The sequence below is a fragment of the Oncorhynchus gorbuscha genome, linkage group LG02 (assembly GCF_021184085.1).
Source record: "Oncorhynchus gorbuscha isolate QuinsamMale2020 ecotype Even-year linkage group LG02, OgorEven_v1.0, whole genome shotgun sequence".
Taxonomy (NCBI): domain Eukaryota; kingdom Metazoa; phylum Chordata; class Actinopteri; order Salmoniformes; family Salmonidae; genus Oncorhynchus; species Oncorhynchus gorbuscha.
In genome coordinates this window covers 66,450,939-66,595,117 of record NC_060174.1, presented here as the reverse complement: position 1 = coordinate 66,595,117, position 144,179 = coordinate 66,450,939, and the positions used below count along the sequence as shown (strand labels likewise).

At 41.7% G+C, this 144,179-nt stretch overlaps 7 protein-coding genes across 9 annotated transcripts in view; 1 reads left to right on the top strand and 6 right to left on the bottom strand.

Annotated features, from left to right (window-relative positions):
- The window catches only part of LOC124007823 (lys-63-specific deubiquitinase BRCC36-like), a 7,245-nt gene extending 5,221 nt beyond the window's left edge, over positions 1-2,024 (bottom strand). Inside the window, exon 1 of the mRNA XM_046318607.1 lies at positions 1,017-2,024. Within this exon, the coding sequence (XP_046174563.1) occupies positions 1,017-1,121 (105 nt within the window). The 5' untranslated portion in view covers positions 1,122-2,024. The remainder of the gene's footprint in view (positions 1-1,016) is intronic.
- Positions 2,025-2,712: 688 nt separating this feature from the next.
- On the bottom strand, positions 2,713-12,652 carry LOC124007833 (FUN14 domain-containing protein 1A-like). 2 transcript variants are annotated; one of them, XM_046318617.1, is made up of 5 exons: positions 12,535-12,652; positions 8,788-8,938; positions 8,589-8,664; positions 4,461-4,589; positions 2,713-4,254 (listed from the first exon to the last, which is right to left on the bottom strand). In XM_046318617.1, the coding sequence occupies exons 1-5, from the start codon at positions 12,635-12,637 to the stop codon at positions 4,177-4,179; spliced, it is 537 nt and encodes a 178-aa protein (XP_046174573.1). In that variant the 5' UTR covers positions 12,638-12,652; the 3' UTR covers positions 2,713-4,176. The 2 variants fall into 2 exon arrangements, with proteins under 2 accessions (XP_046174573.1, XP_046174578.1); XM_046318622.1 differs by having other exon boundaries at positions 12,408-12,541.
- A 10,574-nt stretch (positions 12,653-23,226) lies between these two features.
- On the top strand, positions 23,227-67,913 carry LOC124007818 (transmembrane protein 164-like). The gene is made up of 6 exons (XM_046318599.1): positions 23,227-24,388; positions 43,616-43,665; positions 46,152-46,218; positions 58,275-58,353; positions 62,064-62,164; positions 66,398-67,913. The coding sequence occupies exons 1-6, from the start codon at positions 23,951-23,953 to the stop codon at positions 66,599-66,601; spliced, it is 939 nt and encodes a 312-aa protein (XP_046174555.1). The 5' UTR covers positions 23,227-23,950; the 3' UTR covers positions 66,602-67,913.
- Positions 67,914-71,466: 3,553 nt separating this feature from the next.
- On the bottom strand, positions 71,467-107,843 carry LOC124007808 (AMME syndrome candidate gene 1 protein-like). The gene is made up of 6 exons (XM_046318586.1): positions 107,054-107,843; positions 95,147-95,257; positions 79,225-79,339; positions 78,167-78,257; positions 77,944-78,040; positions 71,467-76,298 (listed from the first exon to the last, which is right to left on the bottom strand). Exons 1-6 carry the CDS (start codon positions 107,506-107,508, stop codon positions 76,184-76,186), a joined length of 984 nt encoding a protein of 327 aa, XP_046174542.1. The 5' UTR covers positions 107,509-107,843; the 3' UTR covers positions 71,467-76,183.
- A 9,436-nt stretch (positions 107,844-117,279) lies between these two features.
- LOC124007796 (chromosome-associated kinesin KIF4-like) lies at positions 117,280-133,057 on the bottom strand. Of its 2 annotated transcripts, none has more exons than XM_046318568.1 (30): positions 132,772-133,057; positions 131,998-132,121; positions 131,264-131,378; positions 130,944-131,134; positions 130,604-130,702; positions 128,538-128,704; positions 128,216-128,310; positions 127,592-127,711; positions 126,781-126,956; positions 126,622-126,683; positions 124,604-124,736; positions 124,402-124,460; positions 124,195-124,300; positions 123,478-123,600; positions 123,075-123,248; positions 122,798-122,901; positions 122,434-122,578; positions 122,150-122,260; positions 121,947-122,030; positions 121,688-121,801; positions 121,284-121,439; positions 121,019-121,116; positions 120,180-120,309; positions 119,527-119,811; positions 119,237-119,314; positions 118,931-119,029; positions 118,602-118,775; positions 118,358-118,483; positions 118,123-118,245; positions 117,280-117,864 (listed from the first exon to the last, which is right to left on the bottom strand). In XM_046318568.1, exons 2-30 carry the CDS (start codon positions 132,118-132,120, stop codon positions 117,685-117,687), a joined length of 3,750 nt encoding a protein of 1,249 aa, XP_046174524.1. In that variant the 5' UTR covers position 132,121; positions 132,772-133,057; the 3' UTR covers positions 117,280-117,684. The 2 variants fall into 2 exon arrangements, with proteins under 2 accessions (XP_046174524.1, XP_046174529.1); XM_046318573.1 differs by having other exon boundaries at positions 118,123-118,242.
- A 345-nt stretch (positions 133,058-133,402) lies between these two features.
- On the bottom strand, positions 133,403-134,784 carry LOC123993949 (28S ribosomal protein S12, mitochondrial-like). Its single transcript, XM_046296431.1, has 3 exons — positions 134,644-134,784; positions 134,477-134,527; positions 133,403-133,846 (listed from the first exon to the last, which is right to left on the bottom strand). The coding sequence occupies exons 2-3, from the start codon at positions 134,523-134,525 to the stop codon at positions 133,461-133,463; spliced, it is 435 nt and encodes a 144-aa protein (XP_046152387.1). The 5' UTR covers positions 134,526-134,527; positions 134,644-134,784; the 3' UTR covers positions 133,403-133,460.
- A 2,010-nt stretch (positions 134,785-136,794) lies between these two features.
- On the bottom strand, positions 136,795-141,967 carry LOC123993937 (neuronal PAS domain-containing protein 4A-like). Its single transcript, XM_046296421.1, has 8 exons — positions 141,616-141,967; positions 141,045-141,196; positions 140,813-140,921; positions 140,421-140,712; positions 140,215-140,324; positions 139,752-139,881; positions 137,628-139,225; positions 136,795-137,424 (listed from the first exon to the last, which is right to left on the bottom strand). Exons 1-8 carry the CDS (start codon positions 141,788-141,790, stop codon positions 137,396-137,398), a joined length of 2,595 nt encoding a protein of 864 aa, XP_046152377.1. The 5' UTR covers positions 141,791-141,967; the 3' UTR covers positions 136,795-137,395.
- Positions 141,968-144,179: the final 2,212 nt, after the last annotated feature.

Sequence of the window (144,179 nt, the reverse complement as noted above, 5' to 3'; positions counted from 1 at the left end):
CACACACGAATTACTATCACGTTCAACACAACAAAGGCAATATATTTGGGCTACACTGCACATTATTACATTATACACTTTCTGCCTGTGGACATCTGTTCTACAATGTGCCGGCAGAGCATGCCAACAAAGGCTCTCTTTCAGGCAGAGAGTACACCTGGCATACCCCTTTTTATCCACACTATATTTAAGAGTGAGAGAGGGAAAGTGTGTGGTGTTCCTTTCAACTCTATAGTGGCATCCAGCTTAAACCAGGCCCAGCTCCAGCTCATCCCTGAATCCACTTGTTTAACAAGCAGCGCCTAATTTTCACCTAATTCTCTCATTCTGAAAATGTACCAGATACGTTAGAGGGAAAACATTAGTTCACAGATAGACAGGCTCCAGTAAGCAACACGTTATAACGTGAGAAACAGCAAGGAGTCGCATACCAGTTAATACTATAGCGAATTGGTTAGGTTACTAACGTTCTCATCTAAGTTAGCCGTCTGACTTTATTAGCCAGCTCATTTTCACAACATGAATTCAATGATTTGATCAGTTAAATTGGCTAATGTTACTCAACCTTACTCTGGCTAACTGAGAATAAGATCCAACTAGCAAGAAACATAACAATGCTAACAATACTTGTTCCACCACACCTTCTCCCCCACATCAAACTTTCCAAATGCTAGTTTTTCGGAAAAAGCTTTATCCACTTCCCCAGAGTCAGGTGAACGCGTGGATACCATTTGTATGTGTCCAGTATGAAGGAAGTTAAGAGGTAGTTTCGCGGGTCAATGCTAACTTACGTTAGCGCGAGTATATGGGCATATTATACCTGTAATGTCGAACCATCATAATTACATTGAAAAAAATACACCTTGCATTAAAATATGATGCCCTGCCCTCCTAAACTGGGTCTATGCCCCACTTTGGCCACCCAATTTCAAATGTTCTGGACACACCACTGGTAGCAGGCTAGTTATTGCTTGCTATCAAATGATTTGGCTAAATAGCTAGCTTGCAAACGTTACCTCCCCGATGCAGAGTCCCATTACTTCCTCCTTCTCGGTACTTAATGCATGATTCATGCAAACCAAAAAAGCATCTGATTCGAGGTGAACTGCGCTCACTGCCATGTTATAGTACTATAACGGTCTTGTTCTCTAAAAAAAGAGGATCAATTACTACAAGCTATCTCTCAAACTTCACAAGCTAAAGCTAGCTTGTCAGCGACTTTTCTATCAAAACTTGTTACAGAAACAATATTCCGTTGTTGCCAAGAGGCTGGTAAAGTCCGTGGTCCTACCTACATTAGTGTAACAAACTATTACCACTTAGCGCTCAAAAGCGTACACTTTTTTACAGTCGTGCGTTATCCACAAAAACAATACATTTATAGACAAACAAAACAATAGAATTATTATTGTGCAATTTAATCAGCAAAGTCCGTAGCGCAGCCAATCCAGTCGGACGACATTTGAGTAAACACCCGGGACTCCGGAGACGTTTGCAGCAATTATTGTGTAAGTCTTGAAGAACAGGTATAACATCGAGTTTAACATCTATAATTGTAATATCTACTGGTGGTTAATGGGTCATAATATTTGTCCACGTAATTAATTGTGTCCAAAAATGGCCCTTATCGGACACTGCACTCTATTCTGCTCTGTGTACCCGTCGCAAGACCTTCTGGTTGATGCTTATTTATAAAACCCTCGTAGGCCCCCCTCCACAGCATAACCTACCTATTTATATGTGAATAAATGTTTTGATATCTGATTGGGTTTCATGTATTATATTAACTTGGCCCACTGTGTTTTTCTTCCAGGCAAACAAGTACAGAGAGAGCAGGTGCGGTGATGTGATAAGAGTTATGCATATGTACTGTGAGCATGCAGGTGAGAAGTCTGCTGCTCAGGGTTTGCATATGAACAAGTCTCAAATGTATATTCTTTCTACAGCTTATTAGCGTACACCTAATATGTTCCCACTGTTGATGATGCTTATTATGCATTAAGGTTGAACCAAAAGACTACATGTAACATATCAAATACAAAACAATGTATGTTGATGCTAATATTATGCACAATATTAAAGTATGTTTCTATATAATAGCCTAATATTTAATATGCCATAAACTGTTGAATAGTTTCACTAATTAACTTAATCATTATGACACACCCCTCACTATTGTCATTGGTTACATTAATTGCACTGTCTACATAACCTGGTTCAAGTATTCATGACATTAGCCTAACAAAAGCACAGTGATGCCAAAATGTTGGTAAATACCCAATAATTTACTGGGAGTTTATATATGGAGTGTGCCACTCTATTTTGGTAGTTTAGGGTTTGTGAGGGAACAGAAGTCAACAGAGCCTAAAAGCCCTACTGCATCCTGACATGATTGCGGACACTTGAAACTGTAGAATATAATGACAATGCTTCTAATGCAGGGATTGGCAACACCCGTCTTTGGAGGCCAGAGTGCTGACACACTTAACCCATTCCTAGCAAACACAGCTGATTAAACTAATTACATTTTTAACTGAAGATCATGATTAGTTGATTGGTGTCACAGTTGTGTAAGCCGGGGTAAATGTGTGACACCACTCAGGCCCCGAGGACTGGAGTTACCCATCCGTGTTGTAATGTAATAGAGTTGTTTATATTGACAGTCAATTATCCTAGGAGGACACAGTCAGTAAAACTCAAACAAAATAATTCTAAAAGACAAGTCACTTGATTAATTCTCCCAGAATGATACATTTTGCTTGTAACAAAATATTGCATTTTAACAATGAAAAATACTATTAAAGCTTTTGACAGCACATTTTACACTTTCCTAATGCTAAGTACTTAGGCATGGGTTGCATTGAGGAGAATAACAAACATTGGAGAAATAATTAGAGGAAACTAATTTCTATCAGTGTTTTTGTCATCCCATATGTTCCATACAAATGGCTATTGATATCTTCCATGTATTACATTCATAATTGTCCATAGTTGTTTGTGAAACAGAAGCCTTGTATGCTGTTAGGCAAGGGTGTATTCATTAGCCTGATTGTAGTAAAATGTTGTCTATTGCAAAAAGCTCTGCAACAAAAAACATTTACGAGGAAGCAAACAGAACCTACCTGAATTTTTTCAGAAAGAACACTTGTTTTCACTGCAAAACATTTTCCGTTTGGAGTAAACAGGTTACGTTGCACTACATTTTACAACAGAATACAAATAATGAATACACCCTAGCTTTTGATGATGCGCACAGCCTGTACTTACACACATGAAAGCCAAATCATATGTCCAGTCTTGCCGTCTCACTCCTTGGTCTCAAATAAATACTTCACACGCAAACCTCCTGCACTGCATAAGTCAATACTATTGGGGGCGGTTAATATGCACCCATGATTTTCTTTGAGTTATACTTTGAAATGTCACTGATTTTCAGGTAAGAATATAACTTCAAATACCATTCAAACTTGCGTTACTGTGGCCTAGTCCTGTCATACAATATTTACTCATACATGTACATGCTTTTAACTCAAACCCTTCGGTTTGAAGTAACATTTAAACACATAACAACCTTGTTGATCTTAACTTAGAAAATGAAGGATGTTACAAAACACGTTAAAGGGCTTTGCTCCAGTTCTAGGGTTCTCCCCAAAGAATGTTAAAGGCGCTGCTCCACTATGTATCATAGGCCATTTTTTCTCTAGATTGCAGGAAATGGCAGTTAGAGGTGCGTCATAAATAAATAAATAAACAGAGTCCAAAGGGGGGCACTACACCCCTCCGGGCCACCCCCCAGCCATACTCAGCAGAAACACCTTGTTTAAAAAAATTCCTGGGGAGAACCCTGAGTTCCATCTGAATGCATACAGATAAAACTATTGAAGTGGATCTGAACAATCTCTCAAATAAGTATCATACCAAAACAACCCATAGAAAAATTAAAGACAATGCTCCTGCCATATGTGCATAGACCATGCATAAACTTTAACCACAGACATAGTATCTAAAAGGCTGTTTTCAAATTGACACATGCCCAAAAACCCACCAAGCCTATGAATTTGCTTGACATATGATATCATTGGAGTCTACTTACATATCTAGATAGCTGCTTAGGTTTAAGCTGTTTTCAGCCTTGTATGAGACAAAATATTAAGTAAAGACCAAAATGAGAGGCTCTTAAGAGGCCAAGCCCAGCAGAAATCCCCCAGCAAAACCTCCTGTGAGGATAATATTCTTCTTCACAAATGTCTGCACCTGGTAAGACAAAAAAGAAAAAGCACCTTTAAATCGAAGATAAAGTTTTGCAGAGTATTGTTCTTTAACATTGTTCTCTTTTATACTCTGGAGTAAAAAAAAGAAGGTGTGGATGACTTCAAAATAATTTTAGTACTGAGCATATTAAAACATGAATCAGAGAAGAAACATCCACCATTTTGTAATAGACCATGATAACCCCTTACCTCATCCACTTTTGTCCTGACTTCCTTCGTGGGCTTTTCTGCATTCAACTTCAGCTGCTTCTTGGCATTGTTTACATCACGCTCCACCCTCTTCCAGTCCACTTTGATGTATCCTGTGTGATTGGCAATCTAGAAGGAAATGAATCACACCCACCAATAATGGCAATGTGACTTGGTCATCATAACCATAGAGATACAGTGCCTATATGAAGTATGCACCCCCGTTAACTTTTTTCCAATTTTGTTGCATTACAAAGTGGGATTGAAAGATTTCATTGTATTTGTTTTTGTCATTGATCTACACAAAATATGCCATAATGTCAAAGTGAAAAGAAAATTCTACAAATGTTTACAAATTAAATAATGAATTTGTTCCATCAGTATTCACCCCTTTGTTTAGGCAAGCCTAAATTAGTTCAGAAGTCACATTTGGCTTAACTAATCACAAAAGTTATATGGACTCTGAGAAATAATAGGGGATGACATGATGTTTGTCTCTGTCCCCAATACATACATAAATACATCTGTGAGGTCCCTCAGTCAAGTATTGAATTTCAAGCACAGATTCAACTACAAAGACCAGGGAGCTTTCAACAGCCTCAGTGATTGGTATATCGGTTACAATATTAAATCAAACATTTACTATATCTTTAAGCATGGTCAAGTTAATCATTATGATGTGAATGATGTATTAAAACCACCCAGACACAAAGATGCAGTCGTCCTTCTGAACTGAGCTGCAGGACAGTAAGGAAACTGATTAACGATTTTAAATGGTTGTGATGGGAGAAAACTGAGGATGGATTAACAACATTGTAGTGACTCCACAATAATGACAATGAAAATAACAAGAAAAAAAATATACAGATAACAAATATTCCAAAACATGTATATGATACAAGGCATAAATGCAATGTTGACTAGACCAGGTGTGTCCGCGTGCATGTTCATTTTGTCCTTCCACACCAGACGCAATGAGGACACGCAGTTTGAAATATCAAAACAAACCTCATATATTAATTTGGGGACAGGTCGAAACACATGAAACATTCTTGGCCATTTAGCTAGCAAGCTAGATCATTTCTTCAGGGATATAAACATTGGGCTGTTATTTTATCTGAAATGCACCAGGTCCTCTACTCCTGCAATTAAGCCACAGATTCTTGTAATCTTTCCTCCTTCAGTCTTCTTTTGTCTTCATCTTCTTTGAACTGTATATGTCGGTTGAAAACCAACTTTAAGGTGCATTACCATCACCAACTGGACTGGAGTGTGGACCTCAGTTCAGCATCCAATCACCCACCTGGGTATATGCTGGAGGTCGACCGATTAATCGGCATGGCAGATCAATTGGGGCCGGTTCAAGTTTTCATAACACTCGGTAACCGATTATGGCCGATTGCATTGCACTCCACAAGGAGACTGCGTGGCAGGCTGACCACCTGTTACACGAGTGCAGCAATGAGCCAAGGTAAGTTGCTAGCTAGCATTAAACTTATAAAAAACAATCAATCCTAACATAATCACTAGTTAAACTAGTAATATCATCAACCATGTGTAGTTAACTAGCTTTATCATCAAATCACAGCCTACTTCGCCAAACGGGTGATGATTTAACAAGCACATTTGTGAAAAAAGCACTGTCGTTGCACAAATGAACCTAACCATAAACAATGCCTTTCTTAAAATCAATACACAAGTATATATTTTTTAAAACCTGCATATTTAGTTCAAATAAATTCATGTTAGCAGGTAATATTAACTAGGGAAATTGTCACTTCTCTTGCGTTCTGTGCAAGCAGAGTCAGGGTATATGCAGCAGTTTGGGCCGCCTGGCTCGTTGCGAACTGTGTGAAAACCATTTCTTCCTAACAAAGACCGTAATTAATTTGCCTGAATTTGATGTAATGATGACAACATTGAAGGTTGTGCAATGTAACAGCAGTATTTAGACTTATGTAATGCCAGCCATTTGATAAAATACGGAACGGTTCCGTATTTCACTGAAAGAATAAACTTGTTTTCGAAATGATAGTTTCCGGATTTTACCATATTAATGACCTAAGACTCATATTTCTGTGTGTTTATTATATTATATTTAAGTCTATGATTTGATATTTGATAGAGCAGTCTGAGCGGTAGTAGGCAGCAGCAGGCTCATAAGCGTTCATTCAAACAGCACTTTCCTGTGTTTGCCAGCAGCTCTTAGCAATGCTTGAAGCACAGCGCTGTTTATGACTTCAAGCCTATCAACTCCTGAGATTAGGCTGGCAATACTATAGTGCCTATAAAAACATCCAATAGTCAAAAGGTATATAGAGCTAGAAATAGTCCTATAATTCCTCTAACTACAACCTAAAATTTCTGGGAATATTGAAGATTCATGTTAAAAAGGTACCACCAGCTTTCATATGTTCTCATGTTCTGAGCAAGGAACTTAAACGTTAGCTTTTTTACATGGCACATATTGCACTTTTAATTTCTTCTCCAACAGTGTATTTGCATTATTAATTTGAGGCTAAATTGATTTAATTGATGTATTATATTAAGTTAAAATAAGTGTTCATTCAGTATTGTTGTAATTGTTATTACAAATATATATATATTTTAAATCGGCCGATTAATCGGTATTGGCTTTTGTTGGTCCTCCAATAATCAGTATCGCCGTTGAAAAATCATAATCGGTTGACCTCTAGTATATGGTCCTAAAAACCAATGAGGAGATTGGAGAGGCGGGACTTGCAGCGTTTCAAGCATCAAAAATAGAACCAAGTTCTGTTTTAGTGCCTGGCTACGCAGATGCTCGTTGACGCGCGCAAGCAGTTTGGATGAAATTATTGGCATGTGTAGATTTATTTTGCAATGCTCACGCACACAAAGCCCTTACAAACAAAATCATTCTAAAAGACAATTCACTTGATTACTTCTCCCAGAATGATACATTTAGCTTGCAACAACATATTGCATTTTAACAGTGAAAAATACTATTAAAGCTTTTGACAGCACATTTTACACTTTCCTAATGCTAAGTACTTAGGCAAAGGTTGCATTGAGAAATAATTAGGGCAAACTCATTTCTATCAGTGTATTTGTCATCCCATATGTTCCATACAAAGGGCTATTGATATCCTCCATGTATTACATTCCATAAATGTCCATAGTCGTTTGTGACATTCTAAAATGTTGGATGCTTTAAATGCCAGGATGTCATACTCATTTTGTATTTTCATCTAGTAGAATTCACTGTACACTTGAGGAAGAGAATAGTATTTTTGTTATTCTGTTTCTTGTACTCTTACTCTTACCTCCCCCTTTTCAGTGATATCCAAATTGGTAGTTACAGGCTTGTCCCATCGCTGCAACTCCCCTACGGACTCGGGGGAGGCAAATGTCGAGAGCCATGTGTCCTCTGAAACACGATCCTGCCAAAGCCGCACTGCTTCTTGACACACTGCTCGCTTAACCCAGAAGCCAGCCGCACCAATGTGTCGGAGTAAACACTGTACAGCTGGCGACCCAAGGGTGCTTGCAGGCGCCCGGCCGACACAAGGAGTAGCTAGAGCCCGATGGGACAAGGAAATCCCAGCCGGTCAAATCCTCCCCTAACCCGGACGACGCTGGGCCAATTGTGCGCCACCTCATGGGTATCCCGGTCATGGCCGGCTGTTACACAGCCTGGGATTGCGATGCAGTGCTTTAGAATGCTGTGCCCCTCAGGAGGCCAGAGATTCATCTTTGAGTGTGTTGTCAAACCTGTGTGTGAGTTTGACAACAGCTGATAAACAGCTACGGGGACACGCTGTACCAAAATTAACGAATGGTAGGAATCACCGCAACTGTGCATTAGATGTTGCATTCTCAGTAAGTTGAGCCTAGTGTGCTAATATTAGCTACTTACTGCTTTTTATTTTTCTAAACAGTACATTCTAAATAGTATGTAGTATGATTAGTACACAGTATGCAGTTTAAATAAGTAGTAGGCAAGCCAGATTTCGGACATAGTCTATGGTCATAACACAGTGTCAGAATCTGTGTTAAATGTGGCTCAATAAAATTGGTCAGGTGTCATTTAGAACTAAGGATTATCAAAACAAGAAAATAAATTGACGTAAAGAAGTCGAACCCTACCTGAAGGAAAAAGAAGCCTCCACCCACTGCCGAAGCTGCCAGCTTCCCAACTTTCTGGAATAAATACCCTGCACACCTAAGAAGAAACACAGCAGTCAAACAGAGAACTGCCAAGTAATTTAACTGGTTAAATTGCACCACCAGATTCTCATGGCTTAGTTCTGTTTAATATTAACACATTCAGGACTGATCGACTCACCAGCCAGACACTCCACCAATGGCAAGCTGGGTGGCAACATTATACTTCTCTGCTACGGGCCCAGAGTTCTCGCCAAATATTTTGTTCCACCATCTCCGTTTCTTGGCATACTCTACTACGTCCATGACTTCAAAGGTCTCCTCACTCTTATCTAGAAGAGCAAGTCATAATTAAAAATGTGTCATACGCTTAATCGTCCTTGGCTCACATGACCTTGCAAGACACTGAAATGCATGTTGGATGGCCTCAACAGTAGAAATAATGTGTGCATTGTGTATCTTACGCCACGTCGGATGCCAGACAGTTAAGTTAGGTGGTTGTTTTAGGGGGTAGATCTGCATAATTTCCAATCCCCACATATACTCCCAGTTTATACATACATTTTACAGACATTTTACATGAGTTATCTTTTGTTATTTTTAGTCCCACCATCCAGTTTCGATTTCTATTTGCTATATACATTTAACTGTGCTATTTCACCAAAGTTCTGAACCTTTCTATTGACATAGTCTACAGATTGCAAATTAAAGAAGCAAATGTTTGCTAAGAGTATTATACTATTTTTCGATTTACTGACTTTTCAAATCACCCAGCAGTGCTATTTACAGAGTTAGCTCCAGGTAAATGTTGCAATTATTCAAAAACAAGCTACATACCTGCAGTACCAAAACAAGTGATGTAATGATTCTGTCTAGTTGCAGCAAAATCTGCTGAGCATTCTATTGGTTGCAAGAATTTTGTATAATAATTTTAAATGAAAAACTAAGTTTTGAATCCAGCGTTGTTTTGTGTATCAGTTCATGAACCATGTGCCATGGAATTGGTATATTTTTGGTTTTGGTTTTTGACCTAGCTGATTCAAATGATCGACTACTCGTCAAACTTTGATCATTTGGGGCCTCCCGGGTGGCGCAGTGGTTAAGGGCGCTGTACCGCAGCGACCGGGAGGTCCGTGGGGCAATGCACCACAATTGGCCTAGCGTCGTCCGGGTTAGAGAGGGTTTGGCCGGTAGGGAAATCATTGTCTCATCGCGCACCAGCGACTCCTGTGGCGGGCCGGGTGCGCTAACCAAGGTTGCCAGGTGCACGGTGTTTCCTCCGACACATTGGTGCGGCTGGCTTCCGGTTGGATGGCGCTGTGTGGCTTGGTTGGGTTGTGTATCAGAGGACGCATGACTTTCAACCTTTGTCTCTCCCGAGCCCATACGGGAGTTGTAGCGATGAGACAAGATAGTAGCTACTAAAACAATTGGATACCACGTAATTGGGGAGAAAAAGGGGTAAAATAAATGTAAAAAATAAACAAATTTGATCATTTGAAGCCGCTATGTTAAGTTTTAAAAAATTATACATGCACCTCTTGGAGCCTAGAGGACCAAGAATGGGAAAAGCTGCATTAAGTACAAGCCTAAAACAGACCAGCCCAAAGACATCTAATGGGTGTCGATTTCTCATTCAGTCAGACAGACTTGTGATTAGCTCAGTAGAGCTAATGCTTGACCCAGCTTTGTCTGGGTCAAGAACACACACACTGGCCTGGCGGACAGCAAATCTTTGACATATCCTGCAAAACAGTGTAACCCTTTCATTCAGTTTTATGGAATTGTCCTGTTAATAGTTTCAAATAGTATCCCTTTCCCCCCCTCCTTGGCATTATCAGTGATACTAGAAGATTCAAAACAAAATATATTAAAAAATGCAACATGTAAAGTGTTGGTCCCATGTTTCATGAGCTGAAATAAAAGATCCACAAGCTGTTCCATATGCACAGAAAGCTTATTTCTCTCAAATTTTGTGCACAAAATTTGTTTACATCCCTGTTAGTGAGCATGTCTCCTTTGCCCAGATAATCCATCCCCCTGACAGGTGTGGCATGTCAAGAAGCTGATTAAACATGATTACCTTGTGCTGGGGACAATAAAAAGGCACTAAAATGTGCAGGTGTCGTCAGAACACCACAGATGTCTCAAGTTTTGATGGAGCATGCAATTGGCATGCTGACAGCAGGAATGTCCACCAGCGCTGTTGCCAGAGAATTTAACATTCATTTCTATACCATAAGCCACCTCCAACATAATTTTAAAAATGTTGCAGTACGTCCAACCAGCCTCACAACTGCAGACCACTTGCAACCACACCAGCCCAGGGCCTAAACATCGGGCTTCTTCACCTACGGGATGGTCTGAGACCAGCCACCTGGACAGCTAATGAAACTGGGTTTGCACAACCAAAGAACTTCTGCACAAACCATCTCAGTGAAGCACATATTCTCACCTTCGATGACCACTATCACGCTGAGAAGTGTGTTCTTCACAAATTAATCCCAGTTTCAACTATACCGGGCAGATGTTTTCTGTTATGTGGGTGAGTGGTTTGTGGTTTGTGAACAGAGTACCCAATGGCAGCAGTGGGGTCATGGTATTGGCAGGCATAAATGACTGACAACGAACACAAATTGCATTTAAAACCAATGGCAATTTGAATGCAGAAATACAGTGACGAGATCCTGAGGCCTATTGTCGTGCCATTCATCCACCGCCATCACCTCATGTTTCAGCGTGATAATGCACAACCTCATGTCGCAAGGATCTGTACACAATTCCTGGAAGCTGGAAATGACAGGTTTTAATGGACTGCATACATGTCACCCATTGAGCATGTTTGAGATGCTCTGGTTAGACGCGTACCACAGCGTGTTCCTGTTCCCCCCAATATCCAGCAACCTCGCTCAGCCATTGAAGGGGAGTGGGACACCATTCCACAGGCCACAATTAACAGCCTGATCATCTCTAAGCGAAGGAGATGTCACCCTGCATGAGGCAAATTGTGATCACACCAGATACTGACTGGTTTTCTGATCGATGACCCTACCTTAATTTTTTTTAATTATCTGTGACCAACATTTGCATATCTGTATTCCCAGTAATATGAAATCCATAGATCAGGGCCAAATGTATTTATTTCAATTGACTGATTTCTTATTAACTGTAACTCAGTCAAATCTTTTAAATTGTTGCATGTTTCGTTAATATTTTGGTTCAGTGTAAAACAAGTAGGTGGGGTCCTATAACATGGCCTTCCTTCACACTAGCCCCCCATGAGACCTCCGCAGTTGTCAGTAAACAGTCAGACATACTGTAATGTCATAACAGCTAAGGGGTAATACATTTTCGAAGTGATTGAACTAGCCCAATGTTTGTCGTAGTATGTAAAATGTTGTAGCTAGCTAGTTCAGTAGTTAGCCTACCAAAGCTAGCTACCAACCAACACACCCAGGCCACTGGAACCTAGCTAGCAACATGGAGTTAGTAAAAATCTCATTTGACAAAATACGTAGCACTCCCACTCTGAATAGCAGGCGTGGGGACTAGCAAACGAAGGACGCTGGTCCGCATTTCGACTATCCGTTTGCTAGCTAACTGCGATTGTTAGCATAAAACGTTACACATTCTACCTCAGCTAGCTAACCTTCCGAAGGACAACCGTGTTCATGTGCATTAGCGTAACTGCATTTGTTTGATGGTATTTGACCTCTTTACTCAGATTAATGACTACATTTTGTGATATAGGTAGCGATGGCAATAAATTTAAAATATTGATATTGCTAACTTGTTTCTCACCTTTATTCTTCTCTGCCATGTTTCTCAATACATTTGGTTGTAACCCAGCCCATCCGACATGTCACGTGTTACATCACAAAATTGTCCCGTACCATTTCGATGAATAGGGCCTTTACACACATCCTACCTTTCTGGTGTTCATTAGACCATAGCTCAATTGAAGGTTTCCCAAACTCGGTCGTGGGACCCTGGGTGTACGTTTTTTTTTTTTTTGACCTAGCACTACACATATTGACTTTCTTCACACGCCCACCTCTTATATCTCACTACACACATCCTACCTTTCTGGTGTTCATTAGACCATAGCTCAATTGAAGGTTTCCCAAACTCGGTCGTGGGACCCTGGGTGTACGTTTTTTTTTTTTTGACCTAGCACTACACATATTGACTTTCTTCACACGCCCACCTCTTATATCTCACGCATGGTAAAGTACGGATTTTATTTTTCTAATCAATCCATTGTATTTAGTATGTTAACTTTTCAACTGTGCTCCAAATCATTTTGAAATAGGAGCAACTGAGACTGCAATTTAACATCAAGCACGGAATCTCTATCATTGTCCTATCTTGCAGTCTAGCAATGTAAGGATTTGCATTTTAAAGTAACGCCCCTCAAGATTAGAGTGGAGCTGAATGGAGAGCAAGGTTCTCTGCTGAGTTTATTTGCTGAGAGGACAGTGCACCGTCTAGCCATACTCCCAAGTACTTGTATGAGGTGACTACCTCAAGCTCTAAACCCTCAGAGGTAGTAATATCACCTGTGGGAAGAGGGGCATTATTCTTACCAAACCACATTACCTTTGTTTTGGAGTTAATAACCCACCTTGCTACTCCGGGCAGCCCACTGAGTGGCTCCTTTCCAGTGTGAGATTGTGTTCTCTCCAACCCCACACCTAGAGAGAGAGCTCGGGTTGCTTACGTCATTTCACTCCTTACTGGCCGGGCTTGGGGGCACAGCTATCTGGGAGGTGAATGTTCAGAACAAGGTTAAGGGTAGAGAAAGCTTGTTGGACACTAAGAAAGCTTTGTTGTAGAGCATTTAACACAATCCGGGAGGGGCCAGCTGAGTATAAGACTGTGTCGTCTGGATATAAATGGATGAGGGAGCTTCCTACTGCCTGAGCTATGTTGTTGATGTAAATTGAGAAGAGCGTGGGGCCAAGGATTGAGCCTTGGGATACTCCCTTGGTGACAGGCAGTGGCTGAGACAGCAGATTTTCTGACTTTATACACTGCACTCTTTGAGAGAGGTAGTTAGCAAACCAGGCCAAAGACCTCGAATAGGCACCAATACTCCTTAGCCGGCCCACAAGAATGGAATGGTCTACCGTATCAAACGCTTTGGCCAAGTCAATAAAAATAGCAGCACAATCTTACTTAGAATCAAGGGCAATGGTGACATCATTGAGGACCTTTAAGGTTGCATTTGGTTTATTGTAGTGGAATCTTGTCTTCAGGATATTTTATTATCAATTTACTTTATTTAGTCTGATCAGTTGAACAATTCTCATTCTTAACATTGGGCTAAAATAAAGGGTAGTTAATGTGCTTGTCAGCAAGAACACTACTGTTATTCCCCACACGAACAGTATTTTATTATCCCTCTTCTTCCCAATTTTGGCAGTGTTATCGTAGATTTGGAATCTGATATTTGAAAATGAATTATTTGAGGCTATGTAGTTTTGCAGTTTTGAATAATTCCTACAAATAAGCATTGGATATTAAATGCTCCAGGCCTAGAATATATTTTTTTACATTTTAGCTCTGTGCACATGCTAGGCAGGGGATGTTAGGGTGACTCACAACGCATCATATTTTTTCTATGTAAAGTAAGATGATGGCAAGGATCTTCAACGAGTAAGCATAAACCACTAGAATATTGATTAGATTGAGTGATAGAAGGTTGAGTGATTTGTTTTTGAGAAATGTATTGTTTTTACAAGAACATTTTCAAATACCCATCACTTGAGAAATAGCTCAGGGGTGGCCAACCCTCCTGGAGAGCCAGCGGGATTTTCTTCCAGGCCTATTTTTAAAAAGATAGTTCACCAAAATTACAAAAGACAAAATGTTTGTGTCATTACCTTGAAAGCAGTCTATGGACAAGGAGACTGCAATCTATGATTGGTTAACCCCTGCCATCAACCATTAATGAGTATGTCCTGTGCAGAGCATTCCCACTGACCATCCCACTGTTTCTCCCATTTGCCTGTCTCCCCATCGAATTTCATTACTGTCTGAGTAAAGTGTCAAACCACCTAAAAAGTATGTTTGCAAAAATATTAGTATATCATAAATTTAATTCCCCCAAAATCCAGATGCCATCTGGGTAAAATCTCACTCCAAGCTTTCTTCCAAGTTGGACACCCTGGTTTGAAAACTTGATTAAAGTGTTAAGACAACTAATATACTTTTGTGTTTTTGTTATTTTGAATGTATCCAAGTGAGAAAGAATGGAAATGTTCCAAGTGAAAGTAGAGCAGAGGAGACAGTGTTTTTTGGCTAAGAAAGGCTGCATCTCAATAGTCTAAAGTGGCTTCCTCTTCTCATCTCTGTCCCTTCATCACACAAGTCTAGCAGACCCCAATAAATAATAACCAACACTGTACTTAGTCAAATGTGTGTTTTATTAAACAAGAATACAGTTGGCATAATGGTCCCCATACCTATTGATGTGCTCAGTTTGGGCACATGCAGCTTATAATGTCATTACTAACCCAGTAATCAGATGTAGCTGTACTTTGATCACACAGACCTTACACTGAGTACTGGGTGAGCCATGGACATCTTGTTGTTAGTGACCCATGTTGAGAGTTCAGATCCGTCTTGAAGGCGCCTGCAGCTCAATGGCAATTGAAATATTTCCAATCTTTGAGCTGTGAAAATCTAACCATTCTCTTTAATAAAAATAGATGGCAATGCATATATTTTAACCATGCTAACCTGGCAATTTAAAGGCAAACGTTTGCCTTATTGATTACAAACAACCAATTATTGAGCCCAATAAACACTTGGAAAAGATACAATAATATATTCTTTATTAAAATGTAATCCAGTTGTACATCTCCATTAACTTTGAGTTACAGTACATATCATTGCAGCAAGGTTTGTCAGAAGCCCAATCTCACATGCTGTGTTTTACATGCTGTTTTAAAGTGAAAGTGTCTATATATTTGTAGGACGGAGAAAGGAGCGCCATGCCCCAGTTATCATTCACAGAGTTGACATATTTATTTCCAAAGAGTGTCCACACTACCTTTACAACATTCATTCACACATTCATTTCTCACAAGGAAATGTCCTGTTCATTAAAGATGGGTGATGTCTATGTTCATTAAGGATGGGTGATGTCTATGTTCATTGGATGGTTAATGTTAACATGTCACATTTACCAAATCTGACTTTTAATGTTAATGGCACAACCTTTACTTCCATATTTAATGAATGTAGGGTCAGAATCTTATCTTTTCATCTTTATACAAATTAGCTACATTTTATTCCAACTATATAGAATCTAAAATCTACTTTCATGATGATTCCTTTTCAACCGCTAGATATGTGAAACAGCCAATAGTTGCTTTTTAAAGACTTAAACTATACAAGAGGCTGCAATACATGTATTCTCCTGCAGCTTGTTATTTTATGAATATTATTTCACCATTAAAACTGTATGAACATTCAAGATGAAACTATTTCTTCATAGACCTACCCGCTGGTTTGTGTGGACCTGTCTCCACCTGAATCTCTCGTTTGGTGCCTCTCTGCAGCACTGCCTATTGCTCCACATCCTTCCTGCTTCAGTAGACCCCGAATTCTAAGAAGAAAAAGGTTACTTCCTCGGTTGCAGAAGAGAGTCGTTTAAACATTGAGTTGCCCTATGTTTGTGTTGTCTGAGAGGACAGGTTCCTCTGGGTTGCCTTGAAAAGTTGTGTGACAGTGGAGGGGACAGTGACTATGGTTTAGTAATGTCACACTCGATCAAATTTCCCCTGGGTCTCTCCCGGCACCTGGATGGGAATTATGAATTCGTCAGCTTTTAGGGTATGTCCCCACAGCCAATTCTTGTAGCTCTTTGACGCACTTACGCTCAATATTTACATAACTTGTGTGTCATTATGAACTTTATTAGCAGGGAGTTTAATAACCACATTTTCTTTTAAACAGTAGCAGTTGGATTAGTACTTGCTTCATCATATTGCTTCATAATACTTACTGGGTTAATATTTAGTGTCAAGATAAGAGAGAACAGTGTTTCATTTGACATTGTCAATGGATTGTGTATTATGACTTCAGATTTTTGTGCTTTTTGCAAATGTTCTGTTGTCTTTTTTTCCCATAAGAACAGAATACAACAGTAGTGACTATGTTCTTTGTTACAGACAATAGATCATGTTAGTGAAAGTTTTAGTTGTGTTGTTTTTCGTCCTCTCTCTTGCTACTGGCCATGAAAATAATAAACAAGGATTAGGCCATATGACCAGGGTGATGTACATTCCTCTAAGAACAAAAGACAGTAAAGGAGCATTTTTATTTCATGAATACATTTCATATTCACATTTACATTTTTACAGACTTTCAGAAGAATCTGTTAAAAAACAAAACAATTAAGGTTATTAAGATCACAACTTTTTCTGAAAGGTTCAGAGAATTATCAGACTTGTTACGACTTTATTCTTGAAAGTTCAGTACAGGTGTTGTGTGATGACCACAAGATAACAGGCTCGTAACACATTTGCCAGACAGTCATAGAACTGGCCCTAACGGTTGATGCTGGGACAGTATTGATGGGAAGGATATCTTAACATAAACTTTTTACCAATGTAAGAATAGCAGGAAATGAGCTTAAACTGTTTTTTTTTCTCTCTCCAATGCCAAGAGCTGAACCTTTAAATTGTTCCTTCCAAGAAACCGAGATTTGTTACTTCCGGCCTTGTACACGAAGTCATGGTAAAACTCCTTGTATGCAATTTATTATCTCACTCGCGCTGTGTTCTGATTACTGATCAATTTGCTATCACAAAAGGGGTCCGTGGCCCAAAGAGTTTCAGAACCCTAGGGCTAAGGGTTAGGGAAAGGGTTAGCTAACATGCTAAGTAGTTGCAAAGTAGCTACAAAGTAGTAAGTAGATAAAGTTTAATAATACAAAATAAAATTAAAGACACTTATTACAAATGTTTATGCCTTTGATATTACTGGACATTTCCAAGTATGGATTGTATGTGTTGACATAAAAAAAAAACTTTTTACAACAGCGAGAGTGTGATGGGTGGGGGCGAAGTTGACCTCCTGTGATCTCATAATCTTTTCAAGAAATCAGAACTTCATTATTTTCTCTGTGCACTCCATTAGAAGTTTTTAATTTGCATAAACATTTTGGTGAATCATACTGACACCAGCATCCATAGAGGGGAAACTTTTTAGTGTTTTGAAGCCCAAAGTACAGCAAGTAACTGCACATCACTACCGCCCACCCCAGAGTGTGGGTGGGGCTTTTTTCTGTCTGTATATACATTGTCTTTTATGTTCACTGGGAGGGAGCCAGTATTAGATCAGACTAAAACATCAGGCTTTTGTTGGTAAAACCAAAGCACAGATTAGGTCAAGACAGGGTGGCACATTTACCTTTACATCTTGGTTGCATTCTCTAATCCTAGCTACTTAATGTTCAGTGCAAATGATATGCAAGTTCTTAGCCAAAAAGTATATTCTTGTAAAAAATAAAAGCCATTGCTGCATGAACCCTACAAGTCCATTGGATGGATTATCCATCTCCTGTAGGTTCTCTTCGTGGACAGGTGGGAAAGCACAAGCTTCAGGGAGGGGAGTGCAGACATGGAGTGATATCAGATGATATGTCCTCCTATGAAATTTCCTGGGTCACTTCAACTGTGAAGAAAAATTAAAACCACTAGAGGGCGTGCACGCACTAATAATGAGGGGGTTTGATTAATCTCGCCTGGGTTTGTGGGTAAAAAAATGGCCGTAATTGATTGAAAAAAAAGCAGACTTGTTGGGGAAGACTTTAGCTAGGGTACAAAGTGGGGTTATTTGGACAAAGTATATAAGGCAATGCAAGTGAGATTTTACATGCTCATGTTAATGTGTACATCAAGTTCATTGGTGTCCACATCACCAACAAACTATCATGGTCCAAACACACCAAGACAGTGTTCAAAAGGGCACGACAACACCTTTTCTCCCACAGGATACTGAAAAGATTTGGCCTAGGTCCTCAGATCCTCAAAAAGTTCTACAGCTCCACCATCGAGAGCATCCTGACCGGTTGCATTACCGCCTGGTATGGTAACTGCTCGGCATCTAACCACAAGGCGCTACAGAGGGTAGTGAGTACGGCCCAATACATCACTGGGGCCAAGCTTTCTGACATCCAGGACCTATAAACAAAAAAAATCAGACTCCAGTCACCCAAGTCATAGACTGTTCTCTCTGCTACCGCACGGCAAGCGTTACCGGAGCACCAGGTCTAGGTCCAAACCCTCCCTTTTTTACACTGCTGCTACTTGCTGTTTATTATCTATGCATAGTCCCTTTACAAATTAACATGACTAACCTTTACCCCCGCACAGTGACTCGGTACCGGTACCCCCTGTATATAGCCTCATTATTGTTATGTACATTTTCTTGTTACTTTATGATTGATTCGATTTTTTAAAACTTTTGTTTATTTAGTAAATATTTTTTAAACTCTATTTCTTGAACTGCATTGTTGGTTAATAGTTTGTAAGTAAGCATTTCACGGTAAGTTCTACACCTGTTGTATTCGGCGCATGTGACCAATAACATTTGATTTGATGAAAATGGATACTGTCGATATACAGCCCAAGATCATAATCAGTTGTGTTATGTAATGTTTAACCATATACCTGATGAGGTTATGTATGTTCTCCTGGGATTATTTAATACCATTTGAAGTGAGGGGGTTATATCTATCCAGGCTGTATCACAACCGAACGTGATTGGGAGTCCCATAGGGTGGCGCACAATTGGCTCAGCATTGTCCGTGTTTGGCCGAAGTAGACCGGCATTGTAAATAAGAATTTGTTCTTAACTGAATGACCTAGTTAATTAAAAGTTCAATCAAAAATTAAATAATAATTACCTTCTGGTTGGAAACGTGCAGTAATACTACCATTCGAAAAGCCTGGTAAGGACCCTTCATGTGCTGATAGTTACAGACCAAAAGCACTAACTTCTAACTTGTGTAAACTGATGGAAAAGATGATAGTTAACAGATTGTCCTATTTCCTGGAACATAGAGGTTTATTGAGTCAATGTCGAAGTGGATTCTGTAAAGGTAGATAGATCTACTTTGGATGCATTAGTAAAGGTGAGCAATGAAGTTGAAAAAACTCTGGTCATGAAAGAAGTAATGGTTAATATCTTTTTTGTCATTGAAAAGGCATATGACACTATATGGAGAGAGCCTACTGATTAAGATAAAAAGACTTGGTATTGGTGGGAGATTATATAACTGGATTTTGGACTTCTTATTTAATCAATCTTTTCAAGTTAAAATGGGTATCTATGCCATTTTTCTATATATCTGATGCCTACGGAGTTGACAATGGTATTCCTCAAGGCAGTGCTATCAGTCCTATTTTCTCCAATATTATGATTAACAATGCATTTTCGAATGTAGGTAGGGGCATTGGGGCTTCTCTATATGCTGAAGAAGTAGCTATTTGGAAGAGGGGAAGGAAAGTCTCTCGTGACCAAATATATTCAACAAGCTATAGAGGATGTTGAAAGATGGTCGATTGACTGGGGTTTTAAATGGTCAGGTCTTGCTGTATGTTCTTCTCAAAGAAGAAAGTTGCTGAAAATATACAGTTGTTTCATTATGGACAGTCTATGAGGAGGGCTTTTAAGTACAAATATTTGGGTCTTTGGTTCAATGAGCGATATACATGGAAAGATCATGCCATAAATGTTGAAACAAAGTGTAAGAAGGTGGTGAATATTATGCACTCTCTGGTGCTGACAGACAATCATTGATGGATATTTATAGAGCTCGGATCAGGACGCCAATTGATGATGGGTGTATAGTTTTTGGAACAGCGAGGAAGACTTGGCTTCAGAGGCTGGACAGAATTGAGTATATAGCTTTAAGGATATGTATTGGTTCATTTAAATCAACATCTGTATCAAATCAAATTGTATTTGTCACATGCGCCAAATACAACAGGTAGTAGACCTTACCGTGAAATGACTACTTATAAGCCCTTACCCAACAGTGCATTTCAAGAAAGTTTTAGCAAATACTTAAGTAAAAATTTGTTAAAAGTAACACAGTAAAATAACAATATCAAGGCTATATACAGGGGGTACCGGTACCGAGTCACTGTGCGGGGGTACAGGTTAGTCGAGAGAATTTGTACATGTAGGTAGGGGTAAAGTGACTATGCATAGATAATAAACAGCAGGTAGCAGCAGTGTAAAAACAATGGGGGGGGGTCGTCAATACAAATAGTCCTGGTAGCCATTTGATTAATTGTACAGCAGACTTATGGTTTGGAGGTAGAAGCTGTTAAGGGGCCTTTTGGACCTAGACTTGGCGCTCCGGTACCGCTTGCCATGCGGTAACAGAGAAAACAGTCTATAACTTAGGTGACTGGAGTCTTTGACAATTTTTTGGGGCCTTCCTCTGACATCGCCTAGTATAGAGGTCCTAGATGGCAGGAAGCTTGGCCACGGTGATGTACTTGGCCTTACGCACTACCCTCTGTAGTGCCTTACGGTCGGATGCCGAGCAGTTGCCTTATTAGTAGAGGTACTGTAGGTGAGATTCCTTTGGATATACAGCGAAATAAACTGTCATTAGCTTATTGGGTTAGGCTGAAAGGCTGTGAGGTTGATCATCCCACTGCTATTGTTCTAGATGACTGTAGGGAATATACTATTAGACTAGGCAGTGGTTTTGGTTGGACAGTTGGAAAGCTTGCTGATGAGAGTAGTTTGAGGGAATTGGAGGTTGGCCCCTCTGTGGTGATAAGGGATGTTCCTCCATAGTTAGTCCCAGATCCTGTTGTTGATCTAACCTTGGTAAAGAAAGTAAAAGATTTGTCAGAAGTCAGTGATATAGGGAAACTGGTTTACAATTACATTGGAAGAAGTTTTAAAGCATTTTTACAGTTTTTCACACCAGAGCAAGGATTTACATTCCTGAATTTGATGTGGAGATATATAGAAGACTAACAAATTAACTGTCAGTATACTCAGTTGAACTGTTGGAGATAATTATTTGATTTTGATTTGAGAGCAACTACTAAGGAGCAACAATAGAATAACAGTAGTGGGGCTGTATACAGGGGGTACCGGTACAGAGTCAATGTGTGTGGGTACAGGTTAGTCGAGGTAATTGAGGTAATATGTACATGTAGGTAGAGGTAAAGTGACTGGATTGAGGATGTTCAACCTGTCAGAATTATAACATGCTCAGATTCCCTGTCTGTATTGAATATTGTATCAGCTGGCAAATCTAATAGGAGTGACCTACTATTGGAGGAATTCATGTTATTATGGAGAATTGAGAGAATGGGTGTAGTAGTAAGATTCTACTGGGTCCCAGTCCATTTGTGTGTGGAAGTGAATTAAATTGTAGACCGGATGGCCAAAAAAGCTTTAAACAAGATAAAAATTGATATTAATGTTCCACTGGGTAGAGGTGAGGACAAATGTAAGATCAGGGCCATTTTGATAGATGTGTGGCAGGCTGTTTCACAACTGGCCATTATTGGGAGTCCCATAAGGTGTGCACAATTGGCCCAGGTTTTGGTCGGTCCAGGTATGCCCGGTGTAGGCCGTCATTGTAAATAATAATTTGTTCTTAACTGACTTGCCTAGTGAAATAAAGTTTAAATAAAATACAAATAAATTATTATAATAATAAAAAGAGATGTGACTCTGAGCCCAAGGGCCCTCCAAATGTTTGTGGATCAAGATTCAAAATTCGGATTTGCCCGGGAGGCAACCCGGTTCCAAATCGAAAGCATTCAACTTTCAGCCGATTCTGAACAAGGCTACGCATGTGCCCGGGCGAGATGATTATGATTATTCTTCAATGTACAATGTCATATGAGCAATCTTGCAAACACCACCTCTTACTTCCTCTCTTATCTTGTTTGTAAGATTGTTCCTAGGACATTGTACATTGAAGAATAATCATAATCATCTCGCCCGGGCATGAGCCAGCTGCTCCGTTTTCAAAGCCTATGGCGAAATCGGCTCAAAACAAAAGTGACGTTATTAAGCACGTGAAGTAATTACTAGGATTCTGTCTTCCCCATGCAAAAGTGATTGATGTTGATTTAAAAAATGTATGGAAAAGACATGTATGTTTCTGGACAATGCACAATGCTGCCTTGTCCGCAACAAGATTTAAACAGCACAGATTACCGAATACGCCGATTGCTGAGGATACTGCGAAAGACACACCCTATGGCTACACCCAACATAGGTCCACTAAATTAAAGTGTCTCTAATTGTCAACTGAAATAATAATTCTAAACTTTATTTATTTGAACATACATTGGTTTCTATCTCAAATTACATTTTTAAAACCTCAAGGGTGTTTGCCTCTCTCTTACTTGACAGGGGAAACTGTTCCATAAAATCTGGAACACTTTTGTAAATTCTTATTGAATGTATTTGTATATTTTTTACGCATCAGATAAAGAATATTGTATGTTTATAGGCATACAGTATGTGTACACATTAGGGTCTAGCATCAAGGGGTTAACTGAACGTTACTTGGAAAGAAGGCGGGGTTAAATACAGCTATCCAATCCAGGAAGTAATTTAGTGTAGAGACAAATTGAACTGGTTCACGACTAACTGGATGTAAAGAGCTATACTGGTTTTGTGACCAAAGCTATAACATTATTTTATATAAAATATCGCTGCAGCAAGAACTGTATCTTGTGATGCACGTTAAATCACATATAGTTGTAATATAACCATTTAGTTAGATACAGTAGCTAGCTAACAGTCAGTAGCTACTTCCACACTTGTGCTGGATCGATGTAAAATAGTTCTGCTGGTTTGTGACACATCGTGCAACTGGGTGCTGAAAATTACCTCTCTTGATGAGATATAGCATCGGAAGAACTACAGCTGGACGTTTTAGAAATTGTTTGACTTTTTTTCCCCTACCGGTTAGCCAATATATTTGGCAAACGGATGTGGCTGCCACCTGCTAGCTAACGTTAGCAATTGCTTCCAGTTAGCTATTTTCCACTGCAAATTGGTGACATGGCCATGACATGCTGTTAGCTACTGTAATCACAGCTGTCATTTGAATGTCCACGTTTCCATGTCAATGAGAAGTAGCTATAGTTTGCTAGAGACCCCCCACTCTGGAATTTGGTCTGGCACTGTTCGCCACCGAGTTCCCGTCCACGCAAGCTAGCTGATTTGTTGCTACTATTACTACTTGTCAAGAATAGGAGGCGGTGGCAGCTTTGGTGGATACATTTCTGCCTCAGCTTTATAGAGATCACTGCCGAGGTGAAATACTGCAGTTCATGTTTCGACAAGAAGTCAGTGTACTGTCTTTTATTCCGTCTTGTTCCTACCTTTTCCAACACGAGAAGAGGAATATGTCTAGATATAACATTTACAGTCTTTTAGACTGGTTGTATGGCGGCGTGGACCCAAAGTTTGAAGGCAACGGGGGCCCAGAATGTGCCGCCTTTCTTGCACCGCAACAACGTATCAGCGAGAGTTTTGTCATGGTTCTGATTTCCATCGTGGAAGTTGTCGTCGCATTGAGAAAAATCAACATTTGTAAAGAACTCAAAGAGATTTCGAAAGATGGGCCAAGGACGAAACAGGACAGTTTCGGCAAGAACCTGTTGCTGGTTGCTCTGTGTATGACGTTTGGAGTAGAGGTCGGATTCAAATTCGCCACCAAGACAGTAATATACCTACTGAATCCATGTCATGTTATGACCATGGTGCAGGTAAGATATCGCTCAAGTTTAAATTGTGACTTACATTTAAGTCCTTTAGCAGACGTTGAATTTAAGATTGGCCTACCAGCACTACTTTTTTAGTGTTGAATGTGCATTGTGAATTTCTGTGTAGAGACCAATGCTATGTACAAAGATTATGCCCATTGTGTCCGTTTCAGCACAGGATCCCCTAAGTAAACATTTTATCTGCCTCTCGGGTAAAACAGTTTTGCTTTTCCATCGTGTCTAACATTAAGTAGAAATGTTCTACCATGTTTTCACTCAACTTCTAGGTTTAGCATACATAGCTCACAATCTGGACTGGAGAACACTCACCCACTAGCTAATTGTATGCAGATTTATGAATATCTTTCATGTGGATATGGCAATACACTATGTAGTTTAATTACAACCGACCCTGTGTTTTACTTGCGTCATCACTAATGCTGATTGAGGAAATAGTCAAATCAAAGGAATGCCTTACTAGGATGAAATATTCCTTAACCGATGAAAACTTCAAGCACAATCTGACATGGTAAACCGATTCACTAGCCTCACTCCCTATTTCTTGAGTTATATTGATGTTGCCTAAACTTGAAGGGAGTCTTGATGGCAAAGAGGGGACAAAACTAGAGCCGCATGGTGAAGAAAAGTAATAGAAATTATTTGAGGATATCATGACTAGTGGTTTGTTCAGTCAGCCTCAGTCTGACAATAAGGTGTGTGTGTATATTGAACCACAGCCAACAACATTTGGAGAGCACTCAACACAGAGGGCAGGGCTCGTCTTGTAATGTCTTGCATAAGTATCCCTCTTTCCAAAGGGGTGCGCTGCACTGTCATTGTCTGATTTAATCCCACTGAAATTAACTGAAAGGATCATGTTGAATCATGTAATATGCAATGTTACCAGTTTCAGATCATTGATCAGAAAAAGGGCATGTTAGGACAATACTGCAGTCATAAAGAAAGTCTGTTTATTGGGCACTGAAGCCCAAGTCTAAACTTAAACACCCTTGTCTCATAGACTAGACGTAACCTAGTAAATGTTAGTATGATATTTTGTTTGGTATGGTTACTTAAAGTAAAAAATGAAAGGAGGATAAATGGGTGGGTGTATAATGCGAACATCTAGCAACCCAACAGTTGCGTGTTTGAATCTCATAACGGACAACTTTAGAAATGTTGCTACTTTGCAACTACTTAGCATGTTAGCTAACCCTTCCCCTAACTCTAACCATAACCCCTTATTGATGTTCCTTCAAAAAAAATGCATCACTGCGCAAATGTCAGGTCTGGTGAGTGCAAACTGGAACATTGTGGAAGTTCTGTGCAACTTCTGGTGCACGTATACTGTGAACACTGAGGCTGCACCTGCTTTAAGTTAGTTATAGTGACCAACTAGGCTACTGTGGCTATTTGATCTAAATGTAGCCTGAGTTGCCTTCCATAAAAAAACAATGGGGAAAAAGCATCCCATAACATTTTTACACGGCTGTTCTATCATTCAGCCTACAGTAGCAGCTGATATGTGGTGTACAATGTAGGCCTACATTCTATGAGACTTTTGGAGAAAAAAACATGTCTGGATTGGCATTAGACTGTTTATCCACTTGTCACAGAGAATCAGACAAACTATGCTACCATCTGCCTATTGGCTACTTAGCTTATTCAAGCATGTCTCCAATACAACACTTCCCCTTTAAGACAGGAAAAAAAGCTCTTTACCTGACTTGCTTTTCAAAGATGGCTAGAAATATACATATTTTGTGCTCTTGTAGGAAGCAACCACTCCCCCATTGCTGACTAGAAATTAGCTATAACTGGGCTAATAACTCACTTACTAGCAACGAATATGAACAAATGTACACACGTGACTATATGCAGCTCTTGCTTTGAGCTCAAAACAATTACGTCTACTCGCAACATGCTGTAAATGCAGTCCAGTTCAAAGGAAACGATACAGATCCATATATGGCAATGGTCTATTTGCATGTAGGGATACTGCAGCGCTGATTGGTTATGGCGCACCGATATGTGAAAAGTATGGGCCTTAGTTTTGCCTATCAATGCATTAGAATCTCCAATGCGCTCAGCCTACAAGAAAATCTGTTGCATAGTTCATTTTGATTCGGTATGCTGCATTGAAAGTGGCTAATATTGCATTGATTCGATCACAATTCGCACACTAGAAAGTTCAGTGAAGTTCAATCTCGTGCTTCTCTGCACAGGCTGCTATTTCTTCTGCGTGGCAGGCCCTTAGAGTGAAGGGAACATTGCCTCTAACCCTAGCTAACGTTATCCACCTAGCTAACGTTAGCCACAACAAATTGGAATTCGCAACATATTATACGTTTTACAAATTCATAACATATTGTACGAATTGTAATTTGTACATATCATATGAAATGGATGCTGGATATCCACAAATTAATTACCATGCAAAATGTAACATATCATACTAAATGGAGGAGGACAGATTTATATTTACTATGTTACGTCTACCCCTGAGTCCAGGTTGACGGAAAGTGTGGTACGAACTTACTTGTTGCATGTACACATTTCTTTCATATGTTTTTTTAATAGTTGTTGTACCTCCTCCAGTGTTTATAAAAATAAAAATAAAAAATGTAAAAATGTTGTTACGTCGGTGCAGTCTAATCTTTTACATTAACACATCTGATTAAATGCCATCACCAACAGTCATATCTCTGCAATCAGTCACTCTGTTGACTGCTGTATATGCAAACACCTTTTCACAGGCTGCCAAGTTTTTGACCGTTTATCTAGCTTGTTTGCACTTACTCCTTATTTACCAGACAAATATTGGTTAAGACCCAGTTCTCCCCAGCTCCTTTAAATCTGCTTGCTCGATTTCTTTATCTTTGATGCTTTTATCAATAGTAACTTCATAATATTCATCATCTAACTTATGATATATGGCTGGCTTTTGTATTTGGTGTAAGGCTGGGTGATATGGCCAAAATATCATATCACAATATTTTAGATTTAAAAAAAAATGTTTTTGATTAAAAAAAGTTCGAAATATCCTTTACGAGTAGGTCATGACCCTAGGGTGGCAACCAATGTTTCCTCTAAGCTGCATGTGTGTGTGTGCAGTAGCCCCGAGACTGCCGTGCAGTAGACTGCCGTGCAGTAGAGACTGCCGTGCAGTAGCCCCGAGACTGCCGTGCATAAGAAATATCAGCCCACGGAGAGAAGCACAAGGTTGAACTTCGCTAAACTTTCTAGAGTTTTCCCTGTTATCAACATTTCTCTTTATTGTGGCAATTGTGATTGAATCAATGCCATATTAGCCACTTTAAATGCAGCATACCGAAACAAAACAAACTATGCAAGAGATTTTGTTGTAGATAAAACGCCTCCGATTTAGGATTGTATTGCCTATATGCAAATAGACCATTGCCGTATATGGATCTGTGCCATTTTACGTTGAACTGGACTGTGTTTACAGCATGAGTAGTCGTGAGTAGATGCGCTTGTTATGAGATCAAAGAGAGAGCTGCATGTAGCCACGCGTGTACATTTGTGAGTTGTTAGCTCAGTTATAGATCATTTGTAGTCAGCAATAGGGGAGTGATTGCTTCCTGCAAACGCACTAACGTATACATTTCCAGACATCTTAGAAAAGCAAGCCAAGCTTTTTTTTGTCTTAAAGGGGCAGTGTTATGTTTTGAGACGGGCTTGAACAAGCTAAGTAGCCAATAGGCAAAGGGTAGCATAATTTGTCTGATTCTCTGTAATAATGGTATGGGAATAATAATGCAGTTTATTTTGAAAAGTGGTTTCTTGCATCAAACACAACATTTTCAGTCACCTCCTTGTCTGAAGGACAAGTGGATAAACAGGTTAATGTCAAGCCCTGCATGTTTTTTTTCTTCAAGTGTCATGGAGTGTAGGCCTACATTGAACACCACACATTGGCTGCTTCTGTAGGCTGAATGATGTAACAGCTATTTCCATGTTAAAATGCTACGGGCCGCATTTTCTCCATTGTTTTTGATGGTAGGCTACTCTTGTATGATCAAATAGCCAAAGTACCGTACTTGGTCACTGTTAACTGGAACTTAAAGTGGGTAAAGCCTGTGTTCAGATTAAACATGCTGGAAGTTACACAGAATTTTCACAATGTCTAAGTTTGCACTCGGCAGACTAGAAATTTGCTCAATGCTGAAAAAAGGCCTTGTTAATTAGTGAACTGTTTGAATCGTGAAAATATAATTATTCTATAGCAGAATGTGACCGACCGGCTCGTTTTGATCTTAGGAGCAAAATTGGAAATGGTGTTTTTTACATTGGATAGAAGTAGAGACTTCTAGTAGAGCTAGACAGTTGAGGAACAATGGGAAAGTAATTCTGCTTTGAAAGTTGATAAACTTGTAACCTCACTTGAGAAAAGGGTTGATTCCAGCTTTCTTTCCTAACAGCTGTCAAGCTGTTAGGACATTGACTAGCTTACAAGCTACTTCCAGACACAAATGAGAGAACTCACTCTGACCATTATACCTGCCCTAGCAGAGCTGGTTAGACTATTTTTATGCTCTCCACAGTGTTTGTGTCAGCAACTGTGCTGCTGGCAACAATTTGTTTTTTTGGCAAGTTTATTGACACTGTCCGTAATCAACGGGTGTTGAGCGTTTGTAAATTCCAGAGTTATTCTGTGCCCTGGCACACTCTGGTAAGTGCTCTGAAATCGGAGTAGATAGATGTAGCTGGTAAATTCACTCTGGCTATCAACAGTTTTCGCAGTGACATCATTAACATTCTATTGAAATGGTTACTTGCATAGTGTAGTCTTTTGTTAAGACATGTAGCTAGCTAGCTAAACAATGAACCATAATCCCAACTCATGACATTACTACCCTGCTTGAGCTAACCAACCCGGTTCAATGTTAGCTAGCTAACATTAGGCTTTAACTAGCAAAGCAAATGGCTCAGATTTGTTTTTTCATTTATTTCACCTTTTGAGAACAAGTTCTCATTTACAACTGTGGCCTGTCCAAGATAAAGCAAAGCAGTGCGACTAAAACAACAACAGAGTTACACATAAACAAACGTACAGTCAATAACACATTAGGAAAGAAAAATAGAAAAATCTATGTACAGTGTGTGCAAATGTAGAAGAGTAAGGAGGTAGGCAATAAATAGGCCATAGAGGCAAAATAATTACAATTTAGCATTAATACTGGAGTGATTGATGTGCAAGTAGAGATACTGGTGTGCAAGATAAGTAATAATATGGGGATGAGGTAGTTGGGTGTGTACAGGTACAGTGATCGGTAAGCTGCTCTGACAGCTAATGTTTTAGCAACAAATAATATTACTACACAGATCATACACGTAACGTTAGCTAGCTAGCTAACAGTACACTAACTTGAAATAAAAATGACTTTCTGACAAAATTAGAAATGTGTAATATCTGATACTTTAGCTGGCTGAACTCTTACCTGTATACATGGGTGGATGCTTTCCCTCTTCATCACGGATGCCATGGTTGCCCTTAGTTTGAAGATGTAATCCAGAGACGGGTGTTTTTCTCCACCGTAGCTATCCAGAAAGTGGAGAGCAACACTTATACAGTTCTACTATAATATATATATTAAAATAAATACATTAGACAGGATTACCTACCTGACCAGCTGAATGGAGAGAAGCGTGCTACATGGCAGACCAATCTGAACTCATGGCATGTCCAGCCCACTTATTATTTCAGCCAATCATGGCTAGTGGGAAGGTTGCTTACTTTTCCTGTGGCTAAACCAACTAGGCTCATAATTATATTCATATTTACAGATGGCATACACATTTGTTATTTAGGCACATGAAAGTTCACATGTTCCAGAAGGCATTTCTGTCAAAGGTTTACTTTCAAATTGCTTTCCTGTGAAGTAGTGACACGCGACATACGCCTAGTTTCCTGAAACAAGTCACATATAGTGGGCATCACCTTGAATGCATTGTTGTTTGACATAACAAATCAATAAGCCAGGGAGGAATTATTGACAGGGTAAGAACCAAAGGGTTGGTTAATGTTTCCAGGGAAACCTAATTAGATGTTAGGTTCCATGTTTTCTTACCTCATGTAGCTAGCCAGCTAGCTAAACTATTCATGTTTCACCTATTCCTCTCTGATTTAAGATACCATTGCACAAACAATATGATTATCTAGGCCTACAGTAGTACGATCTAAGTTTGCTCTGACTCTTGGTACATTTAGCAAGCTGGCTAACTAGTGATTAGCATTAGTGGCTAAGGCAAACTATCAGAGAGTAAAGAACACAAACTAATAGTGTAATTGTAGAAGGCTTGTGGAAAGCAGTATCGTTTTCACCAACATCTTTTTGCATCCGTTTGACCATGCAGACTTCAGAGTGAATGGCAAGAAAATGTGTAAATCCATGGTTAAGCAACTGCTCTCTCCTTGAGGGGCAGGGCTTGGTGTGGTATGCAGCCTGAGTTACGCCTGAGTTGTGTATCACACTTAACAAACCAAACATTGAAAAAACGTTATAGACGGAAGTAAAAACCCAAACCGGTCCATGCATCAATACTGGTGTATAGTAAAATAGAGTATACTGCCCAGCTCTAATAAGGTGGTTAGCTAGACTACCTGTGTTGCTGCTTCCCTGACACATGTGCAACTTCAGACTGAAGATGGGATGGAGTTGGGTCGGAGGGTTGTTGATGTAGCCGCTCCTCACTGTCTTTCTGCCTCTCTGCTGTGGGTATCAGCCAACCAGACCGAATATTGACGATGAAGGCTCAATCAAGTGTTAATCAAATCTTATACTGCTGTGGCAGTATTGTTAATATTTAAACTAGGTAGCTAGACACACACACACACACACTTGACTGGTGACCGGGCGTGCACAATATTCGACCAGGGCAGACTGGGAAACGGGCACAAACAGGAGCATGCTATCTCCGTATAGGGCAGATCAACAGGCGCAGCCAATGGACAGGGGTGTGAGTTTTTAACAACGTCATGATGACTTGCGGGCAGTGGGTTCCGAACAAGTGACAACAATGACAAAAAAATGTATTAAGTTGTTATTTTGGGGGACATTATACTACCACCCAAAAGGGCACTTTGGAGACGGGAAGGGAAAAGAGGCATGTGCTCTGCACAGGCAGAGCCCAAACTGTGTACGTGTGTGCCTTTATGGCTATATATTAATAATTTAAAACCCCCAAAAGGATGTACCAATCCCAGGTTGCCCCTTTTTAATGGATTTAATTGAATTAATTCAATCTGATGTCAACCAGATGTCATCTCACTTTAACAAAACTCTCCAATCCATTAATATGAAACAATCACCACACACGCTTTCTCGCTCGCTCACTCTCACGCACATGTATACAATGGGTGAGTGACTTTAGGATATACATAAGGTTATCCTTGAAAGTTTAGGGCCTGATGCAAAGTGCACATTGAATTCATGTGATACCGATTGCCTAAACCTGTCTCATAACTATGACTAGGGTTGCAAAATTACTGGAACTTTCAATAAATTCCCCCGGTGTCCGGAAATCCCGGTTAGAGGTAGGGAGGATTCAGGATGGGATAAGCAGGAAATCTGTAAACGTCAAACCAGGATTTTTGTAAAACCAGTGCATTTATTGAAAGTTCCTGGAATGTTGCAACTCTAATTCTACCTTCTTGCCCTTTGTGCTGTTGTCTGTGCCAATAATGTTTGTACCATGTTTTGTGCTGCTCCCATGTTGTGTTGCTGCCTTGCTATGTTGTTGTCTTATGTTATGTTGTCTCTCTTGTCGTGATGTGTGTGTTGTCCTACATTAGTTATTTTATTAATCCCAGCCCCCATCTCCGCATGAGGTCTTTTGCCTTTTGGTAGGCCGTCGTTGTAAATGAGAATTTGTTCTTACCTGACTTGCTTTTAGTAAGTAATTTTATTTATTTAACTATCTCATAACTCATAGTCAGATTCAATTTTATTGGTGGCGGGAACGGGCTTCTATACCCATTACAACCTATGGCTGAAAATATTATGGTTTATTCTAATGCTTACCCAATAAAAATGCACTAAATCATAGATTTGGAAAGTATACAGTGTATACCTGGGTATTTGGAAAAAGCCACAGGATTATTTTTCAATACAGTAAACTATTTTATTTTAAGTTTTTTAATAAATGTAAACATTAATAGCACTTTTTTTCTCAATACATTAGGAGATAAGGAAGATTGTGTTCTTCATTTAACCTGTAACATTTTTCATTATGAAATTTACTGGTAATCTCCAGTCAAGTGGTTTTTGTTTACAAGCACACAACAACGAGACCGGAGCCTTGTGAGTCACTCACTGTGATCTGATTACAATATGGAATTCACAACTAAGTGTTTGCCAGCTAGATTTCTTTGAACTATTAAGTTAACTGTGCATTTGGTTTTCTAATTTAGTAGTTAGTTGGTTGTTTAGCTACCCTGTTAGCTTCTTATAAAATACAGCATTGGCTTAGTTTCAGCAGACAATCCTCTCCTGGATCAAAAGGCTTGCTGTCTAATATTTATCTTGTGCATACAGCAAACTGTGAGTAGCATTTTTTAAAATTACTTGTATAGTTTAGGTCAGACACTATAATGTTTGCAATGTGCTTGTTAGCATTTAGTTAGCATTCTCTGTGGTTTTACATGTACTTGTTAGCATTGCTAACCTTCGAATTAGAGTATCAGTGGTGTTTGAAAACAGTGCCCTTTGTGTTCAGTGCCGGTATTACCGAATATCCCGGGATGACTATCTGGATACCTACAGATCGCCTACTAAATCACTGATTTGGCACATCATTGCACACATGTTAGGGTTACACATTCGGTAAATATATTGAGCCTACAAGTAGCAAAATAGAACTCGATTGATTGAACATGAAATGTATTTCAATATGATTGAAATACGCCTATAGCCTACTATTTTATATATCTTTTTCATTTAAGCATCTTTTTAGGCTATATGTTGCTTGTTCATATCAATTGCGAAGACATTGGAAACTTTTGCATTTGTAGTCGGAAGTTATCCGCGGTCACAGAGACAGAATCACATGGTTTATCTATGTTTCGAGGAGATCTATAAAGTAACGCAGAAGGGCAAAGCATCTAACGACACACTTAGCTGTTCTAGATGAGGTTTTCAAGTTAATGACTATGTTTTTGGGAACCTCTTGGAGACTAGACGATGATCCTACAAAGGTTCTAACATTATTTCTGTGGTGTAGTATGCTGTAGAATAAATGCAGCAACAACAAAATGTATGTTTTCTTTAAGGGTGGGGAGGTGGGCTCCATGGTTGAACTGTATATACTGTAGTTAGTGACTTGCCTAGTTAAATAAAGGTTAAATAAAAGCCGTCACTTATGAGCTATGCAGAGGTGAGTGCCAGAGAGGTCTATGGGGTTAGGTACTTACACCCAGAGTTCCAGTGTTGTCAGTATGAGAGTGGGACAGTGCCAGTCAAGAGGACTGATGACAAACTAATTTAGGCAATGGTTCTTCTATCAATTTGCGTTTGTGTCAAATGATTGCTAAATCACTCAGTGAATCAACCTACAATGTAAAAGCTGGTGGTAATATCAAACAGGAATACCTTGGTCAGTTGATCACTTTTCTGGCCGGCTCAAACAACTGAACCTTGTATGTAGCTTCAGCGTCCCTTGTAACCTAGAGGCTTCTAGATCTTGTAAGTGTGCCACCTGGACAGTGATTTGTTTGGATTATTTTTTTTTTACCTTTATTTAACCAGGCAAGTCAGTTAAGAACATATTCTTATTTTCAATGACGGCCTAGGAACAGTGGGTTAACTGCCTGTTCAGGGGCAGAACGGCAGATTTGTACCTTGTCAGCTCGGGGGTTTGAACTCGCAACCTTCCGGTTACTAGTCCAACACTCTAACCACTAGGCTACGCTGCATTTTCATCTCAGGCTTCCCTTTGTTACACACCGCCGTCTCACTGGAAGCACAGCGTGCAGCCGTGCACTCAAATAACTCATGCTTTGTCCTGTCATTATCACATTAAATAGCAGCCAAAATGATATCCCTGGAAAGAGAATTGTCCCATCATGTGTATGTCCCAGGATGTTGGATTGAATATGAGCTGAACCAGTCTCTGGAGATTGATTATCCTGGGTTAGAAGAATGTATTCTTCTTTAATTGGTGTTGGGGGAGAATGGGCCAGCTGTGGTAAGGGTCTATTGTACTGAACAACACAACTAAGCAGATGACAACATGGCTCACCATGCAATAGCACCCAGCAGAGAACAGGAAATATATGACCGCAGGGCTTAGCATGGGGCCTCTGGATTCCGGAATGGTTCCTTCGCTTGGTGCTGAACATTCAGTTAACTGCCTGGACATGCAAATAAGAATGCGCCAAGCCTTCCATGCCTTGGCCAAAACATGTTTTTGTTGTTAGATACCCAGTGGTGTGTGTTCATGGATGTCAAGGGAAGCCAGGCTTCCCCAAAAAATGTACAAAAAACAATATACATTCATTTGTATCATTCGTCTCTCTTTGTTTTCATACATTCAGCCTCTTGCAAATTGAAGGAAATGTATCTCACCAGAGAAAGCAACTGAGTGAGCTCAGCTGTGAATGGTCCTGGCGCACCAAAGAAAGTGTCAAGAAAGCATCAGACTGATCACATCAGAAGCCAAATGTCATTGACGAAAAACAACTTGGATTGTTGCATCTCATTGTGTTGTCTAGCTAGCTAAAATTGTCCTTTTCCTAAATTCGCCATGGATGAAGATAAGGATTTGGACTTGTGGTATTGCTTAATTCTTCGTACTGGCCAATGATTCTGATCCAACCATAAATTCATACATTGTGCCCCTGGCCTGAAAGGATAGAAGGTCAATATGTAGCTAGATGTCATTGGAAATAAAACTTTGTTCTTAATTAACTGACTTGCCTGCCTAAATGAGATTAAAATGTAGAAGTCTAATGTTAACTAGCTAGCCTGGTGCATCGGTGTCCATGAAAGTAAGTTAGGCAAGCGAGCAAGCATTTTAGCCAGGTAGACTAGGACAAGAAACTAAAAGTGTGTACTGTATGACAGTTTAGGCAACATGAAAGAGGATGGCATTACTCCTCTACAAGTAGGGTGAGTCCACATGTTTTTTTCTACTTGCACACAGAAATCATTACCATGGATAGCCACAATATATTTAGCTTGACTGAGCTAAATCGTTTTTGGTATCTTTTAGTTGTCACTGTATTAGACTTATCATAGGTGGGTAGATGTTGAAATGGTGCTGGAAGAGTGGAGGCCGCTCCTGTTTTCTTTGCGAATTGCGGTAATTCTCCGTGGTTCTAAATCAATCGTTTAGTAGTCCGAAATTGTCGGACACATTTACCTTGCTTCACCATGCTGTAGGCCATGTAACTGTTTGGACTTCACTGGACAGATGTTGCTCTACGGTTTTGTAATGAAACAAAGGTGTGGTTGAATTTATTTTGCCACTGATGACTTGTCTTGGCCAACAGCCCAGCCGCAAAGTGGTAGGTGAAGGGAAGTCTTAACGCAACAGCATGCAATGACATTCTAGACGATTCTGTGCTTCCAACTTTGTGGCAACAGTTTGGGAAATGTCCTTTCCTGTTTCAGCATAACAATGCCCCCGTGCACAAAGCAAAGTCCATACAGAAAAGGTTTGTTCATCAGTGTGGAAGAACTCGATTGCCCTGACCGCAACCCCATCAAACACCTTTGGGATGAATTGCAGCGCCAACTGCGAGCCAGATCTAATTGCCCAACATCAGTGCCCAACCTCACTCATGCTCTTGTGGCTGAATGGAAGCCGCAGCAATGTTCCAACATTAGTGGAAAGCCTTCCCAGAAGAGTGAAGGCTGTCATAGCAGCAGAGGGGGGACCAACTGTATTTTAATGCCCGTGATTTTGGAATGAGATGTTTGACGAGCAGGTGTCCACATACGTTTGGTCATGTAGTGCATCTTATAATGGCTTTCTGCCAGAAGTCCAATTGCCATTTTTTTCCCCCATGTACTTCCTACTAGTGTTTTAATTCCTCTTTTATTCTCCCCTGTGCTCAGTGTACACGTGTTGCTCTTTCTTCAGAAAAGCATGCATCACAACTTTGTATATTTGCACAATTTCTCTTGTTTACTTTCGCTTGTAAATATATACACTCACCAAAAATGACATTCATTAGCTGCTAGCTATGCTTGTATAACTTTGAGCTGAATGTGCCTGTCTTTGCAATTAGTTGATGTTCATTTTCGGTCATTAGCATTTAGCTAACAGCATCTGTGATTTTGTAATTAATTTGTGTCAGAATTCTAAAAGAATTTGCAGAGGTCCAATGGTCTTTTCTTGCATTTTTAGCACCCACTCGTGTGCTATGTTGGTAATACTGTCAGTCCAGGGATGAGGACACTATGATGATCTGGATACCGCCCAAGCCAAGCAAAATCCTAACTTACCCTCCCCTCTGTTTAAAAAAAAATAAAATGTGGCCCTATTCTCCAGCAATTTGGATTTGAGATCAAATGTTTCATGAGGCTACAGTACAGAATTTCACCTTTTAGAGGGTATTTGAGTGAGAATAGTAGAATACATTCTAGTACTAGAATGTATTCTAGTTTTTGTCTAGTGACTGATAGTCACTTAATCAGCTAACAATTTGTAGATTGGTAGTTAGCTGGCTAGGCTATCTAAACTTGTAGTAATCATGGCCGAATGCTGACTGGGCTCGCAGGGCACATGCCCAGGGCCCTGACCCCCAGAGGGTCGCCGTTGATTTTGTTAGTTATTCTCACTTGGATGTCATATTAACATGGCATACCTCGTAGTAAAAACTTTTAAAATAGCTGGAAATTAGCGTTTAAACTGCCACATTTTCTCTCTGTCCAGTGGCAAAATGTGTAGAATCGCAGGAAATTTACTTAAAAATGTGTATTTTATTTTTCTCTCCGACATCAAGAAAGGGGGTCATTCAAATGTTTTGCTGCAAATCTTGGTTACGGCTAGAGCGGGCACTATCTTCAAATGGGGGGGACTGGATATAAACTCAGCAAAAAAATAAATGTCCCTTTTTCAGGACCCTGTCTTTCAAAGATAATTTGTAAAAATCCAAATAACTTCACAGATCTTCATTGTAAAGGGTTTAAACAATGTTTCCCATGCTTGTTCAATGAACCATAAACAATTAATGAACATGCACATGTGGAATGGTCGTTAAGACACTAACAGCTTACAGACAGTAGGCAATTAAGGTCACAGTTATGAAAACATAGGACACTGAAGAGGCCTTTCTACTAACTTTGAAAAACACCAAAAGAAAGATGCACAGAGTTCCTGCTCATATGTGTGAACGTGCCTTAGGCATGCTGCAAGGAGGCTTGAGGACTGCAAATGTGCCCAGGGCAATGAATTGCAATGTCCGTACTGTGCGACGCCTAAGACAGCGCTACAAGGAGACAGGACGGACAGCTGATTTGGAGGTGGAGGGTTTGTCATGGTCTGTGGCGGTGTGTCACAGAATCATCGGACTGATCTCTCTCGCTCTCTCTCGCTCGCTCTCTCGCTCTCTCTCTCGCGCTCTCTCTCGCGCTCTCTCTCGCGCTCTCTCTCGCGCTCTCGCTCTCTCTCTCGCTCTCTCTCTCGCTCTCTCTCTCGCTCTCTCTCTCGCTCTCTCTCTCGCTCTCTCTCTCGCTCTCTCTCTCGCTCTCTCTCATATATATATTTCCTAGTCATTTCATGCATGTGTGTGATATATATATATCATATGCATGAAATGACTAGGAAATATAGTCAAGATGTTGACATGGTTGTAAATAATGTCCTTCAAACTTTCTTTTGTCATAGACTCCTCCATTTGCAGAACCTTGGCATTCTAGTTATCAATTTGTTGAGGTAATCTGAAGAGATTTCACCCCATGCTTCCTGAAGCACATCCCACAAATTGAATTAGCTTGATGGGCACTTCTTACGTACCATACGGTCAAGCTACTCCCACAACAGCTCAATAGGGTTGAGATCCGGTGACTGTGTTGGCCACTCCGTTATAGACAGAATACCAGCTTGACTGCTTCTTCCCTAAATAGTTCTTGCATAATTTGGAGCTGTGCTCTGGGTCATTGTCCTGTTGTAGGAGGAAATTGCTCCAATTAAGCGCCATCAACAGGGTATGGCATGGCGTTGCAAACTGTCCATTGTCTGTTATTTTTCCCATCTTAATTTTTAATATTTATTGGCCAGTCTGAGAGATGACTTTTTCTTTGCAACTGCCTAGAAGGCCCGCATCAGGAGTCTCCTCTTCAATGTTTGACTTTGAGACTGGGGTTTTGAGGGTACTATTTAATGAAGCTGCTAGTTGAGGACTTGTGAGGCGTCTGTTTCTCAAGCTAGACACTAACGTACTTGTCCTCTTGCTCAGTTGTGCACCGGGGCCTCCCACTCTTTCTATTCTGGTTAGAGCCAGTTTGCACTTCTGTAAAGGGAGTAGTATACAGCGTTGTTCGAGATCTTCAGTTTCTTGGCAATTTCTCGCCTGGAATAGCCTTCAGTTCTCAGAACAAGAATAGACTGAAAAGTTTCAGAAGAAAGATCTTTGTTTCAGGCCATTTTGAGCCTGTAATCAAACCCACAAATGCTGATGCTCCAGATACTCAACTAGTCTAAAGAAGGCCAGTTTTATTGCTTCTTTAATCAGACAACAGTTTTCAGCTGTACTAACATATTTTGCAAAAGGGTTTTCTAATGATCAATTAGCCTTTTAAAGTTAACTTGGATTAGCTAACACAACGTGACATTGGAACTCAGGAGTGTTGGTTGCTGATAATGGGCCTCTGTACGCCTACGTAGATATTCCATAAAAAATCTGCCATTTCCAGCTACAATAGTCATTTACAATATTAACCATGTCTACACTGTTTTTCTGATTGATTTGATGTTATTTTAATGGACAAAATTTTTATTTTATTTCAAAAACAAACATTTCTAAGTGACCCCAACCTTTTTGAACAGTAGTATGTCCTAGCATACCTCTTTCAGGTAATGCATTCAATGCAGTTTTAGTGTTTAGCTAATTAATGATTGGTTATGCATAATAAGCTTCTAACTTAAAGCCTTTTTCTCTTGCACAATACGCACTCGCCTTTGCTCTGCTGGCCTTTCCTTACAAACCGCTCCTTAGCTCTTGGAGTCCCAAGCCTGAAAAGATAGACTAGAATAGCTTGCTGGACATATATATATTTTTTTGCATTACTTATAGACTATTCAAAGAGACTCAAGCTTTTGTTTGCCTGAATGTTAAATACAGCAGCCGATAAAACTCACATGCAGTTTGAAAGCTCAAACGTGCGGTGGTGGTAGGCCATAGCGATTATTTATTCAGACCCGTAACCATTCAATCTTCGTGAAGAGAAGTGAAAGCCTTCTGAATCTAATTCTAGTCCTCTATTATTCAACGATGTCATGGGAATGATTAAGACGAGGACAACTAAACTTATTTAAAGTAACTGTTGAAAGGTAGGAAGGAATGAAGCAACTATAGAGAGAGCAAGAGGTACGCTAATAACATTGGGGGAAATATTATGAAAGGTGTGTCTATGCATCAGCCTACTAATTACACAAATAGGCCCTATTATATTTCAAAATTCAAATTCGTTAGCCTATACTTGTAACATCGTGGCTTGAATTTTCGATCAAAGGTCTAATCAAATCCAGACAGGCCTATTTATATGCTTTTGAATGACACTTCCGGTTTTTGCCTGAAATACAGGGTTATCTAGGAGGAAAATGATTTATTATCGGCATGGAACATTTGTAAAATACTGGGAAAATATTAAACCCTACTTTATATTAGTGAGTATTGTGCCAGACTGCTAGTAGTGTTTCTGTTTTGTAATGCTCAGAGGACATTGTGTCATTCAGGCAGATGTGTCATTCTCATGGTTATCTTGTTCTGTCAAGGCCAGAGCTCAACCCCTGAACCCTGTGCTCCCATGCTCCTCACTGCTCCACAGTCAGACAGGAAGAAGTTCTGTCCCTCAGGAAGGATAGGCCGCTTTACACACTCATCCTGCTCCAGCCACAGAGTTGCCTGCCCAGTGTCCACCTCTCTGCCACAGGAAGTGTTTGTCTGGATGTGTTTTGAAATGCTTCAGGGAGTGAAAAATATTTTAGAGGGCATCCACTTTGGGTTAGTAGCCTATGCAGTGAATTGCAGTTAAAGGGGTTTAAGTGTTCACTTTATCTATTCTCACTCTGAGGGGAAGCAATTAAAATCAATTCTGCAGACATTATACATGCAGAGTGATGGTCTACTGCACATGTGAGCTAGGGCTGGGCGATATGGTGCAAATATCACTGTATTTTAAAACATTTTGACTGTATTTGTTGGTATTTTATGCCACACGGGGCTGCACGATATCAGCCAGCAAACTAGGCCTTATTTTTTAACAACATTTTGCCATTTGGATTTGACTTGCGATTTAGAGCTAAACACTTGGGTGAACTGTTGGAATCATGTAAATATAATGATTATTCTAATTCTATAGTTAGGATATAGTTGTGGGCACTTTGAATAAGGTGTTATTTGACATGACTATGCATGAAAATGGCAACAGGTTTTGTTGTGACAGGGTAGGAACCAGTTTTTTAGCGGACCCTATAATCTTTGCCTACATTGAATGTCTTAGCTACTTCATAGCGAATATATTCATGCTTCACGTTTTCCTCTTTGATTTAGAAGATACTGTTGCACAAACAACCTAATGATTTAGGTCTACACCATCACTGGTATTATTATTCAAAATAACGTTATAGAATTTAACGTAAAAACCAGTATATTGTATACCAATACCAGTATATTGTAAAATACAGCGTACTGCCCAGCCCTAATGGGAGCTGGTGGATAGATGCTGTTTTTCTTGTGGTTCTCAGCCTACTTACAACACATTAGAATGGAGCCGAGTGGAAGGAGGTGCTGATGTCACCCCATTACTTAACATTCCAAATCAGATCCTGTTCCACTTTTGTGTCTCCCGTCACGTGGGATCTTACTCCTGCTGACAAACTGGCTCCTCCTCAGTCCACAGGCTGTCATTAGTCTGCTCCTTCGCTAGCTCTGTCAGCAGATGGTCCTCATCTGCACACTTCGATTCACTGGAGGAAAATCAAACAAAAACTAGGCTACACAATACGCAGCGTCTTTCCTCTCCATGTAGGACTAGTTCACTAGTGGCAGCCTGGCCTTCAATAGCCTCCTCGTCTTCCTCAGTCAACCTGCGATCAACAGATTGAGACAGGACAGTACTGCAGATCTCAGACAGATGGCGTATAAGTCAGTTCTACATGTAATTCTATCATCTCAGCTACCTCGGGTTACAGGTTAAATGACTCATGTTTGAGTGGGTGCAATAACAATCTTACTGCAGAGTTACTGTGACGTAAATGGTTGATAAGTATCTTTTTCTTGGAAGTCTGTGTTCTTGTTCTTTTGACCATAAGTCATGTATAAACTTCCCTGACTTAATTGATATTGTAATTTAGAGTTGGACAAAAAGCATCTCATGAAGGAAGCCAGTATACACACTACATGACCAAAGGTATGTGGACACCTGCTCCTCAAACATCTAATTTCAAAAGCATGGGCATTAATATGGAGTTGGTCTGCCCTTTGCTGCTATAACAGCCTCCACTCTTCTGGGAAGGCTTTCCTCTAGATGTTGGAACATTGCTGCGGGGATTTGCTTCCATTCAGCCACACGCATTAGAGGTCGGGCACTGATGTTGGGCGATTAGGCCTGGCTCGCAGTTGGCGTTCCAATTCATCCCAAAGGTGTTCGATGGGGTTGAGGTCAGGGCTCTGTGCAGGCCAGTCATGTTCTTCCATACTGATCTCGACAAACCATTTCTGTATGGACCTCACTTTGTGCATGGGGGCAGTTGGAAGCACAGAATCATCTAGAATGTCATTTTATGCTGTTGTGTTAAGGGGTCCAAATCAAATGTATTTATATAGCCCTTCAACATCAGCTGATATCTCAAAGTGCTATACAGCAAGCAATGCAGGTGTAGAAGCACGGTGGCTAGGAAAAACTCCCTAGAAAGGAAGTATGGTTTTTCATGGTTCGGGTCCAGCCGAACCATGAAAAACAGCCCCAGACAATTACTCCTCCTCCATCAAACATTACAGTTGGCACTATACATTGAGGCAGGTAGCATTCTCCTGGCATCCGCCAAACCCAGATTCATCCGTCGGGACTGCCAGATGGTGAAACGTGATTTATCACAATGGCGGCGAGCTTCACACCACTCCAGCCGACGCTTCACACTGCACATGGTGGTCTTAAGCTTGTGTGCGGCTGCTCGGCCATGGAAACCCATTTCATTAAGCTTCGAACTAATAGTTATTGTGCTGAAGTTGTTTCCAGAGGCAGTTTGGAACTCGAGAGTGAGAGTTGCAACCGAGGACAGATGAGTTTTACGTGCTGTGTGATTCAGCGGTCCCGTTCTGTGAGCTTATATTGTTTATATATATGGTCTGTCTTAAATAGTAAAAAAAAAATGTTTTAAAAACTGGAATGAGTAGGTGTGTCCAAACCATAGACTTATACTAGCTATCTAGCTAGCTAATATTTGGACACACCTACTCATTCCAGTGTTTTTATTTTTTTACTATTTTCTACATTGTAGAACAATAGTGAAGATGTCAACTATGACATTGCACACATGGAATCATGCAGTAACCAAAAAGTGTTAAACAAATCTAAATGTATTTTATATTTGAGGTTCTTCGAAGTAGCCACCCTTTGCCTTCTTGACAGCTTTGCACACTCTTGGCATTCTCTCAGCCAGCTTCATGAGGTAGTCACCTGGAATGCATCTCAATGAACAGGTGTGCATTGTTAAACATTAATTTGTGGAATTTCTTTCCTTCTTAATGCGTTTGAGCCAATCAGTTGTTGTGACAAGGTAAGGGTGGTATACAGAACAAAGCCCTATTTGGTGAAAGACCAAGTACATATTATGGCAAGAACAGCTCAGATATATATTTCCCCTGTAGATGTTGGGTGTCACTGAAATCATTCCATGCACATTTTATGACCATTTTGGAAGCAGCTCATGTAGCACGACAGCATATCCAGTATGCTCTACAGCAACATGTAGATGACAAGGTTTGGAGTTTAACACAAGATCAGTAAAACATTGTTGACGAGCGTTATTTGTCCACAGATCTTTCTGCTGGCCTGTCCTCCATGTAAAACAGCCATGGTCATCTTTAGGTGAGTACCTCCATTCTACACACTCCCATTGTCATGAAATCTCAACCCCACCTTAACTGGCAGCCTTGTCTTATAGACTATAAGTAACACAGTGAACGTTGATCCGAGACACCTAAATTAGTATGTTATGTTTGGTATGGTTACATACGAGTGAAGATTACTTCAGGATGGGTGTGTGTATAACGTGAACGTCTAGCAACCAAAAGGTTGCGTGTTCGAATCTCATCACGGACAATTTTAGCTAATTAGCAACTTTTCAACTACTTTCTATTTTGCAACTACTTAGTACTTTTTAGCTACTTTGCAACTACATAGCATGTGTGGTGGAAATTCTAACCAAAAGGGGAGAGACTGTAGATTGTTCAAACAGCAACTTTATTATAAGATTTGCAAAAAGTCTGCAATTCAACAATCACTCAAATAGTTTGGAGGCCAACGAACAGAGTTGTCTCTCTCCTTTTATAGAAAGTACATCCTCTTATCTGGCAGTTAGCAGATGTGCAGAAACGGGGCCGGGGAACAGAGTTGTAGAATGTCATTTAGATAATCTGTGTAGTTCAAGGTAGCTGATATCGCCACCAGGTCACATACTGAGGTGGCACCCAAACGACTCGTTAATCTGTACGCTCGGATATTTTACTAAGTCACACGACAAGTTTGTGTCAGTAAAACATACTAGCATATAACAAAGGACAATTATTTAAGTAACAGCATAGTATGTAATTAATTAATTTCATGCCAGCTTTCTCTTCCCTGAACTCAAAAAACTTAACCCCTAGCCTAGCTAACATACAGGGGGAAGCCAAAACACTGTAACGTGATATTCCTATGATGGCAGCTTTTTTTTCAACATGAGCTTCAATAATGAGTCAACTTATGTTTTTAAGTTGCTGTGCAAAATAAAACGCTTATTTGCAGCATTACACACCTCGGCTGTGATTATCAAATGTCCTGAGAAGGAACCTCAGCCTGACCGCCAGATGATGAAACTACATTTGCATGGCACTGGTTTCAAATGTCGTGCTCTGTTAGGGTCTTATAGCAGGGGGAGGAAACCCAAGGTGGAGATCACTGCAGGACACCTGAGCCCTGTTCTGGCCTCTACTCTCATTAGGAAGACTGGGGCAGGAGCTCAGCCATGGTGACCTCCACAACCCTCCCTGTTTCAATCAGGGCCCTGCTTTGTCCTTCTGCCAGGCAGTCCGAAGATAATTGAAATGTAGCCGAATGAGTCTGCATAGAAACAAAAGAAGATTGTGGACTATAGGAAAAGAAGGGTCAAACATGGCCCCCATTCACATCGATGGAGCTGTAGTGGAGCGTGTTGAGAGTTTCAAGTTCCTTGGCGATCGCATCACCAACGAACTATCATGGTCCAAACGCATCACAGTCGTGAAGAGGGCACGACAATGCCTTTTCCCCCTCAGGAGACTGAAAAGATTTGGCATGGGTCTCCACATCCTCAAAGTTATACTGCTGCACCATCGAGCATCCTGGCAGGTTGCATCACCGCCTGGTATGGCAACTGCTAGGCATCTGACCATAAGGCGCTACAGAGAGTAGTGAGAGTTGCCCAGTACATCACTGGGGCCAAGCTTCCTGACATTCAGAACCTATATACTAGGCGGTGTCAAAGGAAGGCCCAAAAAATTGTACGACTCCAGTCACCCAAGTTATTTTTGTTTTATTGTGTTCGTTTTTTATTTTTTACTTGAGTTTATTTAGTTAATATTTTCTTAACTCCGCTTTCTTGACATTGCGTTGTTGGTTAGGGGCTTGTAAGTAAGTATTTCACGGTAATGTCTAAACCTGTGGTAATTCTGCGAATGTGACAAATCGCAGTTGTAAATGAGAACTTGTTCTAAACTGGTCTACCTGGTTAAATAAAGGTGACGAAAAATAAATAAATACAATTTTATTTTTTATGTAGGCTAATTACAGTTCTATGAGGAAAGGAAATGTGATGTAACACACACGCTTCAGGAATATGGCATGTCACATATGTCGTGCTGAAGATGGTCAGCAATCAAATGCAAGTTCATTGCATTAAACTGCCAGTCTGGTGTTAAACTCTGGTGTAGCACATGTTTCTATAGCCTAGCACAGTGACGCTGACAAGTGCAGATGGTATCATATGGTATGGCTGCAAGCCATATGAACCAGTCTTCACCACAAACTTAAGCAAACTTAGTTTTTGGGTGGAGTTTTTCAAACCGTCTTTTGGTATTTGTTTCTTTAGTCCATTGTTGATTTAGTTCCAAAATGTTTTGATGTCAGCAATTAAGTTTTCTAAATAGCTAACTTAAAAAATACAGAAATACAGCCAGTATAATGCATTTAGCATCATATGATGCTGCTTTTTGCATCAGACCAGCTGTATTTCTGTATTTTGAACGCCATGCTGTATTTCTGTATTTTGAACGGCATGCATCTTAGACTTGCTGACATGCAAAACATTTTCTGATGTGTGCTCTTTCTGTCAACAGGCTTCAGGTCCATATGCTGAACGGTGCTTTACTGGCCCTTGTCTTCCCTGTGGTCAACACTAGACTGGTAAGTAACCATCATCTAGCATCAGTTAAATTCATTGTAATAGTGTTCTTTGCAGTCACTCACAGTTAGACTTTCACTCCTTCCATAGTTTCAAAGATTTCATGATGCATATCACACTGAACAAAAATATAAACCTGCAGGAATGTCCACCAAAGCTGTTGGAAGATAATTTAATGTTAATTTCTCTACCATAAGCTGCCTCTAACATCGTTTTAAAGAATTTGGCAGTACGTCCAACCGGCCTCACAACTGTAGACCCACGTGTATGTTGTTGTATGGGCGAGTGGTTTGCTGATGTCAGAGTGATATTTTGCCGCTGGGGCTGTGGTGGAAAAAGTACCCAATTGTCATACTTGAGTAAAAGTAAAGATAACGTTTTAATAGAAAATGACTCAAGTAAAAGTGATAGTCACCCAGTAAAATACTACTTGAGTAAAGGTATTTGTTTTTAAATATACTTCGCTATCAAAAGATAAATAAAAAATAATTTCAAGTTCCTTATATTCAGCAAATCAAACGGCACCTTTTAGAAAAGAATTACGGATAGCCAGGGGCCCGCTCCGATGAATGACTACTGGCTGTATGCGAACAAGTGATATGCGTTTGGAGCAATACGGTCTGTATCCAAGGTTCAAACCCAATCGTTCACACAACAGAATAGAGGTTGACTGACTGATTTTTCAACGCCGATGCCGATTATTGGAGGACCCAAAAAAAAGCCGATACCGATTAATCGGCTGATTACAACAATACTGAATGACCACTTATTTTAACTTAATATAGCACATCAATAAAATCAATTTAGCCTCAAATAAATAATGAAACATGTTCAATTTGGTTTAAATAATGCAATAACAGTGTTGGAAAAGAAATTAAAAGTGCAATATGTGCCATGTAAGAAAGCTAATATTTCAGTTCCTAGCTCAGAACATGAGAACATATGAAAGCTGGTGGTTCCTTTTAACTTGAGTCTTCAATATTCCCAGGTATGAAGTTTTAGGTTGTAGTTATTATAGGACTATTTCTCTCGATACCATTTGTATTTCATTAACATTTGACTATTGGATGTTCTTATAGGCACTTTAGAATTGCCAGTGTGACAGTATAGCTTCCGTCCCTCTCCTCGCTCCTACCTGGGCTCGAACCAGGAACACAACGACAACAGCCACCCTCAAAGCAGCGTTACCTGTGCAGAGCAAGGGGAACAACCACTCCAAGTCTCAGAGCGAGTGACGTTTGAAACGCTATTAGCGAGCACCCCGCTAACTAGCTAGCCATTTCACATCGCTTACACCAGCCTGATCTCGGGAGTTGATAGGCTTGAAGTCATAAACAGCTGCTGGCAAACGCTCGAAAGTGCTGTTTGAATGAATGCTTACGAGCCTGCTGCTGCCTACCATCGCTCAGTCAGACTACTCTATCAAATCATATACTTAGTTATAACATGATAACACAGAAATACAAGCCGTAGGTAATTTAATATGGTCGGAAACCAAATATGCAGGTTAAAAAATATATACTTCTGTGTATTGATTTTAAGAAAGGCATTGATGTTTATGGTTAGGTACACATTGGAGCAACGATACGCACAGCATCGATTTATATGCAACGCTAGATAACTACACATGGTTGATATTACTAGTTTAACTAGTGATTATGATTGATTGTTTTTTATAAGTGTTAGAGGAAATTATAGTTGAAATGATTAATTATGTATACATTATTGATTAGAACCATTTATTCTAATACTATTATGTTATGATATGAAAAGTATGAGTTTTTGGTTAAGCTGTTACTGAAAATGTAAGCAGAACGAATTAATTGTCTGTGCCTCTTTGGAAGTTTAAAGGGAGGCATGAGATAGCTTTTCATACAGATAAGAATGTTTTGGTTGGATTCCATTAGTGGAGAGAAGTATATCTTTTAGACAGGTTGGAATGTAGTTTTATGAGGGGAGTAAAACTATCTCTAGGACTGAATACTACGCTATTGTAAGGATGGGAGAGGGTGTGAAACTGATGATGTCATTTTATGTTCTCTTTCTTTAAAATGTAATGTTCTTTGTTTTTTGGGTCAGTAATCTCTGGAATTAAACGCTCTTACCTGGCTTCTAAGACTGGTCTCGATCTACTTCATGCATAATTAATGAACTTACACATCATTAATGAATTAGAAACGAGTGCGAAATTGGTTTTGGCAATTAAAACATAAAGGAATTTAGAATTCCTCTATCAATAAGATAAGTTTAATGCTAGCTAGCAACTTACCTTGGCTTACTGCATTTGCGTAACAGGCAGTCTCCTCGTGGAGTGCAATGTAATCAGGTGGTTAGAGCGTTGGACAAGGTAACTGTAAGATTGCAAGATTGAATCCCCCGAGCTGACAAGGTAAAAATCTGTTGTTCTGCCCCTGAACGAGGCAGGTAACGCACCGTTCCTAGGCCGTCATTGAAAATAAGAATGTGTTCTTAACTGACTTGCCCAGTTAAATAAAGATTAAATAAAGGTGTGAAAAAAAACAACGGCCAAATTGGTTATGAAAACTTGAAATCTGCCCTAATTAATCGGCCATTCCGATTAATTGGTAGACATCTAGTATGTACAATCTACAACAGAATGCAGCACATGACTGAAAAGAGAACCAATTTGCTAGTTACAGCATCAGCGCGTGCTCTGGAAAGACAGTGGAGAGTGGAAAGGCAGTTTGCCAATTAACTTACAAACAGAATTCACCTGAACGATAACGAAGAGGTAGGTGAGAAGCCTGACCACGTAGACGGGAGTGAGAAGGTGATGAAGCGTACATCATGAACTGTAACCGAAAAAATAACTGGCATTTGGAAAGTTTGAGGTGAGGGAGAAATTGTGGTGGAACAAGTATTGTTAGCATTGTTCACTATCTTGCTAGCCAGAGAAATGTTGAGCAACATTAGCCAACTTAACTGATCGAATAATTGAGTTTATGGTGTGATAATTAGTTGGCTAATAAAGTCAGACAGCTCAAGTTAGCTAGCTAATGTTACATCAGATGAGTTAACATTTAGTAACCTAACCAATTCTCTATAGTATTAACTGGTATGCAACTCCTTGCCGTTCCTCAAGTTATAACGTGTTAGTTGCTTACTGGACCCTGGCAATCTGTGTGAAATGTCAACTCGTTAACTAGCTAATGAACTAACTACTATCTGTGAACTAATGTTTTGCCTCTACAGTATGTGGTTAATTTTCGGAATAAAAGAATTTGGTGAAATTGAGGCGTTGCTTGTTAAACAAATGGATTCAGGGATGAAGTGTAGCTGGGCCTGGCTTAAGCTGGATGCCACTAGAGTTGAAAAGAACACCAAACACTTCCCTCTTCTTCAATACAGTGGATAAAAGGGGTATGCCAGGTGTACGCTCTGCCTGAAAGAGATCTATTATGCTGACAAAGGGTATCATGCTCTGCTGGGACATTGTACAGTAGAACAGATGTCCACAGGCAGAAAGTGTATAATGTGCAGTGTAGCCCAAAGACATAGTTTTTGTTGTGTTGAACTTGACCGTAACACGTGTGAGTGAGGGGGGGATTATAATTTTGTAAATCTGTGACCTTTATTTTTGTGCACATGTAGCCTTGTGCACTTGATCGATGTCTACTATAGTGGCCACTATAATAGAGCAAAAATAGAATGCCTGTTTCATTCTATTCTACTTTAAAATGTTTTTCTCCCAAGTGCAATATTTAGATGTGTGTGTGTGTGTGTGTGGTCACAAGCATTCTATTATAAAGGCTGTCATGACTAACTGCAATATTCGTTTTTTGTTTTTTCTCAAGACTTGTCATTTGCAGTAAAGTCTAGACAACATTTGATTGCTTTCTTTCAAAACAATTTTTTAGCTGTGAGTTAGGTTCACATTAATCACTTATTTTACACACAGAGACTGATCATATTCTTTTGTTTAATTAGTTAAAACCTGAATTTTGTTTTTGCATGTTTCAGTGCAAAAAAACAGTGTCACCTTTTTGGGCCCTCACTAGTTTACTACTTTCAAGTATTTTTACTTAACCCCACCGCTGTCGTGTAAAGTACTTATGGTATGGGCAGGCATAAAGCTACTGACAACAAACACAATTGCATTTTATCGATTGCAATTTGAATGCACAGAGATACCATGACGAGATCTGTGACCAACAGATGCATATCTGTATTCCCACTCGTGAAATTCATAGATTTCGGCCTAATTCATTTATTTAAATTGACTGAATTCCTTATATGAACTGTAACTCAGTAAAATCTTTGAAATGTTTCATTTCTTTTTGTACTGCGTGCGTGCATACATACACTGAAAAACACATCTAGCATTGCTTATGGTTAAAGTACCATATTTATTTGAAATAAGCATTTTCAGGACAAAGAATATGCTGGAACTTCTTGACTTATGGTATAGGAATTATAATGTCATTTTGTCCAGAGGACAACCTAAAGTAACTGTCTAGTTGTCAATTGCAGACCCTGTAAAGCATCTCAGCAAATATCAACTTGTCTCAACCCAATGTAACCATGGTGACGTAGATTGTTTTTTATGAGCCTTCCGGACTCTGTGATTGAATGCGACAAAGTGAAAGCAGAGCCCTACAGTATCTGTACTTGGCTATTGCTGACGGAATAGCTGTAAAACTGCCTCAACCCCCACTTCCTCTTCGCTCTGTTCTCGGGCTTTTCTCATTGCTGCATTTCACTTTCCCTTCAGAGGTGCTCTGTTCCCTGCTCTGGAATAGTGTCTCTTGCTACTACTCACATATCATCAATGGAAACCAAGCCCAAATTTTATTAGGCCTGTTCTAGTTCCCTTAATAGACCCGTTTTGTTACTTTCATCCATTGACGACTCAAAAGGGCTTTGGTTTCTCTTGCACAAGACTAAATTCAATGGTGTTGGCTGCCCCCGAACAGGCTCTGGCAACACAGTATGCAACCGTATGCAATAATTATTTTGTCTTCCTCAAGAATTCTGCCTTATCTGTATTATTACCATTTGTTTTTAGAGGTGTTGTGATCAGTTCCTGTAGGTTTTATTGGAAGTGAATTTGTACCTGATGCTATTGATTTAGAATACAATCAGGTCAGATGGTTATGAAAGTGTCTCAGATTCATTACTCAGTCGCTTGGTTCCTGTCCTATTTTGGTGAGTGTCACGAACCGGCTCAAAGTTCGTAACAAAAAAGGAGACAACGTGGAGATGAGGAATAACAAAAATATATTTATTAACTGAAGTAAAATAAATACAATTAACAATGGTGTGTGTGTAGTCAGTAACCAGTAGTGTAAGTGAGTGGTTGCGTGCATAAATGTGATAATGAGGGGTGTTGAAAGGTGCCAAAGCAAACAAACAAAACGGCCACAAAAATGACACAACCAAAATCTATCTGTGTCTGCATGGAGAGAGTCCCCCCCCCTCCAATGAATGTGGAAGAGGTGTATTTATCCCGGGACCGTTTCGCTGACAACCTTCCCGGCTCCGCCCACATGGCTCCACCCACTGACATCCTATTAAGGAAAATGAGCAAAGGGAGATACACACTGGGTGTTTCTCAAAATACATACTACCGTACAAAACGGAGCACGGAGGTCTCTTTTCAAATGCGTACTCCGTTTGTACATATGTTGAAGCATGCATTGCTGCAAGCTTCAACGGAAAATGTGCAGAGAAATAAAGTACCAGTCAAAAGTTTGGATACCTACTCATTCCAGGGTTTTCTTTTTACTATTTTTTACATTGTAGAATGAAATAACACGCATTGAATCATGTAGTAACCAAAAGTGTTTAAAAAATCACAATATATTTTATATTTGAAGTTCTTCAAAGTAGCCAACCTTTGCCTTGACAGCTTTCCACACTCTTGGCATTCCCTCATCCAGCTGACTGCACCTTAGATTGCAGTCCAAATGAATGCTTCACAGAGTTCAAGTAACAGACCCATCTCAACGTCAACTGTTCAGAGGAGACTGCTTGAATCATGGTTGAATTGCTGCAAAGAAACCACTACTAAAGGACACCAATAAGAAGAGACTTGCTTGGGCCAAGTAACACAAGCGATGAACATTAGGTGGACATATGTCCTTTGGTCTGATGAATCGAAATTTGTGATTTTTCGTTAAAACCGCTGTGTGTTTGTGAGACGCAGTGTAGGTGAATGAACAATTTCCACGTGCGGTTCCCACCACGAAGCATGGAGGAGGTGGTGTGGGGGTGCTTTGCTGGTGACACTGTCAGTGATTTATGATTTATTTAGAATTCAAGGCACACTTAACCAGCATGGCTACCACAGCATTCTGCAGCGATACGCCATCCCATCTGGTTTGTGCTTAGTCCCACTCATTTGTTTTTCAACAGGACAATGACCCAACACACCTCCAGGCTGTGTAAGGGCTATTTGACCAAGAAGGAGAGTGATGGAGTGCTGCATCAGATGACTTAGCCTCCACAATCACCCGACCTCAACCCAATTGAGATGGATGAGTTGGACCGCAGAGGGAAGGAAAAGCGGCCAACAAGTGCTCAGCTTATGTGGGAACTCAAAGACTGTTGGAAAGCATTCCAGGTGAAGATGGTTGAGAGAATGCGAAAAGTGTGCAAAGCTGTCCTCAAGGCAAATGCTAGCTGAGAATTATGAAATAACTTTTGCTTTGCGTTATATCTTGATTTGTCTCTATTGCCATTGTCCTGGCAGGAAGAAGGTTCAGTGAATGGGAGGTGCAGCGTGAGGTAATACAGTAGGAGGTGTGGGCATGCTTCTCAAATGAAATGTTTGACGTGTTCTACACACTCTCGTCCTCGGAGAATGCACTCGGCGCATGAGTGTGGAGCAATGTAGTATGCATTTTGAGAAACACCCATGGTCTCTCTCTCCTCCCCATGGACTATATGGGGCATGGTCTCACTCACACATCATTTCTGGGGTTTGTTTTAGTGTCATCAGTCTTCGTATCCATAAGGATTTATAGTGCCTTCAGAAAGTATTCAGACCCATTTTACTTTTGCCACATTTTGTGACGTTACAGCCTTATTCTAAAATGGACGAAATTGATGAGAGAAAAAAACTATCTACACGCAATACCCCATAATGACAAAGCAAAAACGGAAATATCACATTTACATAATTATTCCAACCCTTTACTCAGTGCTTTGTTGAAGCACCTTTGGTAGTGATTACAGCCTTGTGTCTTCTTTGGTATGATGCTGAAAACTGGGCACATCTGTATTTGGGGAGTTTCTCCCATTATTCTCGGTAGATGCTCTGTAAGGTTGGATGGGGAGCGTCGCTGGACAGCTATTTTCCGGTCTCTCCAGAGGTCTTCAAGTGCCAGGTTTCCTGCAGACCTGACGCTTGGCATTCAGGACAAAGAGTTCAATCTTGGTTTCGTCAGACCAGAGAATCTTGTTTCTCATGGTCTGAGTGGCCTTTAGATGCCTTTTGACAAACTCCAAGCAGCCTGTCACGTGCCTTTTACTGAAGAGGGCTTCCATCTGGCCACTCTACCATAAAGGCCTGATTTGGAGGAGTGCTGCAGAGATGGTTGTCCATCTGGAAGGTTCTCTCATCTCCACAGAGGAGCTCTGTAGCTCTATCAGTTTCCATTGGGTTCTTGGTCACTTCCCTGACCACGGCTCTTCTTCCTAGGACTGCTCAGTTTGGCTGGGCGGCCAGCTCTAGGAAGAGTCTTGGTGGTTCCACACCTCTTCCATTTTAATAATGATGGAGGCCACTGTGTTCTTGAGGACCTTAATTGCTGCAGGAATGTTTTTGTACCCTTCCTCACATTTATTGAAAATGAAACACTATCTACTTACCCAATTTCCATATTTGAGTAAAAGTAAAGATACCTTAAAAGAAAATGACTCGAGTTAGTGTCACCCAGTAAAATACTACTTGTGTAAAAGTATTTGGTTTAAAATATACTTAAGTATCAAAAGTAAATGTAATTGCCAAAATATAGTTAAGTATTAAAAGTACAAGTATAAATCATTTCAAATTCCTTATATTAAGCAAAGCAGACGGCACCATTTTCTAGGTTTGTTTTTATTTACAGATAGCCAGGGGCACACTCCAACATTCAGACATCATTTACAAATGAAGAATGTGTTTAGTGAGTGTGCCAGATCAGAGGCAGTAGAGATGACCAGGGATGTTCTCCTTATAAGTGTGTGAATTAGACTACATTTTCCTGTCCTGCTAAGCATTCAAAATGTAGCGAATACTTTTGGGTGTCAGGGAAAATGTCTGGAGTAAAAAGTACATTTTCTTTAGGAATGTAGTGAAGTAAAATTTGTCAAGTAGTAAAGTACAGATACCCCCCCCCCAAAAAAACTACTTTAGTAGTACTTTAAAGTATTTTTATTTAAGTACTTTACACCACTGTTCACACTCCTGAGTCAGAGTCAATACATGTTAGAATTAGAATCACCTTGGCAGTGATTATTATTATTATTTGTCCCTGCTTGTCATCTATGAACATTTCAACATCTTGGACATGTTCTGTTATAATTTCCACCCGGCACAGCCAGAAGAGAGGACTGGCCACCCCTCATATGGTTGTTCCCCTCTTGGTTTCTTCCTAGGTTCCAGCCTTTCTAGGGAGTTTTTCCTAGTCACTGTGCTTCTACGCCTGCATTGCTTGCTGTTTGGGGTATTAGGCTGGGTTTCTGTACAGCACTTTGAGATATCAGCTGATATAAGAAGGGCTTTATAAATAAATTTGATTGATTACAGCTGTGAGCCTTTCTGGGTAAGTCTCTAAAGAGCTTTGAACACCTGGATTGTACTATATTTGCACTTTTGAAAATTCTTCAAGTTCTGTCAAGTTGGTTGTTGAGCTTTGCTAGAAAACCATTTTCAAGTCTTGCCATTGATTTTGAGTCAAAACTGTATCTAGGCCACTCTGGAACATTCAATGTCTTCTTGGTAAGTAACTCCAGTGTATATTTGGGCTTGTGTTTTAGGTTATTGACCTGCTGAAAGCTGAATTTGTCTCCCACTGTCTGTTGGAAAGCAGACTGAACCAGGTTTTCCTCTAGGATTTTTTATGTGCTTAGCTCTATTCCGTTTCTTTTTATAAAAACAATTCCCTAGTCCTTGCCGATGACGAGCATACCAACATGATGCAGCCTCCACCATGCTTGAAAATAAGTGTGGTACTCAGTGATGTGTTGGATTTGCCCCAAACATAACACTTTGTATTCATGACATAAAGTTAATTTCTTTGCCAAATGTTTAGCAATTTTACTTTACATTTTTATTTTATTTAACTAGGCAAGTCAGTTAAGAACAACATCTTATTTACAATGATGGCCTACCACGGCCAAACCCTAATGACGTTGGGCCAATTGTGCGACCCTATGGGACTCCCAATCACGGCCTGTTGTGATACGCCTCTAGCACTGAGATGCAGTGCCTTAGACCACTGCGCCACTCAGGAGCGGTATAGTGCCTTATTGCAAACAGGATGAATGTTTAGGAATATTTTTTTTAGTCTGTACAGGCTTCCTATTTACTCTGTTGTTTAGGTTAGTATTGTGGAGTAACTACAATGTTGATCCATCCTGTTTCTTCCCGTCTTAGCCATTAAACTTAACTGTTTTAAAGTCACCATTGGCCTCATGGTGAAATCCCTGAGCGCTTACCTTCCTCTCCGGCTACTGAGTTAGGAAGGACGCCTGTATCTTTGTAGTGACTGGATGTACTGATATACAATCCAAAATATTTAACTTCACTATGATGAAAGGGATATTCAATTTCTTTTTTTTTTACCCATCTTCCAATAGGTACCCTTCTTTGCGAGGCATTGAAAACCTTCCTGGTCTTTGTGGTTGAAATTCACTGCTCGACTAAGGGACCTTACAATTTTCTCTGTGTGGGGTACAGAGAATAGGTAGTCAATAAAAACGTGTTAAATACTATTGCACACAGTGAGTCCATGCTACTGTCACAAACCGGCTTGTAGCCTGTAACAAAAAGGAGATAACTTTAGTTCATAAATACATTTGTTTAACTGTAAACAAGTAACAATGGGGTGTGTAGTCAGTGGTTGTGTGCATAGATGTGATAATGAGGGGGTGTTGAGAGGTGCCAAAGCAAACACACAAAACAGCTACCAAAAGGCCATAACCAAATTCCAACAGTGAGTCTCCTCAATGAATGAGGGAAAGGTGTATTTATCCCCAGGACACACCCGAGCCCAGGTGTGTCCCATTTCGCTGATGATCCTCCCGGCTACGCCCACCGACCTCCTAATAAGGAAAACAAGAGCAAAGAGAGAATTCGGCAGACAGTGGGAGGGTCGTCACTACTTATTAAGTGACTTGTTAAGTACATTTGTACTCCTGAATTTATTTAGGCATGCCATAACGACAGGGTTGAATACTTACTGACTCAAGGCATTTCAGCATTTCATTTTTAATACATTTGTAAAAGTTTCTAAAAACATAATTCCACTTTTGATATTATGGGGTTGTATGTGTGTGTGTAGGCCAATGACAATCTCAATTTAGTAAGTTTTAAATTAATTCTGTAACACAAAAAATGGAAAAAGTCAAGTGGTGTGAATACTTTCTGAAGGCACTGTATACTTTATTTCTAATGAAGTTATTAATAGGTAAACAAAGCAAACATGGTGGTAAATAACCAGACCGTACAACACATTCTGCTAGTTCAGTTCACAATACCCATTAAATGTCGTTTTATTTCCTGAAGGTTGTTAATCTGTGGCGTCCAGTTTGGACCGATTTTAATTTGATATTTTTGAATTTATTTATTTTTTAAATAAATGTGTCATTCTGATACGCAATAAGCATTTAGAATTGTTTTAGTTAATTCAGAAGATTTGTCTTATTAGGAAGTAAATGCACCCTTTGAATGTCTCAAGTCAAGGATTCCAGCCATGCTGTCAATTGTAATTCATGTATAGGAGGGGGAATTGAACAGTAAAGACCAAGGCTACTTAGTAACTAAGGCCTCATCATGTGACTTTGGCCTTGTTCAGTACACTTGAGTTCCCTTAACCTGTTCTTGGTCTGTGGCCACCAATTCCTACCTCCTTTTATTGTGGTCTGGCAGGCAGGCAGGCAGGCAGGGTTTGTGTTTGCCCAGTAACCACAGCAGCACGTGACCGGCAACTCTCAGGAACCCCTGACTACTAAACACTGATGCTCCACACACACACCTGTCTGTCTGTGCAGGCTGGAGGAGAGTTCTGTGTCTATGCTACAGACACAGTCATCTATAAGGTCATAACCGATCACCTAAGGCAGTGGTATTCTAACTTTTTTTAGCAGGGACCCCACCCCAAATCTAATGACAAATTTAGATTTTTACATCAACAAATAACCTTAAATTCATTACATTTTTATCTCTTATCAAAATTAAGAGACCAGTAAATACGTTACTTTTTTCTTATCTTTCTCAAAAACATTTGTATATTGTCCCATACCCTAATCTGTGCATTTTAATTATTTGTTTCAACAAAAAAAAAAATCAGTAAAGTTTAGTGTTTTCTTTCGTTCTTTCCTCCTAGATGTAAATGCATTAAAGAGAAGTCACCATATGGACAGGAATTGATTGCATTCAGTGTAAAGAATAGCTTTGTTATGTGATCAACTCTTAAGTCCATGCAGCCCTGCAGCAGCATGGATTATTACTGCTGGTCTAGAGTGTATACATACCCTGTGGGTTTCCTTTACATGCACCACCTTTCCTCTCCCGCCACAATCTCACTCACACATTTTTTACAGAGCTGTTACAGTCTGATGCCTATGGGAATGGTTCTCTTGTTTTTTTCTTTGACGGAAATTAGCCTAACTGAAACCAGAACGGCACTTTTTTCTTCAGACTAATCGCCAGCCATGTTTTGATTACAATTGTGCTGTCAAACTTTTCCGTAGCCAAACAATGTCAATTGCAAGAGCAGGACATTGTTTGACATTCAACGTAGTAAGGCAAACACTCATGTATGTGTGTATATGCTGAAATGAAGCTGATGTAGATGCGGAACACTTATCTGTTCTGTTTGTCTGTGTTCAGCTTCCGTTTGAGAAGGAGGTCTACTACATCCAGCATTCCATGCTCTACCTGGTGCCGGTATACCTCTTCAGGAAAGGAGGTACGTTCCATCTTCTTTTGCACTTGTGAAATTCTGTGCTCTGTTGTCGCAGTTCCATGGGTGCTCGAGTTATTCATCACTGCTACCTTAACTCAACCAATCGAAACCCTTCTCCCAGTTGTGAGATTGTTGCACTGACAGAGGCGGAGACCTGGGGAAAACTGACAGACTGCCATCTAGTGTAGAGATGTCATTCTTGCAACCAGTTTCAAGTTTAATGGTCACATGCATAAGTACATTGAAATGCCTTTCTTGCAACCTATAAACCCAACAATGCAGTAATCAATAACAATGTAGTTAAGTTAAGGTAGAACAAACACACAAATAAAAATAGAACACGAGAAAATATATACTTTTTCTTTATTTAAATAGGCAAGTCAGTTAAGAACAAATTCTTATTTTCAATGACGGCCTAGGAACAGTGGGTTAACTGCCTGCTACCCTGCTGCCCCAATTAAACATACTTTATACAGGGTCGGTTCCAGTACCATAGGTATGATGTGTAGGGATACTGGAATGATAGAGATAGATATGGTGTGTGTGACCAATGATGTAGTGACTGTGTCCGTTGCGTACGTGTGTAGGGCCATGTGAGTTGTGCAGTGCAAAAATTAAATACAAGGGTCAACTCCAGTCTGTGTAGCTATTTAGTTAGCCATTTTTCAGTCTTATGGCTTGGGAATAGAAACTGTTGAGGAGCCTGTTAGTGTCAGATTTGATATACTGGTATCGTTTGCTGTGCTGAAGCAGAGAGAACAGTCTGTGGCTTGAGTGGCTGGAGATTTTCCCGACATTCCTTTCACACCGCCTGATATAGAGGTCCTGGATGGCAGGGAGCTTGGTCCCAGTGATGTACTGGACTGGCCGCACCACCCTCTGTAGCACCATGTAATCGAGGGCGTTGATATTGCCACACCAAGCAGTGATGCAGCCAGTCAAGATGCTCTCAATGGTACTGCTGTAGAAACTTTTTGAGGATTTGAGGGTCCATGCCAAGCCTGTTCAACCTGCCTTCTTCATGACCGTGCGCGTGTCAGCTCCTCGGTCTTACTGAGGGAGAGGTTGTTGTTCCAACACCACACTGACAGGTCACTGACCTACCTCCCTGTAGGCTGTGTCATCGTCGCTGGTGATCAGGCCTACCACCTTTGTGTAGTCAGCAAACTTGATGTTGGAGTCATGTGTGGCCACACAATCGTGGGTGAACGGGCAGTACAGGAGGGGACTAAGCACACACCCCTGTGGGGCCCCAGGTGTTGATGATCAGCATGGTGGAGGTGTTGTTGCCTATCTTCACCACCTGGGGTCGGCCTGTCAGGAAGTCCAGGATCCAGATGCAGAGGGAGGTGTTTAATCCCAGGGTCTTAAGCTTGGTGATGATCTTGGAGTGGACAATGGTGTTGAACGCTAAGCTATTTTCAATGAACAGCATTCTCTCATAGGTATTCCTCTTATCTATGTGGGTGAGTGCCGTGGAAGTGCAATTGGATCTGTTTGGGCGGTATGCAAATTCAAATCAAATTGTATTTGTCACATGCGCCAAATACAACAGTGAAATGCTTACTTACAAGCCCTTAACCAACAATGCAGTTAAGAAAAATAAGTGTTAAGTCAAAAATAAAAGTAACAAATAATTAAAGGGCAGCAGTAAAATAACAGTAACGAGGCTATATACAGGGGGTACCAGTACAGAGTCATTGCACGGGGGCACTGGTTAGTCGGTAATTTAGGTAATATGTGCATGTAGGTAAAGTGACTATGCACGGATAATAAACAGAGTAGCAAGCAGTGTAAAAGAAACTGGGGGGGGGGTGCAAATAGTCTGGGTAGACATTTGATTAGCTGTTTAGTAGTCTTATGGCTTGGGGGTGGAAGCTGTTAAGAAGCCTTTTGGACCTAGACGCGGCGCTCCGGTAACGCTTGCTGTGCGGTAGGAGAGAGAACAGTCTGACTCGGGTGGCTGGAGTCTTTTTTTTGACAATTTTTTTAGGGCCTTCCTCTGACACCGCCTGGTATAGAGATCCTGGATGGCAGGAAGCTTGGCCCCAGTGATGTACTGGGGTGTACGCACTACTCCCTGGAGTGGGTCTAGGGTGTCTGGGATGATGGAGTTGTGTGCCATAACCAGCCTCTCAAAGCACTTCATGATTACAAATGTGAGTGTTACAGGCCGGTAGTCATTGTGGCACGAAGCCTTAAAGTTCTTGGGAACAGGAACGATGGTGGTATGCTTAAAACATGTGGAGATTAGACCGGAACAAGGAGAGGTTGAAATGACAGTGAATATGCCTGCCAGCTTGCTGTTCTGTGCATGGCCTCAACACTCATGTTGACATTCCATCATTTAAAAAATAAAGATGTTTTAACATCCAAAGCAGAACATATAATATGGTTATGAAAAAGAGTAATCATTTACCTGACAACAATTCAGGAGAAAAGACTATGGTGGCCTGTGTTGTTCAAATTAGCTCCCCAGCTGACAACAAAAGTCTGGACTACAATTTGAACGAAAGAGAATTGAATGAGCTCTCGATCTGTGATGTACTATTTCTCTCCAATACAGTTGAGCTAAACTGCTTAAAATGTGACCACTTGAAAGAAAATCTATAAGATCACGAACACCCTGGCTCCTAACAAATTCACACCAGTTTGGGACAACCGAGTCCGTATCATACACGTGCGTGTGACATATCTTTGAACATAAGGAAGGATTCATATCCCTAAACAATAGGGGTGGGCTGTCATAGCAGTTTCAATGTGTTGTAGATGTATACATGAAAAGTTGCTTTCCAAAGAGCTGGGAGGAGGTGAGCTAAACAACACAACTACAGTGCAACCAAGCCCATAGCTGTACTGTAGAGGAGTTCACAGTACGTTATGACTTCATGTTGCCTGGTGGCAACATCTGTATTTGATAGGATACTGCTCTGTCAATTATACAGTGGAATTTGTGAGTCACTCTGCCCCGAGTTCCAAAAGTGGGGAGGGGAACTCCATGTCTATGCATTCTGCTCCAATGGCTGATGTGAAATGGCAGTGAGACAAAGAGAGAGCTCAGAGTCCTAGCCAAGCTCATGATGGCTCGTGATAAGGAATCTCTGTGTATCTGGGTGTCTGTACTGGCTCTCTGTGCATTGTGATGGTGGAGTGCTATCAAGTCCACTGGGCTTTGGGTTGAGAGCAAGCGAGGGAACAATGAATGGAGGGTTTGTTCCCTCAGCTCCCCCTACCCTCTCCACCCTTCCACTCTGTTCCTGGCTCTGTGCTGCTGGGCTGTCTCTCTCTGGCCCGGACTTAATTGACTCTGTCTCCACTAGAGCACAGGGGTGGAAAAATGCATCAACACATGGACCTGTTTTCAATCAATCCTCTGTTGGAGACACCCACAGGCTCAGAGAGAGGAGGAGGGTTACATGGGGTTCTAGGGGTAGGCAGGGCCTCATGAATGCAAAGGCTCCATGTGATTGTGCTTGTGAAACAGCAAACAAGCTCGACACCACCATCCCTAGTCAGCACTGGTTTTGAACAAAGTGGGAAAGCATGGTCTCTTGAAGGAAAATATCCACTGCCAGCTGTATTATTTGAAGGGGGTGTAAGAATACCAATAGTGATTCATCTCCCTGCCAATAAACTAAAAGCAATCCATAACAGGATCTTCAGCTCTGTTTTTTGTATAATGTTCATACATTGTCTATTCTCTCCCACTGCAGGTGTGTACAAGCCGGAGCCCTTAGGGGACATGTGGTGGGCTATCCTCTCCACTGGCATCTTGTTCCTCTATCACTTCCTGTTCCTACAGGGCCTGGGCCTGGTAAGAGACTAATTGAGGGAGCCCTCTACTGGACACTTGGTGAAACGGCTCCCCTCGCTCTTAAAGGAGAGGCCAGTAACATGAGGCACATGACACAGAAATACAGGATGTTGACAAGATTTGTACCCTATAGACATAGATCATATATTGATGCTAGGGAGGTTAACCATTAAATGTTTATCCGCCGAAAGTACCTTTGACTGGTCGTGTTTACCTCTATAGGGAAATGTACATCATTTAGTGGAATTAAATGAACGCGTGTGTATAGTCTTTAGTCGTCATGTATTTTATCACATGCGCACAGCATACAGAGTTTAGTTTGAGGATTGGATTGGCCCGTCACTTGTCTGAGGTACCACAGACCTCTTCTGCACAAGACATAACAATTCTAAATGCAATCGCGTGTTAACTATTTTGATGGTCACGATTTTAAGAGCAACTATTTCTCAATCTCAACTCATTTAAAGTGCGCCTCCCATTCTCCATTCGAGTGCATAGGCTATAGTCAGCGGTAGGTAGGCTATAGTCAGCGGTAGGTAGGCTATAGTCAGCGGTAGGTAGGCTATAGTCAGCGGTAGGTAGGCTATAGTCAGCGCGTCACCCACCACTTTACAATGGGAGCTTCAGGCAGTCTAATTGTTTGGAACCTGAACGTTTTAATTTACTTCAAATGATGAGGAATGTCTTACCTGGCTTCAAAGTAACGTAGCCAAAATTCAACCAGAGACATTTGGAAGCAATTATTTTATAAAGACTTCCTTATGCCATTTAACCAAATCAAATCAAATTTATTTATATAGCCCTTCGTACATCAGCTGATATCTCAAAGTGCTGTACAGAAACCCAGCCTAAAACCCCAAACAGCAAGCAATGCAGGTGTAGAAGCACGGTGGCTAGGAAAAACTCCCTAGGAAGGCCAAAACCTATGAAGAAACCTAGAGAGGAACCAAGGCTATGAGGGGTGGCCAGTCCTCTTCTGGCTGTGCCGGGTGGAGATTATAACAGAACATGGCCAAGATGTTCAAATGTTCATAAATGACCAGCATGGTCAAATAATAGTAAGGCAGAACAGTTGAAACTGGAGCAGCAGCACGGCCAGGTGGACTGGGGACAGCAAGGAGTCATCATGTCAGGTAGTCCTGAGGCATGGTCCTAGGGCTCAGGTCCTCCTCCGAGAGAAAGAGAGAATTAGAGAGGGCATACTTAAATTCACACAGGACACCGGATAGGACAGGAGAAATACTCCAGATATAACAAACTGACCCTAGCCCCCCGACACATAAACTACTGCAGCATAAATACTGGAGGCTGAGACAGGAGGGGTCAGGAGACACTGTGGCCCCATCAGAGGACACCCCCGGACAGGGCCAAACAGGAAGGATATAACCCCACCCACTTTGCCAAAACACAATCCCCACACCACTAGAGGGATATCTTCAACCACCAACGTGCCATCCTGAGACAAGGCTGAGTATAGCCCACAAAGATCTCCCCCACGGCACAACCCAAGGGGGGGGCGCCAACCCAGACAGGAAGATCACATCAGTGACTCAACCCACTCAAGTGACGCACCCCTCCTAGGGACGGTATGAAAGAGCCCTAGTAAGCCAGTGACTCAGCCCCTGTAATAGGGTTAGAGGCAGAGAATCCCAGTGGAAAGAGGGGAACCGGCCAGGCAGAGACAGCAAGGTTGGTTCATTGCTCCAGAGCCTTTCCGTTCACCTTCCCACTCCTGGGCCAGACTACACTCAATCATATGACCCACTGAAGAGATGAGTCTTCAGTAGAGACCGAGTTTGCATCTCTTACATGGGTAGGCAGACCATTCCATAAAAATGGAGCTCTTTAGGAGAAATCCCTACCTCCAGCTGTTTGCTTAGCAATTCTATGGACAATTAGGAGGCCTGCGTCTTGTGACCGTAGCGTACGTGTAGGTATGTATGGCAGGACCAAATCAGAGAGAGAGAGGTAGGAGCAAGTAATGCCATGTAATACCATGTAATGCTTTGTAGGTTAGCAGTAAAACCTTGAAATCAGCCCTTGCCTTGACAGGAAGCCCGTGCAGGGAGGCTAGCACTGGAGTAATATGATCAATTTTTTGGGTTCTAGTCAGGATTCTAGCAGCCGTATTTAGCACTAACTGAAGTTTATTTAGTGCTTTATCCGGGTAACCGGAAAGTAGAGCATTGCAGTAGTCTAACCAGCTTTTCTCTCCCTGTTCTATTGGTTTTCATATCAACTTTCTTCGGTTGTCCAGAAGCCAAAGGCACAATCCTAGTTATTTATTTTCGATCTGTCACATGGAACCATTAGCTCGCATTAGTTAAATAAAGGTTCAATTAAAAAACCTACATAATAATTAGATGTGCTGTTTAGAACTGTGTTTCCTGCAAATTGCATTTTGGTAAATGTTTGAAAATGGCGTTTTATTAGCTGCTTCGTTACAGCCGTTGCATGTTCAATAACAGGCCATTAACATGCAAGATCCACAAACAGCTGGTGCACCACAAACAGCAGTTCAGTCTATTGAAGGCAAAACAAAGCTTAAAGCTCTTAATGGAAAAATGTGTATTCCTTGTATACGTCCATAGTCTTTTTTTTGTTGGTCACGTCATTTTACTCTTCAGACATTTTTATACCGTTTGTTGACAAGTTAACTAAGATCGGTTAGTCAGCAGCAGAATCGACCAAATTGTGCATCCCGAATTGATACAGCATTGTACAGGACACAGGAAGTGAAGTAAGAGAATATGCATGAGTTATTTTAATAGGATTCAACATAAACATGATGCTGGATGGATACAGGATCTGGATAGAGAGTTTGAGTAAAGATAGTGCCTTCAGAAAGTATTTACAGACTTTTTCCTCCCAAAAATGTTACACAGCCTGAATTTAAAATGGATTCAATTGAGATTTTTGTGTCACTGGCCGAAACACAATACCCCGTAATGTGAAAGTGAAATTATCTTTAGGCATTTTTTACAAATGAATAAAGAATGAAAAGCTGAAATGTCTTGTGTCAATAAGTATTCAGTCCTGTTGTTATGGCAAGTCTAAATAAGTTCAGGACTAGAAATGTGCTCAACAAGTCACATAAGTTGCATGGATGTGGAATAATAGTGTTTAACATGCTTTTTGAATGACTACCTCATCTCTTTACCCCACACATAAATACAATTATCTGTAAGGTCCTTCAGTTGAGCAGTGCATTTCAAGCACAGATTCAACCGCAAAGAAGGGCACCTATTGATAGATGGGTACAAAAAACAGACATTGAATATCCATTTGAGCATGGTGAAGTTATTAATTACACTTTGGATGGTGTATCAATACACCCTGTTGCCAGAGAGGAAGGAAACTACTCAGGGATTTCAACATGAGGCCAATGGTGACTTTAAAACAGTTACAGTTTAATGGCTGTGATAGGAGACACGTCACTAAGTACCACTCTTCATATTCTCAGGCATGGTGGTGGCTGCATCATGTTATGGGTATGCATGTCATCGGCAAGAACTAGGGAGTTTTTTATGATAAAAATAAACGGAATAGAGCTAAGCACACAAAATCCTAGAGGAAAACCTTGTTCGGTCTGCTTTCAAACAGACACTGGGAGACAAATTCAGCTTTCAGCAGGACAATAAACTAAAACACAAGGCCAAATATACTAGAGTTGCTTACCAAGATGGCATTGAATGTTCCTGAGTGCCCTAGTTAGTTTTGATTTAAATAGTCTTGAAAATATATGGCAAGGCTTGAAAATGGCTGTCAAGCAATGATTAACAACTAACTTCAAAGAGCTTGAAGAATTTTAAAAAGAATGTGCAAATATTGTACAATCCAGGTGTGCAAAGCTCTTAGACTTACCCAGAAGACTCACAGCTGTAATTGCTGTCAAAGGTGATTCTAACATGTATTGACTCAGGGGTGTGAATACTTGTGTACATTTCTAAAACATTTTCGTCATTATGGGGTATTGTGTGTAGATGGGTTAAATCTATTTGATCTATTTTGAATTCCGTCTGTCACACAACAAAGTGGAGTTAAGTCAAGGGGTGTAAATATTTGAAGGCCCTGTACATGACACACTAGCATGTCTAATGAGCTGCGTGACACAGCTGACTGCTCTTCTCTCTTATAGCCTGACTGAAGTTACAAATGAAACAAACACCAAGCAAGGGCTCTGTGATTCTGCTAGCTAGTCTCTCACTTCTCTTTTTCTCTCCATCTTCCCAGATGACCGAGGTCAACCTGAATAACATGTTGTGTCCAGCGGTGTCTGACCCATTTTACGGGCCTTGGTACCGGGTTTGGGCTGCGGGTCACCAGACCCTGCTGACCCTGGTCCATGGGAAGGCCCTGACCCTCTTCTCTTACCACACCGGCCCCACCTGCAGGTACCTGCTGGACACCGCAAGACTTCGCAGCAAGGTCGACTGAACAGACCGACAAACAGACTCACACGGAAGTAGCCTTTTTAAATCCAATGCCTGTTCTTACGTTGGGATTTTCTATCAACATTTTTAATGCAGCTTGTACAACTTACGTTTTTTTTTTACTGTAAAGAATTAGGCATTTCAGGGTGAAATTAAACAGTTATTATTTTTGTGTTAGGGATGGCTTGCATTGTTTGCATTCACACATGATGGGAAGACTGCTGGAGTTGGTAGTAGTGTGGCTAGCCAGGGGAAATGAGCTTTTTCTTTTGTCTTGGTCAGATTTCCTGAACCTGAGTTACTCATGTTTCTAAAAGTTACTATTTTTTTTATTTCTAAAGTTGCCTTTTGTAGTTATGTTCAGACAAATGGGGCTAGCCTACATATCACTGAATTGTCATTGTTACTGTACACCTTAAACTCTTAATTTGTGCTTGCTATGACAGTTGGCCCAGGTATGGGTCAAGTTGCCATTTTGTGTTTGTATTTAAGATAACGTTATCTTTGACATGTTTAATCCATTGTAAAAGCCATCACTTTGTGATATTTTGTTTGTTAGAAGAGTAACGGTTGTGATGCATTTGTCTCTGTCATATCTGTGGTCACAGCCTCTGCTGACAATGAGAAACCTGTTCCTCACATCTTTGCTGGATCAAGTGGTATAAATGAAAGGGCTCCTGCATCTTTGTCCCATCTCTCCATCACTGATTTTACTCAACTGCAGAGGTGAAAGAGAATGTAAGGGGCCTTTTTACAGACAAGTGTTTGTCCTGTTGGATCATTATGGACGAGGGGAATTTACAGGAAGGTAATCTTGATGTACAGTGCCTTTAAAGTATTCAGACCCTTTGACTTTTTCCAAATGTTGTTAGCTTACAGCCTTATTCTAAAATTGATGGGGGAAAAAACATGTAATACATCTACACACAATACCCCACAATGACCAAGCGAAAACAGTTTTTTAGAAATTCTTGCAAAGTTATGAAATAAACAAATACCTACAGTGCCTTCTGAAAGTATTCAGAGTCCTTAAATTCAAACCCTTTACTCAGTACTTTGTTGAAGCACATTTTGGCAGTAATTACAGCCTCAAGCCTTAATGGGTATATTGCCACAAGCTAGGCACACCCGTATTTGGGGAGTTTTTCCCCATTCTTCTCTGCAGTTGTTTGATCGGGTAAAAATCTGTGCTCTGGCTGGACCACTCAAGGACATTCTGAGACTTGCCCCGAAGCTACTCCTGTGTTGTCTTGGCGGTGTGCTTAAGGTTGTTGTCCTGTTGGAAGGTGAACCTTTGCCCCAGTCATAGGTCCTGAGCGCTCTGGAGCAGGTTGTCATCTGTACTTTGCTCCGTTCATCTTTCCCTCGATCCTGACTAGTCTCCCAGACCTTACTGCTGAAAAAAAAACACAGCATGCTGCTGCCACCACCATGCTTCACTGTAGGGAGGGTGCCAGGTTTCCTCCAGATGTGACGCTTGGCATTCAGGCCAAAGAGTTCAAACTTGTTTTCATCAGACCAGAGAATCTTGTTTCTCTTGGTCTGAGTGTCCTTTGTGTCTTTTTGCAAACTCCAAGCGGGCTGTCATGTGCCTTTTACTAAGGAGTGGCTTCCGCCTGGCCACTCTACCATGAAAGTCTGATTTGGTGGAGTGCTGCAGAGATGGTTGTCCTTCTGGAAGGTTCTCCCATCTCCACAGAGGAACTCTGGAGCTCAGTCAGGGTAACCATTGGGTTCTTGGTCACCTCCCTGACCAAGGCCCTTCTCCCCTGATTGCTCAGCTTGGTTGGGTAGCCAGCTCTAGGAAGAGTCTTGGTGGTTCCAAATCTCTTCCATTTAAGAATGATGCAGGCTACTGTGTTCTTGGGGACCTTAAATGCTGCAGAAATGTTTTGGTACCCTTCCCCAGATCTGTGCCTCGACACAATCCTGTGTCTGAGCTCTACGGACAATACCTTTAACCTCGTGGCTTGGTTTTTGCTCTGACATGCAGTTAATGTGGGACCTTTTTATATAGACAAGTGTGTGCCTTTCCAAATCATGTCCAATCAATTGAATTTATCACAGGTGGACTCCAAGTTGTAGAAACATCTCAAGGATGATCAATGGACACAGGATGCACCTGAGCTTAATTTAGAGTCTCATAGCAAAGGGTCTGAATACTTATGTAAATAAGTTATTTCTGGGTTTTTTTAATGTGCAAACATTTTTGCTTTGTCGTTATGGGGTATTTTGTATAGATTGCTGAGGATTTGTTTTATTTAATCCATTTTAAAATAAGGCTGTAATGTAACAAAATGTGGAAAAAGCCAAGGGGTCTGGATACTTTCTGAATGCACTAGGTTTTGGATACAGCACAGTTGTCAAAAGGGTGAGAGGAACGATGTCCTGTGCCTGTTGAGAGAGGGGATCTGAAAGGTAGAGATGGCCTTCAGAGATGATTCATTAAAGGTATTTAGGGCTCTATGAAATCCGTATTGCGGAAGTTCGGCATTACAGCGTGATTGAAATGTAAAGGCATTGTTCCTGAGTTACATTTACATTTACATTTAAGTCATTTAGCAGACGCTCTTATCCAGAGCGACTTACAAATTGGTGCATTCACCTTATGACATCCAGTGGGACAGTCACTTAATAGTGCATCTAAAACTTAGGGGGGGTGGGGTGAGAGGGATTACTTAACCTATCCTAGGTATTCCTTAAAGAGGTGGGGTTTCAGGTGTCTCCGGAAGGTGGTGATTGACTCCGCTGTCCTGGCGTCGTGAGGGAGTTTGTTCCACCATTGGGGGGCCAGGGCAGCGAACAGTTTTGACTGGGCTGAGCGGGAGCTGTACTTCCTCAGTGGTAGGGAGGCGAGCAGGCCAGAGGTGGATGAACGCAGTGCCCTTGTTTGGGTGTAGGGCCTGATCAGAGCCTGGAGGTACTGAGGTGCCGTTCCCCTCACAGCTCCGTAGGCAAGCACCATGGTCTTGTAGCGGATGCGAGCTTCAACTGGAAGCCAGTGGAGAGAACGGAGGAGCGGGGTGACGTGAGAGAACTTGGGAAGGTTGAACACCAGACGGGCTGCGGCGTTCTGGATGAGTTGAAGGGGTTTAATGGCACAGGCAGGGAGCCCAGCCAACAGCGAGTTGCAGTAATCCAGACGGGAGATGACAAGTGCCTGGATTAGGACCTGCGCCGCTTCCTGTGTGAGGCAGGGTCGTACTCTGCGGATGTTGTAGAGCATGAACCTACAGGAACGGGCCACCGCCTTGATGTTAGTTGAGAACGACAGGGTGTTGTCCAGGATCACGCCAAGGTTCTTGGCGCTCTGGGAGGAGGACACAATGGAGTTGTCAACCGTGATGGCGAGATCATGGAACGGGCAGTCCTTCCCCGGGAGGAAGAGCAGCTCCGTCTTGCCGAGGTTCAGCTTGAGGTGGTGATCCGTCATCCACACTGATATGTCTGCCAGACATGCAGAGATGCGATTCGCCACCTGGTAAACGTTTCATATGTTGACTTCAGTGATACAGATTGAAGAGCCTTTTGATCATGGGGCATATTCAGTGGTTTGCTATCAAGGTTGCGGATGAAATGTATGTGTAACGTCAGTTCTCAATCAAATGCCTGTTCTATACATTACACTTCAATCTACATTCTGGGTGTTGGTTATTTTTAAGGGGCAGCCCAATTTCAGTCCATATATCTACATAACCGATCACATACTTTGTTTAATGTATCTGTTTATTGATTACCTGCATAGCTCTACTTCGGGACAGTCATTGGGAACCCCTGTTTTAAGGGAAGTATCTGTTTTAAATACAATTTCCTATTCCCTATCACTTCGATCGATCCCATTTTGTAATGAGGGATTGTGTTCCCTTACACATTAGAAAAACAAGGGATATGGTATACTTTTGTACACTTTTCTGGGTGGATGTGCAATGTGCTGTATTGACAATAAATGTGATTTCTGCCCTTAAATGGTTTTCTCAGTGAATAGCTCAGGAACTAATAAATAATTCATTGGATTTATATAGTGCTCAAAATAGTAAGGGGGAACACCTACCAATGTCTACCACCAACAATATTATCCAACCTGTAAATATAACCTTGTATTGTAATAAAACACCCATGACACAAAACATACGCACACAATTTTGTATATTTTCACTTGGTTTTAAATTTTTTATTGGATAAATGATTTAAAGGTAATAAATGTTTAACTACATTATCTCCACAGCCATTGCTCACATACCCACTGATAACCCATCAATATATGATTTTTTTCCCCCCACAATTTTTGGGGGTGGGTATTTTTTTTATATGCCATACTATCATAAATGCCCATTAAGTCTCATCACACTAACAGCAATTCAATGGGGAAGGAGGATCTAGCTCTAAAGGTAAGTCGTTTATTTCCCAGTTCATATTCCATCAACATTTTCAAGTTACTAAAGTTGAGAAAGTGAACCAAAAATGAAAAGTAGAAGAAATAAAAGGTGGTTGTGAGGGGTTACGCCAGGCAACCCCACATCCTGTCATGCCACCACAGCAGAGACTGTCACTCTGCACAGCAACATGTCTCAACTTGGTGTCTGAAATTTTCTGAACATAGAAAACCACAATTAATTTAGAAACTAGATCCAAAATATTTTTTTTGAAAATAATTGATGTACAAAAAAGGTTTTTTTTCTTAAAGTACATTTTCTTATAAAAGTTGTATTCATTTGTAGATCAGTGCGATTGTATTCCAGTGCAGCTACTGGGTCCAGAGTAAAGAAAAGAGGCGTTTTCATCTTTAATGGCATAAAAAAGAGAAACTCATCTTTTATATATGAAGTATAACTGCTGGTCTTTAGGAAAAAACACATAGAAACCCATAAATCTAGGAGGCACGCTATGGGGTTTTATTTTTTGTTGCACAAATTATAATGAAAATAATCTGACAAAATAAACTGTGCAACCAGGTAATTTCACTATCCTTGATGCCTGGTAAGGCTTCAAACAGAATTTTAAAAAGTAATTGAATAAGCAGTTGCTAAAGAAAGAAAGTTAGAAATCGTACAAAAAAAAAGAAAAAGACGGGAAAGAAAGAAGTCATTTTGTCTCTTGCAGGGGTGTTTTTTGGAAGGACAGGAAGCCAGGCCTGAAGAGCAGCATGTGGACGTGGCCAGAGGCATCTTTGGTTCGGTCGAACATACAAAAGGTTATATGAGCTTAAGCATTCAACAAAGATATATGCATACACATACAAGGAATGCTGGGACTAAACCATAACCCTGGTATGGAACCAAATGACATTCTGTCTTTAACATTATCCTAGTTGTGTCAGTATGAACAATGGGCAGAGGTGTGCTGCAAATGAGCAGTCAGAATCACATTTGACTGGTATTCATGAATCTTGACTTGAGGTTTAAAAAAAAAAGAAAAAAAGAAAACTCAGTCATTTCCATGTGAAAGTAACATACTTCAGAGGAGGCTAGTGGGATGAGCTATAGGAGGACGGGCACATTGTCAAACGTGTTTTCTATATGTTTGATAGCATTACATTTATTGCAATGAGCCCATCTTCCAATAGCGCCTCCCACCAGGCTCCTCTGATATACATTAATGACAACAAATGGTCTCAGTCAAACATTATACAATAATTACGTGAGCATCCTGATGACGTCAGCACTCGTCCGGCTGTCACTAAACCTGCCAGTTAAACCCACCGTCATGTCCAGCCAAGTCGCAACATGGCCTTTGGCTTAAAGAAACCACTGTTAGAGACTTACTGTACATGCATGACAATATTCAAGAAGGCTAAAAACGCTGGACTTCCTTTGAGGCAGTTCGTAAGAGCCATAGTTGAGAGAGCCTTCAGTCAGAACCTTTCCTTTAAGCTGTTAATCAACCCCATGGATGAGTATAGGGTACAGGACAGCTGTAACAACGATTTAACACAGAGGTAAAACATGAAGTGTTATTGGAACATGCAGTCGTGGGCTGGGCAAGGAAAGGGCCTACGATGGAGTGTCAGGGGTGACAGCCCTGTTCACTTCCACTCTTTACTGTCCCAGCTCAGGAGAGAATGTTCCCTTCTGATGACACCATCTACTGAACCAGATATCACCTTCAACCCCAAGGCCATGAGGCAGGGGCGGGGAGTTGGGGGTAGAGAAGGGAGGAGGGGGGGGTTAGTTGGGACTTCTTGTCCTTTCAAACCTGCAGGGTGTTGACTTACACTGGTAGGGAAAAAACACCTGTTGAACAGATCTGCATATATCAAGGATAATACGTTGGATATGATCGATGAGTCCGCATGACCAGTCACGAAACCCGCGACCGCCCCAACACGAGGTCCAATAGCACCATTTGATTTATTTTCTCTTTTTTTTAACGAGTTATGAGTCTCTACACCGTAGATCAAGCATGTCATGGATTTAACCATTCTGCATGTTTTATACACATACACACATGCAACAGAGTGGATTGCATGTGTGTATGTATATATATATACACATGCAACAGAGTGGATTGCATGTGTGTGTGTGTATATATATATATATATATATATAAAAATCAGCAAGCATGTAAAAGACAGCAGTGGACTTGATTTTGCAGCATGACCAGAAAAAGTACAGGTTGTGCTGTATTTAATGGACCAGAAAATGGGTACCTGACTGTTCAGCAGCAAGGATAGCTTTTCCCACAGTTCTCTGAAAACTGTTTTTGTGACAAACTACAAGGGCAAAATATCTCTTTAAGTAGGCCAATTTGTCCTGTCAATATTACTAAGCAGCATGGTCTGAGGCATCAGTTCCCTGACCCCAAGAGGATATGATGGAAAGGCCATCCAATCTCTGAGCAGGGAACCACAGTAAACAGGTGAGATGAGCTCATCTGAACCACTTCTACACTAGACTATATTAATGTAGTAGCCTGTCTGACCACAAAAGGTTCCCATCTGCCTCCCACTACGATAATGTGTCTATCCGAGGGTGAATGGGTGAATCCGGTTCACCTTCACTGCCCTGTAGGTTGAGGTCAGGGTTAGACAACAGTACGGGACAGAGGAACACTCAGGGCACCATTTTACCGGTCCATATTTATTTAATCATTCCTTAAGGCAACACAACTGAAATCTGGGTCATTTCAGGTTACTGTGGATGGAGTGCCAAAAGCCCTTAACATTTTGCATATAAAAATTAAATTAAATGGATTTACCCTACTGTCAGTTGGTAAAGGCTGTTACGAAAATACGTTTATTTTGTTATTTTTTTACACGCACCCTTCAAAACTGTCAGTCACCACAAAAAAAACAAATCAAATCCTGTACACTACACAGAGGTCACGAGATAACCCTCAACGACACTTGTTAAAACATACCAACTACTGGACGTGGATGTGACTGACAATGAAGAATACTAGGAGGGGGAGGGGAAATGTCTTCCCTGCTCCTTTAAAAGCCCTGGCTCTTTATGTAGAGTTTGATTAAATGCAGCTTGATCCACCCTTTACTAGTTCCCTCTGCATCGGTTCCCACCAACTCAGCCAGAAGCTGCTGCAAACCAGCTGACAAGACAGACCAACAACCTATGCATGGTTTCTAGTGGCACAGGGATGGGGAGTAACTTGTCCTGAAACCAGCAAGCGCCTCAACAGCAGCATGTCATGAAGAGGAAATAACGGAGGGGTGATTTGAACAACTTAACCGACGACGATCAGAGTCAGGGGTTTAACATTAGCTAGCTACTCAGTCCAGTAGCCTCCACAGCAGCTCCTAACGTTTGACGAGAGCACATGAAAGTGCACATCTATGGCAACCGGGCAGTCATCAAGCATGTAACATATGTGGATGTAAACATTGGAGGTGAGGAGGCCACAAACAGGACAAAGGAGTTCAAACTTTGATGCTAACCCATGTCCACAGAGTAACTAGAGGAAGGCCAGATAATGTCTCACAGGCCCAGATTCCTAAAAAGGACCAAGCACAGAGCACAATCGGAGGGGAAACACAACTTTTGGGACCAAAGCCACCAGAATAAAGTTGACTCGTAGAGGAAGTAAACACGGAGAAGTTACTTATTAGAGGGACGAAAAGCAAACAGCAAAAGACTACCACTCTTACAAAGCATGTATTAAAAAGAGAATATGGCTTGTAGTAGTTTTAGCATGTGCCCGTCACTAGACTCAAGTCTCATTCATTGGTTTTTCCTCTCAAACTAACTGGCATGGAATAACAGGACGAAGGACTTTTTCTCAGAGGTCAATGACTTGGATCATTATTTGTCTGTACTCTGCAGTCAACTCTCCCACCCAACCATATCCTCCAGCCCTGTAGATCACATTCATTCCTCGCCCGATTCAAAATGACAAAGAACAGAACCTAATTTGAAGCTAAATTGGCTTCCTCCATACATTTATCAAGTTTTAATGAGAGGGGGAAAATAATAACTGTAGCCGGACAAATTCAATTCAAGTTTCAGAGTGGCGCAGCGGTCTAAGCCACTGCTTCCTCAGTGTTTGAGGCATCATTATACGCCCTGGTTCAAATCCAGGCTGTATCACAACGGGCCATGATTGGGAGTCCCCATAGGGCAGCGCACAATTGGCCTGTGTAGGCCGTCATTGTAAATAAGAATTGGTTCTTAACTGACTTGCCAAGTTAAATAAAGGTTCAATTTTTAAAAAATGAATTAAAAAATGAAGTCTAGAAGTGTTTATCAAAAACACCATGAACACTCCGGTGGAAATGAAAGGCTCTGTCAAGCAACCTGGGAAATATTTTGACATGATCCTATTCCTAATTTAATGTGTCAGTTTCAATGTCCTGTCAGATGTGCACTTAACAAACGGCTAACCACACACAGAAGAGCAAACAGGTTTGTAGGGTAACGCAATAAAGACCAGCTAATATTGTTTGTGTGGCATCAGAACCCCACAATGTAAAATCTTGGGTATACACGTCCCAACATCTACTCAATTACATCACTACAACGGTTTACAAAGGCCAAACCAACCTTAACAGTCAATACTTTTTTGAGAGGAATCGCAAAATTGAGGAAATGATGCAACCTTCCAGAACTGCTGATGGCTTGCTACATGATACGCACAATGTCAATCAGGCTACTAAGAAAGGATTCAACAGAAAAACACATTTTCCTAAAAGAAGGGAACACTGTAGAAAAGCCTACACAAAATATGAGCATATACCATTATGCAAGACTAGTCCACCATATATGACTTGCTTCCATCCACAGAATCAAAAACCTGATTAGGATTCTTTGAAAATAATCAAAGTTCAAGAAAATCTAGTATTCGTTTACTTGTCAAAAATATGAACGAAAGGGGTTATAGATATCAATATATATGCTGCAAAAACTAAATCAATAGGAGGATAAAAAGGGGAAAAAAAGGTTTGTTTTTACTCGTCATTATCAATTTATGCTTATTTTGCCACCCGTTGCCACGTCAACGTCTGGGAGAGCGTCAGCATGGCAACGGAAACTATCATCATAAAATGGTACAGTAGTAGAGATAGCTAGACCAGGAGGGGGCGGGCTCTCCTGGGAAAAGGTCCGCAGAGAGGTTCAGTGATTGGTCATGCGGCTCGCTGTCAGGAATAATGGTTGTATGGTGGTAGAGGATGCCCGATGCCGTTCTGATAGTGATGGTGCTGGCGGTGGGCGATGTACTCCGCATAGCTCATCGTCATCTTCTCGCTACGGTACCTGAGCAGGAGGAGAGAGAAGTTAGAGAAGGCACAGTTACCCCAACTTACCTGGCAGCGGCACCTCAATCTCGACTCCCTAATGCTGCTATGATCTAGCAGTTATCGGTCACTGATCTCCCTGGAGGTACAGTGGCAAACAGGACCATGGTGGGCTTTGGGAGGGTCACCTACAGTAATTATGCACCAGTCACATATTCCCAGCAGTGAGCAGCACTTCCACTTCCAGAATTTACACTTAACTTTTTTAGGATAGGGGGCAGCATTTTCACTTTTGGATGAATAGCGTGCCCAGAGTGAACTGCCTCCTACTCTGTCCCAGATGCTAATATATGCATATTATTATTAGTATCGGTTAGAAATGATGTCTGTGAGTATAACAGAACTCATATGGCAGGGGAAAACCTGAGAAAAATCCAACCAGGAAGTGGGACATCTGAGGTTTGTAGTTTTTCAAAGCTTGGCCTACCGAATACACATTGATATGGATAAGGTTGCACTTCCTATGGCTTCCACAATATGTCAACCGTCTTTCGAAACTTGAATGAGGATGCTACTATAAAGGAGGGGCTCATGAGACCTCTTTGAGTCAGTGGTCTGGCAGAGAGCCTTGAAGCGAGCTCCCGACAGAGTTACCTCTCATTCCAGTGCTTTTCTTCATTCTCCGGTTGGAACATTGATGTTTTATGTTAAAAACATCCTAAAGATTGATTCCATATATCGTTTGACATGTTTCTAAAGGACTGTAACGGAACTTTTTGAGCTTCTGTCTGGACGAAGTACCTGCGCCTCATGAAGATAGATTACTGGGCTGAACACGCTAACAACAAGTGGCTATTTGGACATAAATGATGGACTTTATGGAATAAATCAGTCATTTATTGTCTAACTGGGATTCCTGGGAGTGCCTTCTGATGAAGATCATCAAAGGTAAGTGAATATTTATGGTGTTGTTTCTAACTTTGTTGACTCCAAAATGGCGGATATTCCTCTGGCTGTTTTGGGCTCTGAGCGCCGTTCTCAGATTATGCTAGTGTTTTTTATTTTTATTTTTTATCTGACACAGCGGTTGCATTAAGGAGAAGTCTATCTTTAATTCTGTGAATAACAGTTGTATCTTTTATCAATGTTTATTATGAGTATTTCTGCAAAATCACCGGATGTTTTGGAAACAAAACATTGCTGCACGTAAACGCGCCAATGTAAACTGAGATTTTTGGATATAAATATGCACATTATCGAACAATACATACATGTATTGTGTAACATGATGTCCTATGAGTGTCATCTGATGAAGATCATCAGTGGTTAGCGAGTAATTTGATCTATATTTCTGCTTTTTGTGACTCCTATCTTTGGCTGGAAAAATGTGGTGTTTTTTTTACTTTCGCTGTAAAGCATTTTTGAAATCGGACACGATGGGTAGATTAAAAAGATGTTTCTTTCATTTGCTGTATTGGACTTGTTAATGTGTGAAAGTTACATATTTCAAAAAATAAATTTTGAATTTCTCGCGCTGCCTTTTCAGCGGAATGTTGTCGAGGGGTTTCACTAGCGGAACCTCTGCCCTAGAGAGGTTAAGGCAAAACCAAAGCCAGCAGTGGAAGTCAGACAGCATCCGGTGTGAAAGGAGAGCAGCCTCTTACCTGGTCAACTTAATGGTCTTCCTGAAGTCATTTGTGATGGGAGCTTTGTAGCCTCCCTTTCGTAGTAAGGAATCTATGGTCTGAATGTGGTCCCATCCTGCACAGAGAAGGTTGATTCCTCTTGAATATTCCCCTTTATGTCCCCCTTGAATACCACTTCTCTCTATAACAAAGACCTCCAGTCATTCAGAGATCATAAAGGTAGACACAGGATTCCACTTACCTTGCTCTTTTGCGACCTCTGGTAGATAGGTGGCGGTGCGCTTTGATCCTTTTTCATTGAAAAACTCTATCCTAATGCCATGAACACCCACCTACAGGCCAGAGAAAGGCGAGAGAGAGAAGAAGAGACATCACTTTAATGACAGGACCAACAGAGAGAAATATCTATACGAACTACATGTCTTCGGCCACTGTTCAACCGACTAGAATGCCTAAATATGTCTTGCTGCACTAAGCCTATCCTACTGGATTCCGTTGTGTGAAAGGGGGGGGTGAGAGGCTATGAGGGAATTGGAGGTTTAGGGTGAGTAATGGAGGACCACGGTAATAGGAGAGTGAATGGATGGAGGAGACAGGATGTGTCCTTGTAAACCAGCGCACTCGACGCAGGGCCACGATCCAGTCAAGGTAGCTCAGAGAATTGTTCCCATTATAATCCAAACCGGTAGGTGATACACAATTCACCCACCCACGTCACAACCCTTGTTGCACCCTACCCCCCAGGGGCCCACTCCCTGCAGTATCGCCCATCTGGGTCAACAAGGTGACTGCTTATGTCCTCACCACGAAGACATATTGCCTGTGTGTGTGTGTGTGTGTGTGTGTGTGTGTGTGTGTGTGTGTGTGTGTGTGTGTGTGTGTGTGTGTGTGTGTGTGTGTGTGTGTGTGTGTGTGTGTGTGTGTGTGTGTGTGTGTGTGTGTGTGTGTGTGTGTGTGTGTGTGTGTGTGTGTGTGTGTGTGTGTGTGTATGCTGATTGTCTGCTTAAATCATCCTTGCAGTGTGAATCTCAAGGCTGCAATGGGGTCCAGTTCATTCAGGACATGAAGGTGCCACTGCAGCAGAGCCCTTCCCGTATCCAATTCTCATCTCTACTTCACACTGGAGATTGTCTTTTACAGTGTGCTCTGTGTGGGAAGTGTACTGCTCTCCGGGGCACAGGCAATCTAAACTGCTGGATTCACATATGTGAAGGCCATTTCATTTCAATTAAAAATCAATGACTGAAGAGTATTGCATAAGATGAATTAATAGCTACCTGTCTGGTTTCAGTCTCTTACCTCCCAGTCAAGGTAATCACCGACGTCCTCGAAGTTGGTGAGCAGAGACACTGAGCAGAAGAGGCGTGGCAGCTCGTCCCTCGTCATGGGAGGAAAACGGCTGTCTTTAAGGGCACTGTGGAGACAAAGGCACGGGATGTTTAAGGCGAGAATAAGCATCATTACTTTGAACCAGTTCCAACTGGAAGACCAACAGATTATCAAGGACAATGTCTACCCAAAGTTATATTTGCATTTCATCTCACACTAAGCTGAGGGCATTATGGTTATAATGAAAATAAAGATCAAATCTCTTTGGTAAGAGAATATTTAAATAAAGGAAGCCCTGCAAGCATATTTCTTTATCCTTTCAGAAGACAGATGGCAATAGCCTTTAAGTTACATCTTCCATGATTCAAATCAAATAAACTGTATGTTTATTGGTCACAGATGCAGCGAAACGCTTGTGTTTGTAGCGCCAACAGTGCAGTAATAATACGCACATAATCCAAAAAGAAAAAAGAAATATCACAACGAGCAATGTCAGAGTCCGGAATATATTTAAGCAATAAGGCCAGAGAGGGTGTGGTATTTGGCCAATAAACCACGGCTAAGGGCTGTTATTTGGCACGACGCAATGCAGCCATATACCACAAACCAGAGGTTCCTTATTACTATTATAAACTGGTTACCGAAATAGACATAATTAGAGCATTAAAAATGTAAAAAAATGTTTTTTTCATACCCGTAGTACAGTCTGATATACCACAGCTTTCAGCCAATCAGCATTCAGGGCTCGAACCACTTAGGTTACACGCACGCACACACAACCAAAAGTATATGGACACCTGCTTGTCGAACATCTCATTCCAAAATCATGGGCATTAATATGGAGTTGGTTCCCCCTTTGCTGCTATAACAGCCTCCACTCTTCTGGGAAGGATTTCCACGAGATGTTGGAACATTGCTGCGGGGACTTGCTTCCATTCAGCCACAGGTAGCGTACTCCGGGCACCCGCCAAATCCAGATTCGTCTGTCAAAACTGCCAGATGGTGAAGCAAGATTCATCACTCCAAAGAAGGTGTTTCCCCTGCTCCATAGTCCAATGGTGGCGATCTTTACACCACTCCAGCCGGCGCTTGGCATTGCGATCTAAGGCTTGTGTACGGCTGCTCGGCCATGGAAACCCATTTCACGAAGCTCCCAACGAATAGCTATTGTGCTGAACGTTGCTTCCAGAGTCCGTTTGGAACTCGGGAGTGGGTGTTGCAACAGAGGACCGATGATTTTTACACGCTGCACGTTTCAACACTTGGCAGTCCGATTCTGTGAGCTTGTGCAGCCTACCACTTTGTGGCTGAGCCGTTGTTGCTGCTAGAAGTTTCCACTTCACAATAACAGCACTTAAAGTTGACCAGGACAGATATTTGACTAAGTGACTTGTAGGAAAGGTGGCATCATTTGACAGTGCTAGGTTGAAAGTCACTGAGCTCTTCAGTAAGGCCATTCTACTGCCAATGTTTGTCTATGGAGATTCCATCGCTGTATGCTACACTTTATACATCCATCAGCAACGGGGGTTGCTGAAATTGCCAAATCTAGCCATTTGAAGACGTGCATACATACATACTATTTATTTATATTGTGTGTACTGTGTACACTAAGTTTGAACACACCTCATTCCAGGATTTTTCTTTATTTTTTACTATTTTCTACGTTGTAAAATAATAGTGAAGACAACAAAACTATGAAATAACACATAAGGTTGCTGTATCAAATCCCCGAGCTGACAAGGTAAACATCTGTCATTCTGCCCCTGTGCAAGTCAGTTAACCCACTGTTCCCTGGGCGCCGAAGACGTGGATGTTGATTAAGGCAGCCCTCCGCTCCTCTCTGATTCAGAGAGGTTGGGTTAAGTGCGGAAGAAACATTTCAATTGAAGGCATTCAGTTGTGCAGTTGACTAGGTATCTTCCTTTTTTTATTTAACTAGGCAAGTCAGTTAACTTCTTTGGGACTGGGGGGCAGTATTGAGTGGCTTGGTTGAATAAGGTGCCCAGAGTAAACTGCCTGCTACTCAGACTGAGAAGCTAGAATATGTATATAATTAGTAGATTTGGATAGAAAACACTGAAGTTTCTAAAACTGTTTTATTGATGTCTGTGAGTCTAACAGAACTTACATGGATGGCAAAAAAAAAATCCACCAGGAAGTGGGAAATCTGAGATTTGTAGTTTTTCACGTCATTGCCTATCGAATACACAGTGCTATGGGGTCATATTGCACTTCCTAATGCTTCCACTAGATGTCAACAGTCTTTAGAACCTTGTTTGAGGCTTGTACTGTGAAGGAGGGGGGAATGAGAGCTGATTCAGTCAGGTATCTGGCAGAGTGCCATGAGCTCAGTCTCGCTCGCTCCAGTGAGAGTTAGCTGCGTTCCATTGCATTTCTACAGACAAAGGAATTCTCCAGTTGAAACATTATTGAAGATTTATGATAAAAACATCCTAAAAATTGATTCTATACTTCGTTTGACATGTTTCTACGAACTGTAATATGACTTTTCGCCTAGACTTGCCTGTGCCTCATGAGTTTGGATTGTGTACTGAACGCGGGAACAAAAAGGAGGTATTTGGACATAAATTGACTTTATCGAACAAAACGAACATTTATTGTGGAACTGGGATTCCTGGGAGTGCATTCTGATGAAGATCATCAACAGTAAGTGAATATTTATAATGCTATTTCTGACTTCTGTTGACTCCACAACATGGCGGGTATCTGCATGGCTTGTTTTTGTGTCTGAGCGCCGTACTCAGATTATTGCATGGTTTGCTTTTTCCGTAAAGTTTTTAAAAAATCTGACACAGCAGTTGCATTAACCTTTTTGGGATAGGGGGCAGCATTTTCACTTTTGGATGAATAGCGTGCCCAGAGTGAACTGCCTCCTACTCTGTCCCAGATTGTAATATATGCATATTATTATTAGTATTGGATAGAAAACACTCTGAAGTTGGATTTTCTCAGGTTTTTGCCTGCCATATGAGTTCTGTTATACTCACAGACATCATTCAAACAGTTTAACAGAACTCATATGGCAGGTGAAAACCTGAGAAAATCCAACTTCAGAGTGTTTCCAATCAAATATTAATAATAATATGCATATAATAGCAACTGAGTCTGAGGAGCAGGTCGTTTACTCTGGGCACCTTATTCATCCAACCTACTTAATACTGCCCCCCAGCCATAAGAAGTTAAGAACAAATTCTTATTTACAATGACAGCCTAGGAACGGTGGGTTAACTGCAATGATCAGGGGCAGAACGACATATTTTGACCTTGTCAGCTCGGGGATTCGATCGAGCAACCATTTGGTTACTGGCCCAATGCTCTAACCACTAGGCTACCTGCCGCCCCTACGAATCATGTTGTAACCGAAAATACAAAACAAAAAAAACTGTTAAACAAATTAAAATATATTTTATATGAGTCTTCAAAGTAGCCACCCTTTGCCTTGATGACAGCGTTGCACTCTTACCATTCTCTCAACCAGTTTCATGAGGTAGTCACCTGAAATGTATTTAAATTAACATAATTTCTTTGTCTTAATGAGTTTGAGCCAATCAGTTGTGTTGTGACAAGCTAGGAGGTGGTATACAGAAAATAGCTCTATTTGGTAAAAGACCAAGTCCATACTATGGCAAGAACAGCTCAAATAAGCAAAGAGAAATGACAGTCCATTATTTTAAGACCTAAAGGTCAGTCAATAAGGAACATTTCAAGAACTTTTAAAGTTCCTTCAAATGCAGTCGCAAAAACCATCAAGCGCTATGATGAAACTGGGTCTCATGAGGACAGCCACAGAAAAGGAAGATCCAGAGTTCTCTGCTGCAGAAGTTAAGTTCATTAGAGTTACCAGCTTCAGAAATTGCAGCCCGAATAACATGTCAACATCAACTGTCCAGAGGATAATGCGTGAATCAGGCATTCATGGTCGAATTGCTGCAAAGAAACCACTACTAAAGGACACCAATAATAAGATACTTGCCTGGGCCAAGAAACACAAGCAATGGACATGAGACCGTTGTAAATATGTCTGATGAGTCCATATGAGATTTTTGGTTGATTCCGCCGTGTCATTGTGAGACACAGTAAGTGAACGGATGAACTACGCATGTGTCGTTCCCACAGTGAAGCATGGAGGTGGTGGTGTGATGGTGCTTTGCTGGTGACACTGTCAGTGAGTTATTTAGAATTCAAGGCACACTTAACCAGCATGGCTACCACTGCATTCTGCAGCGATACGCCATCCCATCTGGTTTGCGCTTAGTGGGACTATAATTGGTTTTTCAACAGGACAATGACGCAACACACCTGCAGGCTGTGTAAGGGCTATTTGACCAAGAAGAGTGATGGAGTGCTGCAACAGCTGACCTGGCCTCCAAAATCCCCCGACCTCAACCCAATTGAAATGGTTTGGGATGAGTTGGACCACAGAGTGAAGGAAAAGCAGCCAACAAGTGCTCAGCATATGTGGGAACCCCTTCAAAGACTGTTGGAAAGCATACCAGGTGAAGATGGTTGAGAGAATGCCAAGAGTATGCAAAGCTGTTATCAAGGCAAAGGGTGGCTATTTGAAGAACCTCAAATATTTAAAAAATTAGGATTTGTTAAACACTTTTTTGGTTACTACATGATTCCATAGGAGTTATTTCATAGTTTTGCTTTCTTTACTATTATTTTACAATGTAGAATATATTAAACAAACCCTTGAATGAGTAGGTGTCTCCAAACTTTTGACTGGTACTGTATATAAACACACTATACAAAACATTAAGAACACCTTTCTAACATTGAGTTGCAACCCCCTTTTGCCCTTCGAACAGCCTCGATTTGTTGGGCAAGGTTTTGAACGCATTCCACTGGGATGCTGGCTCCAACGCTTCCCACAGTGTCAAGATGGCTGGATGTCCTTTTGGTGGTGGACCATTCTTGAAACTTGAGCGTGACAAACCCAGCAGCATTGCAGTTCTTGACACAAATCAGTGCATCTGGCACCTACTACTATACCTCATTCAAAGGCACTTCGATATTTTGTTTTCCCCATTCACCCCGCAAATGGCATACATACATAATCCATGTCTCAATTGTCTCAAGGCTTAAAAATATTTCTTTAACCTGTCTCCTGACATCAATAAGTGATTATAGCCTTCACCTGGATTCACCTGGTCAGTATGTTATGGAAATAGCAAGTGTCTTTAATAGAGGTCGGCCGATTAATGGGAATGGCCGATTTCAAGTTTTCATAACAATCGGAAATCTGTAAAAAAAAAATATTTAAAAAATTACACCTTTATTTAACGAGGCAAGTCGGTTAAGAACACATTCTTTTTTTCAATGATGGCCTAGGAACAGTGGGTTAACTGCCTTGGTCAGGGGCAGAACGACAGATTTTTACCTTGTCAGCTCAGGGATTCAATCGTGCAACCTTACGGTTAACTAGTCCAACGCTCTAACCACCTGCCCCACGAGGAGCCTGCCTGTTGCGTGAAGAAGCCAAGGTAAGTTGCTAGCTAGCATTAAACTTATTTTATAAAAACAATCAATCATAATCACGAGTTATAACTACACATGGTTGATGATATTACTAGTTTATCTAGCGTGTCCTGCGTTGGATACAATCGATGCAGTGCACATTTGCGAAAAATGACTGTCGTTGCTCCAACGTGTACCTTACCATAAACATCAATGCCTTTCTTAAAATCAATATACAGAAGTATATATTTTTTTAACTACATACTTAGCTGAAAGAAAAGGTTAGCAGGCAATATGAACCAGATGTAATTGTGTCACTTCTCTTGCAACCATTGCATGCAGAGTCAGGGTACAGTGCCTTGCGAAAGTATTCGGCCCCCTTGAACTTTGCGACCTTTTGCCACATTTCAGGCTTCAAACATAAAGATCTAAAACTGTATTTTTTGTGAAGAATCAACAACAAGTGGGACACAATCATGAAGTGGAACGACATTTATTGGATATTTCAAACTTTTTTAACAAATCAAAAACTGAAAAATTGGGCGTGCAAAATTATTCAGCCCCTTTACTTTCAGTGCAGCAAACTCTCCCCAGAAGTTCAGTGAGGATCTCTGAATGATTCAATGTTGACCTAAATGACTAATGATAAATACAATCCACCTGTGTGTAATCAAGTCTCCGTATAAATGCATGTGCACTGTGATAGTCTCAGAGGTCCGTTAAAAGCGCAGAGAGCATCACGAAGAACAAGGAACACAACAGGCAGGTCCGAGATACTGTTGTGAAGAAGTTTAAAGCCGGATTTGGATACAAAAAGATTTCCCAAGCTTTAAACATCCCAATGAGCACTGTGCAAGCGAGAATATTGAAATGGAAGGAGTATCAGACCACTGCAAATCTACCAAGACCTGGCCGTCCCTCTAAACTTTCAGCTCATGCAAGGAGAAGACTGATCAGAGATGCAGCCAAGAGGCCCATGATCACTCTGGATGAACTGCAGAGATCTACAGCTGAGGTGGGACACTCTGTCCATAGGACAACAATCAGTCGTATATTGCACAAATCTGGCCTTTATGGAAGAGTGGCAAGAAGAAAGCCATTTCTTAAAGATATCCATAAAAGGTGTTGTTTAAAGTTTGCCACAAGTCACCTGGGAGACACACCAAACATGTGGAAGAAGGTGCTCTGGTCAGATGAAACCAAAATTGAACTTTTTGGCAACAATGCAAAACGTTATGTTTGGCGTAAAAGCAACACAGCTCATCACCCTTACCACCCTATCCCCACTGTCAAACATGGTGGTGGCAGCATCATGGTTTGGGCCTGCTTTTCTTCAGCAGGGACAGGGAAGATGGTTAAAATTGATGGGAAGATGGATGGAGCCAAATACAGGACCATTCTGGAAGAGAACCTGATGGAGTCTGCAAAAGACCTGAGACTGGGACAGAGATTTGTCTTCCAACAAGACGATGATCCAAAACATAAAGCACAATCTACAATGGAATGGTTCAAAAATAAACATATCCAGGTGTTAGAATGGCCAAGTCAAAGTCCAGACCTGAATCCAATCGAGAATCTGTGGAAAGAACTGAAAACTGCTGTTCACAAATACTCTCCATCCAACCTCAGGGCTTGAGCTGTTTTGCAAGGAGGAATGGGAAAGAATTTCAGTCTCTCGATGTGCAAAACTGATAGAGACATACCCCAAGCGACTTACAGCTGTAATCGCAGCAAAAGGTGGCGCTACAAAGTATTAACTTAAGGGGGCTGAATAATTTTGCACGCCCAATTTTTCAGTTTTTGATTTGTTAAAAAAGTTTGAAATATCCAATAAATGTCATTCCACTTCATGATTATGCCCCACTTGTTGTTGATTCTTCACAAAAAAATACAGTTTTAGATCTTTATGTTTGAAGCCTGAAATGTGGCAAAAGGTTGCAAAGTTCAAGGGGGCCGAATACTTTCGCAAGGCACTGTATATGCAACAGTTTGGGCCACCTGGTTCATTGCGAACTAATTTGGCAGAATTGTACGTAATTATGACATAATATTGAAGGTTGTGCAATGTAACAGCAATATTTAGACTAAGGGATGCCATCCGTTGTCTGAAATACAGAGTTTTTCGTATTTCAACTGAAAGAATAAACGTTTTGTTTTCGAGACGATAGTTTCCGGATTCGACCATATTAATGACCTACGGCCTGTATTTCTGTGTGTTATGTTATAATTAAGTGTATGATTTGATAGAGCAGTCTGACTGAGCGACGGTAGGCACCTGCAGGCTCGTAAGCATTCATTCAAACAGCACTTTCGTGTGTTTTGCCAGCAGCTCTTCGCAATGCTTCAAGCATTGCGCTGTTTATGACTTCAAGCCTATCAACTCCCGATATTAGGCTGGTGTAACTGATGTGAAATGGCTAGCTTGTTAGCGGGGGTGAGTGCTAATAGCGTTTCAAATGTCACTCGCTCTGAGACTTGGAGTAGTGGTTCCCATTGCTCTGCATGGGTAATGATGCTTCCTCGGTGGCTGTTGTCGATGTGTTCCTGGTTCGAGCCCAGGTAGCGGCTAGGAGAGGGATGGAATCTATACTGTTACACTGGCAATACTAAAGTGCCGATAAGAACATCCAATAGTTAAAGGTATATGAAATACAAATGGTATTGAAAAAAATAGTCCTATAATTCCTATAATAACTACAACCTAAAACTTCTTACCTGGGAATATTGAAGACTCATGTTAAAAGGAACCACCAGCTTTCATATGTTCTCATGTTCTGAGCAAGGAACTGAAACGTTAGCTTTCTTACATGCACATATTGCACTTTTACTTTTTATATTAAGTTAAAATAAGTGTTAATTCAGTATTGTTGTAATTGTCATTATTACAAATAAATAAAAATAATTTAACAATTTAAAAATCACACACAAAAAATAAAAATTGTCCGATTAAATCGGTACAGGCCTTATTTGGCTAAGCTACAGGACTGTTTCACTAGCACAGACTGGAATATTTTTCAGGATTCATCTGATGGCATTGAGGAGTTTACCACATCAGTCTTCATTAATAAGTGCATCGACGACGTAGTCCACACAGTGACCCAACCAGAAGCCATTGATTATAGGCAACATCCGCAATGAGCTAAAGACTAGAGCTGGTAGTTAAGGACTGGGACACTAATCCGGATGCTTGTAAGAAATCCCGCTATGCCCTCCGACGAACCATCAAACAGGCAAAGCGTCAATGCAGGAGTAAGATAGACTCCTACTACACCGTTAGATGATAGTCTGATGTGGCAGGGCTTGTAAACTATCACAGCCCAGCGACACAAGCCTACCACACAAGCTAAATGCCTTCTATGCTCACTTCGAGGAAAGCAACACTGAACTATGCATGAGAGCACCAGCTGTTCTGGGCTACTGTGCAATCCATAGCAGGATCACACATTGTCTGACAGTAAGACTTTTTTAACAAGTTAATATTCACAAGGCTGCAGAGTCCGACGGATTACTAGGACACTTATTCAGAACATGCGCTGGCCAGCTGGCAAGTGTCTTCACTTCACAATATTAACCTCTCCCTGACCCAGTCTGTAATACCTACACGTTTGAAAGAGAACACCATAGTCCCTGTGCTCAAGAACGCCAAGGTAAACTTCCTAAATGATCGCCCGTAGCACTCACATCTGTAGCCATGAAATGCTTTGAAAGGCTGGTCATGGCTCACATCAACACCATCATCCCAGAAACCACTCCAATTTGCATACCGCCCCAACATATCCAAGGATTGACGCAATCTCTATTGCACTCCAACACTGCCGTTTCCCATCTGGACAAAAGGAACACCTACGTGAGAATGCTGTTCATTGACTACAGCTCAGCGTTCAAACATCATAGTGCCCTCCAAGCTCATCACTAAGCGAAGAACCCTGGAACTGAACATCTCCCTCCACAACTGGATCCTGGACTTCCTGGCGGGACGCCCCCAGGTGGTGAGGATTGGCAACAACACATTCGCCACGCTGACTCAACACGGGGGCCCCTCAGGGGTGCGTGCTTAGTCCCTTCCTGTACTCCCTGTTCACCCATGACTGCGTGGCCATGCACGACTCCAACACCATCATTAAGTTTGCCAACGACACAACGTTGGTAGGCCTGATCAACTTTGACAAGACAGCCAGAAGGGAGGTCAGAGACCTGGCAGTGTGGTGCCAAGTCATCCTCTTCCACAACGTGAGCAAGACAAAGGAGCAGATCGTGGACAACAGGAAAAGGAGGGCCGAGTGCATCCCCATTTACATCGACAGGGCTGTAATGGAGCAGGTCGAGAGCTTCATGTTCCTTGGTGTCCGCATCACTAAGGAACTATAATGGTCCAAACACACCCAAGCAGTCGTGAAGGGGGCACGACAACGCCTATTCCCCCTCAGGAGGCTGAAAAGATTTGGCAAGGGACCTCAGCTCCTCAAAAGGTTTTACAGCTGCACCATCGAGAGAATAGTGACTGGTTGCGTCCCCGCTTGGTATGGCAACTGCTCGGCATACAGGGGGTAGTGCGTACGGCCCAGTACATCACTGGGGCCAAGCTTCGAGCCATCCATGACGTCTATACCAGGCGGTGTCAGAGGAAAGCCCTGTTCCTCTGCTACAAGCGGCACCGGAGCGCTTCTACCCCCAAGTCATAAGGCCAAACGGACTATTTGCATTGACCCCCTTATTTTATTCTTATTCATAGCTTAGTTTTTGTACTGACACTCTTGCACAGGCAATGTACACTCACTGGACTCTAACCACACACACACACTGACACTCCACTGCTGCTACTCGTTTGACTATTTATGCCTAGTCACTTTACCCCTACCTACATGTAATTAAATTTCATGTATTTAATTAAATCAATTACCTCGACAAGCCCGTACCCATGCACATTGACTTGTATATAGTCTTGTTATCGCTATTTTATTACCATTTTTCCTTTAGGTTATTCAGCAAATTCTTACTTTTTAAAAACTCTGCATTCTTGGTTAAGGGCTCGTAAGTAAGCATTTCATAGTAATAACTGTGGCATTCGGCACGTGAGACAAATACAATTTGATTCGATTACAGAGAACCCATTTCTGTGTATATGTGACTATCTTTTCGTCTATCGAGTAAGACAACACAGCACCCTTCTACAGAACAAACAGCTAAGCCTCAGCTACAACCTAGACTCAAGAGCTTTCAGCTGGTCATCCTTTCATTTTACAGACGCCCTTAGCAACAAATTACACATCCCCTACGTTTCAGGACCTCCCAATATCTGTCATTTCTCGTGTTTCACTGGCCCCTCCATTTCCTGTGTTAACAACATGGTTAATGGCGAGGTGGGTGGAAAACATGATCATTTGTGTCACGATAAACAGGATTAGACAGTCCACCCACATTCTATAATGTCCTGACCAGCTATGACATCAGCTCTAAGAGTCTCAGTGGCTAAACAACAGCCATGGAGAAATTATTCTAAAGCCTGTGTTGCATTCTCTGCAGCTCCCTTAAAAGATTCCATGGGGGAGAGAGGGGAAAGGTTCGTGCTGCTAGTGGCAGAGCAGCAGATCAAACTGATTGATTAGAGGGGCAGGGTTGGCAAATATTCCTCAGACAGTAGACTCAATATGGATGCACAAACATTGCCCACATACCTCCGGAAATACAGGAGAGTAGTGAGGCTTACCCTCAGTATCAGATGAGTCATTATACAAATAAACCTGTAGTTTTCCTGAGCTGACCCTTTTATCCAAATATTATTAAGCCAAGCCTGTGTTTCACACGTGTTCACGTTTATAAGCTCCACTTAGGCCTATAGCTGAATACAAACAACACTGCATCCACTAAGTTGATGTGTCCACATTCCTTTGCTGGTGCAGTCATCATCAGTTCCAGTTCTAGCAGAGGGGAGTACAACAGGGACGTGACAAGTCTGCCTGGCTGGTAGTTTCAGAGCACGAGGGCCGTCTACTAAAACAAACCCATGATCTAACCCTCTACAAAATGGCTGCTCTGGACAGCACGCATAACACAGAGACACAGCATGCTTTGTAAGATCCTCTAAGAGTGAGAGGTGGAGCAGGATGCTAAGCTGTTTATTCTCTACAGACCAACGCTGACGAGGTAGGCTTATCCATAAAACGCAGTATAATACCAGATGGAACGCCAAACAGTGATCCGATTGTCATCTATCAACGAAATATTTTAATATGTTTAATACCAGTTGTAGAGGGGCTACAATGAATGGATCTATGGTCCCAAAGATAAATGACGGAAGTGATGAGCTTGACCTCCCAAACGTGGTCAGTTACCTCATAGTATATATATATATAAAACAGTACAGCGAACACACACTAATGTATGACATTCCTACGGTGAATGACAGATTATTGGGCGGGTGAAGGTTTGCAGGAGGGCCTTTTGACACGAGCGCAGATCATTTGAGGAACACAGAGAGATAGACAGAGAAACCTTGAAACCGCTTGTATCCAGCCACTATAAAATGAATGCATTCTTTAATGAATTGTTTGCTCCTCTGTCTCATCCCAGCCACAGATGTATAAACACACACAAAAACACCGTAATCAACTGCATCCTCTCTCCCCCACTGTGAGCCAGCGAGGTTATCAGGTTGGTTAACGCTCACTAACCCTGAGAAAGATGTTTAAGAAATAATATGACTAAAACAATAACCAAATGTAATACACATAGGCATACTTTGCATAAAATTAGATACCAACCTTATTTCCTTTTACAACGATAAAGTTTGATCATAAAGTTATTGGTTCTCCCCTCCCCCTGCTGTAAGCTAGTTATTGGGTAGCTAGGTCTTTAGCCAGCATGGAACAAAAGCATGGGGGAAAGTTGCCCGAAACTCTGACACTGTTGTAGTGTCATTACATCAAGAGACATGCCAAACGGGAGAATCCTACAAGCTTCTTGACATCATTGATTGTCACACACACACACACTACAAGTCAAAAGTTCAGAACAACCTACTCATTCAAGTATTTTTCTTTATTTGTACTATTTTCTACATTGTAGAATAATAGCGAAGACATCAAAACTATGGAATAACACATATGGAATCATGTAGTAACCAAAAAGTGTTGGAAAAAATATATTTGGATTTGTTTATTTTTGATTGTTCAAAGTAGCCACTCTTTGCATTGATGACAGCTTTGCACACTCTTGGAATTCTCTCAACAACCCCAAGAAGCTGGTTGAAAGAATGCCAAGAGTGTGCAAAGCTATCATCAAGGCAAAGGATGGCTACTTTGAAGAATCTCAAATGCATTTGGATGTGTTTAACACTTTCTTGGTTACTACATGATTCCATGTGTGTTGTTTCATAGTTTTGATGTCTTCACTATTATTTTACAATGCAGAAAATAAAAAGTCATTGCACTGTCAACTGCGTAAATATTGAATATATTGTGTAAATATTTGTATGAACATAAGATTCATCAACTGAGACATAAACTGGACAAGTTCCACATACGTGTGACTAACAGAAATGGAATAATGTCACTGAACAAAGGGGGGGGGGGGTTAAAATCAAGTCAGTCAGTATCTGGTGTGGCCACCAGCTGCATTAAGTGCTGCAGTGCATCTCCTCCTCATGGACTGCACCAGATTTGCCCGTTCTTGCTGTGAGATGTTACCCCACTCTTCCACCAAGGCACCTGCAAGTTCCCAGATATTTCTTGGGGGAATGGCCCTACCACTCCAACAGGTCCCAGATCCAACAGGTCCCAGATGTGCTCAATAGGATTGTGATCCGGGCACGTCGCTGGCCATGGCAGAACACTGACATTCCTGTCTTGCAAGAAATCACACACAGAAGCAGTATGGCTGGTGGCATTGTCATGCTGGAGGGTCATGTCAGGATGAACCTGCAGGAAAGGTACCACATGAGGGAGGAGGATGTCTTCCCTGTAACGTACAGCGGTGAGATTGCCTGCAATGACAACAAGCTCAGTCCAATGATACTGTGACACACCGCCCAAGACCATGACAGACCCTCCACTTCCAAATCGATCCCACTCCAGAGTATAGGCCTCGGTGTAACGCTCTTTCCTTCAACGATAAATGCAAATCTGACCATCACCCCCGGTGAGACAAAACCGCGACTTGTTAGTGAAGAGCACTTTTTGCCAGTCAAATAACCAAGTCAAGGTGAGCTCCCCCACCACTTGGCCGATTAGCCCAGTCTGTCTTTTCAGACTTCCTTGTAGTTTGACATGAGTGAATAAGTACTTTTTCTCAAATGTTGAACATTTTAAAATCAGACAAATTGTTTTAGTCACACAAAAGGCTATTTTACATGTGAATCAAAATGACTGTTGGGGCCCTTTAAATAGGCAAAGCTGCATCTGAATTGGCCATGATAGTGTAAATGAGTTACATACATGTCTGAGAGCCAGGCTGAGCACTGAGCAACATCTCTCAGGGAGGTAAAAACCTTCCTGTAAGTCCCTGGGGCCGTTCCTCCTCTGGATGTGCATGTGTTGCATGATTTATTCAGCACCAAATGTCCTTTGACGTACACAACTGAAAACACACACACAAGCTCCTTGTTATATTTTTGTATTTGGTAAGAGTGGGAAGGGTGTTCTGTAGAATTGCTGAGGTATAGCCTAAATTCCCATAACATTAACTGGATAATTATAGGACATGGCTTACTTGGTACAATAGCGGTTTCCAGGAAACTGTATAATAATCATCGTCTCCCTCAGCCATGAACATCCTGCTCTTTGAAAACATTATTTAAAACATTGGTTTCAAAAAGGGAACAGCGGCAGAGGCGAACCACAATTGTTTGTTGGGAGGACTGAACAGGCACAGTTAGAAACTAATTGTGTGTTTGACACAATAACATCTTCCTAAGCATGCATTCTGTTCTGCCTGGTGAGATTGTGGCATTATGTGATCTTCAAAGTTGAATAATTAGAACCAGGGAAATTGGAATGCAGCTGGGGGAAAAAGTGTCTGAAAACAAAGACGACCATGGGTTAAGTTAGCACGAGCCCTGAGACAAAAACTAAAGCTGCCCTGTCTGTTCGGCTCAGCAAAATACATGATCAGATACAGCTATTGTCAGACAAACAAGCAAGAAAATCATAGCATAATTGCTTTTGCATGTAAAACATTAAGGATTATCCTTCTTTTGATCAAAGAAGACAGTAATATTGATAACATTACTGTTAGAGTTGAATACAAAAAGGCCCCCTTTTTCCCCAGAAGAAACCCAGGCCTCACTAATGACATTCGTGCTCACAACGGCATTCATATTGAGTGAAGAAAACCCTCAGCTTTACTGGCATCCTCATCTGGACGCTTCGCCCTGTTTTTTGGTTCCCCCTGACAACACGCTGCTCTCCCCCTCTAAAAAAAAACATGAGGCCTGAAATTTGTGGTACAGTTTAGTCCACAGAAGAAACTTTCAAATGCATTATCCTTGAACCTTGACTACCTACGGTGAACTTAAAAACAAAAGCTACAGGAAACTCTTGAGGCTCTTTAAATATATGCATGTCAACTAAATAAACATTTTTTTTGCTGAAATGCTATTGTAAGGGCTTCTATGTTATCAGATCAAATAAATGAATTGATTTAGTCGAGTCCAACTTGACATTTGCTGTAACAGCAGAAAGATTGATCTCTCTTTTGCAGTGCAGCACCTCCTCTATAGGCCTCAGTGTGGAATCATCCTAGCAACAGCGCTGGCCAATAGGAGGCTGGCAGGAGTCTTAACTTGGAGCCAATAGGAGCCCAGTTCCAGATGTCAGTGAGTCTGTGAGTGAGTGTGTAGCTCAGCCTAATGTGCACCCCCTGCCCATTCAAACAGTCATTTTTTCCTGTCCAGCTGGTATGCCGTTTGTCCCCGTTCAATGAGCCCTTTCCTTACATAATCCAACAAAGCAGAATTGTTGCTCTGATGGTGGGGGTCTCTTTCAGTGACTGAATAATAAGAACAGACACAAAAGATAAATCCACTTCACACCCAGATATATATATTTTTTTACTTCAATACTACAAAAAGGATTTGTCACCATCCCTCATTCCCTTCCTCTATTGTGTTGTTCATGCCTATGAGGCAAAAGTGTGACAGTCAGCCAGTCCCTCCGGAGATATCCCAGCAGACTACAGGGAGATAACACAGACACGGTGCGTCTGCTAGCGCCTACACTCGTCTCCCCCATCACTGCTCACCACCCTCCGCCTCATAGCGCTTGACGGGTCGGAACCAGCCGCTGTACTTTTATCTTCCACTGAGGGAGACTTTTGTTTGGAGAAAAAGCCTGACTGCAGTGATTTAGCCTAAAGGAAAGCGCAGTACATGCTCGGACCTCTGGGCATGATGATCAAATTAAGGGAGGCTTACCTGGTAAGGGTGTACTCTCTGAGTCCTGAGTGCAGGTTCATGGCAGAAAATGTACCTATACATCCCCTCAACCGCTTGTCTCTGCCTATTTTCCATGTGACGAACAGCGGACTGAAATAGAAAGAAGGGAAGACAATGTTGGGACCTTTAGAGTGTAACACATTAGAACATCATGTAAAAACTAGGCCTACCCTCTTGTGTTTTTATTTGAAGATTCAGGACCCACTTAGGGTTGAGAAAAACAATTGAGGCAATATTTACATAGATTTCTCACATTCCTAGGGGTGATATTGGACACCGACAAAGGGTTTTTCTCACCTAACATTTCACTGACACATATTGATTGAAAATAAGATGTCTACATTCTGTTATATACTGAGCAAAAATAAATGCAACATGGAACAAATCCAAAGATTTTACTGAGTTTGTTAATTTAAGGAAATCGGTCAATTGAAATAAATGTATTAGGCCGAAATCTATGGCTTTCACATGACCGGCAATACAAATATGCATCTGTTGGTCACAGATACACTATACATACAAAAGTATATGGACACCCCTTCAAATGAGTGGATTCAGCTTTTTCAGCCACACCCGAGCACACCGCCATGCAATCTCCATAGACAAACACTGGCAGTAGAATGGCCTTACTGAAGAGCTCAGTGACTTTCAACGTGGCAATGTCATAGGATGCCACCTCCTTTACAAGTCAGTTCAAATGTCTGCCCTGCTAGAGCTGCACGGTCTGTATGTGCTGTTATTGTCAAGTGGAAACGTCTAGGAGCAACAACAGCTCAGCCGCAAAGTGGTAGTCCACACAAGCTCAGAGAACAGGACCACCGAGTGCTGAAGTGTGTAAAAATCGTTTGCCCTTGGTTGCAACATTCACTACTAAGTTCCAAACTACCTCTGGAAGCAAAGTCTGCACAATAACTGTTCGTCGGGAGCTTCATGAACTGGGTTTCTATGGCCTATTTCTAATTGCCTCATGCAGCGTGACATCTCTCCTCTACATAGAGTTGATCAGGCTGTTGATTGCTGCCTGTGGAATGTTAATGTTGTCCCACTTCTCTTCAATGGCTGTGCGAAGTTCCTGGATATTTGCAGGAACTGCAACACGCTGTTGTACACGTCGATCCAGAGCATCCTAAAAATGCTCAATGGGTGTCATGTCTGGTGAGTATGCAGGCCATGGAAGAACTGGGATATTTTCAGCTACCAGGAATTATATACAGATCCTTGCGACATGGAGCCGTGCATTATCCTGCTTAAACATGAGGTCATGGTGGCGGATGAATGGCAGGACAATGGGCCTTAGGATCTCGTTACAATATCTATGTGCATTCAAATTGCTAAAGATGAAATGCAATTGTGTTCGTTTTTCCGTAGCTAATGCCTGTCCACACCCCATCGCCACCATGGAGCACTGTGTTCACAACGTTGACATCAGCAACCCACTAGCCATACACGTGGTCTGCTTTTGAAGCCGGTTGGACGTACTGCCAAATTCTCTAAAATGACGGAGGCGGCTTATGGTAAAGAATTTAACATTCAATTCTCGGGCAACAGCTCTGGTGTACATTCCTTTGCTGTCCGCATGTCAATTGCGTGCTCCCTCAACTTGCGACATCTGTGGCATTGTGTTGTGTGACAAAACGGCACATTTTAGAGTGGACTTTTAATTGTCCCTAGCGCAAGGTGCACCTGTCTAATGACCATGCGGTTTCATCAGCTTCTTGATACGCCACACCTTTCAGGTGGATGGATTCTCTTGGCAAAGGAAAAATGCTCACTAACAGGGATATAAACACATTTGTGTAGCACATTTTTGAGGAATAAGCTTTTTGTGTGTATGGAACACCTCTGGGATCTTTTATTTCAGCTCATGAAACATGGTACCACCACGTGTTGTATTTCATTTTTCTTCAGTGTATTTAGCTGTTAGAGAGATCTCTGTTTTATATTCAGGTGTTCTCTGAATAAAATAAAAGTTACAATTTTCCTTCAAAGCAGCTCTGTGGCTGTGAAAACCTGTCCAGTTTACTCTAATTACGCCCATTTGGACATAGTCAGCACCACATTTCGAGCAAGAATGCCCATTGGGAGACTAAATCCATTTGAGAGACAGACAGACGAAGGCAGAAGTCAGTAACATTTCCTTACACCAACCGATATACTACTTTGCCTTCTCTGTAAAACTGATCGCCTTGTCATGGTTAGTCTCTTGCCAACAAAACACATGTTTAACACACCGACACAAGATCCTCATATGCAGGAAATATTGCAGCTCAGGGTGTCCAACTAATCCACTAAAAGCCTGGCAGTCGCTCCACCCCTTTGCCCTAAAATCATGAGACCTTTTCTCAATAACCCCCAGGATTATGGTCGCTAGCTAAGTATATACACACACACACACACAGCATATCAAAAATTATATATAGCACAACAGAAAAGGCAGATCCTTACCTAGGTTAATACACTTTGTTAGTACAGACATCACTAAGTCACAATCTGGGCAGATAAGGAAGACGATGAAAGTGTTTCAGCCTCATTCACATCTAAGCAGATGTCTATGCTCAGAGCTGAGTATAAATAGGCATCTCCAGTCTACAGTATCAACTTAGTTCTCCAGAAGAAGATACAGCTGTTGAACAGAGCAACTTGTAGAGGTAGATATACATTTCATGATGACCATTGTAAAGAGAGGGCCATAAAAATGAAATAGAACTACTCTTAATATCAACGCCTTTGAGGTTCATGACTTCATGTACATTACCAGAAGTATGTGGACACCTGCTCGTCAAACATCTCATTCCAAAATCATGGGCATTAAAATGGAGTTGGTCCCCCCCTTTACTGCTATAACAGCCTCCACTCTTATGAGAAGGCTTTCTACTAGATGTTGGCCACAAGAGCAGGCCAGTCAAGTTATTCCACACTGATCTCAACAAACCATTTCTGTATGGACCTTGCTTTGTGCACAGGGGCATTGTCGTTGGAACCACAGAATCGTCTAGAATGTATGCCGTAGCGTTAAGATTTCACTTCAATTGAACTAAGGGGCCTAGCCCAAACCATGAAAAACAACCCCAGACCATTATTCCTCTTCCACCAAACTTTACAGTTGGCACTATGCATTGGGGCAGGTAGCATTTTCCTTGCGTTTGCCAAACCCAGATTCGTCCGTTGGACTGCCAGATGGTGAAGCGTGATTTATCACTCCAGAGAACAAGAACAGCTGATTTTTACACACTACAAGCTTCAGCCCTCGTTGGTCCCGTTCTGTGAGCTTGTATGGCTTACCACTTCGCAGTTGAGCTGTTGTTGCTTTTACACTTTTCCACTTCACAATAACAGCCCTTACAGTTGATCGGGGAAGCTCTAGCAGGGCAGAAATTTGACAAACTGACCTTTTGGAATGGTGGCATCCTGTAATGGTGTCATTGAGCTCTTCAGTAAGGCCATTCTACTGACAATGTATTGTCTATGGAGATTGCATGGCTATGTGCTCGATTTTAAACACCTGTCAGCAACAGGTGTCTGAAAAAGCCGAATCCACTCATTTGAAAAGGGTGTCCACATACTTGTGTATATATAGTGTATATTTAAAAGCCAGGGCAATGCATGGGGGAGGGAGGAAAGATGGTCTTGGGAGAGAAAATGATACAGAGTGAGGAAAGGAGCTGTTGCTTGCTAATCAACATTTTTATCAGCAAGATTTGTTTAGAAAGAGGACTAGCTGTCGCCATTGGCGTCAGCTAACGGGGATCCGAATAATCAAAACTGAGGAGCAGCCAATCTACATTTAAATTCACTTCTCTCTGGACTGCACAGACAGCACTCGATAAGTGTCTGAAAAGAACAGAATGGTGGACAACCACTTCACAGTGACCTTCAGTCTGAAAGAAGACTGGAGATAGGTAGGAGAGAGAGACTGCACAACAGAAAAATCTGTCAGAGTGAGTGTGTGTGAGAGACGGATGCATAGTATAAACATGCTTGAGAGAGGGGGAAACGAAAGACATATTGATGTCAGTCGATCCTAATAAGAAGTGATCTCTGGAGAGGCAGACAGACAACTTTAGCTCTGATGTAATGGGATGAGTTCAGAGAGACAAGTTCCTCCAGACAGCCAGTCAGTGAGTCAGTCAGTCAGGCCAGCCTGCAGCTCCCTCAAGATGAATCGCTTTTAATCTGGCCGAGGAACCCCTTGGCAAAAAAGGTGAGCAGCAGCCTGAGAGAGGCCATGGTGTGAGCCAAATGGGAAAACAAAGGCAGAGGCAAGGACAGCCAACAAGAGCTTCAGTTGTTGCCCCAGGCACCACTCTGAGGGGTGAAAGAACACATTCATCAATAGTCTTCCACTGGTCTGACAAAAGCAGGAGTTTAATTTCAAAACTGAAATTTTTTCAGTTAAAACATTTGTCTCAGATATTTTCCTATTTTCCAGAATCCATGATGGGTCTCGTGAGTGAGCGGTCAGTTGGGCCTGCTAAGTAAACCTTCTTCTATGGTGTGTGTTCTGGAGGGATGGGTCGACAGAGTACATTTTTGACATGCAGCCAGGGTTGATGGGTTCAGTGTGATAAAAAAAAGCTAGACTCATGCAAGTAAACATTGATTTCTATTAATAAACTGCTGATGAATCAAATCATACCAGGAGGTCTAAGCAAATGAAAATCTGTCCAAAACCCCATGGTGGAGTGATAAAAATGGTTTTTAAAAAGGACAATAGGGCAGATATGAAAGGGAGACTGAAGTAGACCTGTGTTTAATCAGCTAGAAACCAGAAAATCGTCTTCACTGTTCAGGCAGGTATCAACAGAGCAGCATGACGGTCTTTCTGTCCACTGAAGATGTACATTCAGATGCTGTAACGCTATTCTCTGGGCACCTATAAAAAAAGCTCCTTTTCCTCTCTCTACTCTCCCAGATGTCCCACTCGGTTCAGTGTGCCAATTCTGAACAGTAATCCCAGCCTGCCAGCCACATGCTAAAGGGTAGTCCTATTGCATCACGTGCCATACTGTGACCTTGACGGTTCCACTCATCATCCATTCCCCACCCACAGCCAACGCTGTCCTCACATACCATACCAACCCCCACCCCGACTGTTCTGTATGTCTGAAGAGTGAAGAGCAGACATCCTCAATGTTTTCAATTAAATGACATGTGTAAAAGGGCGATCCATCACTTCCCATTTGGTATTCATCCATTGCCAACTCGGGCACACAAACACATTGGGATGGAATCCAGTCGGAGAACCAACTTTCTGCACTGCAGAGGTCAATCTCTGATGACACACCATGTCTCTGCGAAGTACATCAAACAAAGGATGCTTTTAAAAAGCTTTGTCAAGCATACTTAACTGTTCCCAGTTAGTCACTCGGTCTTAATTTAAAGCAGTAAGTCAAACAAAGGGAAAGTCTACACATTAGTTCAGATAAAACCTATTTATGTCATCACATCCTGTTTTAAGAGTTGCTTCAAAACATTTGCTCTATACCAATCAGCCCATAAAAACAAGGCCCGTGCCATGCCAAACAGTGGAAACAGTAGAAAAAGCTGCAGGGGCGTTTTCATGCGCATTGCTACATCTGGAGCCCAGTTCACACAGCCACCTTCACACTGCAGACCGACTACTAATCAGTCCTGATGACGTCAGTCCCACCCGTCACAATTGCACATTACAATCCCCAGGCCCAGTGCCAGCTTTCACACTGTGTGGGGGGGAGGCGACTACTCAGGAGATTCAAAATCGTAGTATTGGCTAAGTACCTACCAAGTTGAGAAAATAGGTGTAAGTCACATGCATGGACATATTACACTCCCTTGGCTATTAATGTATGGGGGTCACAAGTGGAGCTGGTGTTGTGGGCAGGAGTGTGTGGAGAGATCAGATGGGGATGTCGCTCTGGATAAGAGCGTCTGCTAAATGACTTAAATGTAAATGTAAATGGGATGGGAGGGACTGGTGTCATATTCCTCACATCACTTCCTCAAGCAGAAACAACCAGGCCCAGTACATCTAACACATTATAGTTGTCTAGAATAAATCAAGCTGGAAGCTTGAGGTACAAGGGTAAGTTTAACGTTCATTTAAGCCCCGGCAGAGCAGCTTTATTACACAACCATGGTTATGAGCCATGCCCAGAAGACAGCAATTACCCTCTTCCTCCTGGAGTTGACCCCACCCACCTGATCATGTGAATCCTCCTGGTGGTAAACGCACTCGCCTGGGTGGATCAGACGACTCGCGTCTCCGTTCTGGACTTATGGGCTAACGCAAGTGGGGGTACATTTGGAGAGGACCTGAGTGCAGTCTCAACAAAGCAAAAGCCCTTGCTATTCAATACAAACATTAGCATAAAGATGTCAACTGCGTTAAAATAGATAGAAACAGTGGGGCTTTCAGTTCATTGCCTTCATAGATGGACAGAGATTGCAGAGAGCACTCTATATTAGTACCATACTAATGTCAGAACAGAGTAGAGGGGCTGGAACCGTGTGTATTCTGTTGCCTCCTGCAAACAACCACCTCTGGGTGATCAATTCCCCATTTAAGAATATATAACCCTAAAAAAATATTAATGTATCAGATGGCTTCTACTGAAGTAAAACAGCCCAGCATGCACAGAGTGGACAGAACATTAGGAACACCTTCCTGATATTGAGTTCCACCACCTTTTGCCCCCAGTACAGCGACACAGATTCTACATGTTGTTTAAAGCGTTCCAATGAGATGCTGGCCAATGTGGACTCCCATGCTTCCAACAGTTCGCTGGATGTCCTTTGGGTGGTGGACCATTTTTGATACAAACGGGAAACTGTTGCGCGTGAAAAACCCAGCTGCGGTGTCGTTCTTGACACAAACCGGTATGCCTGCACCTACTACCATAGCCCGTTCAAAATTCATTTAAATCTTTTGTCTTGCCCAACCACCCTCTGAATGGAACACATACACAATCCATGTCTCAACTGTCTTAAGGCTTTAACATCCTACTTTAACCCGTCTCCTCCCCTTCATCTACACTGATTTGATGTGGATTTAACAAGTGACATCAATAAAGGATCATAGCGTTCACCTGGTCAGTCTGTCATGGAAAGAACAGTTCCTAATGCTATATACACAAGTGGATTTTTGTTCGGGTTTTGTTGAGTCTTTCCAGAACAGTGGAACTGGATATAAAATAATCATTTCACGGGGGAATTTCCCTTTGAAGGAAAATACAATAAAAAGCTGGGTTTCCAACCTCCTCCAACCCCAACCATCTACCACTCCATGCTTGGATTTTCAGTCCCCTTTCCTTTGACCTCAAAATCCAGAGACAGTGGGCATCCGACAGATCAACGGATTACAGTGCATTATCCCCATGGCCCTGAGCATTAGCTGCTTCATGTCACACTCAAAGAACATACTGATTCAGACTATTCTTCATCGTGCTTGGGTGAATACAGAGCATGACAACATACACAAGATGTTGGTTATAGCGTTACACACGAGCTGAAAACTGGACTTCAGAATCAAGGGAAAATACCCTTCAACTCAATAGACCAATAGCAACCCGGATACTCTCACTAATATGTATGTAAGTATGTATGCATGTGTATACACACACACACACACACACACACACACACACACACACACACTAGACCTCTCAAGAAATCCCTGTGCTTGTAAACTGAGAAATGGGATCACGTGTCCAACTGTCAACCAATTGCTCTACTCCTCTATCCAACATGACAAAAATGGCATATACTTTCATGTGGTCCGGCGTATGCATTTGTGTGAGAGGGAGAGGAGAGATAAATATGTACTCTTTCCCTTGCATATCTATAGAAACGCCAGGCAATTTCCAAAAGGAATGATGATAAAAGGTGGGATGCAGAAACCTGTATCTACAGTGCATTTGGAAAGTATTGTGTGTAGAGTGATAAGGAAAAACAATGTAATACATTTTCGAATAAGGCTGTAACGTAACAAAATGTGGGAAAAGTCCAGGGGTTGGAATACTTTCTGAAGGCAGTGTAGGCGCACAGCATTTGCCATAATAAAAAATATATTTTAAAAAGACTTGACGCATAACAATGTTTTGAGCTGCATGTTGATGTCTGGATGTTCTATAAAAGAAGAAAACAATGTTGAAATAATGGCATCGATAGTTTGTCTCCAGGCCCCCCATTTATGAAGTTTCAAACATCTAGAAATACATAGGACACTTTCAAATGACGGCACAGCAGCGCTAATATTCTAGTTAACAGAGTGTAGACAGAATCACCGTGAAATGTATATGGTAGCAACAATGCTGCAATGCATCAATGATTTGGGGGCCATTTGGGGTTTTGTGCGAAAGTTGTCAAACCCGTTTTTTGACTAGCAGGACATATAAGAAACAAAATGTCACAAGATACAAAATTATCACAGTGACTAAGGTATTATTTGGGATGGTGATCCGACCACAATATCCTATCCTTTATTCATATATTACCATAGCAGAATGTATTCGTCCCAACACATTTAAACTGCAAAAAGGCAGCTCAGACATATTTGATTTGAAAATGACTTATCTGCTAAAATATGATCTTGCACACTAGTATGCAGAGAATACATCTGAGTTATCTGTAATGGCCAATTACCATTTTAACAGCCTTAGAGGAGAAAAGTACATTCACATCGCAATAAAAATAGCATCTCAATGTTTACTGTGAGCAAGGCCACCATGACAACAGCCCCCTAAAGCCACACTGGCTATTAGGTTGGAAGTAATAACTGATGACAATAGAAGGGAAAAGGATACCTAAATCAGTGTAACGACTAAATACATCCAACCAAAACATGTCTTCCGCATTTAACCCAACCCCTCAAATCAGAGAGATGATGCCTTAAATTGACATCATCAGCGCCTGGGAAGAAATTGTTGCTGGGCATTGACGTCATTGCTCAGGGCAGAAAGGAAGATTTTTCCACCTTTCCAGCACGGGGATTCCAACCAGGGACCTTTCGGTTACAGGCCAAACACTCTTAACTGCAAGGCTACCTTCCGCCCCAATAACGTAGGCCTAAGTGTGTAGGCTAAACTGGGGCCAGGAACACCACGGTCCCCACACCACAAAGAAAATATGTTTGAGCACCAAACCTGTAATTTTGAAATGTTGTTGTGCATCAGCAATTCTCCTCTTGTTATGTCAGTCACTCAGTTATCCCATATCAGCTAACATTTTATAGATGACTAGGTAAGTTAGTCTAGCCAGCGATCTAAACCTTGTAGTAATCATGGCTGAATTACTGACCGAGCACCCAAGGCCTAGAGGCCCTGACCTCCAGGGACCCCCATTGTATTTGTTCATCACTCACTCAGATTTCATAAGTCATGGAAAAATATGGCATTAGATGTATTTTGTCTTCCAAGTCAGTAATTGAGAAAGTGTCACCAAGTAAAAAGGTTGGTTGAAAATTCTCTGTGCTACGGTTAATAGTACCTACCAAATAAAATGCTTATCGGCCAGCTGGAACAGTAATAATGGTCTGACTAGGCAATATTTTTAAATAGCTAGCCTACCTTATGCCTTGAGTTTAGGACAACTGTATTGCACTATCATAACCCAAAACAACGGTTGTAGGCTATTAATCCATTGTTTGTGTTATGTCTTTGTAAACAAGCAATGTACAGTATAGCAATGTACAGTATTGATAAAATGTCACTATAAAACACATTTTAGCAACACAATAAAAATAAAATGCAATACACATCCTATCAGCACCTAGGTATTGTGATATCTTGAGGTCCCTGGCAATTCCCAGCCCTAGTGCATGCACGTGGTTCACATTTTCTATGAGTTTTGAATAAAATCTCTGGGGTTGCCAAATCTACCTACAGTCAATTTCTACTTTGAGGTTTTAACTTAAAACATATGTGGAAAAAGACCTTTTAGAAAATAATTATGTTTTGCATGAGAGTACAACAGCTTGCTCCAGGGTTCATTGTCAGCAGTTTCACAAATAAAGTAACGGTATCCCCAATCTAACAAAATAAAACATCTGTTGGCATGAGTTACTGGCTTTGTTACTCACTTTAAGCGAACTACCACAGCTAGTGTCCAGTTGAACTAGCTAGCAAGCCAATTTCTTAAAGCGGAAATCTGCAGTTTAAACGATAACAAACCAACCATACTCCCCGCCCGTTTCGTTTAACCCAATGAGTCCCACCGCAAAGTGTTGGAATTCTAACCCCTTTTAAACATTGTGTGTTTAAGCTAAAGACTTATGGGTAACATTGGATTAGTCCATTTCTTCTGCATCCATAGATACCAACCATTAGCCTGTGTGATTAACAGGGGCTGAGCTTGAGCTGTGTTAGTGAGAAAAGGGCAGATCCCGAAAGGGGCCCTGTGCCGGGTCTTTTTTACAAAAATGGCTGTAAAGTTCAAATGATTTGAACTATGAACTATTAAAAGATATCTATGAAAAGCAGAGACTGCCACAAACACACAAATGTTTTGCTCTACGAGCTACACAACAGTCATTAGAAGGTTAGGAGTTAATCTACATAGAAGATGGAAATCACAGGAAAGGAAATCACAGGAAAAGTGCTATTGTCTCAGAGCAATACGTATGAGACCTCCTAAGCCTGTGTTAAATATTGAAAATAAGGTTTGAGGTTATTACAAAACCCTATTCATTCGCCGTTCATTTATCCCATAGGGATGGCTGTACGAACCAGAGGTAACTCATTTCCAGGTTTTATAACTGCAAGCTGGCGAGCTCTATAAACCAACATAGTTGCTGTCGCAAACTCCACACAGTTGTCACTGACTAGTTTTATATTCATGTCCCTGTGAACAAACAATTTATGTACTTACAGCATTCTTATAAATACATTTTTTTTGTGTTATACTTGTTGTCCTGAAGGAAGAAACATGTAATACATGGGCTGGACATAGAGATAAATGAAAATCAAATATTTGCTGGGGTCTCAGGACTGATAGGGTTAATAAAATATGAGGGATGGGGCTGGATAAATATAACCACTCAAATTCATAGACAGCTATTGATAAAAGGTCTGACCATCAATGATAACACATTTATAGGTTTAACCATGTTTTGTGGCCATACAGTGTTAGTTTAGATTGACTTTGTTTACAAACATTGCCGTAAAACAACTTATATTTTGGGTTCTTGTGAGGTATGACAGTTGAACTAAGCTCATACGGCTTTTCTAAGTTATATTCTTCAGGAATCAATGGGTACATAATTATTGTATTAGTCCAAAAATGTACAAAGCAACTGCAGATGGCCCCTTTAACGTTTCCCTGGCTGAGGTGTGCTAGCTGGCTAACCTGAATGCTGGCTACTCAGACAGCGGCAACTAGCGCGCTAGCCATATAGCTAACAAACAAGTTCGCTATCAACGTTCCAGAGCTCCATGTTAGATGGCGGAATAGAATCTAGCAGCTTCATTTTCAAAAAAATAGATAAAGTGACAAACACACCACGCGCTGCGTGGGGTTTTCCAAACTTTCTCAACTGGGAAGTTGCAACGCTCGCCCTTCCTGTCTACCAAGCTAACTTATCCATTAATGCTAACTAGCTACTTTTTTTCTTTGTTGAGCTAGCTAGCAGACGTTAGCTAGCATCCATGAGTACCACACCACCTAGTGAAAATAACTTATCCAAGTAGCAGCAGCAATATATTAACTTCCCAACGTTGCATAATTAAAAAAACAGACTGTGTTATTAAACTGCCACATTGTAATTGATTCGTTATCGGATGTAACTGGCTGGCTAGCTAAGAACATTAGATACACTACTAGCCATCTTAACTAGACAGTCGATAATAATGTTCACAATAGCACCGGTAGTTAACTACCAAGCTAGCTGGCTAACAACATAATAATAGAACTTACTAGGGATCGTTTGTAAACCTGGGTGTTCGGGGAGGTTGGTATCCATACAGGTGGCAATAAAGCACGTCGAAACAGAAGCAACACATCTCCGCTGAAACAACCATCTTCCTGCCTCCACTTCCCGAACCACATCCCGGGCTAAGATTCGGGGAGATGCCAGTTGAGTTGTAGCCTCCTGGGGCTGGGGACAATGCGTTGGTGGTGCTGCTACTACTACTACTACCCCCAGGACCCCCCAGGCCGTTCACTCGATTCATGTTCCCTGCCACCACAGTCGAGGAGGAACCAATCCCCAAGTCCGAGCCACAATGTCCGGTCCCTACCACCCCGTTACCCGCCCCCACCCCGCCAGGACCCCCAGACCCGGGGGATCCCGACAGCTTCTGCTTCTTCACCCCGCAGCACCCAGCCGCCATCTTGGAACAATCTGCACCGACACACCGCTTCCGACCCATCACCGTCAACGCGGGAGGGGTGGGTGGAAACGCGGACCAGACGTAAAAATCCCACTGCGTTAATACGTACGATGGACAATGCCCCACTTTCCCTTTTTTGTCGGGCGACGTTATATTCGATATAAAGAGACCGCAATGTCACCCTAACTCTGCCTTTAAAAAATACGTGCCTTACGCAAAATCCTTAAGTGTTTTCTTTTAGAAGACAGCACTGGACCACTTCAAATGTTTCGATTGATCTCAGATATAGTCCAAAATACAGGCCTCCTCTTCGGAACACGATAACCACCGAAGTGATTTCACAAAGCAATCTTTCTCTCGAATGATACAGGAACTAATTCCTGTATAATTAGCTACCCAACAGAGAGACCACAGACTTTGATACAGTTAGCTACCTAATTAGCTAGTTAACTAGACAGCCAGTAGCCAGATGTGGAGCTGTGACAGCTACTGACTGCACTGCACCCCCAGCAGCACAGAGAATCCTTTTTGTGTGGGAGTCGGGAGCTTGAGTACGCAGGACCCATACGCTTTAGCACGAATAGTACATTACGCTTCGCACCATGTAGCTTAACATTGCACCAGATGTTTACTTTCATCCGAACTTCTTGCTAGACAACTGACCCAATGTGTTGCAGCTCCAAACGTCAAGTCGACGCAAAGTAAAATGGCATTTGGCTATGCAGTTTTATCCATCATCAGACAGCGTCAGCGCTGACCAAGTCATTTCAACAAACCAGCTGATCAGTTTGCACCTGTATTTTGTGTCAGTTCTCGGACAGTCATATCAGCGCTGAAAGTTAGCTGTAGATTTGTTTTGGACCTTGTCATCCGTTGAATGTAATACATTTTGATAGAGCAGCATTCTATTCCAACTCTGAAATCCTCGGGGTTTGGTTACTCTAGTTCTTCACAGCGGCTACCATTAGCCTGATAGCCTCTGTGATGTTCGGGAGGGGAATGTGATCATCTGTCGTCACTGATATTCACAGCGATAGAACACGGGTTAGTAATAAATATCTTTCGTATTCTCAACGCCGAAATAAGATCCAGGAAATGTTTGAAATGGTTTCCTACGCATAATGCGTATAGTCTCTTCTGTCAGTCAAATCTGAATTCTTGCTGCGAATTACGCAAAGAAAATTGCTGCGTGCGCTATCCACCTCAGCTTCTAATCAGCTCGGCCTCAACCGCGTAAGGATATATATTTTACAATGTATGCTTCTTTAGACAATTTGTATCCATCTTCTCTAAGAGAAAGAAAACATGCATCCCTTTAAATAAATTTCGTTGTAGTCGGATAATGTGCCGTCAGCCCTTCTTGCCTGCCATGAAGTCACATCAGCTGCAGTTAATGTCTCTGCTACTCCAGAATCGACTTGCCACGCCAGGGATTTTGGAATAGCAGACTTGGAAAATGGATTCGATTGCTCTCACAATATCATATCAAAATGGTTAACACTCTTTTCATGCCACTTCGATATCGAAGTGTCTTTTTAGTAGAGGGTTCGGAGAACTTACGCAGCAGGTTAGAATAATTAACGTGGCAGGTTGGATAGTAGACTGAGGTTAAGGAAAAGGTTAGGTTTACCGAAAATGATATCCTAACCTGCTACGAAAGTCACTTTATCTAAGTTGCGTGAAAAAGGACCAATATCAAAATACCAATGTAAGCTACTCCAAATATTGCTTGGTCCCCTCCATGCTGTTCAAGTAACCAACCAAAATGTCAGAGTGCCAAATCAGCTGGGCTTGACAATCTGGACCCTCTATTTCTGAAACTATCCACCGCCATTGTCACAACCACTATTACCAGCCTGTTCAACCTCTCTTTCATATCGTCTGAGATCCCCCAAGGACTGGAAAGCTGCCGCAGTCATCCCCCTCTTCAAAGGGGGAGACACCCTGGACCCAAACTGTTACAGACCTATATCCATCCTGCCCTGCCTATCTAAGGTCTTCGAAAGCCAAGTCAACAAACAGGTCACTGACCATCTCGAATCCCACCGTACCTTCTCCGCTGTGCAATCTGGTTTCCGAGCCGGTCACGGGTGCACCTCAGCCACGCTCAAGGTACTAAACGATATCATAACCTCCATCGATAAAAGAGTACTGTGCAGCCGTTTTCATCGACCTTGCAAAGGCTTTCGACTCGGTCAATCACCATATTCTTATCGGCAGACTCAGTAGCCTCGGTTTTTCGGATGACTGTCTTGCCTATTACTTTGCAGACAGAATTCAGTGTGTCAAATCGGAGGGCATGCTGTCCGGTCCTCTCGAAGTCTCTATGGGGGTGCCACAGGGTTCAATCCTCGGGCCGACTCTTTTTTCTGTATATATCAATGACGTTGCTCTTGCTGCGGGCGATTCCCTGATCCACCTCTACGCAGACGACACCATTCTATATACTTCCGGCCCGTCCTTGGACACTGTGCTATCTAACCTCCAAACGAGCTTCAATGCCATACAACACTCCTTCCGTGGCCTCCAACTGCTCTTAAACGCTAGTAAAACCAAATGCATGCTTTTCAACCGTTCGCTGCCTGCACCCGCACGCCTGACCAGATCACCACCCTGGATGGTTCCAACCTTGAATATGTGGAAATCTATAAGTACCTAGGTGTCTGGCTAGACTGTAAACTCTCCTTCCAGACTCATATCAAACCTCTCCAATCGAAAATAAAATCAAGAGTCAGCTTTCTATTCCGCAACAAAGCCTCCTTCACTCACGCCGCCAAACTTACCCTAGTAAAACTGACTATCCTACCGATCCTCGACTTCGGCGATGTCATCTACAAAATTGCTTCCAACACTCTACTCAGCAAACTGGATGCAGTTTATCACAGTGCCATCCGTTTTGTCACTAAAGCACCTTATACCACCCACCACTGCGACTTGTACGCTCTAGTCGGCTGGCCCTCGCTACATATTCGTCGCCAGACCCACCGGCTCCAGGTCATCTACAAGTCCATGCTAGGTAAAGCTCCGCCTTATCTCAGTTCACTGGTCACGATGGTAACACCCATCCATAGCACAGACTCCAGCAGGTGTATCTCACTGATCATCCCTAAAGCCAACACCTCATTTGGCCACCTTTCGTTCCAGTTCTCTGCTGCCTGTGACTGGAACGAATTGCAAAAATCGCTGAAGTTGGAGACTTTTATCTCCCTCACCAACTTCAAACATCTGCTATCTGAGCAGCTAACTGATCGCTGCAGCTGTACATAGTCTATCTGCAAATAGCCCACCCATTTTTACCTACCTCATCCCCATACTGTTTTTATTTATTTACTTTTCTGCTCTTTTGCACACCAATATCTCTACCTGTACATGACCATCTGATCATATATCACTCCAGTGTTAATCTGCAAAATTGTAATTATTCGCCTACTTCACATGCCTTTTGCACACAATGTATATAGACTCCCCTTTTTTTCTTACTGTGTTATTGACTTGTTAATTGTAACTCTGTGTTGTCTGCTCACACTGCTATGCTTTATCTTGGCCAGGTCGCAGTTGCAAATGAGAACTTGTTCTCAACTAGCCTACCTGGTTAAATAAAGGTGAAATAAAAATAAAAATAAAAAATATTAAATTGGTGTTATAGGCATGTACAGTGTGATACTTAGTGTAATGTAAGGTGGTACATAGACATACCTGCCTGGTTTTAGGCTATAAAGCGTTACAGTTGTGCCGAAAATCCTACTTTCGGCTCTGCCAGTTGTTTGGGTTGCAGCACAGCAGCAGGTGTGAACTCATTATCTAATGAGTTCTAGCCCGTCAGTCGTGTTGTTGTTACGAACGAGAGTCTGCGGGACAGGGACGGATCAGCTTTATATTGGGAAAGTGTCCTTATAATTTAGCCAACAGATGACAACAGTAAGATCACAACACCCAAGACCCTTTCTATCATAGTGTAAGTGAGAGTGATATCAAAGTCAGACATGCTTGCCCTAAAAGTGTAAGTTACATCACTGCAGATGGCTAGCTGCCTTGAGTCAGTCCTGAAAATGGAGGATGACAGTGAGGTTTCTCAGCGCTCAGCAGATAAAGACGCAGCAGGTTTGGAGAGAACACATGCAGTGCCCTCTAAACTGCTCGGCTGAATTAATGAACATCAGCTTGAAGCCCCCAATTATTTTGCACCGTACTGCCCATCTTCATTTGAACTACTGTATATTGCAAATGGTTATTTGCAAGAGCAGTAAACTGTACTTGCTACAATGAGCTGGCCACCCCCTGGTCCCAGAACAAATCATTGATTGAGAAGTTAATGGTATTTTTGGAAGTTTGTCTCATCTGTAGTCAGGTTAGAATCCTGATATGACAATGAAATGTTTCTACATGCACAAGTGATAAATTAGCAAGATGATTGGAGTAGAATTGTACTCAATGAAGTATACACTGAGTTTACAAAACATGTCATTCCATGACAGACTAACCAGGTGAATCCATGTGAAAGCTATGATCCCTTATTGATGTCATTTTTAAATCTACTTCAATCAGTGGCGATGAAGTGGAGGAGACAGGTTAAAGAAGGATTTTAAGCCTTGATACAATTGAGACATGGATTGTGTGTGTTTCATTCAGAGCGTGAATGGGCAAGACAAAATATTGAAGTGCCTTTGAATGGGTTAGGCACACCGGTTTGTGTCAAGTACTGCAACGCTGCTGGGTTTTTCAAACCCAACAGTTTCCCGTCTGTTTCAAGAATGGTCCACCACCCAAAGAACATCTAAAAAGGGGGAGGCTTGCAAGCCGAAGAACACCATCCCAAACGTGAAGCACGGGGTGGTAGCGTCATGTTGTGGGGGATGCTTTGCTGCAGGAGGGACTGGTGCACTTCAAAATAAATGGCATCATGAGGAAAATTACATGGATATATTGAAGCAACATCTCAAGACATCAGTCAGGAAGTTAAAGCTTGGTCGCAAACGGGTCTTCCAAATGGACAATGACCCCAAGCATACTTCTAAAGTTGTTGCAAAGTGGCTTAAGGACATGAAAGTCAAGGTATGGAGTGGCCATCACAAAGCCCTACAAAACCTCAATCCCATAGAAAAGTTGTGGGCAGAACTAAAAGTGTGTGCGAGCAAGGAGGCCTACAAACCCCACTCAGTTACACTAGCTGTCAGGAGGATGGGCCAAAACTCACCCAACTTATTGTGGGAGGCTAGTGGAAGGCTACCTGAAACATTTGACCCAAGTTAAACAACTTAAAAGGCAATGCTACCAAGTACTAGTTGAGTGTGTAAACTTCTGACCCACTGGGAATGTGATAAAATAAATGAAAGCTGAAATAATTCTCTACTATTATTCTGACATTTCACATTCTGAAAATAAAGTGATGAGCCTAACTAACCTAAAACAAGGGATTTTTACTTGGATTAAATGTCAGGAATTGTGAAAAACTGAATTTAAATGTATTTCTAAGGTGTATGTAAACTTCCAACTTCAACTGTATATACACATTTGGAAGGTTAACCCTCGCCCCATTCTGACGTCCTGAGCATGTTTTCATCAAGGATCTCTCTGTACTTTGCTTCGTTCATATTTCCCTCGATCCTGCCACTGACAAACATCCCCACAGCATGATGCCACCACCATGCTTTACCGTGCAAGGTTTCCTCCAGATGTGACACTTGGCATTCAGGCCAAATAGTTTAATCTTGGTTTCATCAGACCAGAGAATCTTGTTTCTCATGGTGATAGAATCTTTAGGTGCCTTTTGGCAAACACCAAGCGGGCTGACATGTGTCTTTTACTGAAGAGTGGCTTCAGTCTGGTAACTCTACCATAAAGGCCCGATTGGTGAAGTGCTGCAGAGATGGGAGAACCTTCCAGAAGGACAACCATCTCCAAAGAGGAACTCTGGAGCTCTGTCAGAGTAACCATCGGGATCTTGGTCACTAACCTGACTAAGGTCCTTCTCCCCCGATTGCTCAGTTTGGATGGGCGGCCAGCTCTAAGAAATTTGTGGTCCCAAACTTCTTCCATTTAAGAATGATAGAGGCCACTGTTCTTGAGGACCTTCAATGCTGCATACATTTTTTTTGTACCCTTCCCCAAAGTCCTGTCTTGGAGCTCTACGGACAATTCCTTCGACCTTAAGGCTTGGTTTTTGCTGACACGCACTGTCAACTGTGGGTCCTTATATAGACCGGTGTGCTCCTTTCCAAATCATGTCCAGTCAATTTAATTTACCATGGGTGGACTCCAAGTCGTAGCAACATCTCAAGGATGTTCAATGGAAACAGGATGCACTTGAGCTCAATTTCGAGTCAAAGGGTCTGAATACTTAAGTAAATACAGTATGTTATTTTTAATACATTTGCAAACTTTTCTAATAACCTGTTTTTGCTTTGTCATTATGGGGTATTGTCGATTTGAGGATTAAAAAATATATACATTTTAGAATAAGGCTGTAACGTAACAAAATATGGAAAAAGTCAAGGGGTCTGAATATTTTCCTAAGGCACCTTATATTGTCCCATAAAATCATCTGTACTACACCTACAATTTCTTCCCTATGTGGAAGATAGGTGAATTGCAACAGTACTAAGCTGCATTCAAAACAAAATTTCCCCCATATATAAATTAATTTGGTGACCCAGACTTTGAATACCACCGATTTAGAGGGTCGCCAAAATTGTCCATCTCTCAGATATTGATTTAATGTGACGCATGTCATCACGAAAAACAATGATTGTCCCAGGAGACATAGGTTCAACATTTTTAGGTATTTAAACAGTTCAAATTATTCTCCTGTAGGCATTGTCGGTCTCTTGCATGCAGTTGAAAAGGCAGCATTCTCCACATTCCAGAAGGTACATGTGATTCTCTGGTGCCTGCCTGAGGCATATTTTAACAGTTAGACAGCTGCACAGACGTAGTTTGACAAACACCAGATTGTGAATGTGCCAGATAGCATTCAGATTTCATGTCTTCTTCAAATTGGAAAGATAGTTGATACCTGATAGTAAACAATTATTTGTTCTGCATTACTTGTCATACTTTATCTACACTTCTACAAGTATAATGTAAGCTGTTGATTATAGAAATTACTTCCAATAACATTACAATATGCACTTGTGATCTATGTAACATGTTCAAATATGGTTGTAATGGTGAACATTACTAAAATTAAAAGGGTAAGACAAGGCAGCAAGAAATGTTAGCTGACTAGATTCTGTCTAGGAAATGTGAGCAACAGGCCTCCAGGTACTCTTAATTTGCAACTAATATCCCCCATTAGGCATATGCCCCCACAGATGAGTCATACTTCTAATCTCTTCAAAGGCAGAGGGGCACGGCCCTCAATAACAATAGAGACCCAGACAGTCGGGGTCATTAGATTCTAATTCCCCCCACCACACCTGACTAAATTAAAGCGTTTTACTCATCAACATGTAGGCTCCAACATGTCCATATCTGGCAAGCTCTGGCAGCATTTACACATGCTGCCCCATTATGGGCAAAACAGCTGATCTGATTGGTGTAAAGACCAATTATTGGAAAAAGATCAGAATTTGGGCTGCCTGTGTAAACGCAGCCTCAGAGGCACCCTGTCAACCAATTCAGACTTAGTTGTCACACTATCTCCATATTTCAATTGAGCTCCAGTAATACTGATGTGTATACTCTCCGAGTTGGGCATCTCTGGCGCGGCCCACGCTTGGATTGCGTCCTACCTGACTGGTCGCTCCTAACAGGTGGCGTGGCGAGAATCTGTCTCCTCACCACGCGCTCTCACCACTGGTGTCCCCCAGGGCTCTGTTCTAGGCCCTCTCCTATTCTCGCTATACACCAAGTCACTTGGCTCTGTCATAACCTCACATGGTCTCTCCTATCATTGCTATGCAGACGACACACAATTAATCTTCTCCTTTCCCCCTTCTGATGACCAGGTGGCGAATCGCATCTCTGCATGTCTGGCAGACATATCAGTGTGGATGACGGATCACCACCTCAAGCTGAACTTCGGCAAGACGGAGCTGCTCTTCCTCCCGGGAAGGACTGCCCGTTCCATGATCTCGCCATCACGGTTGACAACTCCATTGTGTCCTCCTCCCAGAGCGCTAAGAACCTTGGTGTGATCCTGGACAACACCCTGTCGTTCTCAACTAACATCAAGACGGTGGCACGTTCCTGTAGGTTCATGCTCTACAACATCCGCAGAGTACGACCCTGCCTCACACAGGAAGCGGCGCAGGTCCTAATCCAGGCACTTGTCATCTCCCGTCTGGATTACTGCAACTCGCTGTTGGCTGGGCTCCCTGCCTGTGCCATTAAACCCCTACAACTCATCCAGAACGCCGCAGCCCGTCTAGTGTTCAACCTTCCCAAGTTCTCTCACGTCACCCCGCTCCTCCGCTCTCTCCACTGGCTTCCAGTTGAAGCTCGCATCCGCTACAAGACCATGGTGCTTGCCTACGGAGCTGTGAGGGGAACGGCACCTCAGTACCTCCAGGCTCTGATCAGGCCCTACACCCAAATAAGGGCACTGCGTTCATCCACCTCTGGCCTGCTCGTCTCCCTACCACTGAGGAAGTACAGTTCCCGCTCAGCCCAGTCAAAACTGTTCGCTGCTCTGGCTCCCCAATGGTGGAACAAACTCCCTCACGACGCCAGGACAGCGGAGTCAATCACCACCTTCCGGAGACACCTGAAACCCCACCTCTTTAAGGAATACTTAGGATAGGATAAAGTAATCCTTCTCACCCCCCTTAAAATATTTAGATGCACTATTGTAAAGTGGCTGTTCCACTGGATGTCATAAGGTGAATGCACCAATTTGTAAGTCGCTCTGGATAAGAGCGTCTGCTAAATGACTTAAATGTAAATGTAAATGTATACAAAACAGGATAAAATAGCATGTATGAAAATATTTAGATCACAATTCAAGCATGCTTGGCAGTTAAGATGGACACTACCAACCAATAGTATTCCAAGTACACCGTCTGATGCTAAATTATGTGCCTCAGCAGTTCGCACTGTTGGCAACCTTCAGTAGAGGAATGCCTTCCTGACATTTCCAGATAAATCCAATGGTTGACTGGCTGCACAGCCTCATCGCCATTCATATATTCAGGTCAGGGAAGTAATCACACCTGAACTTAGAACTCGTTTGAATTTTCTGCAAACACTGACTGCGTAATAAAATCACCTCTGCCTCATTCGCTCAACCAAGAGCCATGTACAGATGCAACACAAACCTCAATAAAAATAGCCTTCGGTCACCTATCAGATAGAACATATGGCTAGGTAGGCATAAACAGTCAAATAACACTGCAATATTGGATGACCAGAAAGAAACTAAATGCAAAATAAAGCCAAATAAAATGTAAGAGTATTCGGGCTGTGTATAATCAGGGCAGTTATTTTTTTTGTTCCTTTAAAATGTTTCCAGACCTCGATCATCCAAATCACCCTGGGCCATTATCTATTTCAGCGTAAGGTATTTGGTTTTAAAGTGCTCTCAGACGCCATTTTGAATTTGGACCAAAGCTGCCCCTCTATAAAACCACATTGCTTTGACTGAGTCTTAAAATGGCAGCTGTTCAGAGTAGATGTCATGTTGACTATAGCATTAAAAGGTTGGGAGCTGAGTGAAAATACTGCAATAGTCGTCAAATGGGAACGCTAACGACAATATTACAACGCTGATCCAGAATCCTTCATACTGAAAGGGTGATAATTGGATTGGACAGATGGTTTTTTTTGTTAGACAACTGATTAAAGAATGAGATTGATTAACTATAGGACAAATAATCATGAATTATTCATTTATTATGGATAACAATAAAAATGAGTATTAAAAAAATGTCTTGATAGAAAATCCGTTACATACAACCTATTAAACATTTACATTTCAAGTGACAAAATAATTCCCTTGTATAAATCAGCTTGTTAGTGCATTTCAGGCCTCATAATTAAGACATTTTAGTCAGTTCAGAGTAAGTGAATTTTCCAATGCCCTCAGATTCAAAACAGATAAAAGAGTGATGTCTAATTTAGAATCAATTGCTACACTTTATTACAAGGAACGTAGGAGGACATTTAAGGCATTGAAAAAAAAAAAGAAAAAAAAAACTGACAAAAACAGATGAAGGGACTATCCTATAGCAGGGGCTAAGTTCTCGCGTGATTTGTCTATACTAGCTTCCTTTGCCCACCTCAAGACTCTTCCCTGATGGGCGTACATCCAGAGAAAAAGCTGTTCTGGAAGCTAGTAAGGCCTCGTTTCTTCTTCTTCAATAAGCTGGTTGTGTTCCTCTCTTTATCATCATCATCATCATCATCATCTTCCTCCTCCTCCTCCTCTTCAGCAGAAACAGAGACAGTCTTCCTCACAAGCTAGAAGAATAAAGCGAGGAAAAATCTATTTTCAGCACTTTAAATAAGGACATGATCTGAAATACCCAATACCCACTTTAGGTGCAGCTCAGTGTAAAATAATATCACCACACCAGATTCATTACCAACTCAACCATAACACTACCCAAGGCACCTTGACCCTTAAACAGTACCCTTCTGGAAGAGAGTGTGATGAGTCTGTTGAGGGTATGATGTTACAACCATTGAGCCCATTGTTGATGGTATAGAGCAGCCTACCTTGGTGGGAGTGGCACAGGGTGGTTTAAAGAACGTGGTATCCCCAGAGCTAATGGCTGTGGGGTCTTGAAGAATAGAAACCGAATCTTTGGACCCATCATCTGTGACTTCGCTAGCGTCCTGCTTTTAGGAAGAGAGGGAAATGATTCTGAAAAATATATGCACAAACAATGATACATTCTATTCAATGTAGGGAGCCTATGTAGAATACAACATAGGGTATTTTTGAACTTACTGTACTGGACCTCTGGTTGCCGATGTTACGACACTTCTCATGGTCACATTGGCAGTTTTCCCCACAGGTCATCATTCCCTTACGGCACCGGCACAGCTTGTTGCCACAGCGACCCTTACAGGCACACTTAACAAAAATGCGAACTTTTAACGCTGCAAATGCAATGATAATAGTGATCTGACCATCTCTAAACCGACAGTGTTGCCTGTCTCACAAAATAATTGAATAAAGACTAAGTTCTCACCCCTGTTGACTTGGGTTTCTTGACGTTGGAGTTCTTTCTGTTACGGCCTCTCTCATTCTTCTCAGGGCACCACTCATCCTCATCCTCTGACTCGGAGACAGACTCCTCCAGCTCCTCAATGTTGATGGCCATATTCAGGGGAGCCTTGGTTGTAGTGAAACGGTGACCTTTAGGCTGCAGGAGGTAAAGAACACCACCAGTGAGATGGTGCAACCTCCCAGCACTGCCTGGGTCAGGGTCAGCTTCCCCTAGACTCATATAGGGGTAATCTTTCCTCTAACAGTTGGATATGAAACAGACAATGGTAAGGAAGGATGTCAGTGGCCTACCTTTGGCGGGATGTACTCAAAGGAGTCGTCTGGGGACTGAGTGGATGCTGGCAGGACGTTCATCATTTTCCCACTGGCCAACTGGAGCAGTGTTAGTTTCTGAGAACAGAACAAACGTTGCATGACATGGACAGTTTCAACAAATAGTAGACCTTAATGTTTCAAATTGTAATAACCTGTCCTTTTAGAGCAATGGGTGTGAGAATAGTCATTTACAAATTAAAATAATGTTACCTATAGACCATTGTTCTTGTATATAGCTTTGAGTGTTATATTGTCCTTGTATATGCCCAGCTGTGTATTTACCTTTTTGTATTGTTCATTGTCATCCAACAGCCTCTGGTTTTGCTCATTCAATTTCTGCAGCTTTTCAATCTCATCCTCCTGTAGAGACGAGCATTATATTTGGAGGGGGTTAGAACCTCTATTCAGTTTTGGCTTCAAACTCAACATTCTGAGCTGATCTTTGAGTGCAGTCAACCTACATGGACAATTAGGATTAATAGTAGAAACACATGCATGTGACCTTACTGACTGTATGACCATTCCTATAACATGTCAGTGAGCACAGTAGCTGAGAGGACAGTGTGACAGACCTGGAACTTGAGGCGCTGCAGAAGCTCCCTCTCCCGTTTGGAAGTCTCCTCCTCCTGCTTTTTCTCCACAGACGGTCTCTCTTTGCTCTGTAGCTGACCCAGGAGGTACAGGACCTTCTCCTGGTGCATCTGCTCAAGCTCCACCAGGTGGTGCTGGTTCTCCATTTCCATGGTGGACATCACTTTCCTCTCATCACACATAGTCTTCTGCAGGTCCAGCATGTTGCCCTTCTCTTGCTTCAGGTCACTCTCCAGCTTAGAACTGGCCGTTTTGGCAGACACCAACTGTGGAGGCGGTAACATTTTTGGTGGTCATGCATTTTGTCAGTGAACATTATTTTTGGGTGTTGATTTCCATTTTTTATATATACACATTTATTTAACCAGGCAAGTCAGTTAAGAACAAATTCTTATTTTCAATGACGGCCTAGGAACAATGGGTTAACTGCATGTTCAGGGGCAGAACGACAGATTTGTACCTTGTCAGCTCGGGGGTTTGAACTTACAACCTTCCGGTTACTAGTACAACGCTCTAACCACTAGGCTACCCTGCCGCTTACAAGGTAGGCTAGTAACATGCTTTTCAAGACATTTCGAATTTGATTTGTGAGACTAAAAAGCATGCAGTTCAACGATATGCGAATGTGTCTCACCTCTGACATGAGGACCTTGAGGGCACACTTGGCCTCCACTATAGTAGTGATGTTGTCCCAGCGTTGCTTCAAGCGCCCCTCATTGTCTGCGTCCAGGACCTTCTGTTGTAGGTCAGCTATCTGGGCACTCCTAGGAGGAAATCCATGGAACAGCACGTGGCCATGTACTGTTATAATCTCCATCCGGCACAGCCAGAAGAGGACTGGCCACTCCTCAGAGCCTGGTTCCTCTCTAGGTTTCTGACTTTTATGGGAGTTTTTCCTAGCCACCGTGCTTCTACATTTGCATTGCTTTCTGTTTGGGGTTTTAGGCTGGGTTTCTGTACAGCACTTTGTGACATCCGCTGATGTAAAAAGGGCTTTATAAATACATTGGATTGATGTGAATGTGAATCGATAAATGCACATGGATGTGATTCACTTAACCAAATGTAAATACTTGATCACATTTTATGCCAATCACATATCATTACTCTCCTGTCCTCATTAAATTAACCGAGTTCTTAAGGACTTGCTTCTGGCAGCAGTCACAATATCCTATCAACAGGAACTAACAATGAACAGATGGGAAGGCGTAGGCTTTGGAAGGTGTGAAAAGCTTTGGAGCAATGCCTTACTATGACAACATTTCTCCAGGCAAGCAAAGGAGAAAAGGGTCGGGAATACCCAATGAGTGCAAAAAATGCTTAGCAATGCAACTAAAAGACAAATGATCTGGGTACCCTTGTCTATGAAAAACACAAATTCATTAGCAGTAAGGGGAGGTCAATGTGAGTGGAACTGAAGGAATCCCTCAGACGTGGGAGGTAATGGGTAAGGTCTGTACTAGTCAGACTCACCTGAGGTTTATCTCCGTCTCCAGGTTGTCCACCTGTTTACTGAGAGATGCCTCCAGCTCTCCCTGGCTCTCCAGCTCGGAGATGATGAGGGTCCGACGCTGTGAAAGTGTTGGGAGAGAGAACGCACAATAACAACAGTTTAACTTCTGTAGAGAAACAGAGGCATCATTTCCTCATGTAGCCTAGCGGTGGAAATTCCACTGAATCCTCATTTAGTAAAATCTCAGATTCTCATTGATCTCTTTAGGAGAGCAACTTCACTCACCCTGACTTTGGCAGAGGGCCGCTCCCCTGCCTCCATCTGCTGTTTGAGCTGGGAGATCTCCTCTGCCAGGATTTTCCTGTCCTCCAGCAGGTCCTGCAGGTGGCGCCGCGCCTCCCCTGTGCTCACCAGCACCTCCACTTCGTTCAGGAGCCAGGTCTGCTCTCACACACACACACACGTCAGATTCAGGTCACAGCATACATTACTCACTCGGTCATTGATACATGCATATACAGTCACAGCACTCATTGAAACCACACAACCACTCAGACAACACAACGCAGATTCATTTAACACATTATGGTATCGTTATTTAACACATTATGGTAATTCTTGAAAACCAGGACCCCTCACACAAAACAGTTTACACCGACGCACACAGAATCAAACAAAGGTGACTGGACCTTCACTCTCCCGGCTGCTCCCTCCAGCCCTCTGTAATGGACGTCCTTTCGTTTCTCGGCCACCTCACTCCTCTTCTGCAGGGCATCCTTCAGACGCTTATTGGCTGCTGCAGCCTGAAGGTGAACACCGGCAGAATTTGAAATATCTCTCTGCACTTCCAGCTAACAACCATTGAAGAATTGACACGAAACACTTTCTCCTGGTCGATTAGGTCTGCAGACGAAAACAGAAGAACGGTGCACAAGACCCAGGCCTCACCTCCTCAGTTTTACGGCGCAGGACATTAGCCTGCTTCTGGAAGTCACTCTCAAGCTTCACCATCTGAAACTGACGTTTACGGTCCTGAGAGAGAGGTGAGAATTTTTGTATTTTATTTTTTTAAACAACAATCAATCGTAACCACATGGAAATGAATATGGTGAACAGTGTGTCTTATGTATGGATTATGGACACACACACACCTTCTCCTTGAGCTGAAGCACCTCCTTGTCCTTCTTATTCTTCCACACTCTGAACTTCTCAGAGTCCTCCTTCATCTGCCTCATCAGCTGTACACGCTGACTCTTCATAGCCTACAGGGAAAGAGAGCAGACAAACAAGAGACGCCATCAACAACCCCGTCTTTGATTGCCATCGCAAGGCCCGAATTCAATTTTTTTAGATTCCGATGACCGTCGACTGAAAACCTCTCATTGTCCTGAAATCCTGCTGATTAGGTCAGCCACTGGCAAGCACCCGGTCATACCTGGATCTCATGGTTGAGCTTGGCCACGCTGCGGACAGAGGACTCTTTGAGCTTGAGGAGCTTGGACTGCTCCTGGAGCTTCTTCTTCATGTCTGTGATCTGACCCTCCAGCTCCTGCAGACGCTTCCTACGCTGCTCGCTCAGCCTGGTGGACAGATGGAGGGAATAGAGACAGGGAAATTACTGATGTCTCCATTGTAAATGCAGAGGAATGTTTATACTAAACATACAGTTGTGAATACACACCAAGCTCATGGCTCTTATGAAAGAGACTCCCACAACAGATAACTATCATATCAATTCAATATGCAGCCTGAACATAAAGATGCTGTTTGAACCGCACCAATGAGGCCAGCTGCCTTACTTAGCCTGATTAACGTCCTTCTTGGCAGAGTGGAGAACCTGGATGAGGTCCTCCTTCTCCTTCTGCAGAGAGCCCACTGATGTCTGCAGACTCTTGATGTTATTCTGAAGGGGAACAGTCAATGAGGAGCTCCATCAGTTCAGTTTGAAGCAGTCAAAAACATTCCCAGTGGATAAGAATCAAAGTGCTGTGCTGGTGCTGCCTCACCTGTTGCAGCCCTCTCAACCTCCATTACAGCCAACCCATATTTTCTCTCCAGTCTCATCTCCAGCCCTACCTGGTGTTCAGTCTGCATAGGCTCCAGGTGGCTGTCGTTCTGGCACATCTTCCGGACAAACTCCTCCTTTAGAGCCAGAATGTTGTTGAGCTCAATCAGCTCCTTGGACATTTGGGCCTGGCGCAAGGCATGCTGGGTAGTGAAGCCCTCTGTAGAGTCTTTGTCAACAGCAGCCTGTGTAGGGTGGGGGAAGAGGATGTATGCTTCTATGATAACAAAAACACACCCGTTTTGTACAACATACCTGTTGTACAAAACCCACAAACACCATGTACAACAATTCAAAAAAGACTAAAAATGCAACAACCCCAAAACACGTCTGGATGTCTTCAGGAAACAACAGCCTTGCAGAAGCAGATCTGTAGCACAGACAGGATTCTGCATTAGACGACCAGAAACTTACAGAAGGTGAACCATCAGTTGGGATTTCGTTGCAGCTGCCAGACACATGAGGGCTGTCATCTCCTTCAGCCCCACAGTCTGCAGCCAACGCCTCAATGGTGGCAGCAAGGCCAGCACTCTCATCCTGGAGGGACAAGAGCACAGACATTATTACCCAGACACGATACAAAGCAGCTTCTTATTAATGGACTGAAATATGGTGTAGGGAACTAAAATATCCAGCCATCAAATGGATGGTGTTACACATGCAATGTGTGTAATTGAATGGAAAATAAATCAAGTGTCCATTATCTTTATGATTAGCATGATCAATACACTGTGAAAGTGCCATTACCTTATGTCATACTTCTGGGGTCAGTCTCCTGATATTTGGAATGAGCTTGACGATTAAGTCAAAACATTTGTGGAAAATAATATCCGTGTTTGTGGGGAATTTACTTCTGCCAGATGTCTTTTATGACATTTTTGCCCTGAAGACCATTCAAAAAGCCTACAAAATTAAATTAAATCTACCAGGCCACTTCCTGGATAATTCTGCGTCACTTTCATAGCATATAAAGTAATGGCATTGAACAGCAACAGCTTAGCTACAATGGACTGCAGACAATTGTCTATTGTGCTTTGCTCGCTAAACATATAAAAAGGGACTGAATGCAGTCAGTCACGCAGCAGTAGATCCAGCCTGGTGGTTTATGAGAGCTCCCTCGTCCGGCAGTACCTGGAGCTGCAGGATGACGTGCTGCAGATTCTGGATCACTTCCACATTCTCCTTCAGCTCCTGGTCTTCCAGAGTCTCCATCACCCTCTGCAGGTCCACTTTACACCTAAAAGAAAAGCATTAAGTTTTAACACAGATCATTCTGGTGCCAATGACTTATAAGGACAATGAAGACAATGGGCGAAACACATAAGAGTTCAGACTTACGCTGCATGCTGTTTCAACTCTTGCAGTTTGCTTTGCAGTTTTTCATTTGCTTGCTCGGTCTGTGTGTAGAGTGACAAAGTATTGCACGTGAAGATCATGGTAATATCTCCAACTATTCTAAACGGTGAGTCAGCGTTGCTGTGTGATGTTGGTATGGCCTATGACAAGACAGACCTAGTGCAAGACCAGTGCAGATCCTTACCATGATGATCCTCTCAAACATCAGGGCAGTCTGGCCTGCTGCCTCACTCAGAGCACGGCTCAGTTTGTTGTTCTCAACCTGCAGGGCACGGGTCCTCTCCAGGATCTTCGACACGTTCTCTGCTGGCTCAGTCCTTTTTCAGAGAAGGGATGGAAGGAGTCAGTGAGATACTTTTTGGAAGTATTTTTATTTATTTTTTTAACAAGGAAATTACCCTTTTTAAGTTCCCAGAATCAAAGTTAGTTTAGTGCTATCCGAGACCCTTGAGACATCCTTACCCTAAACCTAACCATACCCCTCATCTAACCTTAACCATTTTAAAATTCACTATCAAATGGGGTATATTTGTCCCAAGGATCCCAGATAGCAAGGACTAGTGGATGTTCATTCTACCAGTCAAAGGTTTAAAGACTCTTTGGCTGAATAGACGGATAGAGAACTAAGGACATACAGTTGTAGTCGGAAGTTTACATACACCTTAGCCAAATACATTTAAACTCAGTTTTTCACAATTCCTGATATTTAATCCTAGTAAAAATTCCCTGTCTTAGGTCAGTTAGGTTTCCCACTTTATTTTAAGAATGTGAAATGTCAGAATAATAGAGAAGATAATGATTTATTTAAACTTTTATTTCTTTCATCACATTCCCACTGGGTCAGAAGTTTACATACACTCAATTAGTATTTGGTAGCATTGCCTTTAAATTGTTTAACTTGGGTCAAACGTTTTGGGTAGCCTTCCACAAGCTTCCCACAATAAGTTGGGTGAATGTTGGCCCATTCCTCCTGACAGAGCTGGTGTAACTGAGTCAGGTTTGTAGGCCTCTTTGCTCGCAGACGCTTTTTCAGTTCTGCCCACACATTTTCTATAGGATTGAGGTCAGGGCTTTGTGATGGCCACTCCAATACTTTGGCTTTGTTGTCCTTTTTGCCACAACTTTGGAAGTATGCTTGGGGTCATTGTCCATTTGGAAGACCCACTTGCGACCAAGCTTTAACTTCCTGACTGATGTCCTGAGATGTTGCTTCATTATATCCACATAATTTTCCCTCCTCATGATGCCATCTATTTTGTGAAGTGCATCAGTCCCTCCTGCAGCAAAGCCCCCCCACAACATGATCTGCCACCCCTTGCTTCACCGTTGGGATGGTGTTTTTCGGCTTGCAAGCCTCCCCCTTTTTCCTCCAAACATAACAATGGTCATCATGGCCAAACAGTTCTATTTTGGTTTCATCAGACATTTCTCCAAAAAGTACGATCTTTGTCCCCATGTGCAGTTGCAAACCGTAGTCTGACTTTTATGGCTGTTTTGGAGCAGTGGCTTCTTCCTTGCTGAGCTGCCTTTCAGGCTATGTCGATATTGGACTTGTTGTATTGTGGATATAGATAATTATGTACCTGTTTCCTCCCTCATCTTCACAAGGTCCTTTGCTGTTGTTCTGGGATTGATTTGCACTTTTCGCACCAAAGTACGTTCATCTCTAAGAGACAGAACGAGTCTCCTTTCTGAGCGGTATGATGGCTGCGTGGTCCCATGGTGTTTATACTTGCGTACTATTGTTTGTACAGATGAATGTGGTACCTTCAGGCGTTTGGAAATTGCTCCCAAGGATGAACCAGACTTGGTAGGCCTTGAAATACATCCACAGGTTCACCTCCAATTGACTCAAATGATGTCAATTAGCCTATCAGAAGCTTCTAAAGCCATGACATAATTTTCTGGAATTTTCCAAGCTGTTTAAAGGCACAGTCAACTTAGTGTATGTACACCTCTGACCCATTGGAATTGTGATACAGTGAATTATAAGTGAAATAATCTGTCTGTAAACAATTGTTGGAAAAACAATGTGTGTCATGCACAAAGTAGATGTCCAAACCAACTTATCAAAACTATAGTTTGTTAACAAGACATTTGTGGAGTGGTTTAAAAACAAGTTTTAATGACTCTAAGCTAAGTGTATGTAAACTACCGACTTCAACTGTATGTCAGTTGGGAAAATTATTTAGTAGTAATTACCCAGAAAGCACTGGTGCCACACCACCACGTGCATGCAGAAGCATCACCTGTAGCTCCTGGACCTGTGTCCAAAAGAGGAAATATTCCATCAAAACAATGGACACTTGAATCGTGTAAATGTAGGGTCACTTAGCACGGTGGTCAGTGGTCACTACCTACCTGCTGCTTCAGACGTTTCATTTCAGCAGCTCGAGGGTCTACGTTGACCACAGGCTTGTTTTTTATCTTGCGAGCTCTGTCAGCGTAACGCAACGTGTTGATGGTCTCCTCAATGTTGGAGTCTGCAGGGCTGACACACGCTATCATTAAGGTGTGGCTGTTACCTCCCAAAGAATCTGTTGGAGAAAGCAGGAATTGATTCTTCAATGCACACTTTTAAACATGGAGTGCTATTCAGTCTCTAAATCTAAGAAACATTCCGGTTTTTGATGAATATGTCTTTGTGTTGCGTTGAATGCCTTAGGGCAGGAGTCGGCAACAGGCGTCCAACGAGTGAGTTTTAGTTGAGGGTATAATTTTTTTTTTAAAGAACAAAATCACCAGAATTCAGCTAAAATTAATTTAATTTCGACAATCTGTTCCCAAGTATTCCCACACGACAACAAAAAAACGTGATCGTGTCTCAATGTAATCAAGGTATAAAATGATTGTATTAGAAAATTTCCTTTTTGGGACAATTTGCATTGTACAAATTATGTTCCGGCCCCCCGAACATCCGCTCCAACAAAAATCAGCCTGTGGTTGAATCTAATTGCCTACCTCTGCCTTAGGGTATACAACGTATGCATCTCGACTGTTCTCAGTCATCCGACTACCACAAGGCCTTGTAACACATATTTATTATTTTCATTGTGCTTAAAAGCAAATCCTTAATTGATACCATTAGACCCAGGAAGAACATACATGGGCGGCAATGCCCGGATTTAGACTGCTCAACTACCACATCCCCCTGAACCCATCGAACTCTCACCCTGGAGCAGGCGGGTTAGTTTGGAGTCTCTGTAGGGAACAAAGGTGCCTTTCTTGCTCTCGTCACCCAGAGCGCTGATCACGTTGCCCAGGGAGAGCAGGCCTCGGTTGATGCTGATGCCTAGAGCAGACAGGAAGACAGCAGAGAGTCAAATAAGGTTCTGATACCAAACTAACAACACAATGAATTAGAACTGGGATTGTCATTTAAAACATGTAGATTGTGCTAATAATGGGCCGTAACAATACTGAAAAGGCAAAGCTTTGTCAATCCAACATCTGAAATGGCCGTACAGCATTTACTGTGATGCAGCCTCTGCTTTCATATGTCTTGCGCTTTGCGGAGCAGAGATAGTGAAGGAAGTTGTCAAGGAAGTGAGTTTGTGTTTATACAGGATGTACCACTCCACACCTACTGTCAACCAATCTGGTCAATGTGGAGCCATCCACATTGTTACAAAATTTGAAGCCCACGGTGATGCAGTTCAGAGCTTGATTTGGTCTCTCCATGCCTCCGGAGGCTCCGCAACTGCGTCACCACATTTTCCAATCAAGCAATAATTGGCTTCAAAGCACACAGCTTACTGCTGTTTTCCAAAGTGTTAGCTTCTGGTAGTTGACTCACCTTCCTTCAGACGATCGCCCTCAGCTTTGGTTTTCTTTTGTCTCTCAGAGCCAGCCAGATCCACCAGGTGTAGCTTTGACACCACATTGTCAGATCTACAAACACACATTTAGAAACAGAACAGAAGAAATGAGAACAAATCAACTTACAACACACTTAAAACAAATTAGTTGAATTAACTATATCAACAGAGATTTGCATATAAGAAAATATTAATGCAGCGCTTTGCGTGTCGGATACATTCATGGACTGCAACGTTTCCTTGGGATGAAAATTAGAAAGTGAGACAGATCTATGGGAGAAAGCTAGAGAGAAGACTGACTTGTCTGCCCCTCTGCGCTGCTCCAGGGTGATGGTGAAGATGGCATGGGAGCGAGACGAGGCAGCATTCATGGCAGTGGAGCCTACAGTACGGGCTGAGTTCCCCAGCTCCAAGCAGCCCACCATCTCATTGGCAGAGAACACCTCCCTCTCAGTCAGGCCCACGATCTAAGATAGGGAGAATGGGTTAAACATACAGTACAGCCAAAAGTTGGACAAACTTACTCATGCGAGGGTTTTTATTTTTACTACATTGTAGAAAAATAGTGAAGACATCAAACTATGATTATAACACCTATGGGATCATGTAGTAAGCAATAGCGTTAAATCAAAATACATTTGAGATCCTTAGCCACCCTTTGCCTTTGATGACAAATTTGCACACTTTTGGGATTCTCTCAACCAGCTTCATGAGGTAGTCACCTGGAATGCATTTCAATTAACAGGTGTTTCTTGTTAAGAGTTCAATTGTGGAATGTCTTTCCTTCTTAATGCATTTGAGCCAATCAGTTGTGTTGTGACAAGGTAGGGGGAGGGGGTATACAGAAGATAGCCCTATTTGGTAAAAGACGAAGTCCATATTATAGTAAGAACAGCTCAAATAAGCAAAGAGAAATTACAGCCTATCATTTAACCCTTTTTTCTCTATTTCCGCCTGAATGACGTGCCCAAAGTAAAACTGCCTGTTCCTCAGGCCCTGAAGCCAGGATATGCAAATAATTGGTACCATTGGAAATAATACACTTTTTAAGTTTGTAAAATTTTAAAATAATGTAGGAGAATGCAACACAATGGATATGGCAGGAGAAAATACAAAGAAAAACCATCCTCTTAGAATGGCAAGTAATAAGGTCATATTGAAAATCTGCTCCCTGGATGCAATTCCAATGTGTTCCACAGGGTGTCAGTAGTCTATGTTCAAGGTTTCAGGCTTGTAACTTCAAAAAAAAAAAAAAAAAAAAAAAAAAATATCAGTTTTAGTAAAGGGAAATTGGTGTTTGCCCGTGCCATGAAGACAGGACGCACCTGCTAAAAATCGGTTTCCTATTGAACATACTTCTTTCCATAAGAAATATTATAGTTTGATTATATTTTAGGGTATCTGAGGAGTAAATAGAAACATATTTTTACTTGTTAAAACAAAGTTTAGGGGTATATTTTCAGATTCCTTTCTCTGCATGTTGGAAGGAGTGGATTACTCAAATCGATGGCGCCAACTAAACCGACTTTTTGGGATATAAAGAAGGATTTTATCTAACAAAACAACATTACATGTTATAGCTGGGACCCTTGGATGACAAATCAGGAAGATTTTCAAAAAGTAAGTGAATATGTATTCGCCATTTGTGAATTTATGAAACCTGTGACGGTGGAAAAATATTTGAATGTGGGGCGTCGTCCTCAAACAATCACATGGCATGTTTTCACTGTAATAGCTACAGTAAATCGGACAGTGCAGTTAGTTTAACAAGAACTTAAGCTTTCAACCAATAAAAGACATATGTACCTTAACGTTTAATATCCATCATTTTTATGATTATTTATTTGAATTCAGCACCCAGAAGTTGTCCCCGCTAGTGGGACGCCTAGCCCTAAGTCATGAAGGTCAGTCAATTAGTAAAATTAAGATCTTCAAAAGTTTCTTCAAGTGCAGTCGCAAAACCATCAAGCGCTATAATGAAACTGGCTCTCGTGAGGACCGCTTCAGGAAAGGAAGATCCAGAGTTACCTCTGCTGCAAGTTCAGAGTTAACGGCACCTCAGATTGCAGCACAAATAAATGCTTCACAGAGTTAAAGTAACAAACACATCTCAACATCAACTGTTCAGAGGAGACTGACCATGAATGCCTGCTTTGCACAAATTGCTGCAAAGAAACCCCTACTAAAGGACACCAATAAGAAGAAGAGGCTTGCTTGGGCCAAGAAACACGAGCAATGGACATTAGACCGGTGGAAATCACTGTTGAAAAATCAAACGGTCGACCTCTAGTACATTCCCCCAAACAAGTACATTTGACTCGTTTCAGACATATTTAGCAACATTTTCAACTGTAAAAGACACACACCTTTATGCCTTCCTTGGGGTCCTCCCGAATGTTGATGGTTGATGGTTTATCTTTGGATACCGATGGACAGAGCAAGTCCAGGATGTCTTCATTGTATATCTATGGCACACAAAATTAAGTCAAAACGTTACAGAAAAACATGGCCAGGATACTTCTAGACACAAAGAAATGTATTTCGTCAATAATCCGAATCCTGTCTTTTTAAGCATCACGACTCCCTGTTTTGAGTTTCTGAGAAGAGGAATGTACCGGTAACAATGATTGTTTTGTCCATTATCACAGTAAAAACATGCATTGTGTTGTGACAATCATGATGAATAATGCAGAGGTTCCCACACACCTCCAGGTAAGACACTGCCAGAGAGAATTCACAATCCGTATGCTTCTCCCTTTCCTGGAAGATCATTCTGACCACCCTGGGGATGACTCCGACGGTGGGCTCATTCTCTTGGGCCGACGTATAGGTTCCTCCCATAGAAAAGGTCTTCCCCGAACCCGTCTGACCATACGCAAGCACAGTAGCATGATAGCCTGAAAAGAAGAGTAGAAACATTACACATACAGCTTATTGATTCTATTCCATTTTTCCCATACCCATAGAACCAGTACTGGTTCTATAGGCAATCCTGTGTGAAAGTAAACATATTTTCCCCCCTGTACCTTTGAAAAGACCACACAACAACGGTGAAACAGCACTGTTGAAGACTTCCTCTTGTTCAGTTGTAGGATCAAAAACATAATCGTACGTGAACGCCTTTTCAATGCCAACAATCACCTGCAAGAGAGAAGAATTATAAGACAACAATTGTCCTTATGGAATTGAATCCATAAATCATCAGGCTAAGTGTTGCAGATGGCTAGTTGCATAAGCTTCCATAGCCTGGCGTCCTCGATCAACCACACCTAAACTAGTTGGTTTCACCAAAATACATTTCCCGTAAACAGAAGCATATCCAAATATGTAGGAACAATACTTACTTTTTTCAGGTCGTATGTCTCTTTTGTTATCAAATAAGTGTTTAAAACACGTTTTTATCCAGGGTGTTCCATTTTCTGCCAGTGGGCTGCCATTGTCACGCGAGAGTAAACTACCACGTATAATCTCTACTTCTACAGCCTGAAAATGGAAGACCCTGGATAAAAAAAGTGTTTTAAACACTTATTTGACAGTGAAGGACACATTCAACCAGACAAATCGTAAGTATTGTTTCTAGAGATATTGGAAAATGTCTCAACGGGAAACATTACTTTGGTGAAACCAAATAGTTTAGGTTTGGTTGATTAACAACGCCAGGCTATGGAAGTTCCGCAACAAGCAAACTGTAAACAATGTCTCGTTGCGGGACAAAGCAATGCCAAGTGCTGTGTTATGTCTTGTAGAATCGATTGTTGACCTGTGGATCCCCTGGCACGAAGGTGAGACAGGTCTGGCAACCCTCGTTGATTTCTTTAGTAACCAAAGGTCGACACCGCAGGGCAACCCGCACGGGGATGGACTTATCATCCTCCTTTGTCATGCTGCGAAATCAGGTAATAGGTGACAGATGCATAAAATTATTATGTAACGGACAGTGTGGCCAATATCAAATATCAAAGCAATGTTGTCATTAGGGGCGTCAGGTAAGCTAGTGGTTAGAGCATTGGATCAGTAACCAAAAGGTTTCTAGATCAAATCCCATAGCTGACAAGGTAAAAATCTAGTTCTACCCCCGAACAAGGCAACTCACTGTTCCTAGGCCGTAATTGTAAATAAGAATTTGTTCCTAATGGACTTGCCTAGTTAAATAAATAAAACATTTGAAGCAAAAGGAAATCTTGAAACGGTGCAGATCGAAAAATTGAATTTTCTGAAAGCTACTTTTGTCTCATTGTAATTAATTCAAAAACACCTAATATCAGACAAAACAGGAAGAGAGACACGCCCTCGCTGGTAGACCGGAACTTACTATTTGTGTTCAATGGTAAACCGCGTGTGAGTGAACTCTTTAATTTATCCACCACCATCTTTGCTGATAGTACTGACGGTGAATTCTAGCCAGCATGTAGCTTGATTGTATTTGGTTACCTAACTAGCTAGCCATCTTGCCGATAGCTGAACCATCGTTGTTCATACCACTACACTGCCATGCCAAACACGTTTCGTAACTTATCTAAGGACGGTCACTTACCTTTTTTGGGCTGGCAAGACGTTGGTCTTGACCCCTGCAATGGGCTAGCTAACGTTCGCTAAAATGAGTTTGCCTCTAGCTTGGTAACTAGTCACCACGAACGCTAGTTAAATGTTTCTTAAAACTATATTTTTTTCAGAGGCTAGAATAAGATCCACATGTAACCACGCATCAGTCGTAATAAATGTCGTTGACTGAACGCTTTCTTTTCCGTCAAAATAACTTCAGTCGGTGATTATCATGGATCTCGTCTTGCCCGCCACTTTCAAATATTCAGCTCCGCCTCCACCAACACGCGTCTGCTGTTGTCATGTGCCTGTTTCATGTTTCAAAATAAAAGTCTGACATATGCTATGAATCTAAACTGTTAAAACTGCAGGTATTTATTTCATAAATCGACCCAGCGTCATCCAGGTTAGGGGTTGGTCTGGCCAGGGGGTAGACCATCTAGTTAAAAAGAGATTTGCTCAGTGATTCTGCTCAATGTGCTCATCTCTGGATATAGCATAGGGGTCTATTGCTGAAGTCCGCAATTTATTATTTATTTCACCTTTATTTAACTAGGCAAAAGTGAATAGGGAATTAATGAAACATGGGATAAATCACAAGAGATCAATCACTGGGTCCAAGCCAAGTTTGAACTAAGACATTTATTACACATATACAACAAAAAACATTCCCTATCCCTCTCAGTTATTTTTCTTCTTCACAACATGAGCGCAGTCATATTTTCCCCTGACCACAGTCAGCTTGACTCCTGGCAGGTCCTGTGTCCTGCCGCCCTGCACCAGCACTACATTGTGCTCTTGGAGGTTGTGTCCCTCCCCGGGGATGAAGACCACTGCCTCCTTGCCGTTACTCAGGCGGACTCTGGCACATTTACGGTTGGCCGAGTTTGGCTTCTTGGGTTTCCGGATCATTGTCTTCAGGATCACTGCCTTCAGCTGGGGGCGGCCGAACATGGCGCTGACGCTCGGGGGAGGGGGGGACGGCTTCCCCCGGCGATGCATCTGATTCAGAGTAGCCATAGTTCTGGAGAGGACAGGTCCAGACCATTGGGAGACAGACTGAGACACTAGTAGGGTACAAAGAGTGAGTAAGAGATCTGCTCCAACTTCTAATGTTGAGAGTAAACTGTAAACATAACAGCTCGTGTGGGCCTAAACAAGATGCTGAGGATATTCTGAAGTAGGGATAGTGTGCATAATTTTGCTGCAGCCAAAGCAGTACAATTCAATTTAGAAGTTTATAATCTGGTCCTCAATAAAACATACTTTTTAGTCTAATCAGCTGTGCTTCCACACACTGGCCCTCACAAGGTAAGATGTCCTACCTCTGCAGGTCTGAAGTCAAGAGCATGGATGTCAAGCCTCTGTGTTTGCGTGTCTTTTTGGTTTCACTATCCTTGTGGGGACCAGAAGTCCTCACAAGGATAGTAAAATAAGACAGATTCAGACAAGTGTGGGCATTTCACCAGTCCCCACAAGAAAAAAACGTTATTTTAGGGATTAGAGTTTGAGGTTATGGAAATATGACTTTGAACGGGAATCAATCGTCTGGTCCCCACGATAGTAAAATAAACGTGTGTAATATGACTATATTGTATTATGTGCCATTAAAATGACGCATATATCCAAAGCAACTTAGTCGTGCGTGCATACATTTTTCAGTGCGTGTGCAAAATAGGCAGGCATGATGAAGTTACCTTGCATTAGTGATGTCAACATTGGTCTCAGACTCCCCAATGACGCCATCCCTGCAAAATAGGCATATATAGGATTTAGGGGAACCTGTCTGTGTCACATTGTTAACCTTGCAGCTAACCCTACCATTTAGTCCAAAGCCATGCTCTACAGTATTTTCAAACCGTACTTGTTTATTTTCAGTTCCTGTCCAAGGTCAAACCACCGACGTGTGTCTTTACAATATATATAACAAATTATAATAGGGAAAATAAGAAAGCGTAACTGCTCTCACGCGTATGACCGCAGGAAGTATTTTACATCTTCTTCCGTATTGAGTGCGACGGCTTCCGTTGCAGATTTTTATAAGAGCACTACTGCCACCTACTGGCCGGTTACACACACAAAAACACCATGCACATGAGTTGGCCAGAGGATAAGACTATGATTTTGGATCTGATGTCGAACATTTTCTAAACAAGCCCCAAGGTATCCTATATTTTAGAATCCCTGAAATAGGGGTGTGCTGGAGCTGGAGGGTAAACCAAAGATGACAGATCAGGCATCTCACTAGTTCCTTATATTTGATATAATTCTTTGTCCATGTTTATAATTGACAGGAAGAAAATAATCTAACAGCTGAGAACCACCACAGGTAGCCTGTTGTATACGTTTTTTGCCAGGTGGATAACATTTCTTCACATCCACGAGAAAGAGAGGGGAGGCGTTGTTTGTGTGTGAATGTCTATGTATGTGGTTCTGTGTGGAGCAGATGAAGTAGCAAGCGGATGCAAAACGAGAGAGAAGAGAACAGGGGGATAGATGAGTATGAGGTAAATGACTCATAAGGACATGGTTTCCATGAGTGAGGTACGACTGAATGAACAAGAGAACACAGATGTGTGAAAGAGGGAAGATGAAAGGAAAAAGCGAATGGCTTGAATGGATGAGTGGGAGGGAAGGGAGAGGTAGAGAGATAACAAGTGAGAGAGTGGGAGGGAAGAAAAATGCAAGTCCGTCCTTCTTGTATGTATTCCTATCCTTTTATCGCTCTCCTGTTTTTCTCCAATTTAGGTTCAGTCTATTTTCATCCCTCTTCAATTTTCACAAGAATGGAAGGGCAGGAAGGATAGAATGAGAGAGCATTAGAAGTATGAACCTCTTTCATAGAACTCAGCAGCGCTACAAGACCAAGTGGGGGCAAAGGGCCAGGAGGGTGGATGGTATTTGAGAATGAGGTTAATTTAATATCAGTTAATATATTAAAGGGTGCATCTGCCTTCCCAGGAGAGTGGAAGTTGTTATAACAGGAATGGGGGCCCCTTCTCCATGTTAATGCCCACGATTTTGGAATGAGATGTTCGACAAGCAGGTTTCCCCATACTTTTGGTCAGTGTATGTGTTGTGATAATTGTATTTTGCTCTATATCCTGTTAGTTCATATGCCTTGACACCGTGATATATAGGCCTAAGGCTGAGACAATAAGAATACCCAGTGGCAGAATAGATTCAACCACAGCTTTGTTTCATCACAAAACCGGAGAGCAACATCTGTCCGGTGAAGTCCACAAAACATTGCATGTAACAAACAGTTATGACCTACAGCATGGTCAAGCAAGTTAATGTTTACATTTTCAGACCACTAAACCACTATTGATTCAGAACCAGAGTTACCGCAAGCCGCAAAGATAACAGGCACTGTCTCCACTCTACCAGCAACATTTAAACTTCAACATCTAATCACCTCTGCTTAGTTTAATATAGTGTCAACTAAAAGATATTTAAAAAAATTGAGTCCAATCAACATAAACTAAATATGATGTGGCTGTTCATGGTAGCATACTGATTTCTGTCTGTCTGTGTGTGTGTGTGCGTGTGTGTGTGTGTGTGTGTGTGTGTGTGTGTGTGTGTGTGTGTGTGTGTGTGTGTGTGTGTGTGTGTGTGTGTGTGTGTGTGTGTGTGTGTGTGTGTGTGTGTGTGTGTGTGTGTGTGTGTGTGTGTGTGTGTGTGTGTGTGTGTGTGTGTGAGAAATGCATGCACATTCAAGCCTGTTGCACAGTATGGGATGCTGATTGTTCCCCATAGTCAAGATTGTGTGACAGGCGTCACAGTGTACCTCAGAAGTGTCCCTGACTCACATCACACAATAGAGACCAGAGAATGGTGGAGTGGAAAGTCTGGCAAATGGGTTATTTACAGAAATACAGTGTCTAATTCCTCAGTAAGACACAGACTTTAAAAAATAGAGATTTTAATTTGCATCCAAATGCATTGGCAACTATAAACACATAATGTCCATCACTTATATTAAATATACTAGCTAATGTACATTTTCTGATAAAATAAATAAATCAGAAAGTGATATAATATGAATGTACAGCATATATTATCAGTACACTGGTAATACACACTTCACTCCACTTTCAGTCATATAAAAAATATATATTAAATAGATCAGACAAACACAGTATGCGAAGAGCACATATGCTGAAAGACAACCCATCATGATTTTCAAACCTAAATGCATCCTTTCAACAAAATAAGACCCTAGTCAACCAACATGTAAATCAGTGTATAAACAAGCACTGCATCTTTATAGATAAAACCAAACAAAATTGTTGTGGTATGATACATTTGTGCGATGTGATCTTGTGTGCTCAAATATGCCTTCCTCACTATGAGTGAATTTAAATATGGCACTTTAAATTACCTCTCATGAGGTTACTTAACAATAAAATAAATTCAAAGTAATGCATGTACAACTGAATCATCAGAAAACATTATTATACAATATTGGATTTTAAGTATCTGAAATATGGATAAGAGAATTTACATTTTCACCTTTCTGAAGATACATTTTGCACATTCAGCTTTTACAGGAAAAGCTGCATCTTAAAATATGACAATATGCCATACAGAATGAAGTCAGTCATAGACTTATTTTAAAACGCAGGGTCACGCAAGCTTCCATCTGAAATGAAAGAAAGCAACAGAGAAGTGTTAGTTCATTTAGTTCAGCAACCAGTATTATTCACACTGAATTCTTAGTAGTCTCATGCATCTTATACTGTAACATTGAAATATCTGATGAGATAATGAAAACAAATGTATGTGCCAGTAATATAGCCTGCTGTCTTATATTAGCATATGAACATGACAAATATGGCCCCTTACCTTGGTGAAAACCTTGTGAATGCATGGTTGAGTGGGAGTTGATACAACTCAGGTTGTTACCCCAAGACGGGGTGAAAGAGGCATCTGCCTCAAACAGAGGTCCCATGTCACCCAGTTCCTCCAGAAAGGACTGGGCATTGGGCAAACCAATGGTGGGGGCTGGATTGACCAAGGCAGAGGCACCCTCCTGGAAGGCTGTGAGAACGATGGCTGATGATGGTAGTGAAGATGGAGGCTCCTCTGACACCTCCATATCCATCACCCTGATGACCATCAAAGCTCCACCCACTGCCAAGCAGTTACACTGCGTTGACTGGACGCTACAGAAATGGTTGACACCGATTGAAGACTCACCCTCGATGAGGCTGGGGTTACACCTGCTTACTGGAGTGAGTGGTGAGCAAGGGGAGGAGGAGTTCAAAGAGGAGGAAGAGGGAGAAGAGGAGCATGAAGAGCAGGACAAAGGGAACGATGAGAGCGCCTCAATTAGGCTCTCAAGTAACATACTCTCATCATACAGAGAGATAGCCTCTTGGCTACGGGGCGGGTCTAGCCCCCTCCAGGGCTGGCACTCAACTCCACAAGGAGGAGAGGAACTCTGGGATGTGGCCTGAAGGCTGGGTGAAGTCAAAGTGGATGGGGTCACTCCGGGTAGAAGCGGGTCACAGCAAAATCCCTCAGCTAAAGAGCTAATATATTTAGCCAAGAGAGAAATTTCTTCATTTTCCCTCTCCTGCTCTCTGTCTATGGTGAGGAAGGAGCAGGGCAGGTGTGTGGGTGATGCCGATGGGGTAAGGAGCTCATTCAGAGGGCCACAGAAGGGATTGTGGGAAACATCCACATACAAAGGCCCCATAATCTGTGGCAGGCTCATGATGGAGCATTCATCTCCCCCAAAACTATCAGTGGTGGGGGGCAGCTTTCTATGAGGCTCTGCTGGGAAAAACAGCTCAGGATGATCAGAGGAGAAGGCCTGGGAAAAGGCTGGTGCTCTGAGTGCTGAGGTAATAATTTCATGGCCCATTGGGCATGACACAGCTGCATTGATGTGAACTAAACTGAGTGGCAGTTGCTCCCCAAAAGGAAAACTGCCACTTTCAAGATGAGGGGTATACGGGGGAGTGCATGCAAGCTCCCCAATCTGTTGAGGGTGGGGCATAGTAAGAGGGGCAAGGGGCTCAGTGAGGGAGGAGGGGAGAGGATCTGAAATATTGGTTAGAGATTGAGAGGTTATTCTCGGAGACAGAATATCAGACTCAGGATCAGTCAGTGAGGCAGGAGGATACACAGTGGTTGGCCCAACAGAGAGATGGCTGGACTTTGGTTTCCACTGGTGTTGTCCTCTATGTGTCTGCGGGAAGTTCTCCTCATCCAGAGATGACAGGCTGGACCGAGGACCATAACCAACTGGCTGCATTGGCTCCTCACAAGCGCTCACACCAGACGTGGCATGGCTGAAGTCTAAAGAATGTGCAGACAGGCCACTGCTGCTGAAGACCTGGTCTGGACTAGAGAGGCTCTGGCCAGAACCCAAATACCCAGGGAACTGGTTCTGCTCCAAACACAGCTGCTGGCGTATTGACCACGCCTCTGACTCACTGAGAGAGAGGAAGAGGAAAAGAGACTATCATTATTTGGATCTCACAGATATTGTATTGTATCTATTGTATGGTATATATTGTATTGTATCTATTTTATGGTATATATTGTATTGTATCCATTGTATGGTATATATTGTATTGTATCCATTGTATGGTATATATTGTATTGTATCTATTGTATGGTATATATTGTATTGTATCCATTGTATGGTATATATTGTATTGTATCTATTGTATGGTATATATTGTATTGTATCTATTTTATGGTATATATTGTATTGTATCCATTGTATGGTATATATTGTATTGTATCCATTGTATGGTATATATTGTATTGTATCTATTGTATGGTATATATTGTATTGTATCCATTGTATGGTATATATTGTATTGTATCCATTGTATGGTATATATTGTATTGTATCTATTGTATGGTATATATTGTACAATATATATTGTATTGCATCTATTGTTAAAGGTTGGAGAGTACACAAATGGCATATGACAAGTGTAATTGTGGTACCTGATGATGTAGTTGTGGCAGCTGATGGGGTGTTCTCCAATGTTCAGCTGGAGGACCATATAGAGCCAGACCCAGGAGCGGTCTGCTGTTTCCACCTGCAACACCATCTCCACCTGCCCTCCTTCATTTACTGCAGAGACAGAAACATTCCCATGTTCACATCTGCTTACTTGTCTGTCTTCCTCATGTGTGTGTACCAGTGGAGGCTGCTGAGCGGAGGACGGCTCATGATAATGTCCGGAACGGAGCGGATGGAACGGCATCAAACACAGGGAAACCATATGTTTGTTGTATTTGATACCATTCCACTGATTACGCTCCAGCCATTACCACGAGCCCGTCCTCCGCAATTAAGGTGCCACGACCTCCTGTGGTTTGTATTATTGGTTGTGTTGGAGTGTATGTTAAGTGGCTGTGGTGCTATAGTCTGGTTGGGTAGTTGTGTTATTGTGGCTGTACTCACATATGATATGGTGCTGTTCAGAGGCATGGGAGAGGTCCCTGGGATGAACCAGGCTGTACCAGGAGCGAGAGCGTAGAGATTCCACATCATAGCCCAGGTACACACTCACACTGGAGGGAAAGGGGATAACAGAGTTGATAACCTACCCCATGTTCTCATGCCTATACACAATTCAAAGTGTTAGAATGAACCAGGCTAATTCTTACCTGTCCTGTGCGTCCCAAAGCCTCATGTCCCTGTTGTGTTGAGAGTGAAAACAAGCAAGCAGGAAGGCGTGCTCAGGGGGTGGGGTGAAGGGGGCACTCTGGGCGATTGTGAGGTTAGACGTTTTTGTCTTCAGAGGGGTACAGAAACACACCCATACTGGGTTGAAGGTCCAGTAATTAGAGACAGGGCAAGGTGGGGTGAGGCAGCGAGCTCTGACCAGCATCAACTTGTTCCCTGCACCTTGCCGCCGGATGAACTTTGTGGTATTGAAACGACATCGAAATAACCTGTCTAGAAGAGGATAAAAGAGAGGTGTAAATTGATGTAGATTGATGTGATCTGTTGTAATTATAAGAATGGGTAAACATTTGAGTAATAATGGAATGTCTACCTGTATCAGTAGTGTTCATTGGTAGACCTGCAATGTTGCTCCTCATGAGGTAGTGGTCCATAGGATTGATGATATCATACACACTGTCACTCTGGGCAACCAGGTCCACCTGAATGAGAAAAACAAGTTGAGTGATATTGAATGGGGCTTTCATAGGCCTATGTACAAATAATTTCAGTGTATGGTTTGTCAAAGTAACAACAGCCACCAGTTTGTAGCTTAGGCTACTCACCATGCAATGCCCAAGGTGGTCTGCGACGTTGTCTGATAGATACAGAAGTTTTCCGTCGCTTGTTAGGAGTAGCATGAAACCGGACAATTCGTGCATCAGCCCCGAGAGCTCGTGAAAAGACATGAAGTCCATGGTCTCGTCTTGAAGAGCGTCTGGTTTTGGCAGCGAAAACAAGAGGTCTAACGTTAGTTGTGAATATCGTCACGAACACAAAGAAGCACATAAGACATTCTAGTATTTGCATTTTATTCACTTGGGATCGTGTTCATACTAAAATATTATGCCTCAAATTGGTTGGAGTACAACGGAAAGCGCCAAACAGTTTCAACACTTCGGACAGCAAAATACTTAAGGCCATTATGTAAAAAATAGAACATTAGCCAAATAATAAATTAATAGAGCAACTTCTGATTTACAGTGCATGATATGCGGCAGTAGTTGTCGACCATTCACGTTAAACTGAAGTGCACCTGGTGACAAAAAAAAACACAAGAGCAAAAGCATGCTTTCCCTATTAGCCTCATCAAACTTAATGTGAAAATATTTCAAAGAACAAAAAGGTTGAACCTACCTTGAACGAAGAATAAAGACTTTCTGGTGTACATGCAGGCAAGTGACATGATGTGTAGGTAGGAGAGTCGAGCTTTGTCAGTATCGGAGATGGGCAACAGTTCCTGTAGGTTCCGAATCTCTGCGTTGATTTGGTCCCTCCGAGACTTCGATGCTCCTTTTGTGGACCGATACATTGTCGCGTGCCTGTCTGAAACAGGTGTCTGCTCAGAGTTTGGAAGGTTTGTAGAGACGGGGTGTTGTTCTGCCTCTTCACTTCATCTTCATTAGAACGTTATAACGTGACATCTGAATTGTTAAAATTAGAATGACTAGTTTAATAGCTGCGTTTGAATTGTCAATTAGTTGTAATTAGCCTCTGTCCGTTTTTATTATCCGGTTGCTCTCCCCGGGGGCAGACGGCTGTTAGGGTTACTGTCTATGTTGACTAGTTGTGTCGTGATAATAAAGTCCATGAACGAGGATATTCTTTATATAGGCTGATGGTGGGGTGGAGAGGTGGTTGAGCAACCATAAGTATGAATATAATTTGAAAGGAGATGGGGAGGGTTTGATTAGCATTGAGGACTGCATGCTCTCTCTCTCTCTCTCTCTCTCTCTCTCTCTCTCTCTCTCTCTCTCTCTCTCTCTCTCTCTCTCTCTCTCTCTCTCTCTCTCTATCGGGTGTCATAGAAAGCATCCAACTGTATTTTTCAGCATGTTTTTCTGCATGTACTTAACCTAACAGCCTGCGTGCACTGTATGTGTACTGTGGGTGAGTGAGTGTTGACAAAAGCACATTGTTATTTCCAGGTGAACTAAGCAAACGCCTACACACTCCTCCCTTCTCTCTCTGGCGAGATTTCAGCCTTGTACATGTTCCTTGCTTTATTCTTGCCTTGGTTGTTCAGTTTATTTTTAGAAAATGGATTTGAATAGAATGTTTTGATTGAAATGATACTCGATTTATTTTTAGCTCCCTCACTTTTCATACTGAGGTCGAGGTCAGCCCAAATTACAGCTAAATTGCAAAGGGTCAAGATGATATTTGTTCATCGAGTTGGAGTTTACAGCACATTCGAGTGAAGATAATATATATCAGGTGTTGAAGTAAAACAGTATGCTCTGTTTAGAAATGCAGTATACTGTTTAACTACAACCACCCATAAGACTACAGCCACACACACTTTTTCTTTACTGATGTACAACACGGCCGACTCAACACCGAAGTGTACTGTACTGTGTTGAGTCATGTACTGTGCCTCTGACCGACTGGATTCTCCTGAAATGATAAAAACATGAATAATTAGATAACTTCAGACATATTGAGATTTTCTTGGCTTCCGTTTGGTCCACTGTTTGACACCCTGAGTTCCCTGTGGAAGTTGATGTTTTCAATATGGTTGGTGTGGCCATCTGTTGAAACCACACTGGTGTTGAGATATGGTACAGATATTACTCACTGAGGGGCTTTTTGATTCACCCAACTCTTGAATTGCTATTTTTTTGCTATTTTGTATATAGAGACATTTCCACGTTATTGCATCTGTAGATGTTTTGGCAAGTTTTTATTTCTTTAACTCAGCATTTATTTCCATCTCTTTCTGTATTAATTCATTCATCAAGCACACGGTACTTGTCACTTGCTTGTCTCCATCTATGTGCCCATGGCAACAACACTGTGGTTACTTAGTAACCACATTGGTCCACAAATAGAGATGTAAGGAAATTAATTATTCTCAGACACCATTTAAGCCGTTAGGTGATAACCAGACTTTATTATTTAAAGGCGGATCACAGATAAAGTATGTTGTCAGAGATGTAAAATGCGATTTTTGAAAATCGAACGCAATTTAACGTAGAGCGATATGATTACATGGACCACTGTCATCTCTTCGTCATAAGATCAGTTTAGGAAGAGCACAGTGTGATCTTTCCAGTATAGAGGAATGCTATAAAACTCCTCTGTAGGGTTTTGTCAGGTAAAGATGGCACATTTGTCTCTAGTCATAATGTGATTACATTTTCTCTAATGATATTACATGTTTTATGTACAAGCTAAATGAAAATAAACATACAATCAGTTTTTCACTCGTACACAACGTCCTACACTTTTTACATGTGAATAGAAAGATTATTCATATTTGCTTTCATGCATTTGTTAAGTTATGTCAAAGCCCTTCTCTTAATGGAATGATGAGTAGTAGGGACTCATGAGAGGTGGAGAGAAAATTACTCTCCACCTGACCCAGCTCAATTTCCTCCTCTCTGGACAGGGAATATAAAAAATATATATTTATTCACAGGAATAAATAAGCCTAGAAACTGTTTCACGTCGCATATGTTAATAAAAGACATTGGCGGTGAATCTACAGTATATCACTGGAATATGTTGTGAGGATTTAGCCACTTATTGTAAATATGCTGTTGTTATTATTATGCTCCATATAGAAATGAGTCAATGTTCAGGGTCAACAAGATGAATAATAACCTTTTTAAGTGCTTTCTGGTAGGCTAATTCATGTTCAGACTAAATCTTAATGTACATTGACTCTCCCCCTACCTCAGACTGAGTCTGCTGTGTGA

Bases quoted from the DNA above. Each gene is read 5' to 3' on its own strand.
- LOC124007833 (XM_046318617.1), bottom strand. From the start codon at position 12,637: ATGTGTAGTGCTAGGTCAAAAAAAAAAAAAACGTACACCCAGGGTCCC. The intron at 8,939-12,534 runs GTAGGATGTGTG...TTGCTCTTCTAG, and splicing joins GTCTAATGAACACCAGAAAG to ATAAGAGTGAGGAGACCTTT. The intron at 8,665-8,787 runs GTGAGTCGATCA...GTTTCTTCTTAG, and splicing joins ATTGGTGGAGTGTCTGGCTG to GTGTGCAGGGTATTTATTCC.
- LOC124007818 (XM_046318599.1), top strand. From the start codon at position 23,951: ATGTTTCGACAAGAAGTCAGTGTACTGTCTTTTATTCCGTCTTGTTCC. The intron at 43,666-46,151 runs GTGAGTACCTCC...TTCTGTCAACAG, and splicing joins ACAGCCATGGTCATCTTTAG to GCTTCAGGTCCATATGCTGA. The intron at 62,165-66,397 runs GTAAGAGACTAA...CCATCTTCCCAG, and splicing joins TCCTACAGGGCCTGGGCCTG to ATGACCGAGGTCAACCTGAA.
- LOC124007808 (XM_046318586.1), bottom strand. From the start codon at position 107,508: ATGGGTCGGAAGCGGTGTGTCGGTGCAGATTGTTCCAAGATGGCGGCT. The intron at 79,340-95,146 runs GTAAGCCTCCCT...TTGTCTCCACAG, and splicing joins AGAGAGTACACCCTTACCAG to TGCCCTTAAAGACAGCCGTT. The intron at 76,299-77,943 runs GTAAGAGGCTGC...CCTCCTGCTCAG, and splicing joins AAGACCATTAAGTTGACCAG to GTACCGTAGCGAGAAGATGA.
- LOC124007796 (XM_046318568.1), bottom strand. From the start codon at position 132,120: ATGACAAAGGAGGATGATAAGTCCATCCCCGTGCGGGTTGCCCTGCGG. The intron at 131,135-131,263 runs GTACAGGGGGGA...TCTTCTTTTCAG, and splicing joins GTTGTGTGGTCTTTTCAAAG to GCTATCATGCTACTGTGCTT. The intron at 124,461-124,603 runs GTAAGGATCTGC...CTCTACACACAG, and splicing joins TGTTTGAGAGGATCATCATG to ACCGAGCAAGCAAATGAAAA.
- LOC123993949 (XM_046296431.1), bottom strand. From the start codon at position 134,525: ATGGCGTCATTGGGGAGTCTGAGACCAATGTTGACATCACTAATGCAA. The intron at 133,847-134,476 runs GTAACTTCATCA...GTACCCTACTAG, and splicing joins GTTGACATCACTAATGCAAG to TGTCTCAGTCTGTCTCCCAA.
- LOC123993937 (XM_046296421.1), bottom strand. From the start codon at position 141,790: ATGTATCGGTCCACAAAAGGAGCATCGAAGTCTCGGAGGGACCAAATC. The intron at 140,325-140,420 runs GTAAGAATTAGC...CTTTCCCTCCAG, and splicing joins CTTTGGGACGCACAGGACAG to TGTGAGTGTGTACCTGGGCT. The intron at 139,882-140,214 runs GTGAGTACAGCC...CTGTCTCTGCAG, and splicing joins TGAACAGCACCATATCATAT to TAAATGAAGGAGGGCAGGTG.